The sequence below is a fragment of the Drosophila obscura genome, unplaced genomic scaffold (genome assembly GCF_018151105.1).
Source record: "Drosophila obscura isolate BZ-5 IFL unplaced genomic scaffold, ASM1815110v1 contig_28, whole genome shotgun sequence".
Classification (NCBI taxonomy): Eukaryota; Metazoa; Arthropoda; class Insecta; order Diptera; family Drosophilidae; genus Drosophila; species Drosophila obscura.
Genome location: NW_024542815.1, coordinates 119,648 through 250,315, shown reverse-complemented (window position 1 = coordinate 250,315; position 130,668 = coordinate 119,648). Strand labels below are relative to the sequence as shown.

Here is a 130,668-nt window from a genome sequence, read left to right as displayed (position 1 = left end):
CTTCGGCTGGTTTTCAATTTTCCTCTGCTGCTGTCAGCGTCGCTGTTGCTGCTCTGTCAGCGCTTTTGTTTGCAGTTTTTGCAAAAAAAAAAAATGTTTGCTGAAACTCTTTTGCGCTATCTAAGTGGGTGTGTTTCTCTGCGTAGATGTATAGATGAGTCGCGTGTCGAAGAGATGTTTGGGCGATAGCAAAGTTGAATGAGCGCAGCGCTGGCCACTGCGCATTCGTGACTTATCTGCCTTTCGCACACGCAACATGTTGCCAGGCCATTCTAAATGTTGCTGGTATCACCTGGCCCTCTCCTCTGCATCTACCCGCCTTGTGACTGTTTTCGTACCTGCTGCCTCAATGTCTACCTTCGCCACTGTCCCGTTTCCACCCCTCTCCAATCACGGAAGGTTGTGCAAATTTCTCTGCTGACTGCGGCGTGGGCGTGAATCTTTCACCTGGGCGTCCTTTACGCGCTCTATCTCTCTCTGTATATGTCTCTCTTGCTCATACTCTTTGTGTGGGGCAGGCTTTTGACCGACCAATCGTACGCTCAGGTCTAATGAGAAGGAGAGAGGATATTGAAAATGGTTGATATGGAAATAAATCTCAACACTGGAAGGTTCTTCGTTTAAGAGAATATTATTGATCAAAAGGGTTCCAGTGGCAGGGCGGCAGTAAATGGCCATAATAAGAATAAGATACAAATCTGTTGGAATATACATTTTTAACCATCCAATACCCTAATCTATCCTTTTCTCGTTCATTCCCAATCCCCAGGAGTTCTCAATATAGCTTCTTCAAGTTTCTACCCAATATTCAAAGAAAATCCAATCAAATAAGTGAGATTCCATCTTACGATTTCTTGATTCAATCTTAATACCACCTTTAAATATTCGGTTCGATTTCGGAACAAATACCAAATTAGCGTGTACCATCATCGCATCGGCTGGTCATAAACACACGCATTCCACAGGCATGTGAGTGAACCATAGTGGATGGTCGGGAATAAGCAAAGAATCACAGGAGACCCATGAAATGATCTTGGAGTTCCGCAAAACAATCCAACGACTGACTGATGACTGCATTCCATGGTCCCTCAAAGATTGATCAAACGATGGAAATGTGTGTGTGTTTTTGGTGGTACGATTGAGAGTACGAGTATTTGGCATTCCTCGACCAAAGAGTTTACGAGTATTTGCCTCCGAGGCGTTTGGTTGGTCGCATCTTCCGCTGGCCAGAGACACAAGTGCCACAAGACAAAAGAGAGTGTCCCTTTATGGCCGATACAACACTTTACATCATTATATATGGTATGCATACTACAGTCGTGTTCTTCGCGATGAGTCGGGGCACGTGTGAGCGCAATTAAAAACCAGAACAAGCACCAAACAGACACAAGAAAGATAACAACAACAAAATTAACTATATATTAAGTATTGCTAATAAATAATGTGAGAAAATATGACAAGCTGAAAAATACGAATTGAATCTGCGAATGTCTGCGGATTCAATAGCCATAGAAAATCAACAAAATTACCAAATTTTTGCGGTTTTTATACCCGTGCTCGAAGACTTAAGGGGTATATTCGATTTGTGATAAAAGTTCATGTGTTCAACGCGCAGAAGCAAACGTTTCCAACCCCATAAAAATATTAAAAATATGTAAATATGTAAAATATAAAATATTTTAAAATTTTACATAAATCATAAGCTCAAATATACTGACTGAGTATACGGGTATAAAAGTAGAGTCGCGGCAACAGAAGTGACTCACAACGTTCCTCCTCGTTTTTGTTTTGTTTTTGGTGCTACGATAAGGCGGAGAGTGGCGGGTGGACGGTAGAGGGGCATTTAGTTAATTAATTTGTTTGCTTTCGTTTTCGATTTCATTATGAACGCGAAGGCAGACGGGGGCAGTAGCAACAGCAAAAAGAAGAACAGTAGAGCAAAGCGCCAGTCGATTCAATATGTAGACAACAATATCGCTAACAATAATTGCTGTCATATTCAAAATAAAAATAAAACAATTAAAATAGTTTTGGGTTTATTAAAATCCAGAAATACGAAGAATGTAAGCTCACGTATGAATTAATATGCATGAAAATAGACAGATGTCAGCAAAAAACAATACACAAAGAGAAAAATATATATACTTTCCAATGGATGGCACATTATTCAGTTCCAACAGTTGTGTCTGCATACCATGTCCACAGGAACTCATTTTTTCTCTGAGTGCAGAAATACTAAAAGCATTAGAGAGTCAAGAACATCACAAAATATCACAAACAAAACCCAGCAACAACATTATGCTTTGGCTTTTAGCCGCATGTCCATCTATTTCAAATTTTATTTTGTCATATTTTTTGTGCTCAACATCTCTTCAACATGTTTGTGGAATTACGAGCATGCCCAAAAGTAATTCTTCGATCTTTTTATACCCTATGTCTGATTTCCATCTACATAGATCAACTTTTTACGGTGTTTCCAATACATTATTTAATAATATTCTGTATGTATAATTTTTTAAATAATGTAATTCTTTGGTTGCTTCTTATTTTTGGGACTTTTCTGAGATCAAAAGAATCTGACGATGGCAATGGGTCAGAGACTGTTTTAATTTTGTTGCCAAACTGAACCATCTGGTATAAAAAGTTCTTGTACCTCAATACTTGATATTAGATGTTATTTAATGTTTGAATTTGTAGTGATTTATATTTTGTTGATTAGCATAAATTATTTCAATAAACAAAACATACAAAAAATGTGTCAAAGGTAATATCTATTCCCTTAAATTTATATTCTGAAATCATTTTAAGGGTACCAGGGGAAACCTTGGTAAATGCTTCCAGGGGTATCGTTGTATCGTTGTTTGCCCGAGTGAGGTGTTCCCTATTTAATATTTTTTTTGGTTTCTTAAGCCTCATTTAATGCGCAGCTACGACGCGTCGTCGTCTGCAATTTTAAATATTCCTATAAATGTTTTGGCCTCACGGCCTCGCCGCAAAAAAAATAAATATATATTCACATTATCACCCAAACCCACCCCCTCCCCCCCACCCCCTCCCCCCACTCGTCTATGAACGGTTTCTGTCGCTTGCACCTATATAAAAAAGAAATGTTACATGTCTGAAACATGCGTACAAAATGCCATTGCAAGAGCAAAAACACCAACGACACCAATCAACAATCACCAACAAAAGCAGCAGCAGCATCAGCATTAGGGAAAAAGTCAAGAAAAAATGCTTTTCTAGACGACCAGAAAACAGAAAAATGCTTTTCCTTTGATTTATGTAGTTTTAGCGAGCGCCGTCGACGTTGACGCTGCTGGCTGTTGGCTGCACTGCCAGCAAAGACGATACCGTCAACATAGCAGCAGCATGACACACCCAAAATAGTATATAGTATATACATACATACATATATGAACGATCTGTGCGAGTATATGTATATTTAGTTAGTGGAAAATATGAAATCCATGTCGGATATTAAAAGATATAAGATATTGTAGAAGATATACATAGTACTTAGGTGAGCATTGAAAGGTTTTTGTTTTTTTTTGTAGTTTGAGTTACCGTCTCCGCTGCGTTACACATCTACGTATCCCCCAAGCGAGGGTCAAGGCAGCACATTCAAGAGGAGGGCATAAAGTCGCGTATCAGATAGAATCATCCACTGTGTTGGGTTACATAAATACGAGTAGTGGAGTACGCGTACGTATGTATGTATGTATGTATTTATGTACGTGTCATTGGTGTATTTAGACCCCACTTAACCGATACAGTAAACGCATTGCGCATACGCGCGAAACCCAATAGAACAGTAGCCAGGTAACGTCTAACGTCCGTGGATGTGTGCTTGCTAGTGTGAAACTCCTTGACACTGCCCCGTCAAGGTGTCAGAGCTTCCAAAACCGCACTAAGCACCAGCCAGCCAGCGGCTGCAAAGATTCCAGCAGCTACGTAAATCAAGATGCATGGGGCTTTAGTAAATGGCTTGATTGACAAGCTCAGTCGATATCTAGCTATTAGGTCTAGCTGAGCGGAGTGGCTGCTGGATGTTGGTCTCCGACGTAGCAGCATGTATACTTTGCGGTAGGCTCATTGAGAGAGGTTTGCAACTGTCAATCATAAATTAAATGACAATCAAAGCGAATGACAAAAACGTCAGTACGGCACCAAATTGCTCACATTCATTTAAATGGCAAATGGAAAAGGCAATGGCTGGCAAACGTAGACGCACACAGAAAGATATCATCAAGAAGCAAAGTGAAACAGAAAACTGCAGAGAACTGACTTCAAAGCTTGTGAGAATATAGAAGATAATACAGTACATAGAAACTATCACATAGACCTTGCGCATTTGTTATATTAGAATTGCAATTCCAATTTAGTTGATGGTCATCACCTTAGACCTGGATATGGATCAATTCGGTCTGTTCTACGTATAACTGGAGCGATTCTATTAACTGATTTCTTGTATATTTGGAAGCCGAATCTATTTACGCGATGATCGAAACCAAAAACTTAGCCTATATGATATCGATACTTCACTACCACACTTCTTAATATTTTTTTCAAAAGTTTCCAAAAGGTAAACAAATTAAAGCCTTTGAATTGAAAGTTCACACATTGGTATTCCTTGTAGAGTCCTGCATAAATATGAGTCCAGTATATATTATTTATAGACATCGTAACCACACATAAGTTGTGCACCTCCATAGCAACAGCGACTTCCGCTCTCTTTATACCCCCTCTTTCGCTGTCTTTGAATGTCTCTGTTGTTTCCTCTCTTCTTTTGTGGGTCAAAAATATCACGTATACGTCATGTGTTCGTCGTCTAATGCCATAAACAGCGGCAGTAGTCGCAGAGCTGGTAGTGCGAGTAAGTAGCACTGCCAGTGATAGGGGACTAACTGGCCAAGAGTTGCAAAGCAGCTAACAGCTACATAACTGGCTGTTAGTTGTCTCTATTTCATGATCAAGCGATCGATCGAGCGGCAGCTTGGAGCGAAGTCGATTGTTTGATCAATTGATTGGATGCTTGGCAGCTTGGGAGGTTTTTTTGTGTGTGCTTGTTTTAAGACAAACGTGTGGAGAGATCTTTCTCGCACTCTCCCTTTCCCTGTCTTCTTTCCCCTTTTCCTTTTAGTTCATCCTGTGAACTTCTCACATTTTCTCTTTACCTTCTTTGTCTGGGGTCTCTCTGTCTGACAATCGCAGAAGCGTTCTATCAAGATATATCTTTTTTTGTTAAAATGGTTTGCAATACACTTCCTCCATTCCTCACTTTCTTACATTTTCTTACTATTCTCACTATCTCTTTTTTTCTCTTCCTCTCTCTCTCTTTCTTCTGCCAGCCCTTCCCTTTCCCTCCCCCATTCTGGCTACGTTTTTCAACCGATCCAGAGAATGTTTATAGCAAATACCAATGGCTACGTCATCGGTTTTAACAATTTATGTACTTACTCCACCGCCACTTCCTCCTACTCCACTGCCACCCTCCACTGACGCCCTAACACGCCCCTCAATTTGAATCATGCTGCAAGTCACCAACAATTGCCATTCGATTGGAATTGTAAATGGTTGCTGTTGTTGCTATTCAAACGTTCGGAAATTTCATCATACAGTATACCGAGTAAACCCCACCAATCCCTTGCCCCCTCATCCACTCAGCGCTTGCTCGAACTGATCGTCGTTCGATTGATTTTTATTTTTTCAATCTTTTTTTTGCTTGTGTTTGGTTTTTTATTTTCATTTTTGATTTGTTCGTGCGTCGCCCTTTTAAGCGTCAGAGTCGGGTCTAAACATAGTAATGAGGGAAGAAATCAAGCCAAATTCCTAAGTAATTTGGGGTGTGTTCCCGTCCTGGAAAGTGATTCGCTCTTTCCAAACTGAGCTGATATGGGATAGGATAAGATCGGTTTCGAATTGTATTGGAATTGGCCTGGATTCGGCCTCTTGGCTGCATTCCATTCCGATGCGAGAGATCGAATAAGTAGCGCTGCAGCGCTAGAAGGGGTTAGCTTAGCGCTTAGCCACTGGAAAATTCTTCATTCTGGCTATATTCAGAAATCTGATAGATATTGTCATTCTCTACGATATTGCGTTTTTAGTTTTCTTGCGTTTTAAAATTGTGGCTGCCACAGATTTTCGTCATTTGTGCAGGCAGATTTGGCTGCTCTAGCCATATAGTCTCTGAGAACTAGGCGCTCAACAAGACAGGTGGACAGGTGGACGGACAGAGAGACATGGCTATATCGACTCGGCTGTTGATGCTTATCAAGAATATATATACTCTATATGGCTGGAAAATTTTCCTTCTCTGCGTTACACACATCGACTTCGACAAAACTAATAGCTAAACTTAACTCCTCGAGTGCCGGGTGTAATAATCATAAGCATATGTCGTAATTCTCTGGCACTTAACATATCGTTTAAGAGTAATTTGAAGTGAATTAAATGTTGATATAATTGCCGCAAAAAAATTGCTCATACAATCACACACACAAACAGATACAGATGCTCACACAAATGGAACGTCTATGTCACATAAGAAAAACTTCGTGCATTTGAAAATGTTCTAAAAGTGTGTTCGGTTATTGATCGATTTCGATAGAGATTTTTGTACGGTTCTATAGCACTTTCTGAACAGGACACAATATGGTAGAAATACGGCTCCACTTCGGGCTTTCGTTTTCGTTGCGGTTCGGGTTCGTTTTAGTTCGGTTCGGGCATCGGCGTCGGGTGTGGGAAGCGCGCGCGCGTCTCTTTGTCGACGTTCGTTCGGTCGAACTGAAGTTTGGCTGGTCCAGTCGTCGTTGTCGTCGGCTGCTGCTAGAGCACAGACCTAGACAACGACAGAGGCAGAAGCAGAGGCTGCGGTTGCGGCAGCGACAGTTAGCAACAGTAGCAGATCTCTCCCGCTACCGCTCTTTCTCTCTTTCTAGTTCTCCCTCTCTCTCTCTCTATGGTGTCACAAAATAGACGGCGGACAGCTGATCTGTCAGCGACTTGGGGAGGCTGCTGTTGCGGCGACATTGTTGCCAGAAAAATATATCGATATCCATAAAAAGCCTCCCAAAGCATAATCGCGAAATGCGTGATTTACATACACACATATGTATGTACATATGTGATGAAGAAAGAAGCAAAACACTTATAAGCTCTCCAGTGAGGGTCGGACCACATAGGGGAAGCTGTTGTCCCCCGTTAGACTGCTGATATTTCTCGCATGTCTTGATATCGTACTTGATATCCCCTGGTAGAATTCTCTTCGGAAAGCCTAAGAGGCTTTGTAAGCTTCTTGAAACCCCCAATCTTTTTCGAATTTCTTGTGAAATTACATTACTCATCAAATGGAAAAAAACTTTATCAATGTGTTGTTTGATAGCTGATAAATTTCCAAGGGTATGTTTAGATTCGACTCCCTACAGGTGGCCATATTTTCATACAGCTGGCTTATTTTCGTTGCTCTTTTCTACCTTTGACAGTGGATCGACTCCATGATCAGCTCCATAACCGTTCCCAGGGGCCCAGTAGCAGTGCTAGTGTCAGATCCGATCTGATCCGAATGCTGATATGCTCAGTGATCCATACGGCCTCACCCACTTGCCGCCGGGCAGGCACTAACCTAGGGCAGGCTGGGCCGCCTTGGGTATTGGATGCTTCATAGATGAAATTAGAGCTTTCCATATGCGTGAAATCGTACGAATAGTTGGCATATTTCGAGATCGGGTCTGCCATCTGGATGCAGCCATTGCTTACGTCAGACCAGCGATGATCCATCAAAACTGAGAGCAAAAATGTGTGATGCATTCAACTGTTGGCCAAGCTATTTAATTTTGTTTGCTTGTGTATTTTGAGTTACTTTGTAAGTGCTGCGGTGTAAAAATAGCAATTCCCGCTAAAGTTGTAGAACATTTTCCCAGTCCGGAATGTATACAGACATTTTTACATACCCGTTGGGGCATACAAACAATCTGGTTTCCCTTTCAATTCATATTCTGTCACGATCCGATGTCGTCGTTGTTGGTGCTGTCTCAGTCCCAGTCGCAGTCTCGACGTTGGAGCTTAACAAATGAGGAATATTTGACTCGGTTTGATTCCACGGAAGGAGAAGCAAGGCAAAGATTTTCCAAATCAACTTTGACTGAAATTCAGATTATTATTTGGAATTTGTTAACTTTGAGGCTGAGAAAGAGATAAAGTCTGAGATAAAGGACTCGATATGTGAAGAGCTCTTTTTTCACCTTTTGTCTATAAGCAATGATGAAAGACTTGCTGTGAGTTGTTGAATTTGAAGACAATATAAAACGATATCTGAGAGTTGCCTCTTTATCTACATATGTCTTTATCCTCTGCCAGGTAAGTTGAACTAATCAACGCAACAGATTTTTTTCTCTTGTGGCCACACTAGAAACGTGAACGACCCCATAAATATTTATTTACCTTGTGGGCGTCGGATACGGGTTCACTAAGCGTAAATTTAAGCTGAAATTTCAGCAGAGAATCTAATCGATTAGCGCCTTTTGGTGGGTGAGAGACCTGGCCAAGAGACATGTCCAAGGTACTCGCAATCAAACACGCCAATAAAAAGAAACAAACAACAAAATAAAGAACAGACGGGAGCGTACAAACAAACAGCACGCGATCATAAATATAACGGCACGTGAGAGTGGGCGAGAAAACGGAACCGGAGCGATCGATGTGAAAGTCTCCTGGGATCGCCATAAATCGTAAGGGGAGCAACGGCGAGAGAGGATGATGAGGAAAAGATGCAAATTCTATCAATTTTTGAAATCAAAACAAATGCAAATGTTTATAACTATAGCCAAAGACGCGAACGAGCAATGTTGTCCCAACAAAAAAAAATTAAAACAAACACCACACACACTGCAGCTTCTTTACTAGCTTCGGTGGACGAAGCGGCTAATACTCTTGCAGATCTATCATTCCCCTATGACATAGTCAGCCGATCTGAGCAGTTCCAATTTCCCAACGTGTGTACCAAAAAAAGGAGGGTCTATGAAAATTGAAAAACGAACATGTATGTAGGCTTTGTAAGATAAAAAAACTTAAATTTCAGCATGGTCCGAATTGTGATACCTTCTGAAAGCGAATACACATAGAATTCTATCAGAAATCGCAGAGGCGCGTGATCTTGCAAGAGGGAAATAGATGAGACGCTGGCACTGAATCTGATTGTGCTGATGATGATGAGACTGGGAATGGGAATGCGAACGAGGAATAGGAATGCTAGAGACGAGGACCCAACTGAGGAGAGCCAAAAAGCTAGATGCGAATCGAGGTGATGATGGTGATGAGTCAAGTCAAATCAAATCGAGTCGACTCGAGTCAAGCCACGGCGGCGGCAGTAGATAGTCACGGAATAAGCACTAAATTCGCAGATAATTAAGACCATTCTAGAGAACAAGAGCATTGCCACGCAGGCATTGAGGCAGTGCGTGTATCTGCGAGATACCAAACCGCAGATATATCGCTGAGATAACGGCAAGACACGACCAGGGGAGAGGTGACTAGGCTGCTGCTGTTGGCACTGCCCACGGGGCTAAGGCCCAATCAGTGAAAATTTGTGCGCAGACAGCGCAAATTGTTGGGCAATTATTTATGTGTTTTCTAAATTCTAGTTCTTCACTGAACCTCAAAATACAACCAACCCATCCACCCCCGCTCTGATCTGATTTGCATTTCGTTTTTGTGTGTTCTGTGTTGGGTGACATACGCGGCGTATGCGTAATTTTTGACTGTGTCAGCGGTGCCCTATACGTAGTGTTAAATTTTAGTGCAAGTGCATGCAACGCAGAAAACACTGGAATTTTAAAAATTTTAGAGTTAGAGTGGGATATTGAAAAGTAAATTTCCCCAAAATAGACGAAAGCGGGAAGTCTTTTCGGTCATATCTCAACAAATACCTTTAAAGGAAAATTTACCCCCGTTTTATTCCAGTTCCTTGGCCTCTCCAATAGACGTCAAATCAATCGAACATACATAAGTGATTCCAATGAATCGTGACTTCTTTTTATAATTCAATCAGGAAATGTTGCGCGCATCAGCGGCAGAGATACGAACAGTTCCAGTCCCTCTCGATCTCCCTTCTTGTTTAATAATCTCTGGCCCAACTTTAGCCGGGACTTAATATAAAAATATACCTAAATATACATACGATACGGGTTGTATGTGTGTGTGTGTGTGTGTGTGTATCTATCTGTAGTCTATTCGGGCCTGATGTCGCTACTCTTTCCTGGCAAATGCAAATTTGTTTTCTGTCAATGGAGCGTGGAACGTGCGAGGGCCGTTGGCACAGTGCTCGGGTTTTTGCCACCTTCACGTCACTTCGCTGGCCGCGTCCCAAAATGTCTCGCTGTCAGAATGGAAGGCCGGGGTACGGGACAGGCAGGGGGTCGGACCTCGGGTCGGTCTCGTGCTAGGGATGAGATTCATGACAAAGCTTGGGGTCCGTACGAAACTTCACGCAGAAATATGAGTATTCTAAACGCTACTTCCACTGGAACTGGTATTCTGATTGTCCTTTCTATACCTTCCATTCGACAACAAAGATTCTATGGCATATCTATCCATCTAGACATACAAGGTAACCATTCTTCAGATCATTCGAACATCAGAGCACCTTGTGACAGCGCTCTTAGCACCCACCCTTTTGCCAAGGCAAGCCGCATTACTGATTCGTCTGCCTTCCAGGGAAAACTCTTGGCAGCATTTGCTCATTTGTTGTCGCTTTAATGGTTGCCCACTGTACCAGTCACGTACATGCGTACAGCGTCTGTATATTTGTGTGTGTGGGTGGTCGTGTCTCCTGCCCCTATCCATTTCTATGCCTAATTCGTGACACAACAAGGAGAGGGAAAAGTAGGAGCAACTGACTAGCAGCCAATTTTGTGAGAGTACAACAATTTTTTATAGGACTGCATCAAATTGGATTTCGTTTTCGATTCGATTTAACGCGATGCAACTGGAAACGGAACTGGAAAGTGACGTCCGAACAACTGCAATGGCGTGACCGAAATGGGCCAAACGAATCTGAGAGATCCCAGAGATTCGATAGATCTGTCTATTATTGTCGGTCCGTCTGCCAAAGTTCCTTTTCCCGTTCCCTCTAAAATCCATCTGCGTTGACTGCCAACTTGTTCTGCTTTGTTGCCACTTTTGCTTTTGCACCAGCTCCTTCCACATCCAAAGCTCTAGTCCCAGTGCTAGTTCCAGCCCCAGCTCCAACTACTCCAACTTGACTAGTACAAGATTATTGACATGCCAACATGCTGTTGCTGTTCCTTTGTTGTTCCTGATGTGGCAGAAGTTGCTTTTTTTCTGCGGCAGTGCTGCTGCCCACTGCGACTAGTTATATATAAATTGCATAGTGAGTGCCCAGCAAAGCGGTTTGACTAGCTTTGGCTATCAACTTGTTGCATCTCTTGTAGCTGCTGCTGTTGCAGCCATAGCCCCATAGCCCCACAGCTCCATAGCCGCACTCTTTGGGCTCTGACTCTGACAAGCACGTTGTTGGCTATTAGAAAGGCATGTGAAATGTTCCCTAATTGTTGGAATTTTAATACATTCAACAAAAGCCACTACGCGCCACTCCGTGTGTGCCTGCCTGCCTGTTTGATGGTGAATCTGGGAGGGGACTGCCACGTCACGAAGCCCCACTTCGATAAACTGGGGACGCAGGTCCAAGTCCAGCTCCAAGCCCCGATCAATGTTCAGGAATAGACCCATGCGCTTGCCTAATTGCAATTTTCGTTGCACGGCCCTCGAGTCCAAGTACTTGTCCTGATAATTCACACCTGCTCCCAAAAGCAGTTACCGAAAAAAGAGTTCGAGAAAGTTGAGACCTCTAGAAACAGTTACTCAGGTGTTTCCCGATGAAAAAGAAAATAAAAAAGAACCAGAAAAGAGTAAACCAACCCAACCCAACCCAAATAAACCAAATCAAGTACAAACAGAGCCGAAAATGTGTTAAGACTTTGATGGTCTGCCATAAACAAGATAAACAGCTAAAGAAACGAAACAGTCTCGATAACGGAGAATGGAGAACAAACCCAAATTAACCGTCAAGAAAATGGAGCCCCAAGGGAGTAGGAGCAGGAGATGAGGAAGATAGCGTCGAACGATGAGCGACGAGGTCAAGAATTGCAACACGAATCAGATAAAACTGTTGCTGGCATTATCACTTGTAATAAGGATGATTATGATGACCAGCTAAATCCCTACACGAGTGGAGCTCTCGCACTTGTACCAGCACTTGCACTGATTAAATTGCCAAAAGCGAGGCACTAGGGATGAAGTCCTCGTACTCTAAGTGGGAACCAGCTGATAAGATCTCCCCCACTCAGAGAGCACACGGCAGAGCGGCACTGTAAAGCTTTAATTAAGATTGGATTTGAGTGGATTGATGTCCAGTGAGCCGCAATAATATAAATTTATTAGGATCAATCTTTCATCATACTAGAGCTTTAGAATTTAGAATCTCTATTTGTTAGCTTTAGAGTCTCTTCCATTAGACTTATCCAATAGAAATCATCTCTTTCTAGTACTTTTTTGGCATGTTAATTTTCTCTTCGGTTCACTTTATTGGCTTACAGCTGCAATATGCACTGTACGTGCCTATATTAATGCCGAAGACCTAAAGGTCTGAAGTGCGTATCAAAATATAACCTTAGTAAAAATTCGTATAATGACTGCATCATAAATCGCGGCGAATGCCTTTAGTAGCGGCATTGGCATCGGAACGATGTTTGGCTTGATCCTCCTCTGATCATTGGGAGTGGGTGGTTCCTGTATTGAGGCTGGAGTTTGGTGGAGACCGAGACCTACCTGAACAGGAATACATATTTCATACAAGTACCCCACAGCCGAACGAACGAACGAACGATAATTAAGTATTTCTACCATTCCCATTTCGATACTGTTTCGAGGCATTGTCAATTCAGTGTAAATTTCAACTATTAAATGCCAACTTATGGGGCATAGCCTATTATTTTTATTATGCCTTTTTTAACACATTCCCCAGCAAAGAGTCGACATAAAGGGCGTGGCGTTTTGAACCGCATTTAGCCTCTGCCTCAGTTCCGCTCCCCGACTCAGCTCCAGTCTCAGTCTCAGACGTAGTTTCAGCTTTAGATCTTTTGAATCTCTACACAGCAGAGCCCAAAGGCCCTTCCTGGCTGTGCTCCGTCTGAGACGCTCACAGCCCGGGCTGCGGCTCTGCCGTCCCGTGCCGTGGTGTGGCGTGAGAAGAGATTTGAAGAAGGAATTCGCAGATAAATCACACTAAATCATTTCACTCTGCCCCAAGTACACGGCGCATGCTGCAATGCAATCGTCCGACCAACAACCATCCAGCCACAGACATTCAGTCAGATGGCAATAACAAAGGCCACTGCAAAAGCTGAAAAAACGAAGGAATATCTGAAAAAACTGCAGCTACAAAGTAAGCTGCCGACTATTATATACCCAGAAAATATCCTACAAACCCTTAAAAAAGTGCAAGGGTAATACTAAATGGATTTCATCATTCTGGTAATAGTTTTAGCTCTCTTCTTCGTGGATTGGTAGAATATGTTTCACATTATACAGGTTTCATATGTCGAATATTGTCTAGACTCTATAGTGTGCCCAACAAATATTTGTTTTCTACTACGATATTCAGGTATCCAAAATTTAGACACTTTGTAAAATTCGAAACGTATCCCTCTGCTGCATCTTGTCACATATAATAGCACAAATGAAATTTACCTCAACGAAAAGTACCAGGTATGAAAAAAGGTAAAGTTCGCTGCCATCGGCGGATTGCGCATGTTGAACGCCGGCGCGTACTAATCACTAGCAATGTTACACGATCACGCCATGGCATCACGTTGCCAAGGTGAAAGAAGGCCAATACGAGGGGGTGGGACTATGAAGGGGGAGTGGATAAGAGAGGAGTGAGAATGGAGGTGGAGCCCATCCAGGTGGGAGAGACAAATAGGCAGCAAATTTAACTGCACTACACGGCCGGGGAAGATCAGGAATGGCAATGGCATGAGAATAATAAATATCCATCCATAGTTTGTAAATTATTTCGAAAATACCATCTTATAGATAGAAATTGTCGTATACATTTGTACATATGTATTATTAAAAGAGTTGGCCGTGCCCTAAGGCTGCTAATTACCTTTGGAAGTATTTAATATTCATACTGAAACCTACCAAACAATACTCGTAGATTCACACGAATGATTACTTGATAAGGAGGAGGACTCAATTTAAGCAAAATTCCTTTGGAATAAATGTTTGTATGTAAATACATATATATACAATCTACATTGTAAATGTTCTATGAATATTTAGAAATTTATCTTGATTGCTCATTTTAATAAAACCGAATTAAACAACTTGAAAATGAAGACCACCAATTATAAATCATAAAAGAAATGGCTAAATGGGAAAATGTTCAACTTTATAGATTGATTCTATATTTTTTTATTGCGAATCGGGAACTTATGTGATGTGAATCTTTGTAAGCTTCGCTATTGTTCCAGTTGCTGTTTACCGAAAATCTTTGACGGAGCAAAAAAAGAAGCGATCGAGCAATGTCTGGCAAGGCCAACCTTCGGCCATGAACCGATTTTGAGCGATAGATGTATACATATAGCGTACTATGTATGTATAGGTACGGGTACAGGTATCGTCGCTCGAGAATCTGTGTGTGGTCTACAGATGACGGACTGTTTATGTTGTGCGAGGTCGTCAAGCTGATCAGTTGAAGGTTGACGCGAGATGGAGGCGTTTAATGCGCTGGGAAAACGAACACAGTGGACCCCATAGCCGCTGCCCCTCGTTCAGATGGGCGGAGCATAAGTACATTAGCGGATTTATAGCCATCGAACGTTAAAAAAAAACATGGCGACAAAAAAACAACACGCTAAAGAGCTTATTTCTGAAATAATGATTTTGATTTCGCTCGTTTCGCGGGCCATATTATAGCATTTTTTGGGCTGTCTGTCCGTCCGATTCAGCCTTTTCAATATTTCTGTTTTCAATTTTCCCCCTGATTGCTGTGACCGCTGTTGTTGTGTGGCCATTGTAGATTCGTGCGTCAATAATTAGATCATCTCTCTGTTGGTTGTTGTAGAGACGATTAGCGAAATCAAAAGGCATCAGCCACAAAAAAACCGAAACGACATCCAAATACACACGCACACTCGTTCACTCGTACACTCGCACACCCATCCATCCATCCATACTCGTAAGCGTAAACCCATAAACAAGCCCCCTCAGAGGGGGGGTCGGTGTCTGGGTCTGGGTCTGGGTCTGGGAATGGAAATGGGAGGAAATTTCAATTCATTTTAATTTCGCTTTTGTTTCACATTTTTTGTTTAGTACCCATTACCCATTACTGTTCACAATGGATGTCATGGAATCGACTGGGTAAAAGATGGCATCTCTCGCAATGGGGATCCTATCGATTTTATCACAAACCTGAAATATGAAACCTTTAGAAGCTCTTTTAAAAAGGATATAATTGACAGGATCATTCTATCTATTTTAGTTATATCTGGTCCTAGTCCTAGCCGTGAGTAGTTCTTCCCCAATAAATTGCCTACAGTTTTAATGCTTTATGAGTATAGGGTATCCCCTAGACGAGCTCGTCTCCCTTTAGCACCTCTTCCCTTGTTCTCCTTGAAAAACGCCTAACCGGATAAGACAAAGAAGAAATTTCTGTTCTGCTTTATAAACAGCATTTGAAAGCAAACATTTATAAATAATAGACGGGTATGTGTATAAAAAAGAAGCGCATTTAATGAAATTTTCGACTATTAGTTAGCTCTTTAGACTTTAATGAATCATGCGGTGTGTGAGTGGGGTACAGCAGAGGGAACGGGGGTGGATCAGAGTGGGTGAGATGGGATCGCATGGGAGCGTGGGCATGAGCGAAACGCAGACAAATTATAGACACTTAAGCATTTGGTTTATGGCCACATTAATGACATTGACTGGGATTGTACTTCCCGGGATTGGGTGGAGCTCGCGATCGCCTCTGTCCAGATATTTCCCATCCTCATAATCATCTCGGAGAACCGCATAGACAAATTAATTAATATCCCCAGTCGTAAAGTCAATGCGAAATGCAAAAACGGATCCAGTAAATCGCATTAATTGGATATTTCGGTCATTAAGACTGCCAGACAGTGGCTTTTGGCCAAAAAACCATTAAATCCCGAAAAACCTGGAGCCGAATCGTTCTTAACAATAAACAAATGTGAAAATACGCCATTCCCCATCCCATCGCAGATCCCGCTTCACTCTGGCAATTCTTGTCCCTGGATTCCTTCCTCTTATTTCTTCGTTTCGTTTCGTTTCGGTTTTGTTTTTTTTTTATGCCCGTCTGGCGCCTATAATTTCGAAAACAACCACCCACCCCCCACCATCATCAAAACAATTCCCTTGTTTGATTTTCGGGCTTTGTATATGTATATGAATTTATGTATTTATCATGTGTGAGTATTCGTATTTCGCTACCAATACGAGATGTCGCTCAAAATTGACGACCCTGACGGCGCCGGCGCCATCGCCACCGGCTGTGCCAGCACCAGCGACAAGTGCGATCCCATTGGGTTATTATGGGTATGGGGATTGGCATGCAGACGGGGTCTTTCAAGTGCCATATATGATGTATCTGTTGGATTATATGGTTAAAGACTGAAATGGATTCTGGTTTAAGGCATTAGCAGCCAACACATAAATAGATGACAGACATCGACATGGACATAGACATGGACATAGACATGGACTTGGTATCGATCATAAAAGTCCGATCGGTTCAAAGAAATGCAGTCTCTCACAGGATGATTTTTCGCCCAAAAATATAATTTTATTGAATATAAGTGTGGGCTGAACAACAAAATTAAAAGTCGGTAGTGTTTCATAGACAAACGAGATTATATCTATCAGTAGATGAGCCAAATAGTCCACGCATTCCATAACAATTTTCCATAGTTCCAGGTAACGAGGAACTTGAAAGTTGGGATAAGGTTGGGATAAAATCGGCGGCTGTTTGGGAGATTAGTAGTAACGCCATGCCAAGTCAAATAGGATGTTTGGAAAGATTGTATGTTGTTGTGGGACAAAGTGAAACCTAAAAACTAACCCGAATATCGAAATCTGATCCCAAAATCAATCGGATTTTTATTGTTTATGATCTCCAATCCTAGATCCCAATCGATCCCGAAACAAACACTATTGGAACAGAGTCAGATAATCAGAATTTAGTAATTTTAGATCTATGCTCCAAAAAACTTAGATGATTCCCGCGTAGATCGTTGGAATTCTTATTATATGTATGTATCAAATATTAAATCAATTAGATTAGATGGAACCTCTCCTGAAGCTCAGTGGGAGTTCAGAGCTGAGGACAGAAAGCAGAAACCAGGTAGAATGGAAAGTCGGAAATTCCCTCCATATAAAACCGAATCAGGCGAAACATAAAGTGCGAAAACAGATGCAGCCTCATAAAAGGGGCGCAGATAAGCTATGGGCAATATCCAATGTCGGCGTGGGAAAAGCCCAGCCACTGGCAGGCGGGTGGACGAACATGTGCGGTGCGGTTGGCGCATAATAGGGACCTTGTGCAAGGACACAGACTCGATCCAGGGACCAAAAGGTACCAGGACAGAGGTGGTCATAAAACGCTGTCGCTTTTGTTTATGCTGCTTATTTAAATTGGCTTCTTGGCGGGCGTTGCGAGCCGCCGCGCTACCAAAATCCGATTCCATGCTCAGATCCGATACTAGGGACGGGACCGAGAAACAGACCTAGACCTGGATCGATATCGACCTGCTCTACCTGTCACTGGGAATTTCCGACAGATTCAACCAATATGGTCGCAGCGGATGCGTGAGAATAATACAACGGGGACAAGAGCTGAACCTCTGGTTTCTAGATCATCATGTTTCTACAATCGGACTGTGTTGGTTTCTCTCATTTTTCGGGAATCGTACGGTTCGGGGTCGGGTTTTTCCTTGGTGCCGCGAAACGTGCGTCATCTGGTGGCAGGACTTCTTACACTTGCTTTGCCCCGTTGCACCCCGTCCAGGATTACGAAAGGCCAGCGCATGTTCTCTGGAAGTGGAAGACCGACCAGAGCCAGAGCCACAGCCAGAGGGGACCATAGCCATAGCCATTGAATGATATGCATATGGGTGTATGCATATTTGATGAATTGTTTCGATTATTTTGGCATGGATTCTAAGTAAGAATACGAATAAGCCGAGTATTGAGTATGCAGCTGCAATTGCTGATTTTGATTGATTTCTGGGTTGTTTGCCAATCGGACGACGATGATGATTAATTGCGTCGGTGAATTCCAAATGCCGCCATCTCGGCTTCCCTTCTCTGGCTCTCACCCGCTCTGGGATGTGTTGACGCGTGCTGGGGTCAGGGCGGTCTGAACTGGAACCAGAACCAACCACACCCACATTTCCGTCTAAAAAAATTAAAATCACGTGTGGTGGTATATCAACCCAAAACCTGCATGAGGTGGGATCGCCCATCGGCTATCGCTTTGTACAGATACCGCCTCCAATGCAAGCTCGCTAACTCCGCTATTGGGAAGTGATCTCATTGATAAGCAACGAGAATGGTCGGTCCATTTCTCAGGTCCCTTCAATCAGAGAGAGAGAGGGAGAGAGAGAGAGATTTTCTACATAACCCGACTGCTGACAAACGATCCAGCGATGAGTGCCGGAATGAATACCGATGGATTCGCGTTCAACTGTGCGACCTTGGCGGTCATATTCATCGCTTTGGGGATGTGAATGGGAATGGGAACCCCGTACTTATGAAAATAAATTGCATAATCGTTGGCTGACAACTCAAAAATCGAACAGAAGCGGCCGCACAGACAACAGCCTCCCCTTCGGCTATTTTGGCGTCAGTGGCGGGGCGATGACGCCCATGCTGGGCCCCTTCCATACTGCTGATCTGATGGCGGGACAGTGGTGGGACAGAGTGGTGTGGAGATGGACACACCCTCCCTTGGGCCAATTACGTGAGTGCCTTCCCTTCTAACCACTACCTCTCTGGATTTTACTTTTGTTTCGTTTGTATCTATTTTATCTTTTTTTTTTTTTGTGTTTCCATTTCAATTAATTAAAATTTACGCTTCCGTTTACATTTTCCTGTTGCCTTCTGGTGACAGAGAGATCGGGTTGATGGTGGAGCGGCAGAATGGGAGAGGTATCCGAAATGTCGAGAGCGAGCTAAATAAATGGACAAGCTTCGTTTTTTGTAAATGAAAAATCAACTGTTGCAGATTCGTAGTGGGGGGATTGCAGGATGGGATAGAGAAAGAGAATAGGTACCTATGTATGTATGTAAATACTATGTATGAAAATATTTCCAGTGATATCCACTTGCTACCATATTTTTCAATGAGTTTTTTAATGCCAATTTGTTTATGGAAAAGCTCATTTTGAAAATGGAATTAGTCGGAAATCCCCACGCACCCACGCCTCTGGACACTTTATTGCTCTGCGTCTTCGTTCGTTGTTTCAATTTGATTCGAATCGATCGCTGGGATGTGATGAGGATTTATTGTTTTCATTAATGTGCCCACATTTACACCTCCGTTTGAGGGCTCCTCTTTGGCCTGCTGCTCCGTCTTGTATTTTTATTGCCTGTTGTTTGGGTTATTTATTTGACATTTCTCGGGGTGGGTCCGCCTCGGATCGCCTGTGGCCGGGTGATCGAAAGTGCGACTCGGATGGATGGATTGATGGATGGACGCCAGCTCGGATCGGATCGGCTTGGAGTGAATTGATCGTCGCCGAGTGCAAATATTTGCATCGCTCCATAAATTATGACCAATCGGCACTTGGCCAAATGTTGCTGTCAGCTCACTCGGCTCCCACCAATCACCAATCTGCGATCTGCCGCTGATAGTTTTCTAATTGACACAATAAGAAAAAGCAAAGTACAGTGGCCTCAAGTGCGACAGCTCTGTCCCAGCACGAGCGCACGTACACCGTCAGTTAGCGTCAGCCAGCCTGCACCGGTGGAAAATTGGCAGAGGGGAAATGTGTGGGTGCGGGAAGCCAAAATCGATCGGACACAGATTGTGGTGCACTTAAGGCCATTTGCATATTTTTAGAATGCATTATGCCAATTTTTGGGGCAAAAAAAAATGTTTGCGTTGCACGTGGCTCAATAAAATTCCATCCATTCCATTGAACAAGTTCAATAAGTTGAAGAAATTCATGTTCCACCGAATGGGGGAGTATTCTATGAGTTACGATGAACCCTCGAACAATGAACCTCATCATGATCAGTATGAATCAAAGCTAGGATAACCTCCAGCTCTTAGGTTTGCACACTTTCTGTGTGTATGTATGTATATCCACTCATCTTGGATACTGTGGTCCAAACTGTGTGTAGCAGCAGTCGCCCTTGAACTTTCCCGTGACCTGCTCGTTGGTCGTGCGACCCCGTGACACCAGCACCATGTGGAAGCCAAGCCGGGCAAGCCAAATATGGGTATCGACAGGATGGTCACAAGGCCCATCAGTATCGTGCTGTGGAGATATCGAAAAAGGGTTAAGAGAAAGCACACACATATCGGAGAGCAAACTGGAAGTGGACATTCCCCAAAGAAACTCTGCATAGATATTAATTAATGTGTTAATGAATCCAGCGACTGCCTTCTTTGATAAACTTCAATGAAACTGCATTTATTGGTTCAACTTGCTTTAATCAACGGAGGGACTATCTGGCAGCAGAAAATCTGCCGCATCATCTTCCGGGTGCCCACAGCTTCGGCTTTATCTTTGTCTCCATCATCAGCTCCAGCAGCACGTGTGGTCCAAGTGGTCGTAATCTTGGTCTCCTTCTCCACCTCCTGGTTGCTGGCTTGTAATTAGCTTCAATTAATTTGCCTGCCATTTCTATTTGCCTACACACAATGTTTCTGCCGCGTCTTTTTTTTTATGCCTCGTAAAATTAAACGTCACATTTGCATAATAATTGTGGTTTTGCTGCCGTTTGCCATTTCATTGCGTGTCCATATATCACACATCATCAAAAACGCATAAAAAGAAGTATGGTCAGGAGAAAACGATCAAGTCTGAGGGTACGAATACGAGTACGAGTAGTAGTGGGGCAGACATAAACCAAACTAGTTTGGCCCCTGGCGCTTTACAAGCTTGTAATAGCAAGGCGTATGTGTAGTCTGCCCGAAATTTGTATATTCCCCCAATTATCCGCCGATGATGAATCAGCTGTGTTTTGTGACCAGAGCCAATTGTGAAATTCAACTGAAATTAAAAAAGGGAAAAAAATGCACTGTGACGATCAAGTGTTGTGTGGCGGCATATATTGTTGCACAACAAAAAAAGAATAATTTACATCTCTCTTTTTTGTTTTGCGCACAGTTTTTGCCTACATCTTGCACCATTCACTTCAGGAATAATTGTTGAACATACATATATTCCTCAGCTGGGTATCAGCTGTTCTCTCAGTCCACACACGGTCCCGATAGGCAACTATCGATATCAATCTGTGGATTCCGGTCATGTTGCGGATACACACTCCAGGAAAACGTAAACGAAACATTCCTGTCACAGTTTTTTTTATATGGAGTTTGACAGGAATTTTTCGATTCCGCAGTGCTGGATACTATGCTTAAAGCATAAGCTAAAACATGCTATAGTCCACTTTTATATATGCTAGATCTAAAATAATATTTTATATTTTGTTTCTAGTCTTTGTTATTTAGAATACATTTATAAATAAATAAATAAATAATTTTATAAAAAATTATATTATTTACAAAAAACACATATAAAACAACATGAAGACGATATCTTTTTTACTTCGACGTTATTAGTTTTTATAAGCTTGATTTCACCCCCTATGCGGCGAAAGCGATGCCTCAGCAGGCGCGGGGGTGAGCCAGTGCATTTGGGAATTTTATAGACTGCAATTTTCCACTGTAGTTGATTCATGGAATTTAATGTTGTGTTTTATTAGGTCATTCATGCGATCGATTTCATTCACAATCCCGACGTGAAAGATGATGTCATGCCGATGGCGATTCATCTGCCAATCTCTGGAGCCGAGCAAATGAGATGAGCAATGCGTTTCTCCACATTCCCATCAGCCCGGAAAAAACGGGGCAATACTGTTTCAAAAAATTTGTTGGCCCGTAAGGTCTGATCGCCTGTTAGATCTGTTTGAGTTTCCATTGCAATGGGCATTGCATATTTCATTAAATCAATCAATATCACAACCAGACACTTGAAAAAAGTGTGTAGACTGTGTAGACGGGGGTGGGTTGAAACTCGCCATCCTGGATGATGTTTCTGGGCATTAAAATTCCGCATATTCCGTATTTTAAATTTTCTCTACATTATGCCTAACAGACATGGGCATAGGAAAAGGCGCTGTTGCTGCGTTGCCGCTTACGTACACGTGTGTGTGCCGACCACTCATCTATATACATATTTATGTGGTCTAGTGGGATAAGTCAAGTCGTTCTATCCAGGGTCCCTCGGTTCAAACGCTGGGCTGGATTACCTTTTTTTTCTAAAGAAATTCTTTTTATTTGCGCCATTTTGGAATAAATGCTGCATTATGCACAGCAAAATCAAGCAAAGCGTGGTTAGGTGGGTTAAGTCGAGACCTTCCGTTCCGGGGGTCCTCGGTTCGAAGCGTGCACGGACTTTCTTTTTTTTTTCTTAAACAAATCTTTTTTCCACAGTTTTACAGTAAAAATTACATTTTAAAATTGTTTTGATTTTTTTTTTAATTTAGCTGGCATTAATTAAATATTTAACTGGTAAAAATTTAAGAAGAGCTTTTAATTGAGCTTTTAATTAAAGCTTATTTGTTGTTTTTTCCCCTATTAAATGTTGAAAAAATACCATATGAAAATACAAAAATTTTACTTTTACTTGTGTGTTTGGAATTTAAGAATTTTACAAGAATCCTACATGCTTGTACATATGTATGTATTTATACAAAAACCTTTTACATGTCATAAGCATATGAATGTATACATCAAATTTTTCAACCATCAAGGTGTAAGAATGATGGCTAGTGGCGCTGCAGGAATTTTATGTCTCCCCCTGTTGGCAAATTATGTGACGCAATATGGACAGAAGCTCGCGTTCTGCCAGCACCCGCCTTGGTCCAGTTCGGCCTTCGGATGCTGGCTCGGTGTCCTCGAACTGGATGAGCAGACGATGCAAGATCTCGGCAAGGGCTTGGCCGTTAGCATAATGTCAGCCGAGTCGTCCATGGGGCGGAAACTGCTGCTGGCCAAATTCGCCACCAATGGGAAACGCTGGGAATGCCGCAACGAATTGAGTGTCATCTTATCCAATGGTATCCTGGGCTGCTGACGCCACTGCTGCTGCTGGTCGATAATGTGCCTCGAGGGCCGATGATGATGATCTCCTTCTTACGAATGTAAACTGCAGTCGGAGAGAGAGAGATTAGTTCCTGGCAGATGCTGCTTGCCTGGCTCCTCCCCAATAAATACCAATATCATCCAGATTCAGTCCAGCCACGTCCATTTCCTTGGCAAGGAACAAATTGCTATAGCCCTCGCTTCCAATGGTGAAATTGAGCACAGGACCCATCCTCGGCCAGGTAGGACTTGAGATCATCCAGCGAGGGTATCGCGTAGTAGCCCACGCGTTGCAACACTATCCCTGTGGGATGGGCCTCATATTCTGACGCCTTATAGCGCCTCGCTGCTGCCTCAATGGCCAGTCTGCGAGAGGGCCTGCTGCTGCTCCGATGCGAAGGTATCCCGCCTGGCTATGGCGCTAGTCTGCGACTGATCCGTATCCTGCCGCTGTTGGTCTCTGCTGTCCCTGGAAGAGAACCCGGTGCTGCTCTCGGTGGGAACATCTTCCTTCGTTTCCCCAAGCATTTGCATTCCTGGGGACAGGGTTTTCCCACCCCTGTTTCAGGATGTCACTGGTTCACCTCAACAAGAAGGATCTGCTCCGAATAGAATGAAATTCCTATATTCTCTTCGCACTGCTTCTCTTCTCCTTGAACCTGATTAAATGTGTGTTCGATTTGAAAATTATTTCATTAATTAAAGCCACCGACACCTTTTCCGCTTTTCAGCTTTTACCAGCACCCAACCCACACCCAATGGCTCACATAATTATAAATTATTTTTGGCTAAAAGCTATTTGACCTCGTTTCACCTTGCCTTGCCATTGAGAACTTTATTCTGTTCCGCTCTATTTCCATTGAAGTTTTATCTCAGCTCAGACCTGTCGACAGCTAATTTATAGCATAAGGAAAAACCAACGTGATTGGTGCGAGGCGAGTATAAACGAGAAGGAACGTGTGAGTCGCTTCTGGGGACGCGACTCTACTTATACCCGTACTCAGTCAGTTATACATTTTTGAGCTTATGATTTTTTAGAATTTTAGAAAAAAAAAAAATTTTACATTTTACATTTTTTTGCTACATCTGTTATCTACATCTACATCTACAATGTATATTTTACATCTAACATGTAGATTATAGATGTACCATTCATATTCTACATCTCCTCCGCTAGGGGTTGCTCGCGCACTGAACGCGGCAGAGTGTGCGAGCGAGAACTTGAACTAATGGTCAAATGGACTGTTGTGACTGTTAAAGCTAGCAGATTAAAAACGTTTCCATTACTTTCCATTGAGCAGCACTTGGAAACGCTCCTATATGATATGGTAGACTAGAACCTTTTCGATTTGCATAAATAATTCTTCAACAGGAACAGTCGTCACACAGACCCACAGTATTCCCGCTAACTCAATTTGTACCTACTTACATGATTGCACTTTAATCATTACGGGAGCCGACGAAGATGCCGACTGCCCGGCCCTGCAGCTCGGGCACCTGCCACTCTGTCATGAAGAGGCTGACTAGCTGACAAACAAGACTAATTAATTTTCTATTTTCGTGACTTGCATGGCCAAGGAGTACCTGGTTGGAGTCCGATGGCGGGGCCACCAAAAAATTATGGCACATTATGTTGGAGTATTGAAAGTGCTAAGAGCTGCCAGCAAAGAAATAATTAAATGGCCATTTACCTCAAAGACTGAGGGATGGGAGATGTGGAGTCCGCATATGTTGTGACAACACAGGGCCTAGGGCCAGTACTACTTAGGACCAGACCACTGCACTGCCCGGCCTGCCTAATGCAGGCCTTAACTTTGACTGAAATGGAATGAAATGAATTATACGACATCCTTTTCTCGGCCGTGTGCGATATTTGTGGCATACATTAATACAAATTTAAGTTGTAAGTTTGGAAAGAGCTTTAGTTGTACACTTCATTAGATTGTTAAATATACTTAGTGGAGTGAAACATTTTATTTATTTCACCCGAACCAACAATAAAAACGAAATGTGCCGAACTGTGTTGTCGGAAGAACGAGGAGAATACATATGTAAATATGTGTATTAGATGAGAAAAAGAAGAAAAAAAGCCAAAATACAAATAAAATAATGTTATCTTTGGGGTCCGAAGTATATAAGTATATAATTTGGTTGAATGTAAAAACGCGGGACGTGTAAAATTTTGATATTGGTTTAGCATGTTAGACATACATACACATGTATGAATGTATGTATGTGTGTTATGGCGCTCCGATGCAAGCAGCTAGGAACAAAGATGGGTCTTTGCCAAGTTTACGGCATTTTTCAAAGGACTTTTGCGTTCTAAAACAATTTTCATGTTGATTCTGACCAAGAATATGTACTAAAGACATACATATGTACATATGTGCATATTTCTTCTCTATAACTCTCTAACCATGTACGTGTACTCTCATCATCTCTTTAATTCTTTTGCTATTCTTTCGACTTTGTCCGTTTATCTGAAGCTTACATTAGACTTTGGTTGCGACTCTGCCTCTCCGCGCTGTTCCTCCTCCTATTGATATTCTCCTCCTTCTTCTTTTTTTTTTCTTTGTAACCTACATAATAACAATTATTAGATAACATAATCGAGTAACTGTTCAGACAGCAGCAATATACATAAGTACATATGTACATATCTTACGTATGTATCTTATTTTTTGTACACTTTACTAACAGAATTTAATGCAAACAAACGCCACACTGCTCGTGGCACGCAAATTATCACTAAATCTTACTCTCAAATTTTATATGTAGTGTAAGGTGAGGCATTCTCAGAGCGTGCTCACACCTGTACACCGTCTCAAGAAGGGGAGTATCTATACCTCACCTTGCATTAACATACTTTGCTAGCTATTTTTATGGCAGCCGGAGAGACTCGACTAACTGAGAGCAGACTTAAAATACTAAGAGTGATCAAAGCTTTTGGTGCCAGTAGGGCCCTATACTGTTTGAGTGGCCACCTCCCGTAGACGGCTGCGGCGATAGTGGGCAAAGGCCTCCAGGCCATTAATGCTGAAAGCTGTCAGTCCGAAGAACTAAAACAGAGAGGACGAGGTTGAGTTTAGTGTCATAATCATCTTTGGAGAGCACAGTGAAAAAGTGACACCTTGCATTGGGGTATAGGGACAGGGACTTACCGCTGCGGCCGTATAGGTACCAATGTCCAGAGAGAGCACCAGCCCAGAGGCCACAAAGTAGGACACCGCCAGCGTGGAGTGGACACCGAGAGACCAGAGCGTTGCGTCGCACCGACTGCAGTAACGTTGCCACAGACGCAGGTAGCGGGCAAGCAGCAGCGCCAGTGTGGCTGTGAAGCCCATCGCCGCCACGACCAAATAGAAGCTGCCCCGAAAGTTGCTCACTCGCACCGGCCCGAACAGAATGAACAGAAAGCCGATGAAGCTGCTCAGCTTGAGAGAGATGCACAGAAAGAGAAATAGAAAAATCATTAGAGTGGGGCCAATCTGCTGGATGGAGTGGAAGTTGAGCTTACCATGCAGGCGATCTTGCAGATGCCCCCCATGCTGCGCAGATACTTGCGATCGTAGTCCTGGCTGGCAGACATAATGGACATTCCTGCAAATGCACAAAATCGGCAACGAAATAACAACTCCACTCGATAAGATTTCAACGACAGCCCCGCACAAATATTTTCACATTGCGCGCTCACGGGTAAGCACAGAACGCCACTGAACGCCACTCAGAACGATTTTGTGTGCTGGACGACGCGACGTGGGAAAAACAGCCATAACAAAAACTTAAATTTTGAGAGAGCCCAGGCCGCTCAGAGTGGGGAACCAAGAGAGAGAGAGAGAGAGAGCGTTAAGTGAGAGAACCTAGAGGCACAGTGGGCCAATCTATGGTGAAATGATAGCGAAACTCAATTTCTGGTTTTTCTACTAGATCTCCATGAACGGACGCTCATTACGATTACTGTAATTGTGTGAAATCAAAGGGATATTCAAATTAAAGCCTAGTACTCAGATGGAAAAAAACACCTAGCGAACAGAATCAGGGTTGAAATTCGTATGATGGTCAGACACATTACCTTGCCAATAAAATATTGGGAAGCCCAGGATATGCCTGGGGAAGAGCGGCCCCAGCCGAAGAAGTGCATTTTGTTAACTTTAAACAAAACCAAGCAGCGGTCTGAGCAGTGTAACCGTTCGGAATGCAGTGCACACCTCTGGTCACACCACTGGTCGCTCGAAAAATATATGACATCTGTTTGCTAGCAGTTTTTCGATCTGAGTACTAGGCTTAAGGAATAGGTCAAAATTGATATAACGAATTCATCGAAATAAGTCTGTAACTTGTATGAAATACATATATGTATAATGGTATGGTATTTATTTTGAATGTGTTGTAGCTGTTTTTGCGACACCGTGGCTGGTTTCTCTTTGGGTGATGTAAGCAGCAAGAGAATTACTCACTCAATGGAGGCGGCTATAATGGGAAAGGGAGGCCTTCCTCTGCAATGGTGCGACTACCCATAATCGTCCCACTGTACAATGACGGTTTCGCTCTGCTGAGCGATAATATCTGCATTCAACTCTATCTCTTCAATTCACATGCGGGTTCGACCTTATCAGTGAGAGACAGAGCGGGTAGTTGGGAGAGCTGCTGTCCGATCGCTATTGTGTTATCGTAGTTGTTCGTTAATTGATTGAGCAACCAACCAAGTAAATAATTCCCCGCAACGCTGTTGGTGGATCTTGTGATGTGAGGCCCCAGTGCTTATGCAAATGCGAGAATCCAAATCAAATTCACTTGCATGAATCACGCCACACGTCACGCATCATAAAAGAAAAAACAGAGAGGCACGGCATCGAAAATTTGTGTTGAGAACAGCGAACACTGAATACCCTTCTTCAAATATTCCACGAAGCCATGTGTTGGTAGTCCATTATCTATTTAATTCTAGTTCTATTACTTTGACCGCAGCTGTACATATATTTCTGTATCTACCACATGTTCAACTTCCTCGCAGTTTGTTGATAACCCTCCGGCGAAAGTAGGGCAAATCAAAACACATTCCTACGCGACATAAAATTTAGTTATATTAGTTGATTCATGTTCATGGAGAATATGGGGGAATGGGTGCACGGTTCGTCAATGGGAAGATGATGGGTTGATAGGTGGGCGGGCCGCTCATTCCATCCAAGGCCACATACAGCGGCGACAAATGGGAAGAGAAACGTCATAAATAGAAAGGGATCGGAAGACGACCCACACCCAGTACAATCCAGAGATTTCCACTGCAACCAGAGGTCTGCTGGGCGGATATAAAACCAGGCACAACAACCGACAGGAAATGACAGAAAGCAAAGTGTGAATATAAAACATAATCACAGCGAACAGCGAAAATCGAGCTGGAGGCGGTCACAAGGCGAATTATTGTTTTATACCGACTCAAACAGAATGCTCCCCCTCTCGCTAGTAAAAAGATGAAAAACATCAGCAGGCAGGCATTTCCATGGAAAGCTTGTTTCAAAGAATTCTAAAAATAAATATGAATCTTTATATTCGTTCATCGATAGAAAAAAAATCATATTAGAGAGCGTGCGTGCAGTGGGGCTGCCTGTTGTCTGATGGTGTCCACCCAAGGGAATTTAGTAACTGAAACTGTACTGAAAGTGGGAATGGGAATAGGGTGCCAAAGCAAAACTTGTTGATTACATCGGTTCCGTACTCGGTGTAATTGTACCGGGAGAGAGCTCTTTTCTTTCAATCCCTCAGCAATGTCTCCAGCGGACATCTGCGTGGAATATCTTTACCCAATTAACCTTCGATCCAATCATGAGCGCAAGTGGGTCTTGTTAAAAATCGAACAAAAATTCAAATTTGATGTTGCTAATTTGAATAATGTGTATGGAAGTTGTTTCCAGTCCATGATTCATACACATGACTGAGCTCCATGCAACTAGGAATATCTGGATACCGCTATGATTTCCCATGCATGACATCGGAGAAGGGTTCTGGGAATCTAATTAGAAAGCAGTCACCGTAATTTTCTTGTTTTCTTTGGTGAGAACCAGGAAACATGGACAGGACCATGATGATGTTTTCCCTGCGCTTAAGCAAGGACAAACTATTACATTGCTGCAGAATGGATCATCTCTTGTTCTAGCTTGGCCAAAATGGAGATCTTCTGGCTCCTTTTCTGAGGAGCTAAAGGAGTGGGCTTTCCCCTATTATATACATATGTACATATGTATATGTAAAATTCACTCGCTTGTAACCTATTTTTTTTTTGGTAATATTGACAAAACGGAAGAAAAAATTCAAATGGTTGTTCCATTGCGAAACGTTATGGAAAGGGCATTCGAACTTCGATTCCCCCTGTGGGGACCCAGGATATAATTTTTTTTCGACTTTTCCTGAGTTTTTTAAGTCAAAATTTCGTAAAAAATACCGCACAAAAATCATAATTTTTGCATTTCAATGCTTTACATTTCCCAGACGGTAAGCTGAAATCACAAAGTGTTTAGTCTCGACTTCTAACTGTTTTAATTATCTTTTCAAAATAGTAAAGTTCTCTACAACCAGACTTAGGATACTAGAGTTATGTGAAAAAAACAAGCGCTACCTCTGAAAAAAGCTTTAAAAAAAATACCAGACTTCAAAAATTCTTAAAAAAAAGTTCTGCCATAGAAAAAAACCATAATTCTTTAAAAAAATTTAAAGCCCCATATCTATCACAAAAAGTCGGTTTGGATCCTTGAGGAAAAAAAAGTTCGATTTTGTCGAGTAGTGTAATTTATGGCTTGCTACAAAATGCACTTTTGCATTTCTTTTGCATGCTCGGCTCCGAAAAGTTGTCTGCCATGAACCCAGGAAGTGTTGCTGCTGCTGGGCACCTGCTGGGCTTTCGCTCTCCGGCCAGGTATGCAATTGTTTTCGCTCAGAAACAAAAACGGGAAAATATACATTTTCAATTGAAAGCGTGCCAGTATAGATTGCGTCCAAGTCTAACATCAACTCGATCTGACGGTGCAATTCAGAGTGGCCGTAGTGGCACGTAGAATACGCCACGTAGTCAAAAAACCAAGTGGAATTTATGTTCATTCAGATGCACTCGTGGAAACTTGGCAACAACTTGGCAGCAGATTTTCCAATCGAGTTTCGAAAATTGAATGATAGATTCTGTAGATCCTTCGGACGATTCTTATGTTTTCTCAGTGCATTTAACAAAACAAAACACAACAGTAAAACCTAGGTGCTTGCTATGCAGTTTGCATGCCCTTGATTGCGGTGTGATTCTTTCGTTATTTTCAGTTATTCATGAAAAATGGAAAAACGACTGACTGATGGCACACCTCTAGAATTTGACGTGACTATGGTTCGCCCGATTTGGGACAGCATACAATTATATTAAACGAAAGATGGATAATGAAACTGTAAGATATTGGGCCTGTGCACAGCCAAAGACAATGTAATAGTATTATTGTCTTTGGCACAGCTTAAAAAACAAGTCACGCGCTATGATTGATCAGAGATGTTACAGTTGAATCATGTCTGGCTGGAGTAAGAGCCATTATTGACGTCCATCTGAGGAAACCTGGGGACTGGATTGTAAAAGTAATATTCGAGTGATTTAATCGATGTGAAGTAATGTGTGCGCTGTTCTGCTCTATCCGATCTGGCACCAAGCGACTGCAATAACTCGCACAGATTTTCTTTCAAATTACACATTAAAGATTTTCGTCCTTGCCTTTGTCATGGCCACGAAATTTAAAGTTTGTTGAGTTTTTTAATTCCATACAAAACCCCCGGATATACCCCACCCCACCCATCAGCGATGTACAGTGGGGCCTCAACCAAAGACCGAAGACCCCATTGTGCGACGACGACAGCAAAGTTTGATAGTTTTTTAATGACTAAACGTTATTGTGTCCGACATGACCATCCATTAATAATGATAATCCGCAAGGTGAGTTTCCGTTTCGATTCTTTTGGTGTCTGGCAGGTGTTCTTATGGATTGCTTTTCTCTGACAACATTTCAGTGGGGTCTGAAGAGTGGGATTGGATGTGAAGTGCATGGGTATGTGAATGGATAAGTAGAGCTGGCGGTAATCGAATGTAAATGGAAATACGAGTAAAAATGAAAATGCAACTGAAGTCAAAGGAGCTTCATCAGAGTCATTAATTTGATTTAAGTGTGATTTACTGGCGGAGAGTGGGTGTCCGCTGCTAAATTCAATGAATAATGCAACAAGAGGCGGAATCATCAATCCAACTATCCTTCAGACATCCCGCTAACATGCTCGCAGCTCTCTCTCTCACTGTATTTGTCTTCCTTTGCGCAATGCAATTACACAATGTGCTAAATTACAAGAGCAAATGTGACTTTAGAAACAGTTTTCGTCACAGAGCACATACAAAGCCACCGCATACGAGTACTATTTCCACGGCACCCAAGGCAGACATGTTGGAAGCAGCCAAGGAAACCGAAGCTCATGATTCGTCCCTCGCACTCCCACTCGTACTGAAGACTCACCACCCTCCCCAACCAACACAAACACACACACAGCAGACAGATGAAGACCACGCCCTTTGCCTGCAGGGCACGCACACTCGTCTGCATCTTTCTGCATATAGTAATCAAATTATCAGTTATGCCAACTGACAGTTTTCTCCTGCTCCCTATACCGTACCGTCCCCTCCCGTCCTGTACACCAAAGCACATGATGTTTTGTGATCCAATTACAAATTATATTAAGAGTTTTCAATTTGCCAGATCACATCACAGATAAGCAATCAGATACTCCGACGAATTGGAATAGATTGGTTCGGGATGTCGTGAGGCTGGAGACTGGCTAATGGAGGGAGGTGGGAGATGGTGGTGAACGCTGAATAGCTTAAAAACTGAAATACCTAAAAAGCTCATTTGTTCCCACTTGTGGAGCGATTTTATTCACATAAAGCCACGTTTTACAGTCGATGGATGATTAGATTGGAAAAATTACTGGAAAATTAGAGCTAAGAAGATTTTAGCTAGGTAAAAAACCAAGAATTGGCATTTTTCTAGCAGTTGAAAAAGTGAATTTACAACTAGAGTTTCAGTTCTGGACAACTCTGCTTACTGAAAAAGCTGAATGATATTTTATATCAAGAAAATTCCTTGGGAAGATACCTACACAAGATATCGCATATTTAATCCAAACCCTAATTAAGTAATTCCTTCCAACCAATAATTAAATCACATTGAAATGCAATCAAGTAAATTTTGGTGTTAATAATCCTGTTTAGCCTACGCGATATCTTACCCCACACCCACATAGCCCCAAGCCCTTGACTGTTGCATTATAATGGATTTTGGCTTAAGTCGCTACAGAGCGACACATTTATGGACACAGCTGCTGCAGACTCTGTAGTAAGTATTGAATGTTCTTTCATCTGTAAACTCGAGTGAGATGCTGCTCTAACTGATTTTCCTAGAGGTGAAGCTGTTGCAAGTTTCCATAAGGCACGGCTATTATATGCGGAATGAGCCATTAATCAATGTTGCGCTTTCAGCCGAAGTATCCCGAACAGCACATCATATGACACCGAAACAGCCGCGCAAGTGCGAGGACATATACTGTCACACACACAAACATGTGCTTTAAATTTCTGTTGTTTCGCTTTGGTTGCCTGTCGTCATAATCATAAAAAACTGCTTAACACTTAATTTTCGCTGGCGTAAACGCTGCCGTTGTGGCAGACACAGACTCTGGACCACGCTGCAAAGCCAAAGGTTTTATTGCCACTTTAACATTAAGTAAATAAGCAAAATTCGGCGTCTCGACGTGTGTATACCCTTTGCAGACCCATGAGTCTAGATGGTTGGAAATCGTATTGGGTATATGTAAATTTATTCGGGATTTTATACCGAAAATACCTTTACAGATTTTGTATTGTATAAGATTAAATTAAATAATTAAAATTATGCCCATAGTTTAGTTTCGCTCCAATCAAATCTCTTAGTGATCCAAAGGTATATCATTGGTTGATGATAGAAAGATAAAGATAGAGGTTATAAGACGGTAATACGGTCCACGATACAATAATTATATGAGGTTATACTGAGCAGTAAATTTATTTCTACATTACCGTTATTTATATTAAAATATGAAAAATGCACATATAATTATTTAGTATGCAGACTACATTCAAGTTACGTTTATTTTTAAACTTCATCGAAATTTTTTACTATTTTTTGTTTTGAATTGCGCAAAATTGCACTAAAACCAAAACTGCGTATTCCACATTTCGATATAAGTTTTTAAACTTTTCTAATTTTAAAAAATATGATGCACATATGTATAATTCTTTGTATGAGTATACTCTTAACTCTTCGAGTACGGGTATAAAAACTAATAAGGGAATAGAGTACCAAATAACGAGACTTCGGACCCTGAGATCCACCCTGAAACGACTAGATTCAACAATCCGTTCATGCAGGATACATTTTTAGGTAAAATAAGAAATTCTGCTCTATTGAAATAGCATATACAGGCTTCGGTTAGATGATGAAAAAATTTCCATTTCTTAACCGTCTGGGCTATCTTAACTTTTTTATTGCCTGCTCGGACAAGTGAAGCAGTCCACCCACTGTCCCAGAACAACTGTCCAACCGCGGTGTTGAGTTTGAGTGTGTGTCTGAGATACTTCGATTGCAGCAAAACGGGATCGTTAAATCAAAACAACGATTTCAGTACCATTTGTCTATTACTATGATAAATGGCCAGGGCCAAGGACAAGAACAAGGCTAGCCAGTAGTCCTTAGATGTACCCAGAGGATACGTTGGGTGGTTCTGGCTATGGGGGGTTGCGGCCACGTTCGCTTCTGTCCGCTGGTGTCTGTCTCCCTTTGATTGGCATTTTGGCAGTATTGTATGTTAATAGCTCAACAGCTGATGTATGCAAGCGGCCCACTAAAGTGGCTAATATGAAATTTATTTGCAATGCTAAAGTACGCACACACACACACTGGACGCTGGATGTAAGGAACGCCTTCAACTCTGCCGATTGGGGCCGAACGCTGGAGGCCCTCAGAAGCTTCAACATCCCGGGGTACCTGCTGAATATAGCTTACAGCTATTTCAGCGCCAGGGTACTCACGATGGACACGAGTCTGGGTTCCAGAGCATACGAAGTCTCAGCCGGAGTCCCGCAGGGCTCCGTTTTGGGACCCCTGCTCTGGAACGCCATGTACGATGGAGTTTTGAGGTTGCCGATGCCAGCCAGCACAAGCTTGGTAGGCTTCGCGGACGACGTCGCGATAGTGGTGGTCGCAAAGGACCTTGCCGCCGTGGAAAACCTCGCCAACGAGGCTATCCAAGCCGTGGAATCGTGGCTAGCGGTAGCAGGCCTCGAGCTGGCGGCCCACAAGACGGAGGCTGTGCTCATATCGAGCCGGAAAGCGGTGGAGACTGCCATCGTGCAGGTCGGAGGGACCACGATCACCTCCCAAAGGTCGATTAAATACCTGGGTGTCCACATAGACACGAGGCTATCCTTCAAGGAGCACCTGGAGTACATCAACAAGAAGGCCAGCGGAACCGTAGGATCGCTCTCGAGGTTGCTGCTCAACACCAGAGGCCCAAAACAGGCAACGAGGAAGCTGCTGACGAGCGTTGTAACGGCGCAAATGCTCTACGCCGCGCCGGTGTGGGCGAAGGCCGCAACGGTGAAAAGCTATATGCGGGGGCTGGAGGCCACGTATCGGCTATGCGCCATCAGGATCGCATGCGCGTTCCGGACCATCTCGGACGAGGCAGCGCTGGTCATCGCCGGGCATATTCCTCTAGGGGAGCTGATCCGGGAGCGCAGAGAAATTTACGACGCCCTGCAGGACGACGAAGCAGGAATCAGCAAGGCAGAGCTGAAGGCTGCCGCTAGAAAAAGCAGCATGGAGAAATGGCAGAGGAGGTGGGACAGCTCCCAAAAAGGGCGCTGGGTTGCTGGGCTGGGTCGGAAGGAAGCACGGGCAGGTAGACCACTACCTAACCCAGGCGCTGAGCGGGCATGGCTGCTTCCGCAGCTACCTCAAGCGCTTTGGGCACGATACGGAGGACTGGTGCCCGGAGTGCGGCTCTGGCATAGTGGAGGACGCTCAGCACGTCCTCTTCGAGTGCCACCGGTTCGCATACGAGCGACAGGAGCTTGAAGCCATTGCAGGGTCTGCAATATGCGTCAACAACCTGGTGCCGCTGATGCTGGCAGACCAGAGGATCTGGGAAGCTGCCGCGGTGTTCGCCGCGAGCGTTATGAAAACGCTCAGGGCCATGGAGAGAAGGCGGAAGGAGCAAACGGAGTAGGTGTCTCCGCGCGGGCGAAGCAATGCCTTGCGGCAGTACCGCTAGTCGCACGACCCCTACCCTATATGTCCCCCAACTGTTCGTATCATATTGTATTGTTCTTAGGTATAAGCACTATTGAGGAAGCCATTAAATGAATACAAAAAAACACACACACACACACACACACACACACACACACACACACACATACAGAAATACAGACGGACACTGACACTGCTGTACTGTACACGCATACAGACAGCGACGGGGACAGACACGCACACACAGAGAAAAGCTTAATGTTGTTGTCATACGCGCTTATGAGCTTGACCTTGACATTGGTCGTGAGAACGCTGATAAACTAAGCCCTAATCCACTGGCATTATGTACATTCGGCACTTTGCTAGCAGACAACCAACCCAGCAGCCGAAGCCATCGAAACAAAAGCACCAGCAGAAGCAGCAGAAGCAGCGAGAGCATCATTCAGGGGGAGCCCTGGAACGATACCAGCCATCTGTGTCTTTCATAAAAGCCTTAAAACGGGGGAGATCTAGGAGTGGCTCAGGAATAGACTGCGGCCCAGACAGAGCCAAGACAATGCCCATATAAAAAAATGTCATAGATTCAGGAAAAAAACCAAATACCAACAACGAGAAAGAGCAAAATAAAATCAATTTTCATTGTAATTGGCAACTTAAAGGTTTAAGCCGTGGCTATTTCTATTATTGAACTGAGCAATTCCGCTTGGCTTTGGCTATGTATCCTGGCTTAAGGTGGTGGATAAGAAACTTCAACGAGGATGAAGTTGGGAGAATCCAAACACCAGAATAATCCTGGAACAGTGGAACAGTGGCTATGCAAAGTGGAAATCCTTTTCGGAGCTAGTTTTATTTTATATTGATAGTTCTTGACAAGGATCGCGAAACAACTTCTAGTTAGAGAGATTTTATTTTCGTTTAGTTTTATTTAATCCTTTTAATCCATATACAGATAAAGAAAGTCATATAGTCATATAAGGATATGTTATTAATTAATTTTTGAGTTCCCATAATTTGGTAAATATTTTCCACGAGGCTCTATGTAGACTCAGGTTAGCTTATCCCCAAGATATATTCTTACTTTTCTCACTATAAGGATGATCATATATTTTTGGTTGCACATTGCTTTGTCCCACTGTGCTGGAGCGTAGCTGCATGGCATATAATATCCGTGGCGACCCACACGTTTGCTAGAATTGCACTTTACCTGCACTTTATTTCTTTCTGAAACCGGGTCCGTTCCGTCCATCTTGTCTGACTGTCCGTCCTACTTAGCTCATTATACCCGTACTCAAAAAAGAGTTAAGGGGTATATTAGATTTGTGGTAAAAGTGGATGTGTGTAACGCAGAGAAGGAAACGTTTCCGACCCCATAAAGTATATATATTCTTGATCAGCATCAATAGCCGAGTCGATAGAGCCATGTCTGTCTGTCCGTCTGTCCGTCTGTCCGTCTTGTTTGACGCCTGGATCTCAGAGACTATAAAAGCTAGAGGAACCAAATTTTGTTTCTTGACTCATGTGATATCACACTGCTACAAGTGTATTTCAAAATTTCGCCCCGCCCCCATAAAGGACGAAAATCTGTGGCAGCCACAATTTTAAAGATACGATAAAACTAAAAAACTAAAAAACAGTATCGTACAGAATGACCATATCTACCAGATTGCCGAATCTGAATCAGATCGGATCATAATTATAGCCAGAATGAAGAAATTCATTTTCAGTTGCTTCCCCTTCCCCCTCCAGCAAACGACAACGCAACTCATTCTCCTTCTCGCTCGCACACTCTGCCGCGTTCAGTGCGCGAGCAACCCCTAGCGGAGGAGATGTAGAATATGAATGGTACATCTATAATCTACATGTTAGATGTAAAATATACATTGTAGATGTAGATATAGATAACAGATGTAGCAAAAAAATGTAAAATGTAAAATGTTTTTTTTTTTATAAAATTCTAAAAAATCATAAGCTCAAAAATGTATAACTGACTGAGTACGGGTATAAGTAGAGTCGCGTCCCCAGAAGCGACTCACACGTTCCTTCTCGTTTTATTTAGTTTGCTGTCGCTGGTGGGGGCCATTAATTTATGGCTTTGACTGTACGACGCTGCTTGGCCTGGTTTCATCTTATTTTTTGAGGGACTATGTCTGATTCTGTGTCTGAGTCTGACTCCTCTTCTGGCTTCTGATTTTGCTTGAGCTCCTTTAGCGCATTATCCGCGCTTATTGTCGTATATCAAATTTAATGGTTCTGCTCGCCGACAACTTCCGAGCGGCTTTAATGGCGTTCGCATGTCTTAAATTTGTAAAGGGTCAGTCATCCCCAGACCACAGGCTCTCTCAGTCTTCTCTGTGATAAAATGTTCGTTGGCAGTATGTTGACAAGACGACAGCGCTCATATACCGTTCAAAGTCGAGCTAAAGGGGGTTGGAGCTGATCAGACACCGTTGCCTGTTCATCAATCAACATTCAAATTTACACCACCAATTCCTAAAAAGCGTTTGGCCATTGGATCGAGCAGCGGGGAATTCCCAAGCAAGAGTTCAAAAGAGTTTTTAATTTGACTTGAACGGAGTTATTGGACTTAAGCTTAAGTAACTTAAGTTCAAAGCTTCATTCAAAGGGACTGCCCAAAACGAATGGAGAATCTCTGGTGAAATTGCTCGCGCAACGTCTTTGTTTCATTTAAAGTTCAATGGCACACTTTTTCATGTTTTTTAAAGGCCCAAGTACAAAATGAAGTTGTCGCGTGTCGCTTGTGCTGATGATGACATGTCGTCGTGGAAATGGCAATAGAACAATTTTTTCGCATGATTGAAAACGCCGAGAGTTCCCGGTCATTCACCCTCGCTACAACAATTATTTTCGCCTGTTGTTGGCTTTGCTGTCCTTGGCTCACACATCAAATTATGCTAATCAGGTAAGGACTGAGCGAGCAGGGCGAGCAACAAAGAGCCGCGTCGCGTCTAAAGCGAAATCGATTGCCTTTCAGCCGGAAAGGGGGCGAATGGAAAACGCACGGAAAATGGAATTGAATTCAAAAGAGAACGAACAATTTTGCGTCTAAGATATTTTTGCTGCAGCGTATAAAAGTATGATATAGAAATTCGAGAGCTTTCGTATGTACATATGAACGAATATGTACAAGTGTATATAGTATATAGTACTAGGAAGTCATCCTCCTCCATATTCTACATCAAAACTAAGGATTGCAGAGATATCTGTGAATAGTTATACCAATTATTCAGAGTGGGAAGACATCAATTAAGTCCTTTGGTCCTCACCTTTCATTAATTTGATTAATAATTTTTAGGCATGGAAAAAATAGAATTCCTTGCAATCATTGATCGTTTCTTTGACTAATAATATTTGAATTGCCCAGCAGTCTAAGAAAAACCATTAGTATTGACAAATTTCAATCAAGTTTTGGGCAAGTCATGTGCAAAGTTTCAATGTCGCATCAATGCAGATGCCGTACATTATGCAATGGAACGCTTCTACATGATACACTCGTTTCCAAATGTTGCCTGCACTCACTGACATAGATACAGACTCTCTCTCTCTCACTTACACACACACTAAAAAACATATACACACACAGAGAGAGATTTTTACATTCACGGACACTGACGATGTGCAAATGCCATGTACACAAATTCCCCTCAACAAAGGGTGTAATAAAAGTAAAATTTGTCAAGAGAAATTGACTGCATTTTTATGTCGAACAACAAAATTATGGCCAGAGGGTGGCATGTGGCACAAGTGGGTGGTTGGGTGTGCAGCAGGCGTGGTAAGAGGAACATCAATTTATGCCGCAGATAAAGCATGAAAATGTCATTGCAATGCATCACAGAGTAACCATCTTTGGGGGCGTCGATGAGGTGGGAAGGGGGTGGCACAGTGGGCGGTGCGCTTGGGGGTGGTGCTCTACGGGAGTGAGAGGTTCATCATCTATCTGGAAGTAGGAAGCCGAAAGCAGTGATCACAATGGGATAGTGTATTGGTGCCACATACATATGTGGCATATAAGACCGGTGCCATCTAAATTGACAGAGTCATCAGTTTTGAAGTGTTGCCATCGCTCTAGGGTTGTCTGGTGGGATGGTTGGGGGAAGGAATGGTTGATACGCGGAATTCAGAGGGTGATGGTGAACAAGAGGGGGTTGATATGTGTTCGAGTGGGGGGCGAGGGCTGGGGCTGGGACTGGCACGGTCACGCTTCAAAAATTGCTGGCAATTTGTTGAAGATGTTTTTGGGAGCGTTTCGAAATGGTGGCGTTGGCGGTGGGAGGACTACTTTAGCTGAATGAAGATGAGCTATGGGAGAGGCTCATCTTATTTTAATGGGAAATACCCATAATACATTCACATATGCCCCCTCTGCATCCAGCCACGAATGGGAACCATATAATTTTGTTTCATGCTAATATAATCTCTAATAGGTCTTATTACAAGCATGCTCCAAAAATAGGCCAAACGAGCTATCTATAGAGACCTTTCAGCGCACTAATCTTAGGGGCCCCCTCTCAAACTTCACAAGCGGATGACTGGATTTGCATTTAAACAGAGACACACGAACTCGCTTCGCATTATCTATACAAACTCTCATCAAGCTGTTAAAACAGCCCGCGGTATGGGGCCAGAGCCAGAGCCAGAACAAGGACAAAAAATATGAATCTAAACATTTAGCTGGCGGCCCGGCCGAGCTCCCCCCATTCCGAATTTCCCACTGAAAGCTTGCGCTTTTTCCAGGTAACTACTTGATGTAAGTGAAAGCCCGGTGCTAAGCGTTCTTGGACCACAAAATGCATTCATTTGGTGACCGCACCCAACAAAGTTTTCTCTCCACTAAAGAGCAGTTTAACCAACAACGGGAATGAGAATGGTAATGGGTATAATGATGTGGATAGTCTCGGCAATGAATGGCAATAATCGTAGGCTAAACTGAGAACCGCAGAACCAGGACCAATCCCAGGTCCCAGTTCAGTCCTATTTCCAAAAGCACTTAGAATGTTGAGTAATGATGCGCGCACAAAAATCACGCACTCCCATTGCAAAAAAAAACACAAAGGCGGAGGATATGCGGTCCGGAACTATCCGGTAGTATATGGGAGTGACAGTGAGAAACGTCAGTGGCAGCGGCTCCATTTGTGGGCATTTATATGTGTCAGCATGTCAGGGCCGTCATCAATCACATTTTCAGTTATTTGTCAGTTGGATTTACTCGTAGCCGTAGCCATACCCGTACACTTGCCCATTTATATGTGCGTACATATGTCTTGGGGAACTCGAATCTGAATACCGTCCTTGGCCACGCCTAAGGAGCCCCTGACATTTATGACTTGCCACTAAGGGACACCACCAGCTATTAATAGAGCACTCCATCTGTTGGTCTGTGTTTGCACCTCATATAAAATTAGTTTAGTTATTTAAATAAACAAACCCGATTCATACATTCACAATGTAGATTCTACATCGGTAAATCTCATGGCTATATCGACTCGGTTATTGATGCTGATCAAGAATATATATACTTTAAGGGGTCGGAAACGTTTCCTTCACTGCGTGGCATACATACACTTTTACCACAAATCCAATATACCCCTTAACTATTTGATTACGGGTATAATTATGCAAAAATGTTGGTTTTTTTTTTGTGTTGTTTTTTGTATTTTTTTTCTGAGGCAGAAAGGGGGAAGACAAACACGAGCACAACTAAATAAATAAACAAAAAGTTTTAAATATATGCGGATGCACGCACGCCAATGTGCGTGCCTGGTGCCTGGAAAGGGGTACGCACAGGGAAATGGAAATGGAAAGGAACATTCTTTGCATATGAAAATGAGTTTTGTTTGTTCTCACAACACGACTCAACCGGTTTTTCATCAATTTTCATCATTCCAGTCGCCTGCGAAAGCTCCAATACTCCTAATAAATCCAATTAGGAGAACCAATGGGAGAACTATCAACAGTATTACGGCCAACATTTGACATTTCGATAGCCAGCCTCCAACTGAATAAAATATTAAAAATTATAGAGGAAAACTAACCTTATCGCACCCTATATGAAAACATATGTATATATCATCTGTTGAAAGTGTTATTATCTTTTACTCAGGTGTGCCCCTGGGACTTCTCTTTTGTGATTTGAATACCAGACTGAGTTTAGTGAATGGCTGGGAAAACTTTTGATGAAAATTTCAGTATTTCAGTAGTTTCCAGCTGGATGAGCCTGATTAAAGCAACGCTTAAATAGGAATATGGCGACCTTTTATTCATGTCAATTCAATTTGCCTCCCAATTGAATATATTACTGTTATTTTGTGGAGAATTGGAAAATTTAAATTCACATTATATCACAAAAATCAAGGCTGATAATGCAAATAATTCAATAAGCAGCTTTGCGATACGAGAAAATCAATAGCAACTGCATCCCACTTTTGGTCTCAATTTTTGTTCATACACACTCCACATTTTCCTGCATATTTTGGACTCAATTTAGAACCTTCTTAGTTTGCCTAATGATCTTGGCTGCTTGCCTGGGACTCTGTTGGCCCCCAAGCATATTTGAAACTAATTACATATTTACAACAATTTGTCAGCGCCAAGTTTTTCTAGTCGGGTCACATACAAATTTTCATTACTGACTCATTAAGTGGCCTTGGAAAGAACAGCGGCAGCGCCGGTGACAGTGACAGTTTGCATTGGCATAATCCTGCTGATGGGGCTTGCTTTTCGGGTCTTTCTTCGTTCCCCTCTAATTTAATTTCCGTGGCGCAATCAGCGGACGTAGTTTTCGAGCATCCTGCAGTCTGTTTGCAGTGTCTCTGTCGCTAGGAAATTAAACTGTTAGCACTATCCGGGAAAGGAGACGCCATCGTATCCATCTGTCCCTGCCCTGCGTCTCTTTCGGAAGCACATTTTGGGCAACGATACTGCTTACTGTTGGGCCCCCAAATTCCGTTTGCCCAAGCACTTTATAAGTATGTATGTATGTAATTACATACATACATATGTACGTAGGAATATATGTTCATACATGTCTGAGGGTGTATCGTCGTATATCCTCTATCAAGAGTGTCTAGACATGCGGAGGGACACTTTCTGTCGTTTTTTGGAATTTTTATGCAGTTCTAGCCTGCGTCCTTCCTGTGCTCCGAATTTGCAGTTACTCCGGCGATGGAGTTAAATGTACATATGTATGTATGTACATATGTCATAGTCATAGGCTGACAGCTTGTCGCCCGACAACAGTAGGTCATACATACACATGTAGGTCGTAGTGCGTGTCGTAACCTCAAAACAGGAGCGCGCGGGCTTTCAATTCTCCTTTCGGCTATGCTTCGTTTTTGGCCGCGAATCCGCTGCCCGACGGCTTCGTCTGCGCATGCATATGCACGCTTTCGCACAGTGGGGCCCTTGGCCATTTCAGCTTGCTAAATTCATTAGCAAATAAGAGTTCAATAAATTGTTTCACACTGAGCCTAAAAGATAAGTCAAGAAATAGCCCCGTACCTAGAAGCGTCAAACGAAAATTGAATGCCCATTTGTTCCTCATGCAGCATCTTGGTATTGTAGTCTTTGGTTAAAGGTTTTAATTTTTGCATTTTGCGTTGAAGTTTTATTTTTCCTACTCACATACCTTGGATTTACTTTGGATTTTTAGATATTATGACAATTTTTGAAGAAGCTTTCCCCATTAAATATTAACAAATCTTTTACCGTGACACGAGATTTGTATACATACATATGTACATATGTATACATATATGTATATTACATTATACATAAATATTATTTATCACATATAAAAACAATTAATTTGCGCTGTAAAAATGATATATATTATATGATTATGATTATAATATACATACATGTATATAAGGACATATAAATGGATATGCACCTTGCCGTGGCACGTGGCCGAACGCATGGCTCAGGCTGCCTGTAGTTGGTTGCGTGGGGTGCGTGTGAAAATTTCAAACTTTAATATAACTCAACGATGGGATGTTATTGGTCCGTAGCGCCACAGCGATACGTATATCCATGGGAAACGCGACCCGCCTGAAACAGCCACTTGACTCACGTCACCATCATAATATGCCACTTTCACATGCTCCCAGCATCTACCCTTGCACCTACGTATTTTTATCCCTTTACTCCTAGCCTCTCACTATGTTGCAAGTGCGGCAGCGACATTTGGAAGGCTAACGCTAAGTGAAACACGAGAAGTCCCGCTTTGTACAGCCCACTCGAGGGGAAAGTGTGGGGAACAGTGGTTGCCCTGTCTCTTAACATGTACATGCGCCACGCGTTGTACATATATACATATATTCACAGACCCACCGACCCACCCACACAGTGTTATTCTTTGTGTCTGGATCCACGTTTCATCCCCATTTGGGGTGTTTGCTTTTTTGCAGCTCTGTTGTCCTGTCACCTGCTGCTGCTGTTGGTTTGGCCGCGGAATGGCAATAAAGAGCGAAATCGCCTGCAACCTGTTCCATTAGCCTGCCAGCCCTTCCGTCCTGGCACCAGTATAAATTTGAAAATTGCACTTGCCACTTTATGCTCAAATGCTAATTTTTTTGGCTGCTGCACACTCTGCTCTGCTCTGCTACGTGTATGTAAAGCGAGCTTAATCAAATTAGAAAACACTAGCAACTAACTGGACTCTAACAAAATTACGAGGCTGCATTGCAGAATGTGTGTCACGGCACTCACCAGGCAGTAGTGTGTGGTGGCGAAGGGTTGGAGCGAGAAATTAAATAACGTAAGAGAAACACACATAGCCAACGTGTGCTCACTGCAGACACAGCCAATCCAGCAAATGTGTAATTCCATTTAAATATTTACAGCTGCATTTGGAAAAGGCCAGAGCAAATGTCGCAAGTAATCCGGTGGAACGATTAGGATGTGGAGCCACTTAACAGTCTCCAGTGATGAAAGCTGAGCTGTAATTAAACCAACGTTTACTCAACAGCTACGGACAAAGGTTATCTGATTGGATTGGGGCATACGCATATGCAGTATAGGACTAGGTCCATGATTTATTCACATACACATGTAGTACTATGTACATTTACCAGTTAAGCAGGTCAGCGGAATCATTGGTGCGTATGGCCTGGGCAGTAGTTTACACCTTTTAACGAATATATATGCATGCATGAGCACATGCCCGTCAGTATGTGAAAACTATTTTTCGGAATTGAAATTGAATATTTTTCACTTAAATTTTGATATTAATATAGAAATATTTAAATTTAATATATTTCATATTTAAATTTAATATGTTTCATATTTAAATTTAATATGTTACTACAAATTTAATATATTATAGTTATTTTGAAGTGTTTTGTATTTAGATTAAATATGACCGTATTAAAAAAGCATTTTTAATACATTTATATTTGAATCAAAGTGAATTCTATTAAATTGTACTATGTTTGTATCTAAAAATGGCATTTTAAATTCAAATATGATTGTAGTTATTTTTACTATGCCTTTTTTCTATCAGTGTATGTTCATACGTTTTCCCATCAAGTTCAATGGCTTCCATGTTGCGTATTGTTAAGTAAATATCAGCATTTTCAACTTTTAGAAACCCACTAGCAGCCTCCTCCAAAATAACGCATGCTTAAGCATTAATTATAATCAATAATTATTGGAATAGGTATGAATATTGCCATGAAATGATATGGATTTCTAAAAAATTTTAATCCCGGCACTAATAGGATTTACCATCGTCGGAACACTTACAAAAAAATTAATTGGAATAGTTGAGAAAGTTGATTAATTTTCGTGGAAACTTTTGGGTAAATATTTAAAATTTTAAAAGACAATTAAAAGAGCGAAAAATATAAGTTTTTGATTAAATTTGCCTTGGGTCTTCGGGTTTTGAGTTCGAATAAGGAGTGGAGCGAGGGACTGCCCTGCCCGTGCCTAATCTTTAATGATGATGGGCTGGGAGTGGCACCTGCGGGCTCCGCCACCCTGGACATTGCCACGGCAACGCCACTGACTAGTGCGGATCCATTGGTTGGACTGCCTGACGCAGTTGCTGCGGTTTGCCTCGCAACGGGTCTGCAAGATGCAGGCGCCCTGTCGATCCTTCCAGCAGCCGGCGATCTTGTCATCGATGCACTGACGACTGCGACATGCGCGCACTTGCTTGGAGTCTATGGAATGGGGCGACTGGGTGCGGAGGCGCTTGGCGCACTGGCCGCTGACGCCGCTGCCGCCCCTGATATTGCGGCATCGGGTGACGCAGCTCTCCTTGAGCGGTGTCAGGCCAGAGTCGCGCCGGCGGCAGTTAAGCTCGCGGAGACGACAAGCCCTCAGCTTGGTACAGGTATTAGTGCGGCGATCCCGTACGCAGAGGAGCCTCGGGCTATTCAGGTCCCGGATGGTGCAGCGGCCATCGCAGGGCCGGCCAACATCGCTATCGCCATCGGCATCAATGGCCACCACCAGGGCGACGAGCAGGAGGAAAATGCTGAGCTTGGACATGATTCGAATTTGATTAATGAGCGGATCTTCTGTTAAATCAACTGGTTGGTTAACTGATGACATTTTGCTCGCGGTGTTGCGTATTTATAGCTTTCGTCGATCGCCTGCTCCCGTTTCACCTGCCATCTGTTCTGTTGTTTGCACCGGCTGTTGTTGCACGCATGGCAAGATGACTAGAATAAGTACATATATCGTGCAACAATAATTTGACACGATTCGTTGGGGGTTCCTTGTGAGAACTTATATTTTCGTACCAATGCATTGGTCCATTGCAATGGCCCTAATCCAGCACATACTCTCGTAGCGGAATAAAAACCGTGAATTTCCTGTGACCTTAAACCTGATCTACATACTTATACGATTAAAACTGAAATAATAAATTAGTTACTCATTCTAGACTGCCATCAAATATAAATCTAGCTTGTATCGCTACCTAATGAAGTTCGTGTGTGTATCCGATGCTCCAGTTATTTAGCAGCTGTCTTTCTGTCCATATCGATCGGGTCAATGCCTTAATGTGTTGTGCTCGCACGTTGAACAATAGCAGAGCTGACGCGTGCCGCAGATGGATTGTGTGGAGTTCTCTTCCAGGTAATTGTTGCCATCGCTCCTACTGCTGTTATAAATAGCTAGGGCGGTGGCCCGAAAGGTATCAGAGCCAACAGCTCCTTCAGCACAGTCAAACCATCAACAACCAGCAAGCAAAATGCACAGCCAACAACTGTCCCTGATTTTTGGTAAGGATAAAAAAGATGCCTCAAGGATTCAGCACAGAATGATATAAAAGTATTTTTCTCCCATCTCAGGAGTGGCTCTAATCTGCATGGCCAGTGGCCTTACTAGCGTCACCCCAGGGACGACCACAAGGCGGTCCATCAGCACTCTTCCTCCGATCACCGGCCGTCCATGGCCCTGCTCCCCGGCAGCAGTCTGTTCCCGAACCAGCCCCAGGGTCTGTGGCAGGACACCGCAGGGCGACTGCCAGCGCTTCAACAACATCTGCGACTTGATCCAGGCCAATCGCGAGGCCAAGCCTGCCGGTATTCGGCACACCCGCGACATTGACTGCAGGACCGTGCGCGCTGTCGGTCCCTCCAACAGGCGGTCCTGCTGGGCAGCCTGCCCCGCACGTCCTGTGGTCTGCAGGAGAACCCAGCCCAGGCAGGAGATCTGCGTGCGGACTCGCAACAACAGGAAGTGCAAGATCCTGGCCAACAACTGTCAGCTTCGCAACCAGAACTGCTACAGCCAGCCGCGAAACAGTAAGTACCGCTCACCATAATATCAACCATATGTACGAGTATCCTAAAAAATAACCTACAAAAACAATCTTTTCAGACTGGCTGCGCACGGACAAGCGTCGCTGCGGAGAGATGCAACTGGGCGACAAGCAACGGCCCTGCATTAACCTGTCAACATCCACTGAACGCCCAACCAGGCCCACTCGCACTCCACTCCCCATTAGATCGACTTTAACTGCCTAATGCTGTGCACGCAGCTGCTGACTAACCATAGTCCATATATATCACTGCAAAAGCAAAACTTTCTTTTTTTTCATATCCCTAATTTGTGTAATAAACTAAAACCGCTTCAAACTTTAACTGAAAAATAATAAAAACAATTATAAATAAATAAAATAAAAATATTTTGATTCTTTTCATTTTCTTTTCATAATCAATACATTTCTGAAACTGCGCGAATTTTCGATGTTTGTTCGATTCCGTGTTTCTATTTATGTCGAATTCCAGGTATCATTAACTGTACGATGTCCCCGCACCGATTTCCAAGATATGGAAATCCCAATCCCCACTAATGATCGTTGTTGACTTTTTGTTTGCTCTGGTTTTTACATCACCTCAGACAACGAGGGAACGGGGCAACTGTGATGAACTGTGGGGCTGTGGGAGGAGATGGAGCTCGAAAAAGTAATATCAACTCAAATTACAATTGTGTGGAGGAGGGTCTTAGTCGATGGGAGTTCATATTTATTTGTCCGAGTTTCTGGAATCCTGGAAAGCGTATCTAACTTTTCATGAAGCACTAATTAATTGATAGATGGCAGGGGCAAATTGACTGAAATTGCATATTCAAGTCGCTCGACAATAACAAAGGAGAGGACTGGCATCAAACACGAGATACGACAGCACTCGAGGCGAGGCAGAGGCATGACGAATGCGTCATTGTTTTGGTTTTCATTTCGAGCTGAAAGTTATTGAATTACACACACTATACATACGCAACGGTGTCCGCGAAACAGGCCAAAGTTTTCGAAACACTGGAAATAACAATCATCATCAACGCGAACTTGTCGCGAACTGTGCCAGAAAGGATGTGGCAGGGGGTTGGGCACGCCGACAACGCTGAAATAATTTTCCTGGTAACTTGTACAATTCATCAGCAAAATGCTAAAACTTCTTGTTTCTGTTGTTCCCCGGAGGTAGGTTTCGTTGCCATTGACATGGCTGCTTTAATTAAAATGCTCCTGTCTCTTAATCAAACCAAATTCGAATATAAGAAATCCAGCTGGGGTCGAGACTGTGCGTTTAATTACCAGGTTGGGGTATGTATCATCAAGTATATTTATACAGAAGCTTGTCCGGCGTAGTGGCATTGCGGTAGATTTCGATCATTGCTAAAGAAATGTATTAAAATTGTTTGAATTATCCAGCCTATTTCTGTGTCGCGTTTTAATTGTTTTTTTTCCACATTTAGCACAAGGACTTCGTTAAAAGTGCGGCACCAATGGTGCACAATCACTTTTTGTATCTTAAAAACACACAATAATATTTTTTTGTGTCTGTGTAACACACATACATTTGCAATGATCGGCTTGCTTTCGCTTCACGTTATGTGTCAATCATGTCGAATTGCCAGCTCCCGACCCGAATACCTCAATGTCTACATGTTTGTATACTGTACGGTTAGTTTTTCAGTGTACCCCGATTCCGATTCCACTTCAGATTTAAATTTAAATTTTAAATTTATTCGATTTTTTGTTTTTCGAATGCATGGGCAATCAGCTCCAACTGTTGAACACTTGCTGAAACCGTTTGTCATTTCGTTCCCACTTAATGAATGCGAATGAAGGTGAAATGTTGAGTCAACCACGCCCACATTCGGATACATATGTTTAGATAATTTTGGACTGAGCTGCGGCGAGGAAAAGAGCAGCAGCAGTAGGTTATTAAAGCTAATTGCGTTGATTCATAAATTAGGAACATCTTTGATTGTTTCGGTTCGTGACAGATGTCCGGCCGTGTGGGTGTCCGTCCGTCCGTCCGTGATTGTCCATTTCCGCCATATACTCGTAGGGACATTAACGGTTATAGGGGCAGGCCAGGCTAATGGCGGACCACCGCCTGTGGGGATTGCGTGCGTATCCATTTCTCCTGTGGTGTCCGCACCCTCTCGAACACCATGCATGTCAATGGAGTTCTTAGTTTATGAACCAAGCTCAGATCCTATGTTGGATCGAAAGTACGGGTCATAATTTGCCACTTGGCTATGAAGGGGTGTTAGTACTCGATGGTACTCGGTGGCCTTAGTACTCGATTGTCATGCCTTGACTATTTAAGAATGATGGATGACAGGCAGTTATCGCCAACCATGATTGCACTTTTCCTCTAATCAACACTAATCACTAACAATAATAGCGGGAACATTGATTCGAGCCTAGAACAGAATATGTTTATAAGTGGGTGGCATAGGTAACAGGGTTCTATTAAAAATTAATCTAAAAAAAAAATGGGCACACTGGTTTTTTTTGGGGAATATGTACATGGTAGAAAAGTCAATTCAAGCCACTGTATTTTAGCATAATTTTGTTTCATTAGTTCCAGCTTTCAGTTGTTTATGTTTCGCACGTGTGAATTATGTAATGAGGTCACAACAAGAATGGCGACAATTAATTGTAAAACAACAGAAAATCAGTGGACCGCAGGGCAGATGGGTTTCCCAGAGTTTCAGTCACTTGTGTTCGGTCTGAGGGGAGGACTTTGAATCATTTTAATTTTCAGATAATGTAGAGTAGGCTAACAACAGCAACTACAGTTTTTAAAGTAAAAACAAAGATCTCAGGCCTACACAGTAAGTACATACTTATATGACAACGATCATCCTACGTGACCTCAGGTCCTAAGGCATTTGATCCTATATTGAATATATCGAGTCAACTTAATTTTTTATGTGCGGATGTAAATTTAATTAGCAAAGGCTGAAAAAGCCGGCAGCAAAACGCCGAAAGCCAAGATACTTGTACTCGTGTGTACATCTGCCGATACTTTGTTCTTATGAAGGGGCTTAGCACAAACCCAAATACATGCCTGTATGCACGGATTCACACGGGAGGAGAGAGTGGAAGATGGGGAGCAAGAAATAAAGACAGGCATAAGCCACACGCAGTATTAAATTGGCATTAGGTCGGGGCCAGGCAGTGGACCAGCAGACCAACAGACCAACTGTCTTTCGGTCCCAATCGGATTGAAGTTGACTGGTTGTTGTTTGTGCTCATTGGCCCCTGGACCAGCGAACAGCTAAGAAGGGGACATCACTAGAATCATTCCAGTGAATTATTCGTGGTGAATGTGGACACAGGGCAGGGGACAGGGATAGGAACTAGGGTATAGCATAAAACGCCACATTTTCGATTTGACTTTTATTTATTTTGTAAGACGCATTTTGAAAAGCCAATAAGCTGCTTTCTGATTGATTATCTGTTGCCCTCTCATTGTCTACTCTCCTCTCGTGATGCTGTCTGTGGAGTGTGAGTATGCCTGTTTGTGCGTGTTTTTGTGCGCGTCAGTTTATGTGTGTGGGTGAGTGTGTGTGTCTCGATGGCGTCAATCAATTTTGAGTGAAAAAAAATGAGGCTTGTGCAGCCTTTTCCTTTGCCTACAGCCTGTCCCCCCACAACTTTCCAAAATGGGTTAAAATTTTACATTCTTTGGTGTTAATTCTCCCACATATTGCACATTTTGGCTCTCCCTCATTTCATACTGCAGGCATTATAAATTGCTGCCATCTCTTCCAAGCCAAGGCCAAGGACACATGGCACCCCGGTTAACGTATTCTAGGCTCAATAGCTTCCAAATTTATATCAGAGTTGTTAGCCACAATTTCCCCACAAATGTGGGGAAAGTTTCGCGATTTCTGTTCCACGACTTTGGTTTATTGATAAATTCTACCAATAAATACACCTAAAAAGTAAATACCAAAACAATAACCATACATGCCATAGTTAAGTTTACTTTTTATTTGCCCTGAGAGATGAAGCGCATACAAATTGAGCAAATGCTGCTAACTGGAAAGTGGTCAACTTTGAATGCTCATATCTCCGAAACTAAACTTCAGATTTCCATTTTCAAAATCCTTGAAAAATCCTCTTTCAGATTCGAGCGCTCAGAAAAGGACTTTTGCCACCTCTTCTCGGCTGAGGCCCCACTGCGCGCCGTCATTGACAATTTTTCCTGAGAGTTAAAGTTTTATACTCCTGAGAAGTTTAGAGCTCTGAAAGGTAAACTGTTTTTCTTCCACTTTGCAGCTGCACGTTTTTACAGATAACTTTACGCAACTTTACGGATATTAGAACCACTTTGTTCCTGGGGTGCTCTAATTTCGGAGATTTCTAATTTCTGGATATTTTTTTGGACAGAAAATAATAACTCCAGCCAAAGATTCTTGTCCTGTTCTATAAACATTCCAAAGCTTTTCAATCTAAAACCCAAAAATATCCTGGTTAGTAGGTCTCAAATTTCTACAGATTCCGGACACTTCTTCAAACTTTATACGACGCGTAATAGATTCTGTTATTATTTTTACTCGATTCATAATCCGTTTTATCAATTCTGTCCCATTAAAAGCCAGATCAGATTTTACTCTAGAAGTGAACACTCGGTCGATCAGTGATCTTGAGTTCGCAAAGCCGAATGCTCTGCCATGCTGGGCGGGCTTCCCCGCTTCTAGAGATAACCCCAAAACACAACCTCTCCGTAGAATGGCTCTGAAAAGTGTCGCGCAAACAATCAGCTCAGTTTGACAGCGACTCTCGGTCAAGATGCGTGCGATCGATTTCCAGATGCTGCTGTTGATGGCAATCCTCTTTGGCCCGTGCCCGCGCCTGGGCCAGCGGGCCCAGCTGCCAGACTCTTTGAGACGCCACATGAACCGTCTGGCGAACCCCTGTACAGATTTCTATGAGTATGCCTGCGGAAACTGGATGCATACGCACCAAGGTCGACCCTATCGCAGTGTGATCGACAAGCTGGACCATGTGTATCACGGGAAGCTGGTCAAGCTGCTTGACCAGACAATGCCCCAAGGCGCCCCTAAGGAGCCCCGCTTTGTGCGAATTCTGCGGGACTACTACACCGCCTGCCGGAAACCACTCGAGGCGACGCCCTCGGCGGAGTTTATCCTAAGGTTATGTCGGATGACCGATTTGGATGGCAACGAGCTGTCCGTGGCCCTGACGGCTCTATTCCAGGCCGATGTTCTTCTAGAGATAACCGACAGCAACCTGCCGTCGGTTTGGGCGCAGCTTATATTACGCCCCTCGGCCGAGGGCGATCGAAACGCGTCCTTGTACCAGCCCTTGAGCCGGGAGCAGTTTGACCAGCTCTGGCGCAGGCTACCCTTCCCAGAGGAGACCCCAGATGAGGTGTGGAAAAAGGTAAAGGACCTGGAGGAGGCGATTACCGTCAAGGTTAAGGCCAAGGATGCTGTTTGCTGGACACTGAATACCGACAATACGGGTACGCAGGTGCCGTTCCCGGTTCCAGCCTACTGGATGCTGCCTTGGCCCACCTTCGAGACTGACATTCTGTACATTACGCATCTGTCGCATCACCTGGCCAGCCAGCCCCCGCGCTTCCTCCTACACTATCTGCTTCTTCGATCACTGCACCGCGATGGCGAACGGGCACCATGGAGCTTCACCCGACTGGAGTGCGCTGCCCAGGCCCGCCTGTTCATCACCCACGCCGCCGTCTGGCTGGTGGAGCAGCACCATCCCCATATGCAGGCCAATGGCACGCTGCAGGTGCTATTCGGAGAGCTGAAGCAGCAATTTAGCTTGAAACTACGGGCCAATCGCAACAAGTTCTCGGCGGCAACACAGCGCTTCCTTCTCGAGAAGCTGGAGAGAATGAGTCTGCGGCTGAGCATTCTTCCCAGCGCAGAGGCCGTGGAGTCTGTGGAGCAGCGCTTGGAGCAGCACTACGAGCAGCTCCGGATCAACGCCTCTGACTACTTTGGCAACCTGCTGACCGTAATGGAGCACTCGCGGGTCCAGGAGGTAGATCCTGCCACCAAGTACGACCTGCATCCGGTCAAGGTGCATGGCTACGGTAGCTATGCCTCTCCCTTCTTCATGCCCATGGCGAATGCGCTGCTCGTGCCGCTCTCCCTGCTGGAGGCCCCCCTCTTCCGCCCTGAGCAACGCCAGGTTCTCACTTACAGCTCCCTGGGCTTCATTCTGGGGCATGAGCTCTCGCACGGCTTTGCGCCCGTCGATGTGCACTACGATGCGCGCGGTCGGCCCAACAGGTCAATGGGCATTTCACTGATCACGAGTCGACGGTACTTGTCCCAGGTATTCTGCCTGCAACGCCGTCACGGACTGTTCGTAGACGAAAAGTTCGCCGATCTGAATGGCCTCGATCTGGCCTATAGTGCCTACTTCGAGGCGGGGAGCCCTGCCCGGAGCACACCGGCTCAAAAGCAGCTCTTCTTTTTTAATTTTGCACAGTTTTTCTGCTCGGATGACAGGAACCTGGAGGACAGCGAGGAGCACGGCAGCGACAGGAAGCGGGTCAATGACGTAATGGCCAGCTTCGATCCCTTTCGTCAGGCCTATGGCTGTAAGTCGCTGCGGCCTGGTACAAGTTCGCGCTGTCAGTTATATTAACGGAGCCACAGCCACACCCACACCACAGCTTACCCGAATCGAGGTCGATTAATAGCTACATACTTTCATAGCAGATATCATAATTGATGCCGAAAATGTAGCTGTCTAGATCGCTTTTCCTAGATCAGTTATAGATTTTCTGGCCACATGAGAGGAGCGTTCGCTCTACAAATAGCTCTGCGTATAAAAAATAGTATTTCGATTTTTAGAACTGGAATAAAAACCCAAACGCAATAGATTTTTTGTGACATATAAACCGTTTGTTTATTCAATATTGAATGCACCGTCAAAATAAATATGTTATGTATATACAAACATTTGTACGTATGTATGTAAATACAGAAAAAACGAGTCCGAGCACTGTACAAGTAATCAGATGAAATAAAACCCGAACGCAGCTTTTTTCCAAAGCTAAATTTGTAAGTAGTATGTTGTATAAGTAGTTAACATTCCATTCAGACAGACAAAATTTTAGTAATGGTTATACCAAAGACAATATTATAGCGAATTTTATGTTTTCTGTAGTTATACGGAGTACTCCTAGTGTTTGTTTCTTTTTTAGTTTTAGTTGGTTTGCTTTGCTTTGCTCTTTATTAAATCCTCTAGTTTTGTCATAAGTCTAAAACATTGAAATTGGAAACTGCAATTGTAATTGTAATTTTAAAATACTTGTACACACATATCAACATTGAAACGTTATGGTTTATTCTGGTTCCTAGCACTAGCAAAAAAACACTTATATACGAGTAGTCCAATTGGAAATTCGCTATGACTGATGTGAGCTAAAAGTCGGGGGCTCATCTTTGCTCCGCGTATTCTATTCTGTAGTGCTGTGTTTCTGGTTCATTTAAATCGATAAGCTCTGGGGCTCAAAGGCTTACAGATTTAAACAAGTGCCACTCGTGTCCATGTCCTTATGATAAGCCTTCACTTAAGGATGATCCGAACAACAAAAATACTTTACAAATGTCGCTCCAAAAGTTGCGCCAAAGGTTTACTTAAGCGTTGCTTTAATATTCAGACAGACACTTAAATTACTTCTATTTGTTAATGAATATTTAATTTTCTTCAGATTTCTTATATTAGCGGGGTTCTCTGTGGGACGTGGCTTGGGGATTGAGTTTCCTGTAGCTAATTCTGAATCTAGCCTAATTATTTGATCTTATGTTTATTGTATTATCTATTATTACGTTTCCGCCTCAGCTCTCGCCTGCTCTGGGCAGATATCACCACTCAAGTCTCTCCCATATTCTCAGAGGTACTCCATCCTTAAACCTAGACACTGCAGTGCACTGGGTTGTGGTTAACACTTGTAATGCGTGCATAGAACGATATATTGCCTTAACCTGATCAATCAATGCAGATTACGAAATTGACATCAAAATTAACATCAATACACAAAAACCAAATACACATACAGATCTGAAGGCGAGAAACTCTATTGGGACTCTATTGGGGGAACGGAACTTTAACTGCAACTGCAATAGACATTGAACATTCGATTATTTTTACATATGTATGTATGTGCTTTGTATATATTTTGATTGTATTTGGGTTTTGGTTTGAATGCAAAAAGAATTTTCCCTTGAATCGGCTTGAAGATCCATCAAGTTTTTGGATTTTGAAATTTTTAATAGTTTGGACCCATTTGGGTTTATTTAACTGATTTTGTAGTATGATCTCTCCCTGAAACCGAGGGCTTTGCTTGCTACATAATTTACATATTTTTAGACATTTCGCTCCTCGGTTATGATGTCCATGTTGCTTACGCGTCGCTGCTGGTAATGCTGGAGCAGATGTTGGTGCTGTGGCGTCCCGCTCACGCCACATTGCGTACTGTACCGGTCTTTGGCATGGGCGGTGCGTACGGCGGTGGTGCGATGCTGATCGCTGCTGCCACGACGCGGCACCAACATCACCAATTACTATAGGACGGTCTCGTTGGTGTTGGTGCAGGTGCGGGGGCCGTTGACAATCGAGTACTTTGTGGAGCTGTCCTTCTTGGCGATGATCCTGCCGAGGAATATCTCCTTGAATGTTTCGCGAAACTGTCGCGACATGCCGCAGTATATACCAAAGTTGATCGGGTAGCTAACCACCAGGAAGAAGTTGGTCAACATTATGAAGATGTTGGCAATGCCGTAGTCCAGGAACTCGATGATCAGCGAGCTCACGATGTGCATGGCCGTGACGACGGCAATGGGTATTTCGGCGATGAGGAACACGGTCACCACCACGATCAGCATCAGGGTGGTGCAGTTGGACTCTCGCAGCTTCTTGCACTCCTTCTTGCGGTTCTCGCGGAACAGCAGCTTCCGCCTCTCTTGGGCCTGCCGCATAGCCGAGAAAAGCAGGATGTTGAGCGTCACCAGGATAATGCACGGAAGCAGGTGCACGAACAGCACCCGGAACAGGTAGTAGCTCGTGTAATAAAGATCCATACCGATATACTCGTGCACCCACATGGACGTCTCCAGGTGGCACACCTCCGTCTCATTTCCATTCCACTCGATCTGCAGGGGCATGTAGGTGCGGTCGAAGAAGCGTGGCAGCTGGTGTAGGAACGCCAGCAGGGCGATGTACACAGTGCAACGCTTCACCCTCGGCATGGTGCACCAGGTTCGTGCCATGGGGGCGTGGCACACGTAGATATATCTGTGAAATAGAGAGTGAAAAAGATTGTATTTTACTGTATTTTGCATGCCTAAGCTACTGTCCTGTCTCTGTCCTTCAGGCAGGAAATTCTGAACAGCGACTCATCTGCTGACTCGCTAAATCATATTCCATGACATTCTATGAAATTTTTAATTGAATCAACAGTGTTGGCACTTTCAAAGCACATTGCGGGGTGACCATCCAGCCATCAAACTGTATGATAGATTGCCATTAGTGCTTAATAAGGAATCATTTAGAAAAACCATTAAAAAATCGAAAAAATTTCAGGTGCCAAGCGTTGAGCGCTTTATTTGATATTTGTGAAATAGAACTACCGAACTAAGGCAAACAAATATACGAGTACGAGCAGCAAACTCCATTGGACATAATCTGGCTGGCATTTACTGTCGCCTGGGCTAATGCGCTTTTATTTAAAGATACAAACACAATTCGTGCCCCCAATCAGCCTTCATCTTTTGGCCGTGTTGGGATATTAAAGCCTGAGAACGAGCCTGTGCTTCTAAACGCATTTTCCTAATATAATTGTATAGCCATGACAACGTCAACACAGAAGAAGTAAAACCAATTTCTAAGGTGCGAATTTACGATCGCAATGTGGTGACAACGAATTTGCCAAATCCTTGACAGCACTCCACCTCAACGGCCTTGAGATGGGAGATGTGGAGGGAAGAGAACCATTTGAAATTGGGAAAGAAGCAATCAAAGGCAATCTGAAAAGCTAATTAAGTTGGTGCCTTATAATTTCATAATTTGAGTAAATTTCCATCACTCTGTGTCGATTTCGCACCCATATCTGTCAGAGCTGAAGTCGTCTTTGTGGAGATTCGGAAAAATTTCTTAACGGCTTTTAGGCCGCTTTATAGTTGGTAAGAATCCCCTAGGCCAGAATACTGAGCCCCACGTCTTCCACCACCCAATCAGAATCTCAGAGAAGCGAACGAGCTTTGATGCTCAAAAATGGGAGGAAAAAGGAGGGGATGGGAATGCTCAAGGTCCTCGGCTTTGGGCTAATTTATGCGCATAATTATGGCCACGCCCATCGCGCAGGCACTTGAAAATGTTTTTCAATCAATCTTTTATTGAACCTTTGTCAAGCGCGGATTTTATTAAAGTTGAAAGCAACGGTAACGGCAATTGGAATCCAAACAAAAGACGAAGGACGACTGGGCTGGACAAGCTATTCTTAATGGAGGAATCTCCGCTCAAATCTCACTGGGTTTTTGAGAGCGTTTATATGAGATGTGTAATCAAGTTGAAATTTTGATGGGATAGTGGTTTAAAGGTTTTCAAAATGGAAAGGGATAAATTTAAGAAAAACTATCTGTGGAAAAATTACAGTAAAAACTATTAATTTAATTTTTTGATTTATTCATTCGACCAGAATGACCTTTCACTTGAGCTCAGTTCTGAGCTCCACTTCAGACAGACAGACAGATTGAAATGTTGATTGATTTATCCTATTAGCCTAATCTAACGCATTCCAGCATACTTGTGTTTCATAACTAAAGTTTTACATATTTTCAGTCAATGGGCAGGAGGAGGACCTTTCCCCATACATACTTGCTTCAATGGATATTCCAGCACCACCACTTAAAAAGGATGCCAATGCTGCGAGTTTTTGAAAAACAAAAAATAAATAAATAAAAAAGGAAAGGAGCAAATTTGTGTATAAAAAAATTTGTGCAATATGATTTTTTATGGAGAGCGTCACTCACTCACTCAGTCAGTTCATCCGAGGCACTTGACAGCATTATCCATACCCGGTACCCGGTACCCACCCTCACCCTTGCCCACTCTCAACCATCGTCTCTCCCATTGTCCTACTATACCATCGACAAAGGCCATAAAAACACTTGAAATACAATAAGTTCACAACAAAAACAGTAATAAAAATAAATGTTGAATGTTTTTATCGCGATATTTTTCCTTCGGCAATTTTCAATGCTTTTTAGAAAGCTAGGGTCCTGTCCAGAGTCGATTCTCTGTACACTACCCATTTCTGTACCTCCTGCGTTAACATCTACTCGTATATTTTTTAGCTATTTGGCGATGCTGAAAGCCACCACGCAACGAACAAAATTACACATACAAGTTCCCTCTTTCCTGGTGACCACTTAGAAGCGGCCCAAAGTCGCATAATGGCGCAAATATTTATGACCATTCTCATATAATTTTTTTCGGTACTCGACTCTAGAATGGGGTTCTGCTGTTGGCAAATTTATTTGCAAAGCTGTTAAATTTATGATCCCACACATAAGTTAATAGAACGAGAAGGAACGTGTGAGTCGCTTCTAAAGACGCGACTCTACTTATACCCGTACTCAGTCAGTATTTACATTTTTAAGCATATGATTTTTTAGAATTTTAGAATTACAAAAAAAATTTTATATTTTACATTTTTTTGCTACATCTGTTATCTACATATACAATGTATATTTTACATCTAACATGTAGATTATAGATGTACCATTCAGATTCTACATCCTCTCCGCTAGGGGTTGCTCGCGCACTGAACGCGGCAGAGTGTGCGAGCGAGAAGGAAAATGAGTTGTGTTGTCGTGGACAGGAGGGGGCAGGGGAAGCAACTGAAAATTAATTTCGTCATTCTGGCTATAATTATGAACCGATCTGATTCAGATTCAGCAGTCTGGTAGATATGGGCATTCTCTACGATACTGCGTTTTTAGTTTTATCGTATCTTTAAAAATGTGCCTGCCACAGATTTTCGTTCTTTGTGGGGGCGGAAGAGGGCGGGGCGAAATTTTGAAATACACTTGTAACAGTGGGATATCACATGAGTCTGGAAACCAAATTTGGTTGCCCTAGCTCTTATAGTCTCTGAGATCTAGGCGCTCATCAAGACGGACGGACGGACAGACGGACTGACGGACGGACGGACAGACGGACAGACGGACGGACAGACGGACATGGCTATATCGACTCGGCTATTGATGCTGATCAAGAATATATATACTTTATGGGGTCGGAAACGTTTCTTTCTCTGCGTTACACACATCCACTTTTACCACAAATCTAATATACCCCTTAACTCTTTTTTGAGTACGGGTATAAAAATGCGTTGGCCGATTTTCAAGAGGATTCGGCCAGACCCTGTCAAACAGGGGCCCTGTGTCACGGTTTCTATCCCCTTCTATACCCTTGCTGAGGATATCATAATTACTACCAGAATGTCAAGGGCTAGAGGAGAAATCATTTCCATATATATTCGTAGCAAGCAAATCTCTCATGACATCTCTCATTTGTCTCATTACAAAAGTTACGATGGGCTCTCTAAAATCTTTAAGAGCTCTTTTTTGGCGTAAACAGCTCATAAGTTATAGTTTCTACGATTTTATCGCTATGTTTTACAAATGTAGGGAACTATGCTTACCTAGAAGATTCCCAATAGAAGGTGAAGAGAAAAGTGGACCGAGTCCTGGAGATGACTTGAAATGTATGTTGCCTATTTGAAATTAGTATATTGTTCCATTGTCCATTGTTTTATTTTATACCCGAGCTTGTATAGTTACGACCCCATGAAGGCTATATATTCTTTATTGTATGCATTTAGGTATTTTTTTTAAAAATAGTTAGAGGCTCTTGCCCGACGATCGTCAGCTTGTGCATTAGTTGGCTTATTTATGGCACCCGATGGGTCAACATTAGTAGCTGGCCAATTGGCATGCGCATCACTTTCTGTGTCAGCCCCCCCAAAAATAAATGACAGTCAGTTTCAGAGGCAGGGGAAAAGAAAATTCCCTATCAATCGATTGATTGTCTGTTCTCCGAGATGTCTGTAATGTCCGTTATGTCTTGCCTGTCAGCTGCCAGCTTAATGTGTAACTCACTTTGCTCATACGCAGCGTTGACTGTGAAAGCATCAGCCTCAGCATCGACATCAGTAGAAAGACCAGGACCAGGCCAAGGTGAAGCCATTTGTTTGTTTGCTCTCCCGCGCACACAGACTTCCACTCGGCATAATTTTAACGCCCAAGGCGAGGAGGCATTGACATTTTATTTTTACGCAGAATGCGACGACGACACAAAAACTGATTTATTGCCACCATTGACATGTCAACGAGTCAGTCAGTCAGTCAGTAAGGTAGTGTGTTAGGCATTTATTCAGTTACATCTTAAGCATGTCCATGGTACCGGTACCGTAGAGGTGCGGGCCCACTTTTATTGGCCTAATTACATATTTACCTTTGTACGGCCAGGGCTAGAGTTAGCCACACGGAGATGGTGTGGCACATGGCTGGCATAATCTGTAAGCACACAAAAAGAAAAACAACCAAATCGTTAGTCAATGCTGAAAGCTTTGGGGTGAGTATGTTGGTTTGCATGTGATTAAGTTTGAGCAGTAGAGATACACATTTGTTTAGCATACTTTCGGGGAGCGTGAAGAACTTTCGAGATACAAATAGAAAGAGAGGGAATAGTCAATCAACATGTCAGTACTTGTGGCATACAATATAGACGAACAGGAACTGGTTTTAAAGGAGATGCCGCAAGAGTAATTTCTTCCGCTTGGAAAAGGCAAAGTAAAGAAAAATTTTTTCATCAATCATGGAATGTTCGTTAAAGATATGAAAACTACACGTATATTTGAGCTCGAAATAGTTTAGTAGTTTAATAGTTTCCGACCAGGAAAGGGTGGCATCAAGATTGCCCTTGCCCTTACAGCAAACAACAGCAAATAAAGATTCTCTTAGCCACAAATTTTCCCGGTAAAGGAGCTCTCGTCAGAGCTGTGGCCGAAAGCAGTCTTAACCAGAACAAGCTCCTAGTCAGATTTTTCCAACTGTCAGGAGAGCATTTCTGCGTGTGGCATTTGGATGCATTATCCGGCACCTAGAATCCCTACCTCACCATTGGATGGCCATTTTGGCAGCCACTGTGCAGGAGTCTTCCTTGGACAGGTGTCTGCTCTATTTATGGACCATAATGAGTGCGTCTTTGCGGCAGACAGGTGCTCAGTCAGGTGTTTAGTCACATTCCATCTCCCTCAACCGCATTCACAGCTATCGCTCTGCCTCTCTCTGACACTTTCTGCCTCTGTGTGTATGTTTTTGACATTCAGCTTAGCCATATTATTTACAATCTGTGCCCTAATCCGGTTTATGTGTCTGACTGTACTGCAATTACACGGACACAGACATAGACACGGACAGATAAACTCCGGACACTTTGTGTGTCTGTGCGATGTGTTTTACAATGAAATGGTTAAGCCTCATTCGCCGTCCTGCCTTGTTACATTAACATGGCCATTATGCGGGCCACTCAAAGGCAGATGAGCAAAAGAGAGAGAGATTGAGAGAGAGAGAGAGCTGGCAAGAGTATATACATTTTCCAAAAAATGAAAAGAAACTCTCAGTCTGCAATTGCCGCCTGACGGTTATTACCAAACGAGGAGTGGAGCTCCGTTGGATGTGAGTTGAATTTTATGGCAGTCATACGCAGAGATAGTCCTAGTCGCAATACCAAACGACTTTGCTCTACCCATTTACGCTCCCCATCCCATCCCCTCTCATCATCTACCACCATTCACCCATTCATCTAGAGCATTCGGCATGGCAGGGGCACAGCATGGAATTTAGCTGCTTCAAATCCCCTGAGAGTCCACCAACAGCACGTAGTTGCTACGCCAACAAACAGACCGAAACAGTGGTTCGAAATCAATCCATAAAATGTTGAAAATTATTATAGACTACAGAGTTATTAGAAACGGAGCTACGGCTGGCAGATCCCTAGGAAATAACAAATTTTTCGATTAATGCTGAATCATTGCCATTAATCTAAATCTATAATCTGATCTTGCTAACCTCGTCTTACTATTTTCTTGACACTATGACCCACTATGCTGCAGAGTGTGATCAAGGGTACGGCTAATGGTGAGGGCAGAGTAAGGCAAAAGTAAGGGCATTTTATCAGCTTGACACTACTCTACTGAAGTGAGTAAACAGTTTTGCTTTTCTCCTACTCATCCTCTCCCCCCTCCCCTCTCCCACCGTCCCGTCAGCCACTCAGCCATCCCTTAGCGAACCGTCAGCACCCCCCTTAGCGAGTGCCATAAATTGAAAATGTTGATTAATCAAGGAAAACGTGCACGGGGCAGAAGTCTGCATGGTAATGGTGGAAAAAAGCTCACGAATGAATAAGTGTTGTGAATGGCTGACTGAATGAGTAAAAGGATGGGCAGGCTATTGTACATAGTTGGTAATGGGAGTGGGAAGTGGGGAGGGGAGGGAATAGATGGACTGTTTGGATAAGGGGGCAGCAGGTGGCAAATGGCAAGTGGCACTAGCAGCGTTTTTCATTCTTTCGTTATGCTGACAGAAATGACAGACACACAAACACACACACACAGAAAAAGAAACAAAAGCATAAGTAGTGAGAGAGCAGGGGGAAAGCTGCGAAAGTAACGTAGCATCAAATGTGATAACGATAACGGGAATCGTAACAGAATAGTGAAAGAAAAATGGGGACTGTGTGAAAGTGAAACAGCAAAACTACAAAGCACAAAACATTGCCTGATACATCAGCCAGAGACAAAGGACCAGGAGTGACAGAGACAGGGGGGGATGCGCTGGGACTAAGACCAAGGTGGAGATGGAGACAAAAATTTTCAACCAAGTATTTTATTTAGGTCAATGAGCGTCGCCTCCAGGAGATGTGGAGTGGAAAATGGAGTAGTGCAAAGCAGTATAGAGTGGGAAGAAACGTGGCCAGAAGTCAAAACAAACAGTTTTCGCTCTTTATACTGTGACCAGCCTAGGCAATTAGTTTCTTGGAAACAAGAAGAGGGAGATGATGGTGCCGAAGCAACAGAAAGAGATGAAGACAGTTACGAAGATAAAGAGAGGAAGAGTGAAAGTAAGTCAGAAACTGTGTGAGAAAAATACATAGCTGCTTCGTTTACTCACCTCGTTGAAGATGCTGTAGGCCAGACACATGGAGACCGGATGCAGAGGCTTATAATGATTGCCAAATGTGTACATATACCAAAGTCCTGGTGCCGGGAATATAACCGTTAGCATGTCGCATATAGCCATACCTAAATATTGTTAGAAAATCAGAAATTAGAATCAGAAATTATGCTAATGGTTATAAAAATCATTCTGCGGTTTTCGAATGCAAATTGATTCAGCGATTGGGCATTACAACATCGTTGATGTTGATATTGATTTGGTTTAGATGTAGATCTTTTCTGTTCAAGTGCCGGTCGGTTGAATCTGTAATCCGGATTCGGAACCCAGTAATCGATTCGTCGACCATGATAGGTTAATCAATTATTTATTATGTACTTTGCCACATAAAATGGCTGACACTCGCTTGTGTAAATTTAAATAACCTTTTATGAAGAGGTCAATCGAATTATCTGGGTGCAAATAACTATTTGCGGATTTCTGAAATGTTATTATTTATTTTCATTTTAAAATTTCCACCTATATTTTTCCCCAACGAGTCGAAGGAATCATGCCCCGTGTAAAGTTTAACTTTCCAAAATTTCCTCTACTATTTGTTCCACCCTATTTGAACTACGATAAAGTCTGTTATGTTTCAAAAATCGAATAATATAAACTTTATTTTATAACTTAGATAGATCTGACAGGGTTTGGAATGTTTGGACTGCTCTCAATTGACTTCGACCCCGAACAATCCGAATGCTATTAGCCTTGGCCTGCTCTTGACGCGAGTACGAGACGAGTCGAGTATAAGGAGAAGGAGGTGCTGGTGTCTGTGTTATTTAAATGTGCCTAACCCATAGCTGGCTCTCAAATAACACTACTCAACAAAATGGAACTTTTTTTCCCCAAGAAACTAAACCGACGTTTTCTGATAGATTAAAATATACCATTTTTTTTTTTTTAATTTTTGCCGTAATAAAAAATCTTTTGAAACAATTTTAAAGACCAAATCTATCGCAAAAAATCGATTCGGTTCCTTGAGGAAAAATCGTGTTGAGTAGTGTAATATATAAAATTGTAATTTTGACAAACCTGACACTCTGCAGGCTCAAATCGGATCTAATGTTTCGATTGGATTTACTCGAGTACTCGTGTAAGCCACTTACACACCATCCCGTCTCAATCTCGGCCTCAGAATCGTCTTTTCATAATTCAGTGGCAAATACTACATCGCAGCACCACCCAAACCAGACAGCTAGCCATTAGCATTACACACGCTATTAGAATATCTCAGCATTGCGCGACTTGGGTTGGGACTGTCGAATGGTGGCTTGGGGATTGGAAATGGGAACCAATGGCGAGGCACCCGCACTGCTAGCTATATTGACATCTCACAAGACTTCTGTCTGATTTAAAATTGTGGCACATAAAGCGCCAAAAGGGGGCGGTGACGGGCCGGGGCTGTGCGGGCATGAAATGACATGGAATAAAAATAAATAATAAACATAAAAGCGAAAGCGTAACAAACGGAAGGGAATAGAGCAGCAATAAAATGGAATGGGAACAAGTGTCAAAGCAGAGGCAAAGTTCCCACCATTTCAGTGGTCTTTATGGCCCAATCCCAAGTTTCATTTCACACGAGGAGTAATGTTGCACGATGGATTTTCTTCTCAACTGAAATTGGATTGCAAGCCCAAATTAAGAGAGAATGGATTTAATTTGTCTTACAACTTTCAAGATCTTAACAATTATGCAACAATATTATTTTTTCCATATACAACACAGTCTGATTTTTCACTACCCGGATAGTGCCAGATAATTCCCGAACACCGCCATCTCCCTACTTACCCATCAGCACAAAGTTTGTCGGTGTGGCCATGCTCTTCTTGCTGAGGACGAGGACGATCAGGGTGTTCGATATGATGGTGATAATCAGCAGGAAGGGCATACAGTAGCCGTACAGTGGCAGGGCATAGTCCAGGGGCGAGTCACAGGTGAGGTTCCAATAGCTCACGTTGGCGTCCAACTGCCGGCACTCACCGTCCTCGCCCATCTGCTGCTGGTAGGAGGCATAGTCCAGACTGTCGTTCATGCTGCTCATCCCGTAGTCGAGGAGTCCGAACTGGGTCACATTGGGTGCGAGACGTTGCCCGATCCCGATTCCGGGAAGCGGCAACTGATGCATCGACCCGTGATTCGTCGCTGGGAGCAGAGTCGCCACTGAGGGTGGCATGGTATGTGCGATACGTGCACCCCCACCGGTGGCGGCTGCCGCCGCATTGGCACTCCACTGATAGAGAACGTCCGTTGCGGATATATCGTAGGAATAGTTATAGTTATTTTCCATGCTGGACCCCAGAACGGCCGCAGCGGCGGCGGCGACGGTTTTCGTGACTGCCGTTGACATTTCCTGCAATTCAATTAGCAGCTCTTGATCGCCATCCATGGCCTTTCGGGCATGACACTGATGAGGGAACGATGATGATGGTGCGGATTCGAATGGCTCTGTTATTGACTCTTCCTGGTAACCAGATATCCTCCTTCGGCTGCTCTCCCCCACTCAATCGGAGCTGGGCTCCACTCCCGATTCTTGGTTATCCTTGCCTTCAAGAGAAATAAATTAAATAATTTAATTAAATAAAAATAATAATTATTTAAATTAAATAAATAAATGGGAAATGGAGATCAACCGAAAACAGAGTGCCCAACTGCAATTTGTTTGATCGATATTGACTCGCTAAAAAGTTTGGAACAAAAAAAAAGTTTTGTAAAAGTGCCCACTGATTACGGAATGTCGCCTTTCTGCCACCTTTCAAAATGTAAAGTACTGAATATCGCCGGAGTATAATCTTCCTGGAATTAGATATACCATCACAACCGAGTACTGAAAAGCAAATCAACGTTGGTCGTTTTTTGTATCATTAAACGTACGTACGTATAATATAAAAATTTATTTTTTATCAACCGAATTTCCTGTTATCTGGATCCATGAACCATCCTCCTTTGGGCAAAGAGACCACAGCTTTCACCGTAAACATTAGGCCCCTTCGACCATTATCTCAGAAACAAACTAACAACAGACCATTTTGCATTTATATGTCCTGTTTATGCAGCCTTTTTAATTGTTTAATTTTTCGCATTCGCAAACCAACCACTGACCCACAACCGCACATATGAATAAGCATCTTGAAAGGAATCAGGAAACTTTTAAGATCTCTCTTTTCTATTTTCACTTTTTCGTGTTTTTAAAATTTTTTTTTTGGGTACCATTGACCTACAGAGAAAAGCACGAATGGTTTAGGTCGGAAATAAAATTGAATTAGGCAGAGACCGAAACTCATTCATTGGCATATTTCATGATGGCAGTATGTTCGACATGCCTAATGCGATTAAAGTTTGGGCCTCGATAAAGACAAAAAGGGACTTAAAACGGTAGTCCATTATAAAAGTATAGTTGTGATTCTGAATTAAGAATCAAAAGCAATGAACACAGATGAACACCAGATGCGAACATTCCGATACACTGAAATATGAAATATTCACGCAAATAAACAACACTTTATTGAAAACGAGAAGGAACGTGTGAGTCGCTTCTGGGGACGCGACTCTACTTATACCCGTACTCAGTCAGTATATACATTTTTGAGCTTATGATTTTTAAGAATTTTAGAAAAAAAAAAAATTTTACATTTTACATTTTTTGCTACATATGATATCTACATCTACATATACAATGTATATTATACATCTAACATGTAGATTTTACATGTTCCAATTAGATTCTACATCTCCTCCGCTAGGGGTTGCTCGCGCACTGAACGCGGCAGAATGTGCGAGCGAGAAGGAAAATGAGATGCGTTGTCGGCGGCGGGAGGGGGAGGGGAAGCAACTGAAAATTAATTTCTTCATTCTGGCTATAATTATGATCCGATCTGATTCAGATTCGGCAATCTGGTAGATATTGGCATTTTCTACGATACTGCGTTTTTAGTTTTATCGTATCTTTAAAACTGTGCCTGCCACAGATTTTCGTCCTTTGTGTGGGCGGAAGGGGGCGGGGCGAAATTTTGAAATACACTTGTAGCAGTGTGATATCACATGAGTCTGGAAACCAAATTTGGTTTCTCTAGCTCTTATAGTCTCTGAGATCCAGGCGCTCATCAAGACGGACAGACGGACAGACGGACGGACAGACGGACATGGCTATATAGACTCGGCTATTGATGCTGATCAAGAATATATATACTTTATGGGGTCGGAAACGTTTCCTTCTCTGCGTTGCACACATCCACTTTTACCACAAATCTAATATACCCCTTAACTCTTTTTTGAGTACGGGTATAAAAATTCGAAATTATACAGAAAATGGATAAGTTTTCATTTTAAGCTTGGTTTCCAGCACTACGTTATCGTAATATTCTGACAAACTTCATTATAAAAAATAAAAAAACGGTGCCAAGAATGGAAACTAAACTACACTGCAGTGGGCCATTGGTCCTCAAATACAGGAAAACGACCACAACGGAAATATTTCCAAACGGAAATCTTCTCGACTTGAGTCTGAGAGTCTGGGCCGCAATTAGCATTGAGGGAATGTGGCTCCTTAGGACCCTCGGGGGGGGAAATTCAGTATAGCCCGTCAATGTTTTTCTTTTCTCTTAATTCTCGTTTGGAAATTCAGTGCGTATGGCCATTGTCTGCGTGAATGCCAACAAAAATACAATCTGGAACAACACATATCAATACTACAAGATAACACTACTCGACAAAACCGATTTTTTTTTTCCTCAAGGATCCAAACCGAATTTTTCTGATAGATATGGGGCTTTAAAATTTTTTAAGGAATTATGGTTTTTTTTCTATGGCAGAACTTTTTTTTGAAGAATTTTTGAAGTCTGGTATGAACAAAAAATACCTTTTTTGAAGGCGGTGGGCCCAGCTGCCAATTGGGAACAAAGCAAACGAACAAGGGTTGTACATTTGGTACCTGATCGCGTTCCTTTGTTCCCAATGGGCAGTTGGGCTCGCAACCTTCCAAAAGGTATTTTTTGTTAATTTATTCCATTTTTTAGGTTTGGTTAACGAATTTTAGCTCCAAAGTCTCTCCATAGATTTTAATGAGCGATACCTTAAACGACGACAAATAAACGCACCTATACACATAAAAATAGAGGACATAAGATATAATTTTTTTTCGACTTTTCCTGAGTTTTTAAAGTCAAAATTTCGTAAAAAAATACCGCACAAAAATCATCATTTTTGCAAATCAATGCTTTATATTTCCCAGACGGTAAGCTGAAATCACAAAGTGTTTAGCCGACTCTAGCTGTTTTAATTATCTTTTCAAAATAGTAAAGTTCTCTACAACCAGACTTAGGATACTAAAGTTATGTGAAAAAAACAAGCGCTACCTCTGAAAAAAGCTTTAAAAAAAAATACCAGTTTTCAAAAATTAAAAAAAAAAAAGTTCTGCCATAGAAAAAAAAAAATATATCATCAAACCATTTCTAAGCCCCAAATCTTTAAGAAAAAGTCAGTTTGTTCCTTGAGAAAAACTCGTGTCGACTAGTGTTATATTAGCTTCAGCTTTTTGCATGTCAAGACTCTGATCTATTTTTTATGTGCCAGCTTTCCGTCTCCTGCCTCCCAATAGCTGCCATTTTTGATCCATTACCACGTGCAGGCAAGAGGATGATGGAAAATTTTAACTAGAACAAGCAGATGTGAATCTTACTCGTAAACAACTGTTCCACAGCAGCACAAGCAGCCTCGGCAGACGTACACACACACACGTAAGTCGTAAGTGCACACTCTTGCACGCGCTCGCACTTTTGCATAGTTGAGTCATCATCATAAAGCGATTAGTGAAACTAAAACTGTCATTAAAATGCCTCCGTTTCGGTACCGGCCTCTTCTCTGCCTCTGCTTCCGGCTTCGCCACCGCCTTTCCCCTAGTCACACAAAGCCACACTAAACGTATAAATGAAGCATTACCTGTCCTGACATACAGTCATGTGATTAATAATAAGGACACTTGGCCATGCTTCAGAAAATACTCTATAAAATGTCTATTTTCTGGAATTTTGCTGTGATCTTAATTTTTATTAGTAGATTTATCCTTGCACTCCATACACAAAAAGTAAAAAACCCAAGTATAATGGTGAAAAAAATAATACAAAATTTTGTTCGGTACGTCATCGACTTTTGGCTGTGCGAAATAATAGAGAAATTGAAATAAAACATGTTATATTTCGTAAAAACAGCATGTTTCTAAAAGGTGTTTGGTCTTAAGCTAATGATTGTAATTAGTTTTAGTAATTTTAGATATAAAAATATCCATAAAACAAAGTTTAGATATTAGGAATGGGAAGGGACTTGCTTAGAAGTACCCAGATACCCATGGACATGAAAAAGTCCACAAAAATGGATTTTCGTAACGGAATATTTGCTGAAACCTTGACGTTTTCCAAGGAAATTAATGAAAATGCAATAAAATATACTATCGAAGAGGAAACACGGGAAAAAAATCAAAAATATTCCGAATTCTGGAGAAAAATGTGATGAGATTCGTGAGGCAAGACCCATTTAAATAATCTGATAATTACAAAAAAAATATTCTATGGAGGCAAACCCTTCTAAAATATGAATAATACTTGAAGCTAACAATCTAAAGTCCAAGAGACCCCAAAAAGTTCCGTGTCTATGGAATAGGGATATACCAAAGATGATGATGGTCGCTGCGGACCATGAACCATGGGCCTGTGAACTAATAACGCAGCATTCTCTGGTCGAATAAGACAAAATGTAATGTGTTCTACTTTGATTGATAGCTCAGCATGTGCGAAGACCAATAAACACAAATTTGAAGAACTTAAAACTATTTAACATAAATTATGGTATGGTATTACCGCAAAAACGGTAGTCTATATGGAAGTAGGGGAATTGAAAGTTCAGGTTTGAGCATCGCTTTGCCACTTCATTTATTTTGATTATTTTTTCCCACATCTCTCTATAGACATGAACTACCACGCCCGTTTTCACCTACTGGCGCCTGTTTGAAGCGTTTGTTTTCATCACAGGCGAAAACAAACATCCATCCAGGCTTTCAGGAACAACAGCGCAAAAAGTCGATCGAATAGAACGATGTCCTCGAGGACACAACCAGAGACGGGGTTGGGCGAGTGGGCTGACACTTAATTGTACTTTTTACCGGCGCCAGCCTAAAAAGCAAAATAAATAATAAAAACAAAACAGCATTCTCGTAGCCTTGACATACCCTCAGAGATCCATTTTTGCTTTGATAATAATTTGGTAGAGTAATTTCAAGCACAAAACGTGAAGTTCAATAGAATATCTCGTGGCTTACGAGTCTTATGAATGTTCTTGCGAGTGTTTTTATGAATGTTCTCCTATAAGGCAGCTTTCTAGGGTTTCTGCAAAATCATGATTCACTTTGGAAGAGTATGATGACTGAGATGGTTGTTGGGTGGTGCCGTCTTGAAGGAGCAGGCAGGACGTGGTTCTCTGGCTATGTGTGCCTTCAAATGGCTTCAATATTTTTTCATTTTGGTGACTCCAGCTCCACTCTCTCCTTCCTGGACACCAATATAAATATTTCTCTCTCAAAGGGAACCATTCTTTTTAATGCTTTCCGTTTATTCTTAGCTGCTGGTTGAACTTTTTTTCTCGCATTTCTCCGCTTGTGGTGCAATGAATAAATTTCACAGCCAGCGGCCATATTAATGCATGCATACTCTGTCCTTCGCGGACGCCTTGGCAGAAAAGTGCCATGGCCCCAGCGCATAATTTACTCCCTAAAATAATAAATGAAAATAAAGAAAATATAGCCGGCTCGCTAGGGGAAATCTATTGCGGCTCATTTTCATTCCGTTTTGCATTCCACACAAACAACCCCAAGATGGATAATATTGTGGTTGGATGGAACGCACTCCACCTCCACCATCATATATGATGGTAGGTATACGAATAGTAATAGGCATTGCATTTAATGTCACTTCTTTTCAGTTATGGTGGGGCTTGTTCAGATGTTGTGGCAGCACGCTGCTTGGCAAATCTTCCGCCAACTTGTAGAGTTAATCTCCTACAATCGTTTAAGGGCTGCACGCCCTACCCTCTGCATACAGTCTAGCATACGAAATGCGCTCCAAGAGTGCCAGAGTACATACTCGGCGGAAAAGAAACTTTCCAGACATGTGGAATTAGTAGTACACATACGCTTCAAGAAGAACCTCAGCCCCCCATGGCACTCCATGGCAGGTACAGTGCCCCAATAAGTAGAGCATCGCTTAAAGCATTTAGAGTTTGCTTTCGTGTAATCGCCAAAGCAAAACTTTTTCGATTTGGGAATTAAAATAAAAAGGCATCAACAACAATGGCTAACTGCCCTCTGGCTAAGATATCCCTCCCGACTCGCGACTGTCCCGCTGTTACTCCGTCTTCCCCTCCTGGGGCATTTCATAGAGCCAAAAACTTTTTGTAGCCACTCTGCACGCATCGCTGGAGCTAAAGCTAGACCTGGGAGCTCATCGCATTGCCATCCACGCCACTCCACTTTCTCCGGCTTTAATGGGCGATGCCAGAGCGTAACCAACCACAGCCCACATCACATTCCACTCTCTGAGGCTGGAAGCCGCGTAGAAGTCGCATAGATAAGTGATAAGCCGCCACACAGAAATTGGCCCCACTCCCTATTAAAAACAAGGCTAGCTTTCGGTGAGTGGGATGGGAGGAGCACCTGAACGAACAGAATGAAGCGTGTCTGGGGCATATAAAAAGGATTAGATGTCTGCCACGACCTGACAGTCCGTTGGCAAATGAATCCAAATCGAAAATTTATACAACTCCTAAGGTGGCAGCTACTAACTCCTCTTTACGGCCGAATTTCACTTTTCCATTTTAGGAAAGCTGTTTGGCTAAGAGCAGACTAGACTCAAACGAATTGGTAAAAGTAATCTGATTTGAAGTGTTTTTTTCTTAGGATATCAACTGATTTGTGTGGCACCTCTATCAGTGCTCACGTAATACATATGTATAAAGTTACCTGAAATACGAGTACCAATGTTTATTGATCTTACGATTGTCACTCATACGAATATCAATGGAAAATCAATCAATCCTTCCATTTTTCCATCTTACCTATAACATTTAAGTTGTATGCTTCCTGCCTCACCATCCTAGCACCGCAGCAAGTGCAGTTGTAGGGCTGGGCTGGGGCGAGCGAAGTGAATGGTTATATTAAAACATCTGCTGCAGTGGCAGCTATGCCAGTTCTCTCCGAGCTTTCAGAAGTCTTTCCCTTATTGGTAATGAGCAATAAAAAGTCAGCACCTTCTTGCGCCGAAAATTAAGTTGGAAAAGCTCGCTCAAATGCGATGTCCACGAAGGTACGGTACGGGTAAACCAAAAACCGAGCTTTTCGCTCGGCCGCAAAATTAAATTATAAAACGAGAAGGAACGTGTGAGTCGCTTCTGGGGACGCGACTCTACTTATACCCGTACTCAGTCAGTTATACATTTTTGAGCTTATGATTTTTTAGAATTTTAGAAAAAAAAAAAAATGTTACATTTTACATTTTTTTGCTACATCTGTTATCTACATCTACAATGTATATTTTACATCTAACATGTAGATTATAGATGTACCATTCATATTCTACATCTTCTCCGCTAGGGGTTGCTCGTGCACTGATCGCGGCAGAGTGTGCGAGCGAGAAGGAGAATGAGTTGCGTTGTCGTTGGCAGGAGGGGGAAGGGGAAGCAACTGAAAATGAATTTCTTCATTCTGGCTATAATTATGATCAATTCTGATTCAGATTCGGCAATCTGGTAGATATGGTCATTCTCTACGATACTGTTTTTTAGTTTTTTAGTTTTATCGTATCTTTAAAATTGTGGCTGCCACAGATTTTCGTCCTTTATGGGGGCGGAAGGGGGCGGGGCGAATTTTTGAAATACACTTGTAGCAGTGTGATATCACATGAGTCAAGAAACAAAATTTGGTTCCTCTAGCTTTTATAGTCTCTGAGATCCAGGCGTCAAACAAGACGGACAGACGGACAGACAGACAGACGGACAGACAGACATGGCTATATCGACTCGGCTATTGATGCTGATCAAGAATATATATACTTTATGGGGTCGGAAAATGTTCCTTCTCTGCGTTACACACATCCACTTTTACCACAAATCTAATATACCCCTTAACTCTTTTTTGAGTACGGGTATAAAAAATGAAGGGATAAGAAGGACCAGTGCAGGCTAAACGCAGTTTGGTAGATTTATAAATCTTTTTATACCCGAGAGAGCAACGGAGGAGATGTAGACTATAAATGGTACATCTATAATCTACATGTTATGTGTATAATATACATTGTAGATGTAGATAATAGATGTAGCAAAAAAATGTAAAGTGTAAACTTTTTTTTTTTAATTCTAAAATTCGAAAAAATTAAATCAAAATGAAAAATATATATGTACATATACTGACTGAGTACGGGTATAAGTAGAGTAGCGTCCCCAGAAGCGACTCGCACGTTCCTTCTCGTTACCAATTCGGAATAAGATGTGACATCGCTGCTGGCAAGCTCTGACTTTAAGCCCGGAGGGATTTCGATTCCACTCTCGGGCATGTCAATAATAAGAGTACGAGTACAAGTAAGTGCTGAGAGTCTTGAGAAGCAATCGTAACAAAATATATCAAACCAAAAATCTTTCAATCTTTTACATATACATACGTACATATGTATGTATGCATACTCGTATATACGAGTATGGCAAAAACATTTCGCGAATGTCTCTTATGTTTGCAAGAGCCTCTTTAAAATCGACCGCTTTCGTCGAGTTCGGGTCGCTTAAATAGGAACCTATTGTATGGCCTCGTATGGCCAATACGTCTGTGTCTGTGCCACCAATGCAGACATTGGCGGCATGTGGTAGCCAATGTCAGGAAACAACAACAATTTTCGGTACTTACAAGTATCGACACAAGGATACTCAGTACAAGTGAAACAACAGTACTGGGTCGAACATACATACAACAACTAATATCAGAAACGAGACCAATATGGATAAAGGATTTCCCAGTGCTTTAATATTTCACCGAATTTCTTTGAAATTTATGAAAATTTAAATTTTGTATCATACCCCTAATATATGACCTATGCCATTACATGGTAGGTTGAGTAGATGAAGAAGAAGCTGAGGAAGAACACATCCAACAGACATCCAAAGGCAAAAGCGTCGTTAACATATGTTATAGTCGGGTTTCGCAACTAAATTTATCCATCCATCCACGTAAACATATACTATGCCCATCTTCCCGTACGAATATACATACATACATACGTGTATTCCCATGCGTGTGCGAGCCAGGCTTTTTCTATAATAACACTACTCGACAAAATTTAACTTTTGATTTAGGCTGTGAACAAAATGACTTTTTCTGATAGATTTCGGGATTTTAAATTTTTTGTAGTACTTTATTATTTTTTGTATGGTGTAATTTTTTTTTTAAGAATTTTTAAAATCTGGTATTTTTTTTCAGAGGTAGTGATTCTATTTTTCACATAACTTAAGTGGCTTATATCTATATATATATATAAATCGTACCAAGACACTTTGTATCTGCAGCTTAACGCCTGGAAGATATTAAGCTTTCAAATTCAAATTTCATAATTTTTCGGTCTTTATTTCGAAATGTTGACTTTAAAAACTTGGTAAAAGTCGAAAAAAAATAATTCTTGGCCAACATTTTTGGTTTTAGATAGACGCATTAATTGGGCGTCGTTTGAGGTATTGCTCATTAGAATCTATGGATAAACGGTCAATTTGGAGCCGTTTGACCAAAAAAACTCAAAAATAATTTGACCTGAAATTAATGCTTTTTTTTCACATAGCTTAAGTATCTATACACTATACCTCAAAAGTGAAAGAATAGAAAAAAGTTGTTATTTTTTTGGAAGGTTGCGGGCCCAACTGCCAATTGGAAACAAAGCAAACAAAAAGGGGGTGGATTTTTGGTAAAAAGTATTTTTTTGTCAATTTTTTCACTTTTGAGGTTTGGTTAACGAATCATAGCTCCACCGTTTCCCTATAGATTTTAATAAACAATACCTTAAACGACGACTAATTAATGCGTCTATCTAAAACTAAAAATGCATGCCAAGAAATATTTTTTTTTCGACTTTTCCCGAGTTTTTAAAGTCAAAATTTTGGGAAAAATACCGCAAAAAATGATGAAATTTGAATTTGAAGGCTAAATATCTTCCAGGCGTTAAGCTTCAGATACAACGTTTCTGGGTACGATTTATAGTTGCTTTAGGCATCTTTTTAGAACTGCAAAGTTCTATGCAACCAGAGATAAGATACTTAAGTTATGTGAAAAAAAAGCATGAATTTCAGAAAAAAAATATTTTTGAGTTTTGTTGGTCAAACGGCTCCAAATTGACCGTTTATCCATAGATTCTAATGAGCAATACCTCAAACGACGCCCAATTAATGCGTCTATATAAAACCAAAAATATTGGTCAAGAATTATTTTTTTTTCAACTTTTCCCGAATTTTTAAAGTCAAAATTTCGAAAAAACAAAAATACCGAAAATAATGATGAAATTTGAATTTGAAAGCTTAATTTCTTCCAGGCGGTAAGCTGCAGATACAAAATGTCTTGATACGATTTATAGCTGCATTTGTCAGCTTTTAAGAACTACACAGTCCTATGCAACCAGTGATAAGCTACTTAAGTTATGTGAAAAAAGAAGCACTACCTCTGAAAAAAAAACAAAAAAAAAAAACCAGATTTTAAAAAATTCTTTAAAAAAAAACTACACCATTAAAAAAAAACATAATTCGTTTAAAAATTTAAAAATTTAATTTTTGGCCCACAGCCTAATTCTAGTGTTGACTAGTGTAATTTTCAGTTTGTAGAAAATTTATGATTTTTTCTTACCTACACAGCCATATGTAAATGCATGTACACCCGTACGGAAAGCGAAGCGAGGCAACCAGATCCAAGAGTTAGAAGCCAGCCTAAATCTTATGGGCCAGGCATCCATTCAAAAGTGGCTAAGGCGTTGGGCCCTCTGAGTGCAGAGCCGAACAGAAAACAAGCGTAAGGAAAAATTTATATTTTCCACATTTCCCCACCCACACACAGACCACAGAAAAAACGATAAAAATGTATATATATACAAGTTTAGACAAACAAACTTGAGAACAGGAAATATAATTTTTTTTAAAATTGATTTTTTCGAGTAATTATTACCTTACGGTACCTTATTGTTGACAAAGAAAAACAAATGTAGTGATTGAATTTAGAACTTTCAGTTAAATTGTATCCATGCAGCATCTGGAGCATCTGGAGAGATGACTGGAGCTCTCTGTTCCAGGACCCTCAGAAAAAAACTCTTTTATAGTTAATTATCGTTAGACAGACCTTCGGTTGAGCATTCTCTGAATGTCTAGCTTTGCTAATAACCACACTGATGGCAGGATCTCACAATTAATCTTCAGAAAACAAGTCGAAAGTTGGCAACGCCCCTGGTCAGAAGCAAATTTGAACTAATCCGCAAAAACTTTTAACGAAAACCTTTCGCCTTGGTCTAGTTGTGAAGCTTGTGCGATAAGCCCTAAAACTAGAGATGGGCACGGGCCTCAGTTTTTAGGCCCGGCCCAATCACATAATCAAATTTTTAGGCCCGGCCCGGTCCGGTCATATTTAATATAGAGCCCGGCCCGGTACTGCCAATAATTTTTAAATTCATAAAAATAATTACATTTTTTTTTTGCATATTCTTTACAGCGAATTTTTAGCAAGAACAAATGTTGAGGACGATTCTAGATAGAGACCAGCAGAAAAAACCCATAAATAAACAGTTGCCCATCTCTAGCCCTAACCATACAATTTATACAAAGACAATACTTACATATGTATGTGTGTTGTTCAAAAGCAAGAGAGGTAGATGCGCGCTCTAGAGCCAGCCGCTTTTTTGTATCGAAGACTATACAATAACAAGATAACATTCATAAGCGACCGAAAACCTGTTCTTATCGCTACGTCCCATGTACAGAGAGAGCGCGCGGGCTTTCAATTCTCTTTTCGGCTTTGCTTCGTCTATGACCGAAAGCCCGCTGCACAAAGCCTTTGTCTGCGCAAGCATATGCATGCATTTCGCACAGTGGTGCCTTTGCCTAGATCAGCTGGCTAAATTAATAAGCGAATTAGAGTTGTTTCACACAGAAACGAGTACAGGTATAAAACCTGATCTCCGGCCATACAGTGTACATAACACTGTGCGACAGTCATTTTGTACTTTGCACGAGACAAAAATTATAATTAGAATTAGAATTTGTAATACACCCAGAAAATTTTTTTTTAAATTCAAAACCCCCAATTTGGTGACTGCTTGCACTAGAAAGTTAATGTCTAAAAATAATACCATTCCATACAAATACGAGAAGAAACGTGTGAGTCGCTTCTGGGGACGCGACTCTACTTATACCCGTACTCAGTCAGTATATACATTTTTTAGCTTATGATTTTTTAGAATTTTAGAATTAAAAAAAAAAATGTTACATTTTACATTTTTTTGCTACATATGTTATCTACATCTCATCTACAATGTATATTCTACATCTAACATGTAGATTGTACATGTACCATTTAGATTCTACATCTCCTCCGCTAGGGGTTGCTCGCGCACTGAACGCGGCAGAGTGTGCGAGCGAGAAGGAAAATGAGTTGCGTTGCGTTGGCAGGAGGGGGCAGGGGAAGCAACTGAAAATGAATTTCTTCATTTTGGCTATAATTATGATCCGATCTTATTCAGATTCGGCAATCTGGTAGATATGGTCATTCTCTACGATACTGATACTACGATACATTTTAGTTTTATCGTATCTTTAAAATTGTGGCTGCCACAGATTTTCGTCCTTTGTGTGGGCGGAAGGGGGCGAGGCGAATTTTTGAAATACACTTGTAGCAGTGTGATATCACATGAGTCTGGAAACAAAATTTGGTTCCTCTAGCTTTTATAGTCTCTGAGATCCAGGCGTCAAACAAGACGGACAGACAGACATGGCTCTATCGACTCGGCTATTGATGCTGATCAAGAATATATATACTTTATGGGGTCGGAAACGTTTCCTTCTCTGCGTTACACACATCTACTTTTACCACAAATCTAATATACCCCTTAACTCTTTTTTGAGTACGGGTATAAAAATTGTTTTTAAATGCCAGTCAAAGAAACATTAAAAATGGTAAAAAACTTTAACTTTGAGTCGCTATATCTTCAGATATATCCATTCTATCACCTCGAATAAAAATTCCTGTAAAAGGTAATACAATTTTGTTTGTCAATCTAGTTCTTTTTGTGGATATCCGTACTGCAGGTTTTGAGTAAAAATTATGAGAGTGCAAGCAGTCAAATTGAGGTTTTTTGAATTTTTATAAAATATTTTGGGGGTGTATTGCAATTTCTAAGTACGAGGAAGTGATCTACTCGTCACGGCCCACAACCTTAATTTTGTCTCATGCCAAGGTACTTTCAAAAGTTTCTCATTTATCATGTTCGTATATGCGTATAAGTACCTACATATGTATGTACCTCGGCCTGTTCCTCTGGATATGTCTCCCTATCTATATATGTGTGTATGTATATCTATGGCTTGATAAGCACTGATGTCGACATTAGTGTACAAAGGTGACAAAAATGTAATAACAAATAGTGTCCATCAGCAGCAGACAGCACCAAAGATTGCGGGTACATTCCTTTCTCTTCGTCCGTCACTCACATTTGACAAGCATTTGCTACGAGAGGAGAGGTTTCTGGCTCTTTTTCGATGTAATCAATTCGATTTATCTGTGGGAAAATTGTTAAATATTTTTCTATATTTTTTATTGCTTCCCAAATCCATTCCCCAATTGCTTCAGGCACTTTGTCTGGATAAGTTTGAAACCGCAATGGCAATAAATAATCAAAAATGGATATAAATATGTAGAATTTGGCTCGTACAAGTATTCATGTGATTCCTGAATTTTACCACAAAAATATACGAGTATTATTGAAATAGAGTTCAAGAAATAGGAAACATAACGGGTAGCACACCTTACTGAACAAAATCATGGCATATACGATATACACACACGTTTTTTCACCGAATACAAATATATAATTTCCAAATCAACTTTTGATTTCATTCTGATTTTACAGCTGCAAAATATGTAATTACAGCCATCGTGGCTATATATCATATACCATGAAACTACGTACTCGTTCACTCTGTTTAAGTACAGGGGATTGTAATATATGAATCATATTCTTTGTATTCTTTGCAAATTCAGAGTTAAAGCTCTTGTCATAAATTACTTTTAGAGTGTTTATTTGCGCTAGATGGGAGTACAATATATCTCTGAATATGGTAGCAGGTCGCTATTTTTCTTCAAAGCCTAAAGGCTTTAATTCCAAATTGTATCTTCCTGTCCATGCCATCCCACAGTATACTTTACATTTTGCTTATAGTTTTTTTTATTGGTAACTTTTACTCCTCAATACATATCAACCTCCTGTCCATTCCTGACCTTTAATTTTGCCACAAAACATTACAACCGCTTTTTCTATTTTTATTACAGTCCCAACATTCTTTTTGAAATTGTACACACTTAGTAGCAAACCTTTAAGTCTAAATGTTTTCGAAGGGTACGAGTATTTTTTCATAGCATTCATGGACTTCAATCTTAAATTTTCTTATCCGCTTTCCGTTGGAAAATTCCGTAAGCTAGCTTACGTGCAAACAATTTTAGTTTCCTGCACTATAAACCATCGCTTGCTATTGGCATATTTTCCTTGGCCCCCGCCCCATTCAGTAACCGCTAACCCGCCATCCCGCCGAATATGTAAAGTGAATAAGCATTTTTCGAAATATGAAAATATTGCTTGCAGCATTTTTGGGTGCCATACAAGGATGACGATGATAATGATGCAGACTCTGCCATGAATTTCACCCTTGGTAACGACATCTGGCTAGTCCGTCTAGCAACCCCTGCGTATATGGCATATGTGGCAACACTACAAGTGTTTCTTCTAATTGAATTGCGTCAATGGGTTTACTAAATCAATTTTAATACAAATGGCCACCGAATTGGGATCGAAAATGGATAAACAAAGACATGCTCCTCCTCAGAGACGATGTATGTAAATGTATCTAAGAGATATGCTGGCATCGAGCAGCAGCAGCAGGCGGGCCCACAGTGCCAAGCGATTTACGATCTTGTCAATGATATATGGTATGCGACTGCGACTGCGATTCGAATGCGAATCGAATCGAAGCTCATTTAAGATGGGGGACGGGTTAACGGATCTATATAATTTGATTTAATTAGTTTATGCCTGGCGCACCGGCTACCAATTAGTCTTCCATCGCTGGTGCTTCGTTTTTGGCCCTCCGCTTTTTGTTCTTTGCTTTTTGCTGTCTGCCGTATATTTTCCGTTTCTCTGCTCTTGTCGTCTGCCTCTTGGCCAACTTTTGATTGACTTCTGCTGCTCTGCTGCTCCTCCCTTTCCTTACATCTACAATGGCCAACGGACAACAGCCTTGAGTTGTGTGCCCAATTGGATTTAATTATGCAAAGATATTTATCTATCTGTAGCTGTTTCTGTCTCACTTTCTCTGTCCATGCCCCAGGGCCCAGACAGTGCGAACAAAAATGAAAAAGATTTTTCAGATACAGAAATCCAGTGCCATCTGTAGGGATAACTTTGTCTAGATGTTGTTTGTACAATAGTAGTCCAGTTGGAAAGTTAAGACAACATAGAACTTTTAATTTGTATCGTATTTCTTAAGTATAATACAAAAGTTTAATTCTGGGGTGACAACTTTTATAAAAAGTATGAAAAGTAATAGATATACCCATATAGAGCCACCGCGTTCGAATTTACTCTTCCTCTCTGTTCTCCCTCTCTCCTTTTGCTATTCCTGTGCTCTTTTGGATTGTCTTAAGCGTATTTCACAGTCGACCACTCTCATATCTCGCTTCATTTATTATTCCTGGTACAGTTCATAAGTCGAGGAATTTTTCAGAAGCAGAACAGAGGCAGAGCATCAGCGGCTGAACAAAGAGCCAAAAGATGGAGAACCCCTAATATATTGTCACAAGTTGTGGGTCGAAAAGAACCAGAGGGCGTGGGCAGGAGCAGGAGGCGAAGGCTGCGCTCTAATTAAGTCAAAAGTAAACATGAAAAAGATTGCGAAGTTCTTAGAAACGAATCAAAATGGCAGGCACCGTGCAATGAACTAAATGTTGTTTAGTTTCGTCTCCATTTTTGGCACCTCATATATACCTGCTCAACAAACAAAACACACACAGGGAAATGAAGAGATAAATAAAGATATTGGGGGAGAGACAGTGGCTCTGTATCAATATTATCAAAAAAAACGAGAAGGAACGTGTGAGTCGCTTCTAAAGACGCGACTCTTTTTATACCCGTACTCAGTCAGTATTTACATTTTTGAACATATAATTTTTTTAAATTTTAGAAAAAAAAAATTGTACATTTTACATTTTTTGTCGCTTCTGGGGATGCGATGTATATTATACCCGTACCATGTCAGATTTTACATTTTTGAGCTTATGATTTTCCCCCCGGGGGGTCCCGCGCACTGAACGCAGATTGTAGAAAAAAAAAATTTTACATTTTACATTGTTGGGGGGGGGGGGGAAGCAACTGAATATTATATCTACATTCTACAATGTATGATTATTCAGATTCGACAATGTAGATTTTAGCATGTTCCAATTACTGCGTTTTCTAGTTTTATCGTAGGGGTAAAACTGCTCCTGCGCACTGAATTTCGTCTTGTGTGGGCTGGAAGGTGGCGGGGCGAAATTTTGAAATACACTTGTAGCAGTGTGATATCACATGAGTCTGGAAACCAAATTTGGTTTCTCTAGCTCGTATAGTCTCTGAGATCCAGGCGCTCATCAAGACGGACAAACGGACAGACGGACGGACAGACGGACATGGCTATATAGACTCGGCTATTGATGCTGATCAAGAATATATATACTTTATGGGGTCGGAAACGTTTCCTTCTCTGCGTTGCACACATCCACTTTTACCACAAATCTAATATACCCCTTAACTCTTTTTTGAGTACGGGTATAAAAAAAAAATTTTACATATTACATTTTTTTTCTACATCTGTTATCTACATCTACAATGTATATTATACATCTAATATGTAGATTGTAAATGTACCATTTAGATTCTACATCTCCTCCGCTAGGGGTTGCTCGCTTACTGAACGCGGCAGAGTGTGTGAGCGAGATGGAAAATGAGATGTGTTGTCGTTGGCAGGAGGGGGCAGGGGAAGAAACTGAAAATTAATTTCGTCAATCTGGCTATAATTATGATCCGATCTGATTCAGATTCGGCAATCTAGTAGATATGGGCATTCTCTACGATACTGCGTTTTTAATTTTATCATATCTTTAAAAATGTGCCTGCCACAGATTTTCGTCCTTTGTGGGGGCGGAAGGGGGCGGGGCGAAATTTTGAAATACACTTGTAGCAGTGGGATATTTGGTTGCCCTAGCTCTTATAGTCTCTGAGATCTAGGCGCTCGTCGAGACAGACAGACAGACAGAAAGACAGACAGACAGACGGACAGACAGACATGGCTATATCGACTCGGCTATTGATGCTGATCAAGAATATATATACTTTATGGGGTCGGAAACGTTTCCTTCTCTGCGTTACACACATCCACTTTTACCACAAATCTAATATACCCCTTAACTCTTTTTTGAGTACGGGTATAAAAACAATCCATTGGACCAAAAACTGCCCAACCATGAACCAAACCAGGGTCTGGAACGAAAAAAGGACCTACGACTGGAACTGGGACTGGTAGTCACTTTCTTAAGGGTATGAAATCACTTAGGTTTCGGTAAAAAGCTCCCATTGGCCATATGAACTGGAAACCGACCGTAGCCGCAACAAGGTAAATGAATAACAATCAGGCCTAAGAGAAACTTCTGCAGATTATTAACTACTTCTTGATATGAATATGATAAATTTCATTGAGTATATGCAAAGTTTGATGTACCCCAAATCAATGGTGGCTCCAGACCACGCCAATTGTTGCTTCTGATGACTACAAAGCTTTCATGACTTGGAATATAAAAACATAAAATATACATACTTACAACAATACACTCTGATTACCTTTTTCCAAGTTTTAGCTGATATTATTTTCCGAGCTATCACTGTTTGGAAGGATTTTTTTTGTCAATGTATTCACTGATAAACAATTTTAAGCAGTTTACTGACACACTCAGACACGCACTGCTACGTCTACTCGTATCTTCGGACAGTTCTGGTGCGAGTATCCGGCATCCATACTTTTGGGGGTTACATATCACTTTGCTCCTTTTGCGGCACGGCGCCCTGTGCACATCATCAGAGTTTCCTTAACTAGTTTGATGCCTCATAATGAGCATTTGTCGCAGGCCGCATAAGTACGTGGCCAGTTGTGTGATGACCAGAAGCCTGTGCTGCTGCTACTGCTGATGAGCTGCGAGGAGCTGAGAGAAGAGGAGAAAAGTGGGCGTCAGAGAAATGGCGAGGAAAGTCACTAACCAACAAACGCAGCTGTTGACCAAAATCAATCGAAGTGAATCAATTACGCCATTTGGCAGTGACTCCCATCCCCCGTTCTCCGTTTCCACTCCACACTGGATGCTATTTTAGCCTGCACATCTTATTCCCTTTCGCTTTCTCTGTCCAACTCTCCTTCTCTTCTCAATCTATGATGAAGGTCGTCGCACCGCCTGAAATGTATATCGAGTTTGGTAATCGTGACAAATTTTGTTGAATGATGCGCACACATCTACTACACAGATTCCACTTAATTGAAGCGCCACCATTGCCGCCATCGTCATGGCCATCGCCATTGTCGCCAAGTGGGCATAAATTTAGGACGTATACGTTATGTAGGTCCATGAACTGTTAATTTTTACAGATTTGCCATTGGGTCGTCCTTTCTTTCGTTGTCTTTTGTTTCGACGCCGCCTCTTCGTTTGACTTTGACTCTTGCCTACCGGAGATCTCTTAACCAATTTGGACCTTGTTTGAATTGGTTCCATCAGGGGCAGATCTACTTCGTTACTTCGTGTTTATTTCATATATGTTTGGTTCGATTTTTGTGCAAACTTCCACATACAGAGATCTCCCTTGATTGCTGTTGCATACGATTTTGGTTTGATTCTGTTGCACGACTTCCTCGCTAAAATTTTCTTATTTGAAGGAAAATGGCTATGCTCCCCTCGCTCTCACTCTCTCACCACCAAGTTACGTAATCGTTGTTAGCTGAAAGATCTTCTTTTTCGCTTACTGTTTTTGTGATTCTAGTCACTGCTTTTGTTCTTGGTCATCCTTCTCCTACTGCTCCTCATTTTCTTGCTGATACTGGCTCCACATCGTTGAATGCTGTTGACAGGCTTTCAGGGGACTTGTGGAGACCTCAGACGTAACAGTCACCCTTACTAATACTCGTACACCCGCCCATACAGAAAGATACTCCCACACTCACACAAAGCGAAAACTTGACACCCATTAAATTGAGTTTTTATATTGAGACGCAAGGGATTGTGGCATGAGGGTGAGCCGGGCTAACGGTAATTGAATTAGATGCCTCCCGCTATCTTGCTACCGCATTTCGCCTTTTGATACTGTCCCCCCGATCCCATCATGTCGCATAAATACCAGTAATGCGTATGGTATGGATCTTTTAGTTACTTTTGCGACAATTAAATGAAATTTATTAATTTTTTATGTCGCCAAGGAGCTGGAAGTAATTTACGACGCCAAAGAGTCGGCTAGAGAGTCAGAGTCGTTTTTACCCAGTAACCATTTTTGAAAGTTTCAAGTGGTCTCTTTGCCTGTCCCTGTCTTAGTCCTGACCCTGAGTGGCGTGGCAGTTCGGCGACGGGGTTCGTTGACAGATGACAGGGCGCAAGAGGCTTCAGCCGCAATTGTTGTTGTTCTTGTAATTTTTAAAAGGTGGTTGGAAAAGCCAAAGTAATTAACTATTTAGGAACCTGACTGGCAGCCCAGTGTTCAGGCCAGTTCAATCGCATGCCTCCCAAGTTGAGCCATATCTATTTTTATTAAAAATGATTCCATCGCAACGAGTCCATAAAAACTTATTCTCTCTTTTGCTCACATTTATGTTACTTATTAAAGAAATCTCTTCAGGTGCAGCCTTTTTAGACCAGAATGTAATGAGATCAGTTTTTTGTATCTGTTTCGCATCCAGCAAAGAACACATTATGTATTGGTCTCCCCATCATATATATGCCCCTCATTTAATCATAATTTTTTTCCAGAGTCCCTCCGGATCCATCATTGTACGCATAAATCTGGAACATTTTCACACACCGTTCTATGTCCTTTGAGTTTTGACAATAAATATCAACCATACACCAAACGGAGCCCAAAAAAACGAATTGGAGAAAAATGTACTGTAGTATGAGGAGGCCAGACCTTTCAGGAGTATATCAAATGGCAGTAAAGCATTCAGTTTCAAGCAATTTATTGTCGATAATATGCACATATTTCTCTATTATTGAGCTATATAACAGTTTGATAGTGTTTGTGTGTGGGAATGTGTCTATACTTTCTCTTTGATGTAGCTTGGGATATCCATGGAAAGCCCCGGCCAAGGCATTCAATTACAGGGCATTACATGGGTCGAGCTCGTCGACAGTTTCAGCTTATTTGTTAGTGCTGCGAGTTTTTTTTGACGTGTCCGGTCCGAGCACCCAACAACTCAACAAATATGCAGGCTGTATACCAAAGATAGCAGTAAACAGGACCCAACACCGCAGCAAGCGGTGGGGGGCGGGGACTGGCTTGGATGTTTGTCCAAAAGCCAGGAACAATAAGGAATATTGGATGGGGCCATACCATCACGGCATTGACCTCTCCCTCGTCCACCAATCCTCGCTACCTCCTGGTATTGTCAGTTGCCGCTTTTAGTTTTCTGTTTTCGGCGGATGCGGATGTGGATGTGGTAGTATGTTTAGTGATGTTTGCCTTAATTAAATTCCAGCATAAAAGGATTTTCTTTGGCCAGCTGGCTTTAAGCAGTTCCTGCACCACTATCCCTATGCTCCCAACCACTCGCTTTTGTATCTTTTGACAAAAGAATTAGCGGATTATTTGAGACACATGCCTGCTATTAAATGCCCCGAGGCATCGGCATAGATTTTAATTACGGCTATAAATCATAGAAAAGTCGGGGGAAGCCTTACCACCCAGCCACTCACCTCTTCTCCCCTTATTAACGACACATATATGAGAAGGAGGAAGCAATTTTATCCCATTCGCTACTGGAGCTCATTGTAAACCAGAGGAGGATATCACAGTCTTTGTGCCTCGACAATGACATACCACGTACTCAGTGTAGTCGTTGTCCGCTTCCTCTTCAGTGGATGCCACTGAGTTATTCATGATATTTTAGGGTCGCAATTGGTTTCTTCTGCACAAACATGCCTTTTGGCTCACGAAAACTAGGTATAATTACCGCACAGCACACACAGCCACACCTTGCATCACCGCAGTACCGCAACAGCTCCGTCGGGCTGTGGTGCAGTTTCATTGTTTTTGCGGCCTGGCAATCATCTGGGTGCCCTCGCAGTTCGTGGCCCAAATTGACAGCACACAAAAGATGCGCATTAAAAAGTTCACCTAATGGTCGTTGCCCGTTTGTCCTGCCACATCAACCACCCTTGGCAAACCTAAGCCCCACTCCATTACCCTCTGAGTACAGGCACAGGCACTGCTCGCTGCGGCACGTGCTGGGAATTCATCAAATGGCAAACATCAACGCCTTCATATGGCTGAAAAATTGTTTCGGTCTGGCTGGTGGCGTGGCCCTATGCTTTAAATTTTTGTGTGTGAAAGCCTGTTGGCAAAAGAGAAGAAGCGTTGCGCATAAAGAATATTAGGAAATAATAGAGTAATGGCTAATAGAGGGAACCACTTCAATTGTATATACGATTATGGGACAGCATAGCCAGCATAATATTACTCCTAAGTATGCGCTTGGCTATCATAAATCCCCAGCAGTGGGCTTCAGAGGTTCAGTGGGAAAAACAATCAAGGGGTGTTGGATTATTTCATATAATACTTAGATACTTCATATGAGCTGTAAAACATTCCAAAATAATTTTTTTCGGACTATTTAAACCGTTTGCTAATTGCTAAGTGGACCCCAGCCACTCGCACACGCTCGTTTTTTGCCCCATGATTGCAACTTTTATAATGGCTGGTCCACAGAGAGGCAGTGCGAGATGAGTTGTGTGGGGGAAATGGAAATCGCATATACTTATGTACATTTAGACTATTTGCCATTTAGAGTCAACTAAAACCCTTTTTGCCGGATCTGTGGGCATGGTAACTGGGCCAGACTGGCGCGTGTGGCACATAAATTTGTTGATACTTGCGAGAGTAGCACTTGCCACTTGTTCGTGGAGCATTTAAAATTCGAGAAAGACACGCCGCTCGGCATCAAACAAGCAACAGAGGTTATGAGGCTGCTGGGTCATTCATTGTCCAACATTTTTGCCATCGTTCGGCCACATGTCCCGCTGTCCCGCCAGGCAACGCCCATATCTGTTGCCTATTTTTGAAGACAAACAGGCATTCAAGACGTTAATCAAGATGGAAGACCCCAAGATTTACGATTTACCAGAACACAGGACAACTAGCAGCCGGCAACCTCTAGAGTCACTATACACTGAAACATGTTTTTGAATCTGCTCATTTTATTATACCCGTACTCAAAAAAGAGTTAATTTTATTGTTATTATATATGTATATATATAAATCTATATATTAGCAAAGACTAAATTGTATATTTTACCAACAAATTTTTGGTTTTTTCAAGCGGACACCACCTTATTCTGTTCGTTGTTAGTAAATAAAATTATACAATTTTTTTAAAATTTGTAGTGTAATGTTTTCGGATTGCTCATATTTTCCGTGATGTCATATTGCCATATTTTAATTTTAAAAATTAATTGTGTTTCAGTTTATGGTTATATTTCTGTTCTGGCACATTTTTGTTTGTTTGTGTGAACTACTCGTAGTTTGGTCAAAATATTCGTAACAGTATCAACTCGTATATGATTTATTAGCCATTTCGTTTCCTCATGAGAAACTTTTTAACAGCTAGTTTCGAAAGGTTTGTCCCTTCGTATAACCACTCAACTTTAATTTTTTATTTTTAGTCTGGTTTTGGTCGCCCTCTTACCGCTTTCCGCTTTTTGTTTTATTTTTTATTTTTCCCTTTGGCTGCCACAAAATCAGAACTGCAATCAAGAGAGAGATAAATATGACGACAAACATTTAAATTGTGATTTCAAATTTTGTGTGTCTGCGCTTGAGTAGAGATGGGGAGTAAAGGGGATCTCCGGGACGACCACTGCAATTAACTGGACAGTGGACGAGCTTATATATCACTCATACTTCCAGTTGGGTCCTCTGTCCTGTCCTGTCCAGTTCAGTTAATTTTTGTCCTCTGTACTACGAGTATAGTCCGGTTCGGTCTGTTTTCCAACTGATAAGAGACTCTCCCACCATCCTGTTTAGAGACAGCTGGAAGCCACTAGAACAGCAACGACCTAGGGGATCCCACGTCAGGCGACAGCCACCAATAATTGGTGCATAATTTCGGATTCAATTTTCGTCTGGTGTCGGTCTCTCGTCCGCTTGATGAATTCGAGCATCGGGGTCGATGACTAATCGGCTAAAAAGGGGTTGATTTCTAATTTATTTTCGGGTTCGCCAAGAGAAAATAAATGGCTCTTACCCTCTGCCTCCTCATTCCCTGACAAATCATTAAATTTTTAATAAGGTCTACAGAATATTTTATTTTTTGCTGTTGGCTGCTGTTTATGATGCTGCTGCTGTTGGGGGGTACTGCTAATTGCCACAAGGTTGGTGTCCAACCTTTAGGGTTCGACTCCACTCAAATTGCCATACATGTGTGCACTACCAAAAATCTGGTTGGTTCCAGATCTGGCCATAAGTGTTGCCTTTTTGTTTGGTTTTACTACGGAGTGGTGCTCTGGTGCAATGCCTAATTTTTTTTGGCCACTGTCATGATGCTGTCGCACTTAACGACAAGGCCAGAGCTGGCCAAAAAGCCAGTTGCCGAAAGTTATAATCAAACTATCCGTAAGAAAAAGCTAAAAAAAATTTTTAACGGGTAAATACATATAAATATTTATCAAAACTCTTGTCAGCTTGTCAGAAAAATTTTGGTAAGCCTTTCTTTTCCGTAGGACACAGCTGACTTAAGGACATTTATGTGCTGTCAGAGATGTGACAGGCTTTAAAAACAAGTTTCTTATAAGCCATGTGTGACAGTCAGACAGCCAGTGAATGGAGAAAGGCATGTTCCAATGATGGAGACATGATTGAGTACAAATTACCCATACGCCATGCATGATAAGCCTTATATAATAGTAGACTGTATGAAAAATCTGAGCATATTACGTACACGTCCTTAAAAAGTAATATTTTGAATGAATTCAAGACTTTCACTGCACATTTCATGCTGCATTTTGAAAGCAACGTTTCCATTCTGAGAGAACGAAAACAATTTTCCTGTAAAGTTTGTCTCTTCTCGACTTTCATTTGCTGGACTACTTTTCATTTTAAAAACTATTACTCTGCCCTTCAGATAGCAGCAGAAGACACTGACAATTGTCTACCGTCTTTGTTTGATTTCGCTAAGCGATTCTCCTACACGAAAGTAATTGCACTTTCTCGGCAAAAGGATGACATTGTTTCGGATTGAAAGTGGCAGCCGGACTGACACAAGAGACACGAAAGACTGTTGCCAGTTAGCCGGAATGCTATGTGACAAGAAGAGACTAGGGTGGGAAGTACAGAGTTCTGCGTAGCATGTGCATGGCAGTCCAGAAATCAATGCGTGTCTGAGAGACTAATATGTGCAGACATGGCAAGCAGAGTACGGAGGAGCTGTATTAAGGTAAACAATTTGCATGAAAGGTTTTAGGTTCATGGTCAAAAGACAGGAGGGGACTAGGCATTAGGCATATTAGGAACGTTTGACCAAACATTACTTTGGCATTTCAAATGTGTTAATAATGCAATTTTATTTGTTGTCTGTCTGACCAATACTCGGATCATACTCTGACATACAGACTCACACAAATGCGCAAGGGAAAAACGAGCCGAAAATTTACGATGCGTGTTGCCATCAACTGCCTGCCCACATGGCCTGTGTAACGAGCGAAATTCTGTGGCCTTTTTCAGACTATTTTTGAAAAGGGTTTGACATATAAGGCCCACACACAAACACAAAATGACAAAACGATGTCTTAACGAGCCCTCAACGAGCCGAAGAAATGCTCGTACAAAAAGAATACATACTAGTATACATTTACAAAACAAACAAAAATAATAAAACGTACAATAAAATAAAACAAAATTTCATTCAAAGCGAGACACAGCTGGAGAATTCCGCTGCCAGGGTTGGAAAAGGTGGAGTGGGAATAACTTCCTCTGGTCAGTGCTTAAGACACACATCCGAGCAACTTATCTGCATACATTTGTATCTACATATGTATGTATATGGACCAACCATCGAAAGCGTAGAAAATACTGAGTCCTAAAACTCAAGCTAAACCTTTTCTCCGGCACCAGATAAAGATAAAAAACATGGAAGGGGAGCCCCACAAATACTAACACAGAGGCTAAAAGTTAATTTGGTTAAAAAATAATTTCAATTCTTTGACATACTAGTATCGATAAATGACTGAAAATGAATTTTCGGGAAACAAGACTACCGGCACGTTGTACAAAGTTTCAATGGGATAGATACCGGATAGATATGTAACTTGGGGTAGTTCTGTGCCCTATGATTAAAAATTACATATGTATAAAAGATCTGTATATCAACTCAATTTCCCTACACCAATGAGTTTCCATTTGAAACGGGAGTAGCCACTTGTTCCTGTTTGTTTCGAGGAATGGAGGAGCTTCAGAACGGAGATTCATAGTGTGTTATTTAGTACATTCAGTACACATACTTAGACACACTGAAAGAGGTAAACGGCAGCGCTGGACCTTTTGTTAAACGTCTCAATTGATGCACAAGTGAGGATCCAACCAGATCCAAATCCGTTGCCGCCCAGCATTGTGGATTTCAAGATGAATGGGATACGTTTTTGTTTTGATGAGGATGAGGGTGCTCGTTTGTTCTTTAATGCGCTTGATGTTTTATGCAGAAAAGACGAGGATGGGGCTCAAAACAAGTGCCACAAATAATACATTTAATTTATTCATATTAAGATGGCCCCCTGATGCCCACTTGACCTGTCGCAGGCGTTATTAATGATTTTTTCTCGCCGCCAACACAAAAAACAAAAACCAGAAGGAACGTGTGACGACGCTGTGGACGCGACTCTACTTTTACACACGTACTCAGTAAATATATAAATACATATGTATGTGAGCTTGTGATTTATAAAGAATTCTAAAATATTTTATATATTTTGCTGTATCTAAAATGTAGATTTTATATCTAAAATATAGATTCATCATCTTCTTCGCGAAAGGTTGCGCACTGAACGAGGCAGAGTGTGCGAGCCAGAAAGAGAATAAGTAGCGTCAGCAGCGCTGGAGGAGGTGGGGAAAGGAACTGAAAATTAACGGGTATAAAAATACCAAACCAGCAAAACATACATGTAGTAGGGGGCGTGGAGGGGAATACAAACGTGTCTCCTTTACTATATTCAGTATGTGTGTCGGGTGGATTATTATTATTTTTTTCGATTAAATCATCGCAGCTACCACATTGCCACAGTGATCCGGTACTTGATGTTGAGTCGCTTGTGCAGAAAATGCGCTCGAATACAGCTTCTATCCGAAATTCCTTTTATCTCCAGAGTAGTGATTTTATCTGTTTTGTCTCGTTTTGTTGGTGTCGTCCTTCTTGTTTATGTTTTCTGACTAGCTATGTTGCCTAGTCCAGAATTGAGCTTTCTATGTACTTTTGTTGTGACAGGAAGAATATTAATTTGATTCAGTCTCAAAATCTACAGAGTCAACCAAAACACTGGTTAGTCAGTCCCATTGTATGAACAGAAGGATCTAAAAAAAACTTTCTTCTGGATATCAAATACTCGTATCTATCCATCTACCTGACAGGCTAAAATCATCTGATTACCGGGTATACTATAGTTGTTACACTTCTTACCTTCTTCTTGCTCGTGTAGTTTACTTTTCTTTGCTTTTGGTTTTCGTTTATTGTTGGTCACGAATTGGAGGTGATACAATGAATTGGGTGGCTTGACGAGGCGTTTCAAATTACACATTTTTGAATTGAGCAATTTGTATTTGGTTCCCCAGTGCCGGAATGCCGCGTCAACCCGGTGCTACGATGTGGCATCGTTTGTTTTGCAATAATGCCAATAATAACAATGCTTGCTACTTGATAAATGAGATGCCAAAGTGTGCCACAGGGCGGAAGGGCGGAAAGCAGGAGCGCCGATGGTAATGGAATGGGTTTTTGGTCCCCGAAGGTGTTAACTGTCATGGCCGCTTGGGCATTTCGTTTTCCTTGCCTTGCTTTCTGGGCAGTCAGTTGGTTCTGTTGGTTCTTGCTTTTGATTGAGTTGTAGGGCGTTTCCCCAGGCCAGCCAGCAGCTGCTTGTCCAATGCAAGGGCGTGGCCCTATTAGCATTGTATTTGTCAATGGGCTTGGGTCGAAACCATGTACATGTAGAAGGGGCCGAAGCCGAAACTATTAAGTAGACAAAATAAATTTATGTTATGCCACGGTATAGACAAAGGCATGGCACTGAGAACTATAAGGTGACCGCCTCGCATATCAGGATCTGGAACGCTGTACTTGAGTGAGAATTGTCAAAAATCAAGTTGGGTGTAGCAAAAATTATTGGTTAAGGATCTCTGCTTACATAATCTGCTCCCACAATCCACGATCTACTACCAAAAAACTACTTACAATCATAATACGAAAGTTTCATCCCAGAGTGTACTAATTAATTGACTTAATAAGCTCAGCGTTAGACTTCTCAGACTCCCCGACTAGTACTTTCTTCATCATCAGTGAACTTTTCAATTAACTCCGTATTTATCTTTCCAATAACTAACAAAAATTCAGCACTTTAAAATTTAAAGTTTAAATGCAGCACCAGGTATGCTATAGTCGGTGCGGTGCCTTGATCATAGATTCCCAATCTACTCGTTTGTATAACTCTCAATCTGATCGGGTAGGTGCGGAAACTTATGATCCACTTTAGAAAGCTCATTTCCTGGGCAATCAGGAGAACTATTTTCGAGGACTCACCAATTAATTTAAAGATTCCTCTCTGTGTATATAGTCCGTACGCACAACACAAACCATAGCAATTGGCGAGCACGTTATCGTGAGCTCTTTGCCTGTTGGGATTGTTTCCATTTTCGGTATCTTATTTCTGCTGGCAATCAGCAGGAATGGCTTTTATAGCCCCTTAAGTGGTTGATGCACGCAGCATTAAGGTATGTAGCCAGTTGCAACAACGATGATGATGCTGCTGCTGCCACACGCTCATTTAAAAGCCCTTCCACTTGGCGATGTGCGTAATTTTTTAGCTGGTTTCCTACGTATTCCGTATCCACCATCCCCCAAACGTGTTTCCTCTCAATGGTTTTTCATGAGCTCTCCCTTTGTCTCTCCACCATTGGCCCCTTGTAAATGTTTTATTGTGCTTTATCCCCCTCCTGTCTGAGGGGTTTACGTTGACTGGTATTAGCGTAATTCCAGTGCTCATCTGGCTAGCGAACTGTGATTGCTGTCCCTGGCACTCGTGTCCGCATATCGCACCGGGGTCGGGACACGCTCCTCGGTGGCGCTGGGCAATCTTTTTGAAGTTCATTAATTTTTATGACATGACTTGGCATTCAAGCAAGCGGATGAAACTCGAGTTGGGAATGCTCACTCGATTGCAAATCTCAGATCGCATTTGTTGCACGATAATAAAAAGTATAATTCTAAAGAATTTTCATATTTATGGCCAGTGGCCTCTTTATCTGTCCATGACTCTGGGCTTCGGTCTGGGCTTGGCTCTGCGTCAGTCTGGTTCTGATGTAAGTTAAATCATGCGGCATGTGTTGCCACTTAAAAATTGCTGGCAGTCTAATGCCCGCTGAAATGATAACGTAAAGCAGGGCGAACATGGACTTGTTGCAAAGCGCAATAAATTATAAGAAATATATGTTCCCGGCAGGAGGAGCACTGGCAGCCAGTATCCAGCCACATTGCGTATACGTAGTGAGGGCTATGCGCAAACTCAGATATTAATCTACTAAATATTATCCATTAATTGTGTTTTAATTAACAATTAATCAAGCATTATTATCTGCAAATTTAGATTTTTTCGTAATAATTGCCTTGTCGTCTGCAAAATCTACCGATAAATAATAACTGTACAATGCCCTTTCTCAAAGGGAAGATGAACGACCCGATCAGCCGTGGATCATCAAAATATCGCCACTCAATCAAATATAATTGAAAATCAGTTGGATGCATTCTAATGCACTAAGCAGTGGCCACAGCCGAGGGCGAAGGGACATCATGCCAACGAGTATGTCTGCCAACTTTTTCACAAGGGTAGAAGTGCTTCGAGGCTCTAACTGGGGACGGGACAGTGACTGGTAGTTTCCGTTACCTGTCACAGCCGAGAAACAAATGTCGCTTAATTACAATAAAAACAAAAATAATGAACATGTGAAACACGAACTAGACACGAGATTGCCAGAGATAATAGCCTCTGGCCGAATTGAGGCAAAATAAAACCAAATCACAGTCAGTGCTGTCTGTCCGGCCATCTGAATATCCATCTATGTGGAGCATATTAACTGTACTCTCATATGTATTCATACATACATATATGTGTATTTGTGTGCTTGTTTGGATGTCTGCGACAATGGCATGCTATATCATACGACTGGGCTGGCATTCTTTCAGCCTTCATTTTCTGTTTGCCAGAAAGCCCAGCACCAGCACCATTCAGGCCAAGCTCATATGCAAATTCAGTTTTACTTTTCATAAAACCCACACATACAATTTTTTATAATGCCAATGAAGAGGTCGTAACATCACCACCAGCCACAGCAACAATGGCAATCAACTGCCTACCCTGCCATAGCCATCTCTATCGCCATTTCCTGTGCATTTGCCTTCGACTGCCTTCAGCATTACCCCAATTGAACATTATTCCTATCCCCTGGCACACTTGCTTTGGCTTGAATAATTGTACCAAGTCTATATATTTTCATACACACACATAACTTTTTGGGGCAACTAATTGGCGTACAACATTGTCGTAGGGTACGCCTCCATGTATGAAATCTGGCAATCCGAAAGGGTATGTGTAAAGAAGGCATATCGAAACGTTTTCGGCCTTATAAAGTATACGAAAAGCATATATATCCTGATCAACACTGTTTCTAAATCTGATCTTTGATGACGTAAGAACTCGAGGTGCACAAATTCAAGAAATTATCGAGTTTTTAAGAAATAGCTCTTTTAGCCAACATAAGTATTAAAGATATGTAAAATAAATAAATATTGAAGATATGTTTGTAAATTCACTTGATTATAAACATATTTATTTTCATTGTGTGTAAGAACTCATTAAGATCGGATAAGTATTAAAAGCATTATGAAGCAAAACTTCTGTTTGTACAATTCGAATCACTTTTAGATACTTGGCAGAAGCCGGTACCTTATAGTCGGAAATTCGTCGATTTCATTCTTACATGGCGTTGCCTGGGCAAACCTCAAAAAACAACAACCATTCCCGCCATAAAACTTGCCTTCCCCTCCCCACCCATACACAAATTAATACATTGTCTGAGTGAATGTGGTTTTGGTGTGTACACTGCACATGCGTATATCTCTGTTTACTCGAGTTACATTTTATGCTCGGTTTATGTGTGCCTGGCCTCAAACTGCTGTACAATCATAATTAAGTTCCTGTTGTTCTGGGATACACCAATCTTTTTACTTCCCACCGTAGCAACTACTTCTTATCGTTCATTTCTATACTATAAGCATGGACACATCCCTACTTCTATGAGCTTCGCCATCGCAATTTTGTAATTTTGTATTCGATGTTATTTATTTGGTTTTTAATGACAGACAGTTTCTACCTCCTGCCTTCTGGCTCTTTAAACTAACTAATATGGTATCGAGTAAATCGAATCACTGAGTCACTGTATTTATATCACCATTTTAATTATAATATTTGAAAGCAAAATTATAGTTTCCTTAAAGAGTTATTTTTAATACTTTTGCTCCTTTTTGTGATAGTTGATACCTTTAGAAATACGACCTCCTGAAAAGTATCTTAATATTTAGGAAAACTGATATTGCATTACAGACTTTAAAGTTAGATCTTGGATATTTTATTTCCTTTAACAGAACTCATTTGGAAATTCGCAATTTTTTTTACATTTTTTTCGACGAATATAAAAAAACTTATTTTGTTTCCATTATTATTACTTTATAGCTTGCTGCTTGATGATTAGAAGAGAAACTGAGTCTTAACGGATAGATAGGGGCAATAGTCCTATAAGCAAAATTATAAGTTTTCTACAAGGAAGTTGGAAATTCGGTTGCAGATAATAAGGTGCCACACCAGACCCATCTGTAACTTAACAGCAACTAGAACCGTAGTTTCAAAACACCTGTGGACCAGCATCCGACGCAGCAGAGGAAAAAAATTAATGTCGTTGCCTGGACACGCCCACCTTAACACCTTGACTGAGCAGCAAACACACAGGATATTAAGGATATAGATGAGCGGTGCGGCAGAGATGGACACAGGCCTCCTCTTTTAGGCCCGGCCCAATCACGTAATCAAATTTTTAGGCCCGAATAGGCCTGGTCCGGTCATATTTAATATAGGGCCCGGCCCGGTACTGCCAACAATTTTTAAATGCATAAAAACAATTATATTTTTTTCTCATATTCTTTACAGCGAATTTTTAGCAAGAACAAATGTTGAGGACGATTCTAGATAGAGACCAGCAGAAAAAACCCATAAATAAACAGTTGCCCATCTCTAGCCCTAACCATACAATTTATACAAAGACAATACTTACATATGTATGTGTGTTGTTCAAAAGCAAGAGAGGTAGATGCGCGCTCTAGAGCCAGCCGCTTTTTTGTATCGAAGACTATACAATAACAAGATAACATTCATAAGCGACCGAAAACCTGTTCTTATCGCTACGTCCCATGTACAGAGAGAGCGCGCGGGCTTTCAATTCTCTTTTCGGCTTTGCTTCGTCTCTGACCGAAAGCCCGCTGCACAAAGCCTTTGTCTGCGCAAGCATATGCATGCATTTCGCACAGTGGTGCCTTTGCCTAGATCAGCTGGCTAAATTAATAAGCGAATTAGAGTTGTTTCACACAGAAACGAGTACAGGTATAAAACCTGATCTCCGGCCATACAGTGTACATAACACTGTGCGACAGTCATTTTGTACTTTGCACGAGACAAAAATTATAATTAGAATTAGAATTTGTAATACACCCAGAAAATTTTTTTTTTAATTCAAAACCCCCAATTTGGTGACTGCTTGCACTAGAAAATTAGTGTCTAAAAATAATACCATTCCATACAAAAAAAAATTGTTTTTAAATGCCAGTCAAAGAAACATTAAAAATGGTAAAAAAAAAACTTCAACTTTGAGTCGCTATATCTTCAGATATATCCATTCCATCACCTCGAATAAAAATTCCTGTAAAAGGTAATACAATTTTGTTGTCAACCTATGTAGTTCTTTTTGTGGATATCTGCGCTGCAGGTTTTGAGTAAAAATTATGAGAGTGCAAGCAGTCACCAAATTGCGGTTTTTGAATTTTGGGGGTGTATTGCAAATTCTAAGTACGAGGAAGAGATCTACTTATCTCAGCCTACAACCTAATTTTTGTCTCGTGCAAAGTAGAAAATGACTGTTGCACAGTGCTATTAGATATTTGAATAATAAATATTAATATCAATAGATTAAAAAATTATATAGTATGCAAGTTATTTGACTTAACATCACAAGAATCAGTATTTTCCGAGTTGAAGAAATCTTTTATAAAATTTAACAATATGCCATCCCCCGCCCCCGCCACAAACAGAAACACAGAAACACATTTAGTGGCTTGCTAAACTCTATGGACAGCACCATAAAATGTATGAGCAAACACAAGCGAGATGTTGGATGTTGGAGTGCTGGTTGCATGAATCAAAACACAACATCAATAACTCTAGGACTGTTGACATACCATCAAAACATTGCCAGTGCGAGTCCCGAAGTAACGAAATGAATCTCTGAATGCATGAGTTGGGGCTGACAGAGCTAACTGCAGTCATGTCAAATTGTGTAATTTAGTTTCCAATCGCCATGGTCCGGAGGGGAGACAGACATAAGCAATGCCAATTAATTGACATTTTACAACAAGGGAAATTTATTTGCAAAACACCAGCGAGAAACAAGAAATACAAATGCGTTCTATGAAAATACTGTCTCACACTTCGCTCTTTGCTTCAAAATATGTTACACATCTGTTTCGCCTATCAGAGTGCGCTGTGATTTGATATGTTCTCCTTTCGATTGATCCATCCCATTGCTGAGAAAGAGAAAACTCTCTTCGAAAAAAAAAATCATCTCAAGATCCTTTATGCTTCAACAAAAGCTTTATTAAATGGTAACCCTATTTCACTGTTTAAAGATACCCTGGAAAAATTATATACCAAAAACAAAAGCCCCAAACAAAACCAAAAACAAATGCGTCAAGGGAAAAACCTCAATGAAAAAATATTGACCATTTTTAGGTGACGAAACGATAAACTTGTCGGTAAAAAAACACAGTCATGAACAGGGGCCCGGGAATAGGACCAGCCAGATATATGAGAAGCGGGAAAAGTTGGTGGGTTGGACCAGATAGGAAGGAAGCATAGAATATTGGGAGATTGGGTGGATTGGTTTGAAAGTGGCAGGAGGCAAACCGAAGCACTTTATTATATTTGATTTGTGTTCGTGTCAGGCTGACTTTCCGTCGCCTGCCTCTGCCTATAAATAGATCTAGAGTATACGTACACCACTTCTGTGGTCGGTTGCATAAATTTGATTAAATAAATGATTAAATAAAATTGATTGATTAGGCCCATACAGAACCAGCCAAGCCGCAAACACCTTTTTTTATCCTCTTTTATTTTCTGTCATTAATTTCTTTTGCAGATTTTTATTTTATTTGTATGTTTGTGTTGCGCTGCACATTGATTAATACGATTGTTGATTCAATTAAATTGTACGTCATGCACACAGTTCATATGTGTAGTGCGATTATATACCCTCCAAGAATCGGATTCTGCCTTTCTGCCCGGTGTTCTTTGTTTCATATCTCTCTGTCTCTCTTTAAAAGGAATTTTGGACAAAAATAAATTTCTACAATTAACGGAAAATCAAAAGAGAAATAAAATAAGTTTCAGTGTCTAAATTAATGTGTTAATTAGGCGCCCTCCAACAAACATGAATTATGGTCTGGTCTTGAACTCGTATAAAATAGCCATATACTCGTACTCGTATGCTTATGCCCATACATCAGGTGGCTATAACCGATACGCTGCAGCATCTGTTTTGTTTTTTTTTTTTGTTCGGAGCATAGCCCGTACATCGAACATATACCGGAATATTTTCATTAATGAACAAATATGAATGCTCAACCGGTCGACGGCCATTCAAGATGTTTTCAATTACATAATATAAGCAATTAATATATGATTTGATTTGAGCTCCTTTCTCAAGCAGAAAAATAGTTTGCATTTAGATATTTGTAGATTTTAAGCGTTTTCCCTTTGTTCAATTATGCTGAGGGCAGAAGCCAAAGATAATCAAATATAAATTGTTGCGGACAACAAAAGGTTATTAAAACTCTTCAATAAAAAGTTCCCCCTCTCTACCTATAAAACTGAATTCAATTAGTTCCATCTTTAATTAAAAATACTCAGATATACTCACAAATGTTCTTTGTACGAGCATATAATTGCTGCTCATTCAATATTCAACAAAAATGGAAAAAATAAAATAAATATTCCTTATTCTGTGACCTTTTTTTTGCTCTTATTTATGGAATCCCTGTGGGAAAATATGTTTTCAATTTTAAGCATCAAAGAGTCTTTTTTATTGAAATCTGCCTGGCTTTGTTCTTTAGGCAATCTACTAGAACCTCCCTCATACATCCCCATCCATATAGCTCCTTGAGTTGGACCGCATCCTTTTAGGAAGCGTAAGCCGCATCCATTCTCATTCCCTTATCTTATAAGGATATCCTCGTATATCCATATCCAGGAGGTTCATTGCCAATTGCATTGAGGAAAGCGCAACCTGTTGCTAGCCGGTGGCACCACTGCATGAAACCACACGCAGCACACAATGGTGAGCAGGGCTCAGAGCTCTGGGCTCTAGAGTTTCGGGCCATGAATCCCTCACCTTTCCACCTTGCCTCATTAAAGAGAAAGCTGAACAAACTCTCTCAAACATTCCTTTTTTCACTTGGCTGATGTTTTTTTTTCATTGGCATTATAATGATTGCTAACCTTCAAGGATATGGCCCCATATACATTATGTGAACTGTAACGGAAGGAGAAGCAGTACGGTATTATTAGCCAAACAGTAAAAAAATCCACATCAATTGTAAAGGCAGTATTTTTATAGCCGTACTCGAAGAGTTAAGGGGTATATAAGATTTTTGGGCGAAGTGGATGTGTGTAACGCACAGAAGGAAACGTTTCCGATCCCATAACGTATATTCTATGTATTCTTGATCAGCATCAATAGCCAAGTATATGTCCGTCTGTCTTTCCTTCCGTCTCGTTGAGCGCCTAAATCTCAAAGACTATAAAGCTAGAGAAACCAAATATTGTTTCCAAACTGGCTCAAAGGAAAATAGTTTTTTTAATGGAAAAATTCTCGTAAGCGCTCTTTAAAGGAATATTTAACGGTGCTTTGAAATATGATACTTTTCTTAAAGTACTCATCTCCGCTGTTGATTTCGTTTTGGTGTCAATAAACCTGGAAGGCTGAGCACAGTTTTCTGCTTCCTATGACAGCATCAATGTTGTTTACAGTTGCCTCTGCGCTGCCACAAGACACGTGCCCCGACTAAATCGCACTGCGAGCTTTGCACGCGCTGCTCAGTTCTCGGTTGCTTTGCTTTTTGGCGACACTAAATCTAAATTCAATATGTTGTCGGTTTAACATATTTCATCTTTTGGCCAGCATCGTTTGCATAGTCTAAATGTGTTTGTGTGCTATATATCCATAGATATTGCGTATACTTATGTATATATAGAGGTACATACATATATATACATACGAATATGTAAGTGTGAGCAAACAATGTGCTGTACCAATATTGACAGGGCCTAAAGGCTCTCGTTCTGACGTCTTCTCTTACCGAAAAATATTTATTTTATAGAGAATATTAAATGCCAAAATAAAAAACAGCCAAAAAAAGCAAAACTCTTCGCCAAAGCAAAATAAATTATTGAAATTACATATTGCCCGTCCGGATTCTGGATTTTGTTTTTTTTTTTTGCCTGCCTGCTTGCTGAGGAATCAAATTTAAGTGATTAAATTACTGAAGGCCAGATGGTCGGCCCAAGCGGTCTAATATTCAGCTGGGACTGAAAACCCGTCTTCCCATTCCCATCTATAGACTGACATCGCTCAGTAAGGATCAGAAAGTTAATTTTGGCCACCGAAGCGATTTTCGGCTGGCTGAAGTGCGTTTTGGAGCCAGTTTTCCAGTAAATCCGATTCTTCGAGTAAGGGTATAATGAATAGAGGTTTGTAAATTGAATGACGAAATTTTGTCTAAATTGGCCGAAAGCGATTATACTTAGCTCGATGCGAAGGGATCAATTGTTAACCAATTTCCAAATTTCTTTGCCCTCGCTTTCTAGTCCCTTTAGGCAACTTTTTATCACCGGGCCGATGAAAATTTCAAAAGTTTTGTATTTGCAGCCCACCCTTAAATGTATGTATATCACCCTCTTGTTACTGTGTAAGTATTTTTTTAAAGATCCCGTATCCGAAATCTCTACGCGCTAATGGAAAACACATATAAGATAATAGTGGAACCGTCTGGAGGACTCTTAAGCCAGCCTCGTCTTAATCGACTTTTATCTCAAACTTCATCAATGAAAATTTTAACACTAAATCAAAACCCTTTCACCGATATCCATAAGTAATATCATGGACAACAAAGGGTATGAGGTAAAACGTCATTAAAATCGTGATTAGCAGAGCCAGAAGCAGGAGGAGCCACAGGTGCCATTAAGTGGACCCTAAAGAATAGAGAAACCCCAAAAAGGAGGGGGAAAAAAGTAAAGACTGAAAAAAAAATCGCTGGGATGATGGGGAGCTTTCCTTTTTTCCCAGCTGGCCGCAAACAAATTTTAGCCGGCACAAACAAAAAGTGGCCCCGAACCAAAAAGGCCAACTGACCGACCGCGATCTGGCTACCAGTTTGTGGCTACGACTCCAGGGTTACGGGTACGGACATCTTCTTAATGGGTTTCTTTCAATAACTTCCGCATGAAGCCCGCCCGCAAGGTCAGCTCACAAGAAGCTGGCCAAAAGGGTTGTCTCCTCACCCTCACTCATCACCTTCGTCGACTTTTGCCTCTGTGCATTGTTGCATTTTCTCCAAACCGAATTTCCATTCATTCTTTCATTTTGTATTGTTGTACAAGTATACTCTTTCGAAACCATTCCACTGATGACGCCATTTAGAAGTCGTTAGAATGTGTACGTAATACGTACACTTTGAAACTTCAGCTCTTCTGAGTCGTTTCTTTTTTGAGTATATTAGTTGTTACCGCCATGATCTATATCATACAGCTCGATCAAACTGCAAGAGGATCCTACTGTTTCCCTTTTTGCGTTCGCAACCGCAGTTTATGTGGAGAACACATTGGCTTTATTTTTGCTGACCACAGGTCAGAACTCAAAAGGTTTTTCATGTTTTTGTGGTTGCCGAGTTCCCTTTTGTGGGACACTCGCACCCGCGGACAGGGTCTGTTTGCGGCCAATAATCTCTGAATCTCAAAAGGGAATGCCTGAAATTAACCATAGCATCTAAAATTTGGTGCATCATAAATGGGAATCGATTTGGTGTCAACTTAATTATGCGGAAAAAAGTTTCATAAACAATTTACAAAGACATCGGACGGAGAGGTCTGTTTCATCATGGACTGCTACCAAATTTAATGGACTAAAAGCCGAGTCCCAATCTTTAGAGTTCGCATGTTTTAACAATGGTGCCACAATCCAGACTTAGACCTTTGGAACCTTCAATGTCCCTTCTACGAGCTTCTTCCAAAATTATTTGCACTAACTACGTTTAGTTCCCTTTCTATTTTGCATTAACAAGAACTCATTGTTTGCACCAAGTCGGTCCCATAACATGCTAAAATATCCCACAGGGAAGCCAAGTAGTCTCTCACTGAGTTTCCTCATTTATCTGATTCAAGTTTCCGGACTCCTTTACGGCCTTAACTGTTCATTAAAGCTAATGAGTGTGTGTACATGTGGCAGTGGAGATACGTTATGTGGAGAATGTGAAACGGAACCCCCCTTCCATTCCAATGGAACATTCTCCACCTAATCAAATTACTTCATTTCAAGTGCATCAGCAATTTTCCTATTTCTCGCAGCTTCACCCTGGACTATGGAAGCTGTACACAGAACAAGGACGGACGCCATCTCGGGTAAGTGCATTAAATATAATTTTAATAGGTTTCAACAGCTCCAGCTAGAGGTTTGCCATCTCCAAGTCTGGGCCTGGGTCTGGCTATGATAATTAACAGTTGGCGTTGTCCTCTGGCCGTTTTCCGCTATCCTCGCCAATATCGCTGTTTCTGACTCAAAAACCGATGCACCAAGATGTCTACGCGGTGGGTGTATGATATAATATAATAGTCATGACTCTAGGATGAATTAAATCAATTTAAAACTTTCGTCAAGGATTGTTCGAAACCCATTTAAGGGACATAGGGTTATAGTTCATTCCTATTGGTATTCTGCGGCATTTTTTATGCCCTTCGGAGACGCCACAATAAATGTTTGCCATTGTTTAACTGCCAGCTCGGATTTTGGCCTGGCCCAGTAAATGTGCGATGTACGGGCCTATGCTCAAACATTGTAAAATGTCAGGTCTGTTTCGCGGCTTTCACAGCAAAATTCGATAATTTGGCTCCTTGCAATTGCATTATTTTTTCCTTGTTACATGAAATAAGAGTACGACACCGAGATTTTGCCGATGAAGTATCATCAATGAAAAAGGTGCACACTTTCTGGGCTTATTTTTTCTTTTGGCTGAATTTAACGGTAAAAACCGCAAAACAGATATTTTACAACCCGTGTAACTTCCCATAATTACAAAATAAACATCTATAGACAAAACTTAGACTTCAATGTCATTCTCATATTAAAAAAGTGGGAAAACTTTGACATTTTATTCAAAAGCATACATGATTATGTTTAAATTTTGTATGTGCAAAAATGAAACTTTGAAATTCCATTAAAAAGGAAATATGTCCGACCGCCAAATAGTTTCTGCGCGTAAATTCTTCACAAATCGCGGTACACCGAAGATCATTTGTATATCGAAAATTTACCTTTTGCCGTATGTATGAACAAAATTTAAAGAAAAGCAACATTATTTACCTGATAAATTTCTGGCCATGCCACAAACACTCTTTCACTTGTCTTGGATTGGATCGGAACGCGCCACACATAAATAAAAAAATTAAAAAAAAAATATTTCTGTTTTTGTTTATTGGGATGAGTTTTACTTGTTTGTTTTTTTCCTGTTTTTTGTATTTTGCGAATTTAAAAAATGTTATTTAGCTAGCTGGAACTGTGATTGGTATTGGTATTAGTTTTGCTTTTGGTTTCGGTGTGGTTCTATTTGGTTCCAAGAGCAGTGCTTGGCTTGGCTGTGTTCGCCTTAAAAAACCCGCAACGACTGAATCAAAACAAACAAATTTCTTTGGTTTTATTCGAAAAAGTTTGCTCTGTGGGTTCGGCGGTCGCAGCAGTAACAGCAACAGCAGTGGGGACAGCACTCACTCGTTCACATGCCCTACATCGGCTGCCGGTACAACTGTGCATCGGCTAAACTCGTGCGGCAAGCGCCACAAACGGAGTCGAGTGTTCCCAGCTGGCTTTATCCGGCCCGTGTTGATTGCTATCCGTACGCTCTTTTTTATCCGATCTGCCCCACTTTAGCTTTTATCCGTGCCATCTCTGCGCCGGCGTTGACTTTGCCCCCTGTTGTTTAGAAGGCCTCTGCTCTTGCTCCAATAATTCCTCTTACTCGTAAAGTTCTGGGGTATATTCTATATTCTAAATTCTGAGTAGCTTTTAGTCGTAATTTCATTTGTAGAGCTCTCTTCTTGTCTTAAATTTTTTCTGGTGCTGGTGTGTTTGTGTTACAGTTATTGCAGCCATATTGGTGCTTTTGTTACTGTTGGGCAGCGCTGCTTAAGCGTTTTTTAATCTTTTAGCATCGCGCGATGGTTTTGACTTCACGCCTCCTGAAATGCAGTGGCACTGGTGGGCATGCCGCTTACCTATTCAGCAACAAAGTTTTATGCCCGCGCCCGAACAGAGGTCCTTGACTCTTGACCGCAACATTCAATAGTCCACAGCCCCATCCACTGGCACATCTTCATCCACGACGAACTCACTCAATCACCGCTGTCAGGATGTGGCTTCCATCGAGAAGAGCGGAGAAATGAATGCTCTTTCTCTTGGAATCAAAAAGATCGAAGAATAAATTTTAGATCTCTCGGCATTTCTCTCGTCGACCTGCTTTGGACCATGATGCAATTATGGGCGCTCATTAAAATTCGCCCTCGCTCGCTCTTGCTTTGCGCTCTCCTGTCTTGAATGGAATTCGCAGCAATTCGCGTTCGCGTTTGCTGTGCCTAGACTCATGGCACCATGGCACCAACCCACATGGATGTATGTATGTACATATATATGAACGATGGACAAAGGTACTTAAAGATCAGCCCGTAGAAAAACCTTTTCAAATTCAGGGCCACTCGTTCAAAAGAGTATCGAGAACAAATTTGTTTTATGATTTTTACTTCTTCTTTGCTACTTAGTCGTTGACTTGCCAGCGAAATATGCTGGCAAAAGTCATTAGCTTTTCTATATCTACGAGCATATCGGAAAATACAATTTCCTTATCAGTTTTATTTATGTCCTTTGCTGCGAGGGGGCCTAAGTATTGCCCTTTAAAATACTGCTCGTATGGCTGGGTTGTTGGTTTTTTTTTTGGGATACTTTCATTGAACCTTTATTCGATTTGTAGCTTTGATTGATTTTTGTGCTTCCACTTCGCCTCCAACGACATGTCAAAGGCGTGTGGCATGTAGCATGCAGGCGAATAATTATTCCAATAATTTTAATTAGAAACTCGTCTTGGAGTTGCTTCACAGTTGTTTCAACTCGATTCAACTTTGTCGGATTAAACAAAAGGACAAAAAGCCCCGTTGCTGTGGTTCGTTCATCATCTCCTAAACACTTGAGTGGGCAAGAGCCACTCAATGAAACAGCCCTGCTTCCATTGTGTGCCGCTTACAAGAGGCCCCTGGAGTCAATAATCATTTTTCCAGGCTCCGAGTGGGCATTAGGACACCATTGAGTGGGGGCAACACACAACAAAATTAAATGCTACCACTGGATCCATAAATTGTTGGCAATCGAGTAAATTCCTTATTAGCCAAATTGGATACTAAACTGAACTTTGGTATTTGATTCAGGGATTTATCTCCCGCTCGCATAGAACTGTCGACTTTAACGCCCCGAGCACGTTTCCCGGAAGCTGCCCCTGCCCCGTGTCCCGTGCCCTTCTCTGTGAACTGTTTCCCGACAGCGCCTCGGGGGCTTTACAGTCTGGCTCTTTGATATGCAAAATGTTGCACTCCCAGTGGCAGTTTGTTGTAGCAGTTTCAGTTGCCAGCTGCCGGCATAATAATTGCATTTTTGTGCAAACGCCTCTGGAAACACAGAAGCGAACAGAAGTTCCTACAGTGTAGGATACACCAGCAAACATCAAGCCCGGAGAATAGGTGAAATTCCATTCCATATAATTTGGTCAACAGATTTCTTGCACAAAAACTCAAGGTGATTGATATTCCTGTCTCAATTATGGCAAAGGTGTCGTTGTCGGTGCTTGTGTCTGTGCACAAGTCCCATCGGATAATCCGATTGAATGGTATTCACACATTAAAACCAATGTAAATCGCATCAGACTGATGCAATATGTGGTCGATCGCCACCAGACCTATACCTTTGAAGATGGTTGCACGGCTCGTGTGGCTTCTTCAAACTCTTAACAGACGGAAGCCATCTATCTGCAACATTGGGGACTTGGTCGGTGAGAAGTGGCAAAATATCAACCAACAAACACAACCCGGAGTGCGAGTGCAGATTAGCGCTTAAATCATGATAACCCAGTCGGACTTTATACCTTCCAAGAAGCACTTCTAGAGCGGTTCTTTTTCCTGCAAGCACCAGTGATTTATACATGACGTTTTGGTTTCCAAATTACACAGGGCGAAACACGCCAGCACCGGTACATTTGGAAGTAGGTAGGAACCGTTCCTTTAGAACGCATTGGGAACTGGTGGTTGTTGTAATTTCAACTTCGTGAAACGCTCGGGTTTCGCTTCCAGTTGTACTTTCCGAAAGAAGCATTACAGAACACATATTTGGCATGCATCGAGAATCGTTCCATAGGAACCTATTAAGAACCGTTCTGGAACTGTTCCAATTCAATCATTCCTTATCACATCCCTGGAATGTATCAAGAACCGTTCCTTGAGAAGGTATGCAGCATGCATACATGCATGCATGAAAGAGCGTTCTAAAAGAACGCGAGATTAACCCATAAATACAAAAACTATAAATTTTTTCGAATTTGATTTATTTAATATTTTCTTTACTAAAATATAATACAAAAAATAATAAAAATAAGGAAAAGTAAAAAACAACGAAAAAAATTTAAGAAAAAAATAAAACTGAAAAAAGATAAAAAAGAAATGAAAAAAAAAATAAAAGAAAATTAATTATAATAATAATAAAATAAAAAAAATTAAATAATTGCCGTCGTCGTCTATGATGAAATCCTTGTCGTGGTTGTAGTTGTTGTTTTTCTCGGGGATGTTGTTGCCGTCGTTCCTGTCGGTGTCTGCATGTTTCCTTGCAAGGCAGGAGACCGAGTAAATGCGATTCTTTCCTTTGGAGAATGCCGTCCTTATCAAAAAGAAATTTTTTATTGTTTTATTAATTTTGGCAAAAGTTTATTAATTTCAAATACAATTTTTTAATGTTTATGTCCACCCTAATCAGTTCATTAAAAATCCGATCAAGGTCCACCCTAAATAAATTTCACTGCATGAACATCGTGAACATTGAAACATCTCTCTACTTGTATCAACATATATTTACACCACTATTAATACTTATAGCCTTTTCACACTGGGGACCATCCACCATCCATTTCTGGGATGGTCCGTAAGGTTTTGCCGTTCCGAAAATTTCCCAGTTATTCCACCATCCATCTGGGATGTTCCTAATTCTCACGTTTCAGTGCGGTATTTTTTCGATAATTGTCAAATGCAACCATATTTCACAACAAAAAATCGGAGATCACTACGAAAATGTAAACAATGACAGACAGGAAAATATAAAAATAAAACAAAATAACCCCATCAGATCTCACAAAGCACGCAAAAAATAAAAAATATCAAATTTCAGCTGCAGGTGGTTTTATTTCGATGTGACATCCATCTAACATAAAAATTAAGTAATGAAATTAATTTACATATATGTATATACATATATTATGGATGATTTTATTGCATTATTACCAATTGCACCAGGCACTGAGGAAACCCAATTTCTTCAAATGCTTGGACACACTCGTCAATTTTCTCTGAAGTGAGATAGTTTTTGGACATGTATTCCTCTGAGAATTCGTTGATGAAATCTCTGCAAAACTCATGCAGGATATTGCAGACGCTGTTGGCTGACACTCCGAAAAACACTCTTTTCAGAAGAAGATCCCAAAGTATAAAAAGATATGGCGATACGCTTCTCCAGAGGAATTGCAGCTCGGCAGTTTGTGTCCTTCTTCCGTAGCACTTCCAAGCGAGTAACCAACAGAGAAAAGCAGGATCTCTCCATCCTAAAACTTTCCTTAAAAAACGCCTCGTTGTTTTCGGGTACATCCTTCTCCCAAAATGTACCGAACCGCTTCTGAAAAACATAACATATATATTTGTACTTTAAACATTGGTTGCATTTATTAGAAGCACTCACAAATGACCACAACCTTCCGGGCTTCAGTGTTTTCAAAACAGATATCCATTCTATTATCTCCTCCTCGTCAAAGTTATCTTCATCATCATCGTCCATGTCCAACAACATGATTAGCTTGTGCAAGAATATGTTTTGCTGCTGAATCACATTCACGACCATTGAAATGTTATTTATATTCATTTTAATTAAAGTAAACAAATTTTCACCTCACGCAATTGTGAGCAACAGCTGTTTCTCATGGATGGTGGATGGTGGATGGTGGGTGTCAATGTGAATCGGTGTTTCACATATTTCAAAAATTCCCACCGTTACCCCAGGATGGACTCAGTGTGCAGAGAGTATTACAGTGCGTTTAGTTCTCCTTAGTTTGAAGAACTTATGTATATCGCATTCCATCGTTGAGGTTATGTTCATGTACATGTACATGTTCAAAGAGAAATATGTATATTATGCATTATTTATTGTTTATTTAAATATTCTTAGGGTGCAGGCCGAACTGCCACAACAATCTGCCAATACTTACGTGGTAAAATAAACAGTTTTAGGCACTTAAGTTTCACTTTTTCACAATTTTTGGCAGAGAGCACAGATAAACACACAATTTTCACCGGCTTCAAGACTCAAGTGATGAAATAAAAGAAGACGAGAAAAAACCGCGCGTTCTTGCATGTTCCCTTTTGTTATTTTTGTTGTGTTGTCTTTCCCCCTTACCGAGGGTACGAATTTGCTTTCGAAAACATTCTTTATGTCTATGCATTCTTTATGCCTTCTAATAGAAGCGAGAAAGTCACGCATCGAAAACGTCTACCTGCGAACGTTTTCGATGCATGAATTTCTTGCTTCTATTGCGATACTGCGTTTTTAGTTTTATCGTATCTTTAAAATTGTGCCTGCCACAGATTTTCGTCCTTTGTGGGGGCGGAAGGGGGCGGGGCGAAATTTTGAAATACACTTGTAGCAGTGGGATATCACATGAGTCTGGAAACCAAATTTGGTTGCCCTAGCTCTTATAGTCTCTGAGGTCTAGGCGCTCAACAAGACAGACAGACGGACAGACGGACGGACAGACGGACATGGCTATATAGACTCGGCTATTGATGCTGATCAAGAATATATATACTTTATGGGGTCGGAAACGTTTCCTTCTCTGCGTTGCACACATCCACTTTTACCACAAATCTAATATACCCCTTAACTCTTTTTTGAGTACGGGTATAAAAAAAAATTTTACATATTACATTTTTTTTCTACATCTGTTATCTACATCTACAATGTATATTATACATCTAATATGTAGATTGTAAATGTACCATTTAGATTCTACATCTCCTCCGCTAGGGGTTGCTCGCTTACTGAACGCGGCAGAGTGTGCGAGCGAGATGGAAAATGAGATGTGTTGTCGTTGGCAGGAGGGGGCAGGGGAAGAAACTGAAAATTAATTTCGTCAATCTGGCTATAATTATGATCCGATCTGATTCAGATTCGGCAATCTAGTAGATATGGGCATTCTCTACGATACTGCGTTTTTAATTTTATCATATCTTTAAAAATGTGCCTGCCACAGATTTTCGTCCTTTGTGGGGGCGGAAGGGGGCGGGGCGAAATTTTGAAATACACTTGTAGCAGTGGGATATTTGGTTGCCCTAGCTCTTATAGTCTCTGAGATCTAGGCGCTCGTCGAGACAGACAGACAGACAGAAAGACAGACAGACAGACGGACAGACGGACAGACAGACATGGCTATATCGACTCGGCTATTGATGCTGATCAAGAATATATATACTTTATGGGGTCGGAAACGTTTCCTTCTCTGCGTTTCACACATCCACTTTTACCACAAATCTAATATACCCCTTAACTCTTTTTTGAGTACGGGTATAAAAATCGTCTGTCGGCGAACGTTTTCGATGCGTGAATTTCTCGCTTCTATTAGAATGCATGGAGAATGCATAGGCCGCTTCGTGAAAAAAACGAACGATCGGGAATCGGTTTGGGTTTCATTCCATATTTTTCTGTGCAAAAATATGCATGATAGAACCATTCTTTGTGGAATCGGTTCCACTAAGCCTGCCAGGGAAGTAGTGAAGAACCAGTACTATGTTGCAACCACTTCTACAAGGTCCGACTGGGAACCACAGCAGTGACAGTAAAGACACTTTAAACACATACACGCACACACACGCAAAGTGAGCAATTTTTCTGCCGCCGCGATGAAAGAGCTTCGGAGATGTGAACGCCCTAGAAGGTATACAGCTTAAGAGGAACCATCGTCCTTGCGAAGCAATGCTTCGCGGCCGCCCCGCAGCGACACGGAACTGTCTGTGATTCTCCACATATCCTGGCGGTTATTTTAATTTAATTTATAATTAAATTTAATTTATAATTGAATATACATATATAATAATTAGTAAGCTATTAGTTAATTCTCTATCTAGGCACAATATCAAAATAAATGAGATAAGGAATTTAAAAAAAAAACACAGAGTGAGAGATGTTTGTGTGCAGTCTGCCGCAGGACAAAATTGCCAGCTCAGAAAGGAAGAGGAAGGCTCTGAGACGGAACGAGAGTGAACGGTGCTCTTGTTATGCATTTGCTTATGTTGTGTGCGTGCCAAGACTTCAGTAGAATGCCTGGAGAATTGGGAAAATGGTCGTCGAGATTCCTCCTTTTTACGCCCTTGGTATTCCCTCTCTGTGAATATATTAAGACAAAGATGATTGACAGGTCGATGCTGGAAGCAATGCAGACATTGGAGGCCGCTGAACTGGAGGCATCAAAGAACGAGCCGGAGATGCCTGGGCAGGGAGCGGGAGCTATAGGCATCTCTCCGGAGATGTCTTCCCTGTGTGCAGCAATCAACTACAAGAAGGACGGCAACGATTGCTTCTACAAGCGTAGATACGTGGAGGCCATAGATTTGTACAGTAAGGCCATCGAGAAGTGCCCCAAGGAGCACACCGAGCAGTTGGCCATCTTCTATCAAAACCGTGCAGCCTGTCACCAGATTCTCCAGAACTGGACTCAAGTAAAGAAAGAGTGCGCTAAAGCGCTGGAGTACAATCACCGCTATGCCAAGGCCTATTACCGTCGGGCACGTGCATACGAGGCCACCAGTGACCTCGAGAAGTGCCTGATCGATATCACAGCCACGTGTCTTTTGGAGGACTGCAGGAACAAGGAGACCATTAAGCTAAGGGATAGCGGGAAAAAGAAGTTGGCCACTGCCGATGCCAAAAGGCGAATGGACAACCTGGGAACAGCTCTGCCATCAAAGCGCTGCATTCCTCCCTTGCGCGGGTTACTTCGCGCCCACCGTGCTTTCATCGAAGAGCGGTTCGAGGATGTTATCTCCGCCTGCACCGAGGAGATTGAATCAGCCACAGAGGCTGACTCCCAGTACAAGTTGCAGGCCCTGTTCATGCGCGGCACACTCCATCTACTTTGTGGCTCCACCCATGAGAGCAGACGGGACTATATGGCTGTACTCGCCAATCTCAGCGCGTATGACAATTTGCGTATCTATACGCAAGTTAGGTGTGCAATGTACGATAGTACCATACCATATCTGGATATACCTAATGCTTAAAAATTCTTCTTAAAATGTATATGTATATTTTGGTAATAAACGTTAACCATAGTTCTAACACACATAGTTATATAAACTAAAAGAGACAAATAACGTGTATACTCAGCGGCTGCAGCGTCTGTTTGCTCTGTTGCTCAGTCAGTATAAATGATGAGCTTATGATTTTAGTGGAATTTCTAAATATTTTATCTGTTAAATTATTTTGCTCCATCTAAATTTATAAAATACACAATTTTGAAATGCTACGCTACTCCGTTGTAATTGGTTTTGCTCTCGCTACCGCTCTCACTTTGAACAGAGCCGAAGCAGAGCCATAGCCGAAAAACGAAAAAGTATTTGCTCTGCTCTGCTTGTAGTTTTTTCGCGTCATATTCTTTTGCTATAGCAATAGCGGTTGCTTAACACTGAGAGCGAGATGAGAGCAGAGCAATCGAATTTTTTTTCATTCACTACGGCTCTCATATGTTTTTGGTTTTGATCACATTGACACAAATCTAATACAAAATTATACCTCATAACTTTTCGATTACGGGTATACAAATTCTGGCTCCCAACATCCCACATCCCTGTTATCCGTGACAGCCCCAGCCCGTTGTCTTGTGTCGGGAAAATATGCAGAATATTGCGTTCAACGGTTCATGAGTCAAATTAAAAGCATTAAGCTCGAGATTATTCCAAAATTAGCAAAGCATACTTGTCTGATTAAGTTGACGCTCAGCTTCATTACCTCTCATTTTCCTAGCCTTCCCCCTTTCAGCACCCTGCGTCTGGCAATTTGTGTGTGTGATTTTATTTGCCAGCCCTTGCTAAATGTTGAGGATTTCGGCGGCGGGGAGCCCTGCTCATGTTGGGAATTATCACGTCTCACTCAGTTTTTAGTCTGCTGTCTCCCTTGCACGATTTCACCATTCCACCATTATTTTCTTTCGTCTGGGCCCCAGTCATAATTAAAAGTCATTCCTTTAATTGCGATTACAAAAATCTAAGAAAAATACGAGCACCAAAAAACAAAAGCAATAACAATAGCAAAGACACAAAAAACGAAATAGAATAATAAGTTAAGGTTTTAGGCAGCTTGTCAAGCAAAAATAGTAAAAAATAAATTTAAAAAAAAAATGGAAAAAACATTTTGTGCCACATTCTCATTACAATTTAATGCGCTTTGCTCAACAGCTTAGTAAAAATTATTTTAAATACCCTGCCACTCTGTCTGCCATTAAAACGATTTAGTTAATTAACATGCCATCCAAGTACATCCATACCGCTGCATTGCATATCGACCCAAGCTCACTCCCCCAACCGTCTCCATCTTCCGGAGAGCGAACTCTCTTGTGGCGAGAGGTGGATCAGCCTTAATGGAGGCATAGTACCACCGTAAATGGTTGGCACTCGTGTCTTGTCTGGGCAATACTCAGGGCTTAAGCGGGCCACCAGTACCTTTTACAAGTAGAGTTTTTATCTTCACCCATTTCCTTCATTGACATAGCAGGTTTACGGTTCGAATTATTGCATTTTCTAAGGCACTGAAAATCAATATGAGTAATCCATATACGGAGCGCCTAAAATAGCGTTCCAATTTTTCTGATTTTTCTATTGCCTTCGATGTCGATGTGAGAAGCTCTTTTTATCACACCAACTGCAGAAATGCGCAGTCCCAGTTCCAGCCACATCAGCCGTTTTCCAGCTCTTCAGCCACAGTGCATATTTTTCCAGTACCAGCTTGTCTCCAGCTGGTGCAGTTTTCCGTAAAGTTGACACCAAAGTGAAAAGTTGTCACCATCCCACTCTGTGGGAGCGTAATTTATGCACAGGCATCAAGAAACGATACACTTGGTAAACCAGTACACCCTTAAAATCCTTTACACGGAGGCAGCTCCCGCAGGTTAAATGCTAAACATCAATCACAATGTTCACTATACGGGAAAGACACTGTGTGTCTGTGGATTCTCGTACAGTGTGGTCTCTCCACGTTTGTATGCCACTGATTGCATCGATTTCCTTTTTGTTTCTGGCCTTCAATGCAACAGTTAATTGAAATTGGAGGAGGATGGAACAGGAAGGACTTAAGAGCTGCAAATTATCCTTAAGTCCAATCCGCATTGCCAGGAAATGGGATGGTGTGCACATACATTCAATAAGTCCCAGCAGCGTCTTAACTGAAAGTAAAATGTCAAATTCGAGGCTTTGCTTTCCATTCTTTAAACGCTTCATAACCGCGCAGTGCAACCACATAAAACGATAAAAAGTACAGTGAGAGTTTAATTAAGGCCTGTTTTCCTTCATTGGCAATAATAAAAGGAAAAAGGGAGAAGGTAGAAGGTACATACATACTCATAGACAGAAAAAGAATAAGTGAAATTTTCTAAAGCGTCATACCAAAGACTATACAATACAAACAAGTTGCATAAGAGACAAAACAGCTGTTCTACTTAACTGCTGCCGTGTACTCTCGTGTATACCCTTGCAGAGGGTAATTTTTTTAACCTAATGTTTGCCACGCAGAAGATTTTGCTACGGGCCCCCAAATTCCCATCCCTGCAATCCCATTACAGTTTTCTGGCTCTCTGGTTTTTGGGAAGCGTTAATTGCTTTGTGATGACAGCACGGCCTACAGCTGTGGAGTGTCTGATCGGGTACAGGTCTATACATACGGATACAAGCGGGAAGCAAGAGCAAGCGTGTTTTTATTGACAGAAAATTTAGCCTTTTAAATTACAATCAGACAGCAGCAGCATATCGTAAAAGGAAATGCTCGTAAACAATAGGCCGTCCGCCAACGGACACACTCAATCAAATGTTTTCCCACAGTTTAATATCAGAGAAAGAGAAACAAAGTCTGCAACTGTGTGACCGCTATAGTCAAGCTATGTGTGTGAACATATAGTAGGTATACTTGGGGAAAGACTAAAATGTATTTAAATTTGATAAAAAATCAAATAAAGTTTACAATTGTAAGCCAGCTTTTTAACAATTAAATCAGAGGTCGGCAAGCAGACACTGCGTTTGAAATTTGAAACCGAGGCCAATTTGCATTGAAAATATAAAAATATGAATAATCGTATGTGGCATATACATATGTATGTAAATATTTACATGCATGCATGCATATCTACATATCTGTGTGTGTCTTTGTTAATGGTGTGTGCCAAAATAATAATACTCGCTTAATTATACCCGTACTCAAAAAAGAGTTAAGGGGTATATTAGATTTGTGGTAAAAGTGGATGTGTGTAACGCAGAGAAGGAAACGTTTCCGACCCCATAAAGTATATATATTCTGGATCAGCATCAATAGCCGAGTCGATATAGCCATGTCTGTCTGTCCGTCTGTCTGTCTGTCTGTCTGTCCGTCTGTCTGTCTGTCTCGATGAGCGCCTAGATCTCAGAGACCATAAGAGCTAGGGCAACCAAATTTGGTTTCCAGACTCATGTGATATCCCACTGCTACAAGTGTATTTCAAAATTTCGCCCCGCCCCCTTCCGCCACCGCAAAGGACGAAAATCTGTGGCAGGCACAGTTTTAAAGATACGCTAGAACTAAAAACGCAGTATCGTAGAGAATGCCCATATCTACCAGACTGCCGAATCTGAATCTGATCGGATCATAATTATAGCCAGAATGAAGAAATGAATTTTCAGTTGCTTCCCCTGCCCCCTCCCGCAAACGACAACGTAACTCATTTTCCTTATCGCTCGAACACTCTGCTGCGTTCAGTGCGCGAGCAACCCCTAGCGGAGGAGATGTAGAGTCTAAATGGTACATGTATAATCTACATGTTAGATGTATAATATACATAATACATGTAGATGTAGATAACAGATGTATCAAAAAAATTTAACATGTAAAATTTTTTTTTTACTTCTAAAGTTCTAAAAAATCATATGCTCAAAAATGTATGTGAAAGGTTGTATTTAAATGTATGTTTATTAAAGAGATATATAAGTAATGTATACAGCTTTGTTAGATATGTTTTTATAAGCGAAAGACAACTGATTTAAGTACGACTGATTTTATTTACGACTGACGAAAACGACGACTGACCACGGAATGGCGAGAGGCCTCTGAGCGGCGTCGGCTGACGTTCTCGCGATCTCCTCTTTACTCTCTCTGCTCTCAGCTCTCTCTGGGAGGTCTGCACTTGTGTGCGCGACCCAGCCTTCTTACATGTATATGCTGACTGAGTACGGGTATAAGTAGAGTAGCGTCCCCAGAAGCGACTCACACGTTCCTTCTCGTTTTTTTTCCATTTATGTTGTAAATTGCCTGTCCACTCATTTCGCTTGAATCAAAAATTTACCCACGTCGAAAGGGTGGAGATCGGGAGGGAGGAATCAGAGGTAGGCAATCAATACAAAACGGAACCCCCACACACAACATATGTATACCGTCCGCTATATATCACTTAATTTCTCATATCGAATTGTTTTAGCTACCTAACGTTAACGTTTAACCAGACATCAAGACATAGGTTCTAGGAATCTAGAGGCTTCCTTTACGTAATTGTATGTGAGTGTTTCTTACTCCCAAGGAATATTTTTGCCCCACAATTATCGCATGTCGAACGCCAGGGAGACAAACTTATGAAAATAGATACGGAAACGCATAAGAATGGCCGATTTGAGATGGAAACCAAAACCAAGACCGTCATCAGCTTGCGAATGCTTTCGAGGCTAAATGCCAGTTTAATGGGCTCCTAAAAACAGAAACAGTCGAAAACCGATTGAAAAAAGCAATAAAATAAATTAAAAATACATTAAAAGCATCAGGGGGGACATGAGGTCGGTCCGTTTGAGTGGGAGCTCTTGAATGAGCGATCCAATGCAGTTCCAGCAATGTGAATATTTGGAAAAACATTTGACCCGAGTAAATAATTATAACATACAGTACGTACATATGTAAATATGTATGTACATACATATGAATGTCTAGATCTGAAGCGATTAAACAAACATTTGGGAGGCTTAATGGGGTAAACAAAGTGGGAAACACAATGCAGGCACCATCGAAAGTAATAAAAAACGAGCACACTTGAAACAGTGTGATAACACAAGAGACTGGATGCAAAATTTGGTTGCTCTAGCTCAAATATGTAGTCTCTGAGAACTAGGAGTCAAAAAAGACGGACAGACAGACAGGTTACACTCGATATAGTATATCGAGTCGGCTATTGATGCTGATCAAGAATACATATTTTTATGGGTTCTCTTTATGGGTTTTGTCCAAAAATCTAATATACCCCTTTACTCTTAAAATAGGGTATAATAAATAGTGTGTGGCAGCCGTGAATATCGTTACGTTTGCTGTGGGATCCCAACTTTGACTCCACTTTGGATTGGCCGCAATTCGGGCACATTCCATTAACCCAATCCTGGGAAGCTTTTCCGCAGTACGGGAACTGCTATAATTTCCATTTACAAAAGGCAAAAGGATTTAGCCACATTTGGACGTGCATGGTATTGCACGATATGTTGCTCACTCTGGTACTGTGAAAGCTGCTTCTATCGAGCCAATGCAACGGCTTCTGCAACCAAATGAACTCAGTTTGTGTTTGAGTTGAACAAAAGTTGAATGGTTCCCACATTTCACCTTTCAGTGGAAAGGTGTTTCAAAAAAATGACCCGAGTCAACTTGAAAACTGGAATGGTCTCAATACTTTGCTTTTTAGAACTGAAAACACAGTTCCATCTGGAAATATACATAGCTTTCGAAAAACATATCCTCTGCTTAAGCAAAGCGTAATATGATCCATTATTATCCAATCCTACCAAACAATTGCCCAACTATTTAACCAAGAAATATCCATGTGTTTTAAGGGGTGTTTGTGCAAGGTGAAATTAATAATTTTAATTGATTTATTTGTATATTTTTGTATCATTGGAAAGTCTCTAGGAGTCTTGCACCTGATCTTAAGTTTCAAGTTTCAAGTTTTCAAGATCCTTGGCTTGGTGTCTGTTTGAAGGGCTTAATCACACTCTCAGGCTCCCAGGCTGCTGCTTCTTGAATGGTCCTTATGTTTTAGTTTTCTCCATATATACGTATTAATTACACTTATAAATATAGTCTGAACTATTTCTGTTTTTAAATATGTATCCCTGAATTATGTACATGTTTGGCTACAGTATTACTTCTTCCAACTCACCCTATATATTGGTTCTATTTTATGGATTTTATGTTGCACTCCTTGGTCTGACAGAAGTTTTGACTGGACCCTCGGAGGCTTGCCGCGGATCTTATTCAAGATGAGCTGCTTGGTTCCTGCCCAGCTGGTGACTGCTTACACTCATCAATGCACGTAGTCGGCGCCTTAATTTCGAAGGACTTATAGGAGCACTCCTGGATGGCCGTTAGGTTCATGATGACAAACTCTTTGACGGCAGCCACATACTCGGCGACAGACAGGATCACCTGCTTAAATGTTTCAATCACAATCTGAGGACCCTGCAGTTGGCCTCTGAAGCAATTCTCTGACACCTGCATGATGTAGCCGCGTAGTCCCAAGATTTTGGCCTGTGCGGCAGCAAACAATTCGAACGCCTCTTTGGGAATTCTGCCCTTGATCTCAAAGTCGCAAGACATAATAACCACACCCCTGTTATCTTCCTTAGCTTCGGACATCTCGAGAAATAATTTAGAAATTAAAAAATTGTTGAATAAAAATATAGCTTTAACTGATGCTTATTACAGAACTCTGAAATCAGTAATGACAGAGAAGCAGTGCTTTGAAATACGTATGTAGCTCTCCACAGGCTTGAAGTTTGTCCAAGCGCCTACTTAGATCCAAACTATTTTTCGAAATAAAGTCTATTCAATTATACTGTGGAAAAAAATGTAGTTTTTAGGCCTGCAATATACCTCGAATATTTTTTTACAAATTAGAAAAACGCGCTGCTTAGTTAAATATAAAATGAGGTTGATTTACTAAAAAATTCGTATCTTTGGCATTATTTAGACAATTTTAATTAATAGGAGTTAATTTTGCTGCTACTAACAAATTTAAGTATAAAATAACGAGAAGGAACGTGCGAGTCGCTTCTGGGGACGCGACTCTACTTATACCCTTACTCAGTCAGTTATACATTTTTGAGCTTATGATTTTTTAGAATTTTATAAAAAAAAAAAATTTTACATTTTACATTTTTTTGCTACATCTGTTATCTACATCTACATCTACAATGTATATTTTACATCTAACATGTAGATTATAGATGTACCATTCATATTCTACATCTCCTCCGCTAGGGGTTGCTCGCGCACTGAACGCGGCAGAGTGTGCGAGCGAGAAGGAGAATGAGTTACGTTGTCGTTGGCAGGAGGGGGCAGGGGAAGCAACTGAAAATTAATTTCTTCATTCTGGCTATAATTATGATCCGATCTAATTCAGATTTGGCAATATGGTAGATATAGGCATTCTCTACGATACTGCGATTTTAGTTTTATCGTATCTTTAAAAATTTGCTTGCCACAGATTTTCGTCTTTTGTGTGGGCGGAAGGTGGCGGTCTCTGAGATCCAGGCGCTCAACAAGACGGACGGACGGACGGACGGACGGACAGACAGACATGGCTATATCGACTCGGCTATTGATGCTGATCAAGAATATATATACTTTATGGGGTCGAAAAATTTTCCTTCTCTGCGTTACACACATCCACTTTTACCACAAAGCTAATATACCCCTTAACTCTTTTTTGAGTACGGGTATAAAAACGGAAATATAGCTAGCTACCGGTAGTCTCGCTAAATGTGCGCACGCGGACTCAAAAAAGAGAATTGAGCGGACAAAAACCAGGGGACGTTTAAGTCTCGCAAAAATTACGCAAACGGGCTTAAAATTGAGTGAAAAATTGACAAGAAAGTAAAACATAACGGAGAAAATAGCTAGCTACCGGTAAAGTATCGCCAAATGTTCGCAGACGGACTTAGAAAAGAGCATTTATTGTACTAAAACCAAGCGTCGACTAATGTCGCGCAAAATTATCGCAAACGGAATTAAAAATGAGTGAAAACTGGACAAGTTTTAAAACTATTCAGTGTTCTTGGGTAGCAGTAGGATAGATTTATAATTCCCAACTGCTTCTGGATGTGAGGACATGGAAACCCCGATGCCGATTAGAGGCGTAGAGATTAACCGTGATCACGAGCGTGTTCCTCCGGAGTAAGACTTGGTCATTGCACGTCGGCTGAGTTGACTTTTGCGATTATTCCTAATGTGAATAACTCGTCTGTTTAAATTTTGATAGCCGGGAATAGCGTTTGCGCCGTCCCTACTTAAACAATAAATATGCGAACAAAATACGAGACAAAAAATATTATTTTTAATTGACTTTTAATATTACTAGTGGGCTACTTTTAATATAACTTTCGGCTTGTTAATGATATTAAAAACGTATCGTAAAAGATAGCATAAAAGGCTCGCAAAAGATATTATAAAAGGTCCGCAAACGATACCTTCTTCGAGCTACCGAAAACGAAACTTTCACTGCCACAAACTGAGCGACTAGTGATTAATTTTATTATCGTTTTTGGATCTAAATTCGATATTTTTACCCGCTTGAGTTTCGCGTAACTCACGTTTGCGATATCGTTTACGAAGTTTTGGTCCACTGGGATTGTTATACTACACCTAAAGGGGGCACGCACACACACGCACACGCTGGGTAAACTTTTCGTGTGTGCAACGGAAAAAAAAAAGTTGAGTGCGCTGCGTGACGTGACTTTGCGTAGATGGCAAAGGATGCAGAGTATAAAAGGTGTCGAGGCTGGCAAACGGGAGAGGGAATATGATACAAATTTTTTATAAATATTAATATTTTTATACGTTTACGCAAATTCAATTTCGACAACTTTACTTCCTTTTGCCGTTGCTGTCATCGCTAGCATCCCATTCCTGCTTCTACGAGTACTTTTGCCGACATCGCTGCCAGCTTCCGTAATGATGCAGGACTCCTCCTCCTCAGTACCGTTTCTTTTCGCTTCGCCTCACCTTCGTCGGAGATTCAGCTTCAGTTGCTGTTTTACACTTACTCGGAGTGGGGGGAAATAGCTTTTGCCGGGAGAGTGGGTGGAAAATGAGTTGTCGCTCGCTTGATATGAAAAAGAACATTTATTAAGTTGAAATTTCATTACAAATAATTTTCATATTATTGTAATGCTAAAACAGACAGACACATACACGTTCAAATAGAGTATTTGCCTATGAGGATGTTGTGAGTGATATGTGATGGGTGAAGTGGGACTTCAAGTTATGTCCTTGTAATATTTATGTAAATGTGTAATTTTTGCCACTGTGTGGGGCCTGAGGTTTGAGGCTCGTGGTCTGGGGGATGTCTTCACCTTCATCTGAGGCATTTCTGACGGCTGTCAGTCAGCTACTTGCTTATTTCAGTTCATTTGCATAAAATTTTTTAATAACGATTTTGATTCAACGTAATTTTTTACGCTCCATTTTTCCATTTTGCATGAATCACTAATCATGTGCGTTCCTCAGAACAATCGTAGGAAGTCCATCACTGAGCGCTGATCAAGTTGTGCTGATGAACCGCCAATCGGCTGTTATCGCGTAAAATTTTTCGCATCTCCCAGAATGAGGGAAGTGATGAGCATGAACCTCAAGACAAAACCGGTTTCGGTTTGTTTTTACAAAACACGTACACACATCTCTACAATCATGCTTGTTGTCAGTCGGCTCGTGTCACGTCATGAGCCGAGCTCTGTGGCCTTCCCCAGAGTGCACTTCATTCTGATTCCCAGCCACAAACTAAAAAAAAAAAGTTAGATTGCAATTTTGGATACGACTGTGTATGCTATTATTTACTGCGTTCACACGCACAAATAACTGCTGGACACATCGTCGTGCTGCGCGCAAAATTAAAGGCTTTTAATTTTCCATATATATTTTCCGTTTGTATCTGCATTCTATGTATCTGCATTCGCACCTAACACTCTGGTAACCCTTGCTTGCCGTCCCTCTCCACCCATCTCTCCACCTTTTGAGGCACGAATTATCTATTGTGCAATATTACGGCGACCATTGTTTGCCAGTTAGTTGATTGATCCATTGATTGAAGGTTCTTTTAGTGAACGGCTTCACCCCAACATTTTTCAAAACTCGAAAAACGAAAATGTTTACGAAAATTAAGAATAATGTCCATTCTTGCGATTTAGGCCAAAAATCATTCAAAAACGAGAAAGAACGTGTGAGTCGCTTCTGGGGCCGCGACTCTACTTATACCCTTATACCTCAGTCAGCATATACATTTTTAAGCAAATAATTATTTAGAATTAAAAAAAAAAAATATTTTACATTTTACATTTTTTTGCTACATCGGTTATCTACATCTACATATACTATTTATATTATACATCTAACATGTATATTGTACATGTTCCATTTAGATTCCACATCTCCTCCGCTAGGGGTTGCTCGCGCACTGAACGCGGCAGAGTGTGCGAGAGAGAAAGAGATAGGTACCGGGTCGTTGGCAGGGGGATGCAGAGGAAGCAACAGAAAATTAATTTCTTCATTTTGGCGATCTGATTCAGATTCGGCAATCTGGTAGATATGGTCATTCTCTACGATACTGCATTTTTTGTTTTATCGTATCTTTAAAATTGTGCCTGCCACAGATTTTCGTCCTTTGTGGGGGCGGAAGGGGGCGGGGCGAAATTTTGAAATACACTTGTAGCAGTGTGATATCACATGAGTCTGGAAACCAAATTTGGTTACCCTAACTCTTATAGTCTTTGAGATCCAGGCGCTCAACAAGACGGACAGACGGACGGACGGACGGACGGACGGACAGACAGACATGGCTATATCGACTCGGCTATTGATGCTGATCAAGAATATATATACTTTATGGGGTCGGAAACGTTTCCTTCTCTGCGTTACACACATCCACTTTTACCACAAATCTAATATACCCCTTAACTCTTTTTTGAGTACGGGTATAATTATAATTTTTTGGGGTGCTGTGAGCCTGGGTATATACCAAAAAAATCGACTTTGGGACCATTGTACTGTGTGGTGGTAGTGCTGCTCCCCAAGGCTATGCTCCTCCACAACAATGAAAAAGGGAACAAGAGTCCTCGAAACGCTCGAACGCTGAACGTGAAATCTTGAACTCTGGGGGCCCAGTGATTGAGAGAGCAAACATTGGTCCACGGAGTGGTAGGAATAGTCAACAGGTGAGAACACACACACAAACAGAGAGATGAGGGGCGTACGTTTCAAAGGAAAACTTTATTCGATTTTGACGTGACAATGTAGCAGGCATGGAATGGGGCGTTGCCTTTCTTTTCTTTGCTTGAATTTTATTTATGTACCTACTTTTACTAAAATTTTTGGAAAAGGAAACCAAGCCTCCAAGGAAACCTACCACCCTTATTGTCACCTGCAGGCCTCTTCACTCCAAACTGGAAATCTGTAATTTACTTGATGCTGATTCCCATTCGAGCCACACGAAAAGCTATACTTTACCGATAACGAAACTTTACCGGCGATACAATGTGTAATTTTTTTTAAAACTAACATTTTAACAACATCTTGGCAGCATTTTCATGACAGACAATGAACCGATCGAATGGAACGTGTTATGTCGGTGGAAAAGTTAGCGTTTTGCACTGCAATACCTTAAACGCTTTAAAATCAAACAAGACTTCGCTTTTTTTTCAATTTCCTTAAAACAAAAAGGGAATAAATAAAAACAAAATAAACGAGGAGCGTTGTGAGTCGCTTCTGTAGCCGGGACTCTACTTTTATACCCTTAATCAGTCAGTATACTTACATATGCAGTTGTGTGCAATGAAATAGTAGTGCCGCACCTCATCACTTTCAAAACTCTTTTTGAGACCCTTCCAGTTATCCAAATTGAACAAATGATACCTTTTTAAATAGACTGGACTGTTAGCATTAGAAAACCGAAAATCCTTATCCTCACATTTGAATTCCATTTTCTTGTTTTACATGACAAGCCGAATACCCATGAAATTTGCTGTTAAATGATATAGTAGTGTTTTTTTAGAATATTGAAAAAAACAACGAAACTCAAATAAAAACATATATTTCATGTTCTTCATGTTACTTGAGCTTTAATATTTAGTTTTTAATCAATTTGGTTTTCATTGCGAACTTGCACCGGCCGAACATGGGTCATTAATCTCTTGCCAACGCTTTCAATAGGATTTGAGCCAATAATCCTTGAACCACTTGCTAAAACTTTGGTCTGGTTGACGGATTGGCAGTTGCAACAATGTATTTGGTATTCCCCCATAAGATTTCGATGAGATTAATATCCAGTTGGACAGTTGGCCATGGCAAAACGTCGATCTTTTCCGATAAAAATCAATTCCTAGCGAGCTTTTTTGAGTGTTTCAAGTCATTATCCGGTTAAAATATCCTTTTAGCAGGCAGTGTAATGTATTCTAAAGTATGCCTACATACATGCCATACTATACTCAAACGCCAAGCTAGAAAGTACTAGCTCATATGAGCAAGTCCCCATAAGGCTCAGCCTAGCATGCCCAATGCTATTTTTTTCATGATTTTAGGTGGTAATCGGATTTCTGTGAATGCCGAACATAATTTTTAGAGTCTATCTTACCAAATAGTACAACTTTACTATCATCAGTCAAAATTATTTTTGTCACTGTGACACAGGCCATTTCACATGCGTTTTTTCAAACTGAAGGCGTGCACCCATGTACTCTCAGGCCAAAACGCGGAGCCTTCTGGCACTTCTTGCAATAATGAAATAATGTGTAATCAACCGTCTTCGAACTGTCTTCGAACTGTCTTCGAACTCTGACAGATCACTGGCAGAGCGATTTAAAATTTTTTCATAATTTTTGAGGATATTGAAGGCATGGCCTTGCCTTCGACCATCGCCGACCATCCTAAAAACTAATTTTTTCGCATACAAAATTTTCAGTCTACTTCTTATAGTTAATTGGGTTAAATACAATAGTGAGAGTGCATACAACTTAGTTTTCAATCCCATTATACCTCCTGCCTTAAGTTTTTAGTCTAACTCTTAGGTCTCCTCTTCTGGACCGAGCAATGATTTCTTCAACGCTTCAAAATCAAAAGTACCGCTATGTCCGAAAATTTCATTCATCAAATTATTCGATATCTAAATTTAGCTTTCGGGTGTTGACTTATTTAAATTAATTTCCTTTTTTTTCATTTTTTAAAATTGATTTAAACCAGCACTATTATTTCATTGTACAGAAGATATCATGGGTAGTTGTATAAAGTCATGAAGAACAAGAAGATGGAATGGAAATGTAACTTCAATTTCTATGGTTTCTTCAATTTTCTAATGCTTACATTCCAGGCTTTCCGTAAAGGTATCACTTGTTCAATTTTAAGGACTAGAAATATCTCAAAAAGAGTTTTGAAAGTAGTGAGGTGCGGCACTACTATTTCATTAAACACAACTGTATGTGAACCTACAATTTACATCTGCCATCTACTTCACTTCTCACACCAACACGCGGTTCTAACTCGATCACCGCTAAAGGTGAACAAGATCTGATAGATAGATACTGCGTTTTTCATTTTCTCGTATCTTTAAGATTGTGGACGCCACAGACTTTCGTCTTATGGAAAAGGAGCGTGGCGAAATTTTAAAATACACTTGTAACAGTGTAAAGGATTTAACAGATGGACGGACGGACAGGCAGACATGGCCATAGCGACTCGGCTATTAATGCTGATCAAGAATATACATAATACTTTTTGGGGTTGGAGACGTTTCCTTCTCTGCGTTACACAAATCCACTTCGACCACAAATTTGGTATACCCCTTAACTCTTCGAGCAAAGGTAAAAAAAAGACAGTCGAAGGGGGCGATATATAGAGATAGAGGGAGAAAGGTAAAGATAAAGAGATAGGGACGGGACAGAGAAAGTGTGGTATGAATAGAGGAAGTTGCAGGAAGTGGATTTTTGAACGGAAATAATTTTGCCACATGTTGGCAAAATAAACCAGTGGCAGGGCAGGAAAAGTTCCTGTTACAGGATTCGGATAACGGGGGATGGTGCAAGAGGCATGGGTAATGCTTAAACAAAGTCACGCGCAGACATCCGAGTGTAGGTAGAAATCCTTCCGTTGGCGTCATTGTCGACGTCTTAAAATTCAATATAAGCAAAAAAAATATCTTTGCTTCGCGGCGTCCCTATAAACAGCATTCTTTCCTCCCTCTATGGTTTACTTTTTATAAGTCTACAGTTTTTTAAATAATTTTCCTCATTTGCCACAGTAAGGTGGAAAACAGCCATGTGGCTTATGCTCGAATTTCTCGAAGACCACAGCGAATGTTAAGTGGGATAACCAACCGGCGGAAGGAACACGTAGAGCCTTCTGCACTGCAGATAGACACTAACTCTTTGTAATATAGGTTATACATACATTTTCCATGGAACCTTTTCTGAATGGTAATAACGCAAATATTGGCTAAAAATTTCCGCCATTTCTCACCTTGGATGTGGGCTTTCATCGATCAGTTAACTTTGTGACGCCGCCAAAAGCGCAAAGCTGCTACAAAAAAAACAAAACAAACAAAAAACTAATATTATTGGTATCCACTTTCGTCATTTTTTTCAAATATCTTTGGGACTTTGGGACCATTGTGCCAGGGCAACTACCCTGCCAATGGCATTGCCTTCTACCTCCACAGCCCAATCAACACCCACCTCCCTCTCGCCATATGTTTGTCCTGGCTCCAAACAAGCTAGATACAAAAGCCATTCCCATTTGTCTGCCGCTGCCATTAATTAGCGAAAGCGTCGGTCGGATCTTTCTTTCCGTTGGGGCATAGCAGGAGGTGAAAACTGTTTCCCTTTTTTCCACAGAAATTTGCCCCTCCATAAATATGGACGAAAACAGTTCTTTCCTGTTCCCATACATAGCTCTTCCCACCCAAGTGAACACAAACTCTTCCAACTTTTCCCACACAAATGCACTATCAACTGTACCCAGTATTTACCTCTTTCCTCTTAACCGCTCTCTTAAACGGCCCACAAAAGAGAACATTGGTTAAGAGAAAAAAGCTTTTTAGCTGGGTGCAGTTGATGGGGGTATTTGTGTGGGAAGATGTTTGCATGGGAACAGAACAGATTGTGGTAGTTTTGGGTGGGCAAAGTAAGTGGAACAGTCACCTAAAACGGAAAGGAACAGTTTAAGTAAACTTTCAAAGCCCATAAGGGAACACATTGAGGGGAAAATGTCTGGAACAGACTATTGTGTAGCGTTTGTATACTTTCGTGTAGGAAGAGATTTAGGTGAGGTGTGTGTTTGGTGATTCCCTTTGCCGGGGAAAATAATTTTGGATAATATTTACAAACATTTGTTTAAAGCTACCAGCTCAGCGGTATAGTCACTATAAGTTTTTTTTCCTTCAGGCCCTCTTTTCTTGGCGATGCAATGAAGATGGAACCCACGGAGACCCCTCCAGAAAGTTGTCTATTTGGTCAAAATTACCATTTCTGCTATTCAAAATGTGGGCATCGTAAAGGGCGATTTACAACTGCTGGCTGATCCTCCTATGCCTGAATCCGACTTGTAATTTAAATTTGTATTTATTTTAACACCCGGCACTAGAAAAGTTTTTGGGATATGTTAGATTTGTGGTCGAAGAGGATATGTGTAACGCATAAAGTACATACATATATTCTTGAGCATCAAGAGCCGGGTCAATATAGTCAATATTTCAGTTTGTCCGTCTGTCCGTCTTGTTTTTCACCTAGTTCTCAGAGACCATAAGAGGTAGAGCAACCAAATTTGTTATCCAGATATCTGGGATATCACATTGTTTCCAAGTGTACGCCATCTGGCGGAGAGTATAATCTAGTTTTCAGATGTCAAATTGGCATTGTAGATGTAGATAACAGATGTAGCAAAAAAATGTAAAATTGTTTCAATTCTACATAAATCATAAGCTCACATATTTATATACTGACTGAAAACGGGTATACAAGTTTTTTTATAGTGTTTAAAGTTCAACAATGTTCAGTTTAAATGTAAAGATTATCTTTGTACTCACAGCCAAATTAAGGACACAGAAAAACCAAATAGACAAAAGTAAAATATTAAAGAAAATTAAATGAAATTATTCATTAAAGTAATGATAACGATAGTAACAAAGGTGTCAAAAGAAAAAAAATGGAAGAATTTATTATAAATACTGCAAAGGCTACGGAAAGGATCTTGATTAGAGTTGTTAGAAAGACAGAGTTAAAGATTAAGTGAAAGGTAATGCCTAGTCGGCCGGGACGAGACATCAATACCGAAAAGCAGTGGCAGTGGTTTCAACCTCAGCAGAGAGACAGCACTATACGGAATCATGTCTGCTTCATCTTGACACTTGTTATCGTGTACTCTGTTGATGCTACTGAGACGAGTTGTAAATTCAAACTATTTTATTTTCAAAACTTATGCACTTTAAGCTGCATACCTATTGTATATGAGCTGGGGAGTCTAGTAGTAGACCAAACTGCGGGCAATCTGGCGTGGCTTCTTGAAGTACTCATACACCAGCTGGGGACACATCAAATGGCACCGTGGCTCCCAGGAATTGAACTCCTCTGAGAAGTTTTTCCACTTTAGGAAGAATTCTGTGCGACCGTCTCGTTTGCGCTGATCTATGATCATCTCCACCTCATAGATCGGCAGATCCCGTTTATCCACTATTCCTGGGGCAAGGACAAGGGGCCCATACATCGTTTGCATCATTGTGGTAGAGCGCCTAGCTCTCTGGGGCCCTAGCGCACCGCGCACGCTGCGCCGTGGGACC

At 41.4% G+C, this 130,668-nt stretch overlaps 7 protein-coding genes, 1 long non-coding RNA gene and 1 other non-coding gene across 14 annotated transcripts; 4 read left to right on the top strand and 5 right to left on the bottom strand.

Annotated features, from left to right (window-relative positions):
- Positions 1-25,317: 25,317 nt before the first annotated feature.
- Positions 25,318-27,138, bottom strand: LOC111070147. Its single transcript, XM_022360491.2, has 3 exons — positions 26,931-27,138; positions 26,575-26,847; positions 25,318-26,472 (listed from the first exon to the last, which is right to left on the bottom strand). The coding sequence occupies exons 1-3, from the start codon at positions 27,009-27,011 to the stop codon at positions 26,377-26,379; spliced, it is 450 nt and encodes a 149-aa protein (XP_022216183.1). The 5' UTR covers positions 27,012-27,138; the 3' UTR covers positions 25,318-26,376.
- Positions 27,139-45,651: 18,513 nt separating this feature from the next.
- LOC111070229 lies at positions 45,652-46,311 on the bottom strand. The gene has a single exon (XM_022360620.2). It carries the CDS (start codon positions 46,273-46,275, stop codon positions 45,709-45,711), a length of 567 nt encoding a protein of 188 aa, XP_022216312.1. The 5' UTR covers positions 46,276-46,311; the 3' UTR covers positions 45,652-45,708.
- A 365-nt stretch (positions 46,312-46,676) lies between these two features.
- On the top strand, positions 46,677-47,858 carry LOC111070215. Its single transcript, XM_022360608.1, has 3 exons — positions 46,677-47,012; positions 47,082-47,537; positions 47,614-47,858. Exons 1-3 carry the CDS (start codon positions 46,982-46,984, stop codon positions 47,757-47,759), a joined length of 633 nt encoding a protein of 210 aa, XP_022216300.1. The 5' UTR covers positions 46,677-46,981; the 3' UTR covers positions 47,760-47,858.
- A 4,469-nt stretch (positions 47,859-52,327) lies between these two features.
- Positions 52,328-54,178, top strand: LOC111070218 (endothelin-converting enzyme-like 1). The gene has a single exon (XM_022360609.2). It carries the CDS (start codon positions 52,328-52,330, stop codon positions 54,176-54,178), a length of 1,851 nt encoding a protein of 616 aa, XP_022216301.2.
- Positions 54,179-54,427: 249 nt separating this feature from the next.
- Positions 54,428-105,742, bottom strand: LOC111070138 (sex peptide receptor). Of its 6 annotated transcripts, XM_041594468.1 has the most exons (6): positions 105,618-105,742; positions 89,101-89,158; positions 65,611-66,366; positions 63,778-63,908; positions 61,058-61,119; positions 54,428-56,833 (listed from the first exon to the last, which is right to left on the bottom strand). In XM_041594468.1, exons 3-6 carry the CDS (start codon positions 66,206-66,208, stop codon positions 56,104-56,106), a joined length of 1,521 nt encoding a protein of 506 aa, XP_041450402.1. In that variant the 5' UTR covers positions 66,209-66,366; positions 89,101-89,158; positions 105,618-105,742; the 3' UTR covers positions 54,428-56,103. The 6 variants fall into 6 exon arrangements, with proteins under 6 accessions (XP_041450402.1, XP_022216166.1, XP_022216170.1 ...); XM_022360474.2 differs by lacking the exon at positions 89,101-89,158; XM_022360478.2 differs by lacking the exons at positions 89,101-89,158; positions 105,618-105,742 and adding an exon at positions 84,009-84,028.
- A 3,253-nt stretch (positions 105,743-108,995) lies between these two features.
- On the bottom strand, positions 108,996-110,922 carry LOC121404641. The gene is made up of 3 exons (XR_005968118.1): positions 110,812-110,922; positions 110,634-110,663; positions 108,996-109,220 (listed from the first exon to the last, which is right to left on the bottom strand). It is a non-coding gene; the product is annotated as an uncharacterized LOC121404641 (long non-coding RNA).
- Positions 110,923-112,732: 1,810 nt separating this feature from the next.
- LOC111070128 (mitochondrial import receptor subunit TOM70-like) lies at positions 112,733-113,902 on the top strand. Its single transcript, XM_022360460.2, has one exon. The coding sequence runs from the start codon at positions 112,874-112,876 to the stop codon at positions 113,873-113,875; it is 1,002 nt and encodes a 333-aa protein (XP_022216152.2). The 5' UTR covers positions 112,733-112,873; the 3' UTR covers positions 113,876-113,902.
- Positions 113,903-119,824: 5,922 nt separating this feature from the next.
- On the bottom strand, positions 119,825-120,587 carry LOC111070121 (acylphosphatase-1-like). Its single transcript, XM_022360446.1, has 2 exons — positions 120,016-120,587; positions 119,825-119,948 (listed from the first exon to the last, which is right to left on the bottom strand). The coding sequence occupies exon 1, from the start codon at positions 120,489-120,491 to the stop codon at positions 120,111-120,113; it is 381 nt and encodes a 126-aa protein (XP_022216138.1). The 5' UTR covers positions 120,492-120,587; the 3' UTR covers positions 119,825-119,948; positions 120,016-120,110.
- A 1,397-nt stretch (positions 120,588-121,984) lies between these two features.
- Positions 121,985-122,143, top strand: LOC121404642. The gene has a single exon (XR_005968119.1). It is a non-coding gene; the product is annotated as a U1 spliceosomal RNA (small nuclear RNA).
- The last annotated feature ends 8,525 nt before the right edge of the window (positions 122,144-130,668 follow it).

Excerpts from the sequence above, each read along its gene's own strand:
- LOC111070147 (XM_022360491.2), bottom strand. The coding sequence starts at position 27,011 with ATGTCCATTATGTCTGCCAGCCAGGACTACGATCGCAAGTATCTGCGC. Across the intron at positions 26,848-26,930 it reads TCTGCAAGATCGCCTGCATG|CTGAGCAGCTTCATCGGCTT; the intron begins GTAAGCTCAACT and ends ATCTCTCTCAAG. Across the intron at positions 26,473-26,574 it reads GTACCTATACGGCCGCAGCG|TTCTTCGGACTGACAGCTTT; the intron begins GTAAGTCCCTGT and ends TCTCTGTTTTAG.
- LOC111070229 (XM_022360620.2), bottom strand. The coding sequence starts at position 46,275 with ATGTCCAAGCTCAGCATTTTCCTCCTGCTCGTCGCCCTGGTGGTGGCC.
- LOC111070215 (XM_022360608.1), top strand. The coding sequence starts at position 46,982 with ATGCACAGCCAACAACTGTCCCTGATTTTTG. Across the intron at positions 47,013-47,081 it reads ACAACTGTCCCTGATTTTTG|GAGTGGCTCTAATCTGCATG; the intron begins GTAAGGATAAAA and ends CTCCCATCTCAG. Across the intron at positions 47,538-47,613 it reads CTACAGCCAGCCGCGAAACA|ACTGGCTGCGCACGGACAAG; the intron begins GTAAGTACCGCT and ends CAATCTTTTCAG.
- LOC111070218 (XM_022360609.2), top strand. The coding sequence starts at position 52,328 with ATGCGTGCGATCGATTTCCAGATGCTGCTGTTGATGGCAATCCTCTTT.
- LOC111070138 (XM_041594468.1), bottom strand. The coding sequence starts at position 66,208 with ATGGATGGCGATCAAGAGCTGCTAATTGAATTGCAGGAAATGTCAACG. Across the intron at positions 61,120-63,777 it reads CCTACAGCATCTTCAACGAG|ATTATGCCAGCCATGTGCCA; the intron begins GTGAGTAAACGA and ends GTGTGCTTACAG. Across the intron at positions 56,834-61,057 it reads CTAGCCCTGGCCGTACAAAG|ATATATCTACGTGTGCCACG; the intron begins GTAAATATGTAA and ends TCTATTTCACAG.
- LOC111070128 (XM_022360460.2), top strand. The coding sequence starts at position 112,874 with ATGCATTTGCTTATGTTGTGTGCGTGCCAAGACTTCAGTAGAATGCCT.
- LOC111070121 (XM_022360446.1), bottom strand. The coding sequence starts at position 120,491 with ATGTCCGAAGCTAAGGAAGATAACAGGGGTGTGGTTATTATGTCTTGC.